At 43.9% G+C, this 144,179-nt stretch overlaps 4 protein-coding genes and 1 long non-coding RNA gene across 6 annotated transcripts; 2 read left to right on the top strand and 3 right to left on the bottom strand.

The window, feature by feature from the left end:
• Positions 1–2,602: 2,602 nt before the first annotated feature.
• Positions 2,603–10,149, bottom strand: UBE2B (ubiquitin conjugating enzyme E2 B). Of its 2 annotated transcripts, none has more exons than XM_079319521.1 (6): positions 10,016–10,149; positions 7,040–7,120; positions 6,307–6,332; positions 5,207–5,296; positions 3,947–4,035; positions 2,603–3,170 (listed from the first exon to the last, which is right to left on the bottom strand). In XM_079319521.1, the coding sequence occupies exons 1-6, from the start codon at positions 10,057–10,059 to the stop codon at positions 3,042–3,044; spliced, it is 459 nt and encodes a 152-aa protein (XP_079175647.1). In that variant the 5' UTR covers positions 10,060–10,149; the 3' UTR covers positions 2,603–3,041. The 2 variants fall into 2 exon arrangements, with proteins under 2 accessions (XP_079175647.1, XP_079175648.1); XM_079319522.1 differs by lacking the exon at positions 10,016–10,149 and adding an exon at positions 9,308–9,527.
• A 23,717-nt stretch (positions 10,150–33,866) lies between these two features.
• Positions 33,867–49,786, top strand: PPP2CA (protein phosphatase 2 catalytic subunit alpha). Its single transcript, XM_079319408.1, has 7 exons — positions 33,867–34,374; positions 45,410–45,619; positions 46,117–46,290; positions 46,468–46,557; positions 46,843–47,004; positions 47,733–47,851; positions 48,600–49,786. The coding sequence occupies exons 1-7, from the start codon at positions 34,273–34,275 to the stop codon at positions 48,670–48,672; spliced, it is 930 nt and encodes a 309-aa protein (XP_079175534.1). The 5' UTR covers positions 33,867–34,272; the 3' UTR covers positions 48,673–49,786.
• Positions 47,493–48,683, bottom strand: LOC306808655. Its single transcript, XR_013776086.1, has 2 exons — positions 48,546–48,683; positions 47,493–47,575 (listed from the first exon to the last, which is right to left on the bottom strand). It is a non-coding gene; the product is annotated as an uncharacterized lncRNA (long non-coding RNA).
• Positions 49,787–59,887: 10,101 nt separating the features above from the next.
• Positions 59,888–68,297, top strand: SKP1 (S-phase kinase associated protein 1). Its single transcript, XM_079319797.1, has 6 exons — positions 59,888–60,221; positions 62,735–62,831; positions 64,621–64,694; positions 65,869–66,012; positions 66,669–66,809; positions 67,559–68,297. The coding sequence occupies exons 2-6, from the start codon at positions 62,735–62,737 to the stop codon at positions 67,592–67,594; spliced, it is 492 nt and encodes a 163-aa protein (XP_079175923.1). The 5' UTR covers positions 59,888–60,221; the 3' UTR covers positions 67,595–68,297.
• A 5,129-nt stretch (positions 68,298–73,426) lies between these two features.
• On the bottom strand, positions 73,427–141,035 carry TCF7 (transcription factor 7). The gene is given in 18 exon segments (XM_079319414.1): positions 73,427–74,031; positions 77,278–77,333; positions 77,335–77,351; positions 78,875–78,923; positions 81,408–81,482; positions 81,484–81,512; positions 81,682–81,736; positions 81,738–81,821; positions 81,823–81,846; positions 82,066–82,177; positions 83,866–83,952; positions 88,428–88,455; positions 88,458–88,487; positions 88,490–88,516; positions 91,506–91,638; positions 139,611–139,720; positions 140,103–140,169; positions 140,272–141,035. Coding segments are annotated over 18 exon segments (1,473 nt in total). The 5' UTR covers positions 140,470–141,035; the 3' UTR covers positions 73,427–73,739.
• Between the last annotated feature and the right edge of the window lie 3,144 nt (positions 141,036–144,179).

Raw genomic sequence — 144,179 nt, 5'->3', positions numbered from 1 at the left:
CTCTGATTTTCAATTTTTATATGAATCCAATGGAAAATAAGTGATTATGAACTATTTAATATCAATGAATGAAAGCCCCACAAGAAGCTATAAATCCAAAACTGTGAACCCATCAGTCCTTCCTTAATTAATCCCACTGTCCTAGCAAGCCTAGTGCATTATATTTAATACATTAAAAATCAAGCATTCCAGTGTAATATTTAAGAAGGTAACTGCCACAGTTTATTGTGACTGTTGAGTGCTCTTGTGAATCAATGCACTTGAACATTTTTGTCTTTGTCATCACTCCATTATAGCATAAAAAGGACTTTTATCTGTCCATTTCCCACAGTCCTGACCTGTTCTTTCAGCACCCACACACAGCTTTGGGACAGCCTGCAGGCTGAGCCCAGATGGTCCCAAAAGGAGGGTGGTGGGAGCAGTAAGGAACACAGAGGCCTGAACAGTCAGTACATCAAACCCACTGGAGATGCTGAACACGGGCACATAAAGGCTGCAAGAGCAATCTGTGGCCTGAGCAGCACCAGTGAGCACTGACAGCTCACACTGGTCAGGCTGAGCAGGACATTGTGTCCTTTACACCATGGCCTCTGGCCTGCTTCCTTCTGCCTGGTTATGTTTTCTAGCAAGTTTTAGCAGATTTTAACCTATGTTCTGTGATTGTTTTTAATGTGTAGTGGCAGAGGGCTCACAGAAGTCACTCTTTCCTGCACACCTCCTGGGGATGCACATGCAGCCCCCAGCTGCTCCAGGATCCCACCTCCAGAAACACAGTTCAACACCAGCACCTCCCCACAGGTGATCATGGAGCCTGGATTCTCACCATTCTCACACAGCTTGGAGTCAGCACAGTTAATGTGGGAAATCTGGTAAGCATGGGAATGCTCCTCCCCACCACACCCTGGGACACAGCACCTCACCTTTGTCTGAGGGACAGCAGGACATTTTCCAGCCAGACTTTACTAAGTGCAAGCTTCAAGTTCTGCCCTCCACAGGGAATGCCCTCAGACACCTGTCCTGAACAGTGTGGGGCCCAGCACAGGCAGCTTGCAGTGCTCATCATTAATTAAACCCCATTCTGCTTCAATTTTGTTTCTCACACATCCACTGCCTCCATCCCACAGACACAAGAACATGTTCTGAGCATCATCAATCTATAACTGGGCCAAACTGGCTGCTCAGGAATAATCAAATCAATGTGAACACTAATGAACAGCAAATCTCAGTGATGCACATGTCAAAAGAACAAAAATACTGAGAGAAGCAAATTTAAAAAAAAAATTTAAAAAATGAAGTTTAGATTAATTCTTAGAATGAGGAAGCTTTTCCATGTTATATTTCTGAACAAAAAATATTTGCATTGATGTTGTTTTAAGCCATGTAGAACCACTTTGCCAGTGTTACTGTAACTTCACTACAACCAAAAGCAAATTGGATCCTTTGGAATTTCTGTTATTAATCAGATATAGATTGAAAAATTCTTAAACACAAATTCAGTAATTCAAGGAAAGCAAACTGACTTAATGAAAGCAAAGTTATTACATAGCATTAATATTTTTTGAGCCTTTGCATACTAATGTTTATCCAAGGCAGAGTAGTTTTACTGTACAAGCTGCTAACAGAATCAGGTTTTACAGTATTCTCAGTGCCATTTCTATACTTGACTGCTGCTCCTAGAAATCACAGACCTTTACAAGCAGGTGTGAGGTGTAAATTGGTATTCTTGTTCCAGTGCATTGAGAATAACTTTTAGTAATGACTGCTGCAAATAAAACAACATTTTCTTTTCTAGGTAAAATCAATTTCCATTGTTTTTAGGCACCAGTGATCTGTATTTTGGTATGGGATTTGGGGAGTTCAATATGTATGTAATGCTGGCTGGAATTACAAAGCTGTTACAATTTTAATGTGGAAGAAAAAAATGGCTTAATTCTTTACTGTAATCAGCTAGCCTGGTTTACAGAATACAGTAAGAAATAACCACCACATCAACACTTAAAAAGCAAAGCCAAAGTTCTTTAAACTGTCAATTTAAGAATATGTGGAGCTTTTGTGATACAGACACGAGACCTGACCACATAGTACACAGTTGAGCTTTGAAGAGTAACCCCATTAAATCTGCAGACATGTTTTCTTCTGTTGGTGATTTTTTCCTTACCCCCAAGGGAAACTAATGGGAAACATCTTTAATTATTATAACATATTCAAAACTACATTACAGAAACACTGTGTGAATATAAGACAGATTTAGATGACAACATTCATTTTCCAGGTTGGTAAAATACAGTATTTCAGAAAAATAAAACTCATTAGAATACATTATCACCAAGCCTGGTTATGTTTGCAATTCTGCTGCTGGCTTAAGGTGAGACTTTCAGCAAAATAGTTACATTTTTCTCCATTTGTAATTGGCAGCTACCAAAATGTCTCTTCCTCATACAACTGAGGACACACAGAATCAAGTCAAGGCTGAGGTGCAGAAGCAAAGACATGCCATGAAGACAGTTGCATTGTGGATCAACTTTTCTGTTTGTAAAGTGCAGGGTATCAACAGCATGAACAAAAAATGAGCCCTTGGAAAAAGATGAGAGTGAGAGCAGAATGTCTTGCACTAAGGTTATGTATTTAACAGTTTTACATGAAATATTCATATATAAAAACTTTAAGTGCTTTTCTCCAATTTAAAAATCTAAAGAATTCAAAAATAAGGCATTCAATGTTTGAAAAAGTACAGATTTACAAAATGTGTATATTCTGTCATGAAAACTCCACACCAACATTATACACTTGGAAAAAAAATACAAACAGGATATATTACAAATTTATGTAGCAATAACTTAGTTCTTACCATGCAATAAAAAGGACATTAATTGAGATACACAAGCTTTTAGCTTTCCCTACACTGGAGGGCTTAATTTTGTTTGCAAACGAGTTTTTATGCAAATTCATAGAACTGTGGCACTTGAAACTTCTGGTAGCCTTTCTATTGAGAGTTAAATTGTACATAAAGATTATGAGGATGAAGAGTAACACAGAAGCTGTTAGGAATCATTCCAACTTTGTTCAACAATAGCTGAAACTCTTTTCTCATATTCACGTTTGTTCTCCTGGTAAAGTTGTGCTGCCTGACTGTTTGCTGGACTGTTTGGATTGGGTTCATCAAGCAGAGACTGGAAAAAGAGGAAAACAATGTGAGACAAACCAACACATTTCAATCAGGAAAAAAATCAACTTGCTTTCAAGTCATATGTGTTTCAGAGGCAGACACAACTCAGAATAGCCCAATTGAAAAAAGCCTAGTCAAACTCATGGTTAGGTACCCCCAATTATATTAATAACTAGGGGTGAACCTCAAATTACACCCTGCATAAGCATCAGTGCTGCACACACTTGCAGCTTCACAAACCAAACAGAGACAGTTTGTGCTAGTCAGCACTATGGAGCTAACTGACTATTTGGTAATTACATTGCTACTGTCATTCAGGACTATAGAGAGGGGCTTACAATGTCTCCTATGAAGCAGCACTGTTGAAAAATCAGAACTATCACATAGGAGTAAAAGAACTGTGCATTTCCACTGTGCCAGGCCATTTTTACTTATTACAAGTAGTGTGGTTCAACAATATTGTCCCTTTGAGGGCTTCACAGTAAAGTTAGATGTTTCAAACACAAGGCAAATTACTCCATCTGATATCTTATCTTGAGTAAAACCAGCTAAAAATTAATACAAACCAGTAACTGCTTTCCTGTTAAAAAATACATAATAGCAGTTTTGTAGCTCAAAATTAGTAATTATGTAGCATCTTTGCCTTTATTTGATCTTCAAAGTGCTTAGCTCAAAAGGATTTGAAGTTCCCCTTGATACTGATCCCCATCACTGAGCTGTGAATTCTGGAACAAAGACCAATAATAACATAATTATTTGGTAAAACAGATGCAAAGTTACCTGAATTGAAGTTAAAATAGATGAAACATCATATGTTGGACTCCAGCGATTCTGAAGAATATCTAAACATATGCTGCCATCTGCATACACTGTAAATACAACACAGACATCACTTAGAAACTGACAGATTTCTGGCACTGCTCAGGGCAGAGTTATTCTTCCAATTCAGCCCATGCTTATATTAATGCTTTAGCAAAGAGGACAGCAGTTTCACCATCTTCTCTGGCTTGACACAGACTTTAACAAAATACCACTGAGGGAAAGAAGGAAGGTCTGAGGATTATGGCATTAGCACAGAACAGGCAGGTTTGGTGTTCTGCTCCTCCAGTGTCACTGATCCATATTCTCCCAGTGGAGAGGCCTTCCAGAGAGCAGCAAGGCTCTCAATGCAGGAGTGGAATCACTCACAGCCATCACACCCTGAACAGCAGCAGCTCCTGCCCCACTTTCACACATTCTATACTCACCATGAGGGGCACCAAGGCAGTCAGTAGAAAATACAGAGAAGTGCCTGAAATCCTATTTCTGTCTGGATACCTGTTAGTCTTAATGGAGTTCACATGAACCCAAGACTTACTGCTCAAACTTTTACACCTTTGTTCCCCAGCTTGTTCCCAAAAAATTATAAATCTCATGGCAGAGAAACTGGCCTGAACAGTTATGTGAGGCATAATTTCTACAGAGGAGCAGCAGGCAGGATTTTTTCTGAATGCATGTACTCAGAACAACCTATCAGTGCTGGGGGAGTAAGCACAGTGCACTCTCACAGCTGCCCTCATCACTGAGTGCAGGACAGATGCCTCCTCTATGACTGAGCATCCTCATTTTCTTTGCTGTGCTAGTCCTGGTTGGCAGAGAGCACCAGATGAAAGTAGGGACTTGGGTGAAACCTCACCTGGCAAGAATAAATAACACTTGGCTCCATCAGTTCCCTGCAGCTCGTGATGTGGCTGCACAGATGCAGCTGCTGTTACATGGGAGGGGGCAGCAATCTGCAGCCACAACTGCTTCTTTAAACCAACCTAAATGCAGCTACTGCTGAAAATACTCACAGGCTTTGCTACTGAGACTACATATTGATTAGTAAGAGGAAGATAGCTGCTTCTTAATAGCATCATAACTCTTAATTTTGCATCAAGAGTTGCTGTCCTAGACATCTACTTTGGAGATGGAGATTAGGCATTCTGCAGCTTCAGAAAATGCATGAACACGCGGTAATATTTAATGAGTATTACAGCTAAATAAAGATGGTTTACTCACCATTTGGATGGAACATTTTTGATAAAAACCTAACAGTTGGAGGCTTATTTGGATATTCTTCAGAAAATTCTATTACTAGTTTAAAAGTACCTGTCCAAACAAAGATAAATACAATCAGATAACTAACAACAAAATAACACATCCAGGAACATAAAGAACAAATTAATTTATGTGCTCTAAGATTTATCCTCACACTTACATAAACAAATAATACAGAATCTGATTGCTTTTCATATATTTCAAGTGATAATGGAACTGTGAAACTACTGCTTAGAGTAATAAACCCAGCAGCAGAGGCTGGGTAGGAGCTTGGACACTCACTGTATACATGGCAAAGGCAGCCACATCCAACATTACCCCACTTTTCCATGACCCAGTATGCTGGGTCCATGGACTTGGGTGACTTTAAGGTGTTTCATTAAGAAGGCATTGTGGTGCCAGCAAAGAAACACTCAAATTTCATAATCAGCAATCTGGGTCTTTGGAGCTCACAGTTGATTCACTGGAAACCTTTGTTATGGATCAGTGAATAACTTACTGTAACTCCTCCAACCCAACACAGAAAAAAACCCATCTGCTGCCAATTACTGCAATAATACTATAATTATTAAACTCATTATTCCTCGTGTGCCTAAGGGAGGTTCATTACACACTAGCTTTTATGTTTATGTACAAATTCAGGATCCCCTCAACCTCACTGAGTTCTACATTGAAAACAACTCATGGTTTTTCACCTGTTCCTCATTAGGAGAACAGTGATGAATCAAACACGCCAAAAACATGAAACAACAAAAGCTCTTGTTGAGCTCAGCTACAGAGATGTGCAAGCACACCTGGCATGTCAGGCAAATAAACCCTGCTAAAAGCTCTTGTGTGCATGTATGAAAAAGCCTTGATAGAAGCATTACTTTGTAGCTTTCTGACCAGCCATGAGCCAGCCTGACAAGACACTGCTTAGATCAAATACATATTTTTATAGCCAATAAGCCTCACTCCTTCACTTGATTTGTTTCAAATTATACACAGATAGCATCTATTATTTTCCAAAAGCAGTACTGGCAACATTTATTAGAATGACAACACAAAAGTTAGCAACTCACCATCTTCAAAAGGTGTCCCTTCTGGCCTGAAAGGTTTTAAAAAGAAACTCCAGTTAAACTCCATTACCTATTTTCAAACAGGCACAATAAATGTGTATCTTCTTTCTCATCCCCTCCAAGATATGGGTAGAAGCAATAATCTAAGTGCTTAGAGAAGCATCCATAGGCAATGTCTGAGAGGTTTGTTGTATCTAAGACACTTCCCACAGTCACTTTGCTGTTTGGGATATCTATTTTATCATCATCCCAAACAGCATATATGCCTTTAGATGACTAGATTGGAACAAATAAGCAGATTATTAGCACAGTTCAGTTTTATAAAAGCCACCTCCTCCTCCATAGGATAGTATATAATTTCCCAGACAGATCCTGTACCTTGTTCTTCTAGGATTCAATCCAATTCCTAATACATCTGGATTTAATGGCTGAGAACATGTGGCAATTATGTACTTTAAGGAGGAATTCTGCTTTTTCATAACACAGTATAACTTATTTATCAAGACACATACAGGCTTTTTCAGCAAAAAAGTTGAACAAATTTAAAAATTAATTTTTTTCCTTCCTGACCATTTTCTGTTATCTGTGAAAAGATATTTTTACCATAATACTTGGCCATTTTTTAAAGTTCACCGACTTTACATACATGAAACAAGAGAATAACTGTAAAAACAAAACTTCAGGCTGTTATATTTAGCCCTCTGATACCGAATGCCATAGTGACCATAACTCTTACCCAAATATAACTGCATTCCATTGCATTATATTATTCTCAGATGGTGCACCACTGACACCCACAGGAGGGTCCTCTTGCAATCTAAGAATTACAAACATAAAATCACAAGTCATATATATGAAATACTTCCACCTGCAGATATAATTTACCAGTAATATCCACATCTTGTAAATATTTTCTCATTCCAGATCAGAGAATACACAAAGCATTAATGCAATTATCAACAGTCCAAAAGACAGACCTACAAGGCAATGCACATCAAGATTTCCTCATGTTTTACACCGAGACACAAGGGCACAATAGGTCTGCTAAGTGTTCAGGGAGCACAGGATTAACTGTAAGAATAACTTATAGCACCATGGACAGCTGGGATTTATGGTGCTGCACTGTGAACTACAAGAGAGCAATTGCTGCTGGCTGCCACAGTGAAGAGAGAACAAGCTGCAGCCACAACCAAGACTGAAATCCAGGCAGTGACACACACAGAGCACTCTTGCTGGGACTCAAGGCAAGTCACTGGAGCTTTTCCTGCATGCCCAGATCCATGCATGAGAAGTGGCTAAATTTGGTATAAGCCTATTTGACTGACAAGCTGATTGCTTCAAGAGGGAGCAAAAGGGAAACCTGTATGCTGCTACTCCCTCTTATCAGTCTCACAAGTGTTTATTTCTAAAGCAATTACAGGAACATTTTAAATTTTTAGTTTCTTAATCCTTGGACTAGGGAAAACCGCGTTATTTACTGAAAGCTCCCCAAACTTGAACCAGAAGTATGTACTGCAGCCAAAGAGCAGGGCCCAAATGCCCTCCTCTGCCTATCACTGCATCCACATTAAGGATCACTAGACCCTGCAGGATGTACACCAGCAGGCCCCAATGAATCCACCTGAGCAAACCCCTCAGTGACAGCTCCTACTGCCCTCACCAGCTCTGCCTCCAGAGTTATGCAAGAATAAAGCAAATGCAGTGACTGCCCTTGTCTAAACAACTCCTGAGTGTTACCATAAGGTTTGACAGCATCAATAAACAAGTCACTACAAAAAGCTCTGCAGACCAAGGCACAAATCCAAACAAAACTCCACGTGCAAATACAGATCTACTGAGAGCTGCCAGCAGCACAGCCAGGCAATCCTCCCTGCACCTGCACTACCTGAGCCTGGGGTAACACCAAGGATGCTGAGCAGTGGTGCAGAGCAGCACAGAGCTCTGAGCTCTGTTTACATCCCTGCTCTTCAAGCACACCCAGTCCAGACAGCTGGGTATCAACAGCATAAACCACCTACTATTTTGGTCAGGGAAAGCAAGAACAGGACTTCTTCCTACGTGACAGCCAGGCTGCAGGCCAGCAGCAGTGCCTGAGCATCAGCCTGACAAATGCAACTGGGAGATGACTGGTTTTTAGATCAACTTCAAAGCACACGTGCACCCTGCTTGTCACAGGGTCTAACTACAGAAAGGATCTGGCAAGGACTGCAAATAGGACTAATCCTGAAAGTCCTAAACAGCAGATAAAATGGGGTATTATTATCAGCAAAATAAATAACCTTTTTTTTCTTTTGGTTTGTTCAAATGAGAGGAGGTAAGAAATCTGCTGAACTCCTCTCTTCACTGCTCCTGACAATCACAGTATGCAAAGGCAGTTTGAATTTAATTAAGTGAATCAGAGTTCACAGCACACTGTTATTTCAGTATGAAGTACAAGTAAAATAAGAAACAAATATATAACTTGCAGCACAAAAGAGCAGAATAAAACAAAAGCTGACATGAAAAAGTTACATCAGTTTTGGCATATCAAAGTTGCATATACATGAAAAATAGATTTTATTTACTTGGTTATAATTTTCCACAGTTTTAGAGTCTTCTCTCCAGCCTAAATGTCAAAATTATTAAGCCAGCCCTTGTAGGAATATAAAGGTATAAAATGCATATCTGGTAGCAATCTTGAAAAATTAATTAGCCGGAAAAAAAACCCCACTGGTTTGGTATAACCAAACACAATAAAAAGTCTGAATATCCTGTTTTGATTTGAACAGGAATCAAGCAACACCCACTTAGCAAACACCAACACTCACACAACAGCAGGGGAGGGCTCCACTTCCCAAAAACCTCCTACTGCTTCTAAATTCACGAATCAGGCATTCGTCGCTGTTGCTTTACGTGCAGCCACGTAAAGCAACTACAATACACGTCAAGTGTTTACTGATGTGTTTTCAGGGGCTGGGATAACATAGCTATGCTAAAAAAAGAGACACTATCAAAGCTGACTCACCTCCAGCTACTCCTGAGCGACCCAGTCTGGAGAACTCTTCCAATAAATCTTATAAGGGAACCCTCCCCACCCTTTAACACTAAGTGTGTTTAGGTGTCGGACTGGAAATAATTTATTCCAGAGTCAGTGGTTCAGTCATTAACATTTAGAAGAGCGCAACTAATAACTTCTCCTTTAGCAGCTCGTATATATTACACAAGATTCCTCATGACTGCGAACTTTAAACACGGCATCATGTGCATAAAAACATTAAAGGGCATTTTGGTTCTTAACACACAAACGAAGCGTCCGCTAGTTCTTTGCGCTTCGTTTTCAGGTGTCTATCACAAAAAACTTATTTTCAGAGAGACTCCCCGACCCAAGGAGCCCGGAACACTTCTGAATAGTGCCTGGCCCATTCCAAAGCTGGAGCTGGGTCCGGGAGCTGGGCCGGGGGCACGGCACAGCCCGGGCCTGGCAGCCGGGGCACGGCAGGCATCCCCCCGCCGACCCGGGCACTCCCCGCTCCGCAGCCGCCCCTCCGACTTCTATCCTCACACGCCCTCAGCCGCCGGCGCCCGGGCGAGGCGGCTCCAACAAAGCCGGCGCCGCCCGGCGGGACCCCGCGCTCCCCGATCCCCCCGGCGCTACCGCCCCCCGGGGGGCTCGGTGCCAGCCCCGGGCCCGGCACAAAGGCGCGGGGCAGCGGCGGGTCCCGGCCCCGCTCACCTCTTGAAGTCGCGCATCAGGCGGCGGCGCGCCGGAGTGGACATGGCGGAGCCGCGGCGCCGCCTCCCGCCCGCGCTCGCTGCGCGCCCGCACAAACAACCCGCAATGGCGGCTGCGTGCGAGGGGCGGGGCCGCGCCGCGCCGCGCGCACCATTGCGGCAGCGGCGGGGGGGGCGGGCTGCACCATCGCGCAGCGCGGGGGGTGCCGGCTCCGTGAGCGGCGGAGCTTGGGAAGCGGCGGCGGTGAAGGGGACGGGAGAGACGCCCTGGGACCGCCGCACCCCCGGGCAGGCCGGGCGGGAAAGGGGCCGGGAGAGACCCCCGGGACCGCCGCAACCCAGGCCTGCCGCATCCCGGCACCACCGGGCGGGAAAGGGGCCGGGAAGAGCCTGGGCCTGCCGCGCCCCGGCCCGCCCAGCGCTGCCTCACGCAGCTGAGGGTCCCACTCAGGTGGGGTTTCCCCTTGCCAGACACGCCAGCTCGCTGTGGTTTAACTGAATTTCTGCAAAGTACAGAAACATTACTCGTGGTCACATTACAAGGTTATACGTTTGGATCTTTGCAATAGCTGGATGTTTAAAAAATTTAGTTGTTATGAAATTTTAATTAGGGATAATGGTTCATTTTGCCATATGGGTCCCTCAACATCTCTCGAATTTCCCTCTAAATACAGACTGACGTCCTGGCCCTTTTAAAAAATCCCATTACTCCGACAGACAGAGCAGGTCTCTGTGAAGTTGTGACCCAGTTATTACATGCAATCTTAGAAGTTATTTCTGAACTTGGATTTGTGTGGTTACATGTGCCTCCGTGCTTTGCTTTCAGATGATTTTAAGGAGGTCAAAACATCATTGTACTCATAGTGAAATGACAGAAATAAACACTGTCTGCATCCCCTGGCCATTGCCTTTGCCTCCAGCCACGCAGGTGGTGGGACAGCACCAGCCCAGGGTTCAGCAGCACAAAGCTCAGCACTGCTTTTCACCAGGTTAGTGCCAGCCCAGGGTTCAGCAGCACAAAGCTCAGCACTGCCTGTTCACCAGGTTAGTGCCAGCCCAGGGTTCAGCAGCACAAAGCTCAGCACTGCTTTTCACCAGGTTAGTACCAGCCCAGGGTTCAGCAGCACAAAGCTCAGCACTGCTTTTCACCAGGTTAGTACCAGCCCAGCGTTCAGCAGCACAAAGCTCAGCACTGCTTTTCACCAGGTTAGTGCCAGCCCAGGGTTCAGCAGCACAAAGCTCAGCACTGCTTTTCACCAGGTTAGTACCAGCCCAGGGTTCAGCAACACAAAGCTCAGCACTGCCTGTTCACCAGGTTAGTGCCAGCCCAGGGTTCAGCAGCACAAAGCTCAGCACTGCTTTTCACCAGGTTAGTGCCAGCCCAGGGTTCAGCAGCACAAAGCTCAGCACTGCCTGTTCACCAAGTTAGTGCCAGCCCTGCTGCACCAGCACCACTGACTGGGTTATTTAGAAGAGGAATTTGTATTTCACACAGGGTGGGATTTAACTCTGCAAAGATTTACTCAGGACATTTGAGTCCAATGTCCCACCTTAGTGAAAACTGTCAGATGCCAAAAGTGAGGAATTCACACAAAGCCTGGTAATGCAGGGGAGCATCTTTTCCAAAAGGCTTGGTAATAGGAAACTATAATCCCCCAGCCACAAAAACATGATTCCCCACAATAGTGGAGACCCTCTATTGAGCAGAGGAATTGTTCTCAGCAGCAATCCACTCCTCTGGACTTTCCTCCACTTACTCCCATCACACGTTTCCATTTTTCATTCCACTGCTGCTCCTCCACCTTTATCCAGCCTATATATACATCCTCTTAACTGGAAATGGAGAAAGCAACCTGTAAAAAACAATGTAAGCTTGGACCTGTACACATAATGAAGGTTACTTAATGTTACAGCTGACAATAGAATATTGGCTTTCACATTCATAGATTAACTTCTTACAAGTGTTGCAATATAGTACAATTTATACTTTTAACTACTTTTGTATAGTATATCAGTTTATGTGTACATTGTCTAGTTTATATAAATAGTAGTGTGATAAATATATTGTAGGCTTTAACAAAATGTTAAAATAGAGACTAAAATACTCTATGTAACCAACTTAGAGAATAGTGTAAAGCAATTATTTTTCTTACACCTGCAGACTGGCCTCTCCAAATGATAAGATAACAGTAATAGAAAGCAGAACATAGCATCCAGGAAAGATTTGTCAACTCCTCACTATTAAAGAGTACGAAACAACAAGATAGAAACACAAGAAGAAATAAAATATATTGACCTAATCTGCAGAATGTCCTGCAGACAAGTCAGAATAAAAACCAAACAAACATCAAAGACTCAAAGAAATACTTAAATAATATATAAACTCATAAATATCCATGTACCCCAGCAATATAACAATATATAAAAAACAATGGTTTACACTGAGGCTGTGTTCTTTGGCCAATTGCCAAAGGCACCCCAGCACTAGATATTATTTTGTCCCTAATTTTATCCCTTATTAAATTTTAAAAATTCTGAATCATTAGCTTTATTTTTCATACTTAACAACATTAATTCAGTATTAATTCAGTATTAACAGGTGCTTCTTCAGAGCCCAGACAGGGCATGCCCTGTCCCCAGGGCAGCTCTCTGCACTTTGAAGCCCAAGTCACCCTCAGCCTGTGCAGGGAAATAAAAACCCTGCACCAGCACCAAACTGGAGTTGAATCTGAAACCCTTTATTGTTTCTGCCTGGCTTGGGAACTTTTTCAGCAATATCTCATCAGGGACAATATTTCTTCTCCTCTGACACCACTGGGGAACAGTGTATTGAGGTTATCTAATGAAATATTTTAATCCTACCTGGCAGTAACATGTGTAGCTTGTATTTTTAATAATAATAATAATAATAATAATAATAATAATAATAATAATAATAATAATAATAATAATAATAATAATGCAATTTCTGTTCTGTTGATTGCATGACACATATATGTTTTTAAATTATTATATCCCAAGCTACTTGCAAAAAAAATTCAGTCCCAATTAACAAAAAATGAGAGGCTCTGACCTGCAAAGGTGGTTTAATATGTCTCAAAATGAAATCTGCACTAAATACCCACTTTAGATTTGTATCTGCTGATAATTATTTCCAGTACTTCCTTGCTTAATGAACTTAAATGCATCACTGCCATTATAATGTCACTATGGGCATTTTAGATGAAATGTTTTCAATTTATCATGTACTTGTAACCCACTGACTTCCAGAGATAAGTGGAAACAACAATTTCAACACTAACTTTGTTATTTGTTGCCTGGAGAGGTTTTTTTCTGTTCAACCTTTAAAGCTATCCACTGAACAGTGCTTTGAATGCTTGGAAAAAATCCCTACACAGGCTTTGGTCTAGAACAGAAAGTTCAAGTGTTCCTTCTTGAATAATACTCAGATGGATGTAACAACTTCCTGATCAGAAAGCTGTTTCAAGTTCAATTTTTATTTCTATTTTTTTAATGCCATTTGATAGGATATTACATTAAGTTAAAGGCAATATTTTACAGCACATTCCATATTAATCTTCTGTAAGCACACAAGAATTTCAGCATGGACATAGATCAGGTTGTGTCTTGCCAGACACAGCAGCTCACTGTGATTTAACTGAACTTCTGCAAAGGACAGAAGCAATAACTTGTAGTCAGAATACAAGGTTATAAATTTAGATTCTTACTTATTTGGATTCTTACTTCTATGCTTTATATCCATCCCATTTCCACTCCTTGCAGTAACTGGGCATTTTAAAAATTTAGTTCTTATCAATTTTTAATTAGGGATAATGGCACATTTTGCCTTATTGGTTCCTCAGCTTCCTTCTAAGTTCCTTCTAAATACAGACTGATGTCCTAGCTCTTGGTGGCACTAATGAGACCTGGCACCAGTGAGAATGTAGCCCTCAATTAAAAAAAAAAAAAAAAAAAAAAAAAAAAGTGGGAGGTAATTAAAATAACAGATATTTTTTATATTGAGTTAAAGCAGCTTTGTAGTTAACCTAAAACTGCTTCAAATTATCAGCAGCTAGTAATGTAAAAAATAAATGGTAAATGGACTCAGTGTGAAAAATTACATTTTTACTGTGACTTTTTAAATATGGGAGTTCTTATCTATGATTTATTAGCATAAATAAAACACATTCAAGAGGATATTTTTAAGCTAATGAAAGGAGCTATTCCTTTCTTTGCTGTATTGCTGGTGCAGCAGTATTGGTTCAGAGCCTGAAGATGTGCCATGAAAAGTAATGTGGTAAATATGTTTGGATATTGAAGAAAGGCTGAGGGAGCAGAAACAAAGACTTTTAGCATGTTTTCAAATTAATGACAGTCTTTAGTTAAGCAAATTACAGTTTTTGTTTTCAGCCTTTTAGAGGAAGTCTCTATGAATTGAAATAAAAAGCTGTGGTAGAAAGTGTTTTTCTTCTTTTACCAACAATGATTTCATTATAAGAATATTGTTAACCTGATTTATGTATTTAAGCAGAAACAAAAGACTTCACTTAGTATTGGAATTTACCACTCATACAATTCTAGATGAGCTCCAGTGTTGTTTCCATGGATTGGATAATAAAGATCTTAAAAATACCTTTTCCACTGAGAACAAGCAATTGAGTACCTTCACAACAATAATGAAAGAACTCATGGAAAGATTAATCATAAATAAAATGTTATTGCCTCTAGAGCACACCTTTTCTGTATTGCTGTGATTTGTCATACAGATACCAAATGTGTTAATTCTTTATTAAGAACAAGGGTTAGTTTTGTAGTTTAAGGCTTCCAACTGGTATGAAGTTATCTGCAGAACTAGAACATCAGACTGGATGACTGAAGGAGGACTTGGGTAGCAGCAGTGACACTCCAGAGAATTTGGACCCTTCTCTGAAATGCAGAAGAGCTAAAAGTATTCAGTACTTTGTATTCCCACCTTGTCCTTCTCCTTCACTCTGTCCCCTGTCTTTTAATCACTTCTGGTTTGTCCTGCTGCTGATGGGTTGGGTACTGAAATCCATACTGTGCTGTGCCAAAATCCTGCTCTCTTTTGCTCATCACCTACATTAGCAGTTGCTAATTGCAGTAGAATCAGAACATCGATGACTTTGGGAAATGAGGGCACTCTGTGCCTCAGAGTCAGTTCTGATCTAGCAGGAGGGTTTTTTCAGCCCGTGCTTTCATGCCTTAAGTACTTTTAAAACAAACAGAATATGCTTCTTGTTAAACTGTATTGTTTGGTTTTGTTGAGTTTTCCCCCCTTTTTATTTTTTCCCCTTCCTTTGTTATAGACCATGATTTCATCTAAGAATATTCTGTTAACACTAAGTGTAATTACTAAACTTTCTGATTTACATTTTGCTTAAACATGAGCTGCCCCTGTGATGTTTATACAGGTTATTATAGTTACACAATGATACAGGGCTCCTTAACTGATTTCAAAAGACCCTATGCATGAAAAAAAAATATATATGTGGGGGTTTTTTGGAGGGAGATGGCACCTCTGATCCAACTGGTGTAGAAAAAGCTGTTTCCCTGCACATGAGCTTTTGGATACAGTGCCACATTAACAAGAGAAAAATAATCATATAAAAGCTAAATTAAAATTGTGACATAATATGCTACATTTAAGGTCAGAGTTACCATTATATTCTGGTTCCAGATTCAGTCAAAGCAGGGCAACGTTTATCTTTAAAAATAGCACTGTTATTATATAAACCAAACAGCAGAGTTGTTTTATAAACCTGTAGAAAATGGCAATCTGTGTTATTCCCAGGTAACCTGTGCCTGTTTGCCCTGCAGATGGTTTTCCCTATTGTCCATATCAAAAATGTCCATCAATGCCAGCACTGCATGATCAGTGACAAGGGCTCTCTATGGAGTGAGAGAAAATGCTGGAAAAGTGAGGAAGCAACAATGTGGAACTTTGGAGACATAGCACACATGGTTAACAATGTGCTAACTTGGAAGTTTTTCCAAGTGTGTACTAATTCCCACTGAAGACTTTATTCTGCATTTTGTAAAATTCTGTTACTGTCCACCTACTATTATGAAATTCTGTAGAGGTTTGAAATTATGGAGAGGAGAGAGAACTCCTGTTACAAGTCATGCTCTCACTCATGCTTTAGATATTGATTATTATTATTAGTAGTAGTAATTATAACAAGAGTACCCTGCAGTAGCTATTCTGACAGTGCTGAACTATAAACATGGAGGTAAATAACAAGCCAGGATAATTCCCTTAGTCTCAAATCTCAGATACAGTTTATAGAGCAGGATGAGTCAGCGGGAAGGATCTACTGTTACATATCCTTCTCTGAGAGGAAGCACAGGGAGGAACACAGCAGTGTTGGATATTTGGATTCATTTCAGTTTTGAAGATAGTAGGCTTTTTGATGGGAGATTGGGAATGTATTTTACCAATCCCCACATGGACACAAAAGAAGAATATGGTGGGCAATCTTTATATCTCTTTAACCAGCAGATTTATTGTCTGTTCATAATGTCCTGTTTGTCAAACAGCTGGATACTTCAAAAAAAAACTTGGGGGTGTTTATAGAGCCCAGGATTTTCATGGATGGTACTTCCTGAAGTTCAGCATCCTAAAAAATGCAAAGAAAAGGTTTCCCTAGCTCACTGCCTTACTGGGAATGCTATTTCCTATTAGAAACCCCATTTCCTATTAGAAGTCCCACCCAGTTACAGTCTGTTGCCCATAGTTCATATGGGGAATTTACAGGGTTTAATTGGGTTGTTCATGCAGGAAGAATGGCATATCAGAAATTGCTAAGTAGAGAAGTTGAGATTTTTCAGAAATTCCAAGGAGACTCAGAAGTGTAAGTGCCAGTCCACAGTTTTCTAAGTATTTCAGTTAATTTAAATTCACTGATGTTATAATTACTATATTCACTGAGATGCAGTTGCAGACACTAATGGTTAAAAAAAAAAAAAAAAAAAGTGTTCTGTTCAGACACTGAATTTTGTTTCCCCTGATGTCAGTAAGAATGGGAATGGATTTAAATTTTGCCATTTCCATTAAGCAAAATCAAAAATCCAATAGGCAATTTCCTGCCATAAAAAGATCTGAGAGAACAGATGGAGGAAGAATAATCTAATTGAAGTGCATTTTCTTTTTTACTTGCTTGCTCTATTTCATTTTTAAAAGCATACCTAAAATGTCTTCTTCTACAAAGAGAGCTTGTTTATTAAGTCTTAAAATAAATGACAAGCAAAAAGATTTTTTTACAAATCCAGAATGCTCATGGTGATACCAAACATTTTTAATAACTGACTAACTAATAACTGAATAACTCAAACTAAAATGATGAAGCAGCCCAGTGAAGCTTTCACCAGCAGCAGGCTCTTCTGACTCATTCTCTCTGTGCAACAGAAAGTGCAGTTGCTGCAGAGGAATGAAGGGTCTCATTCATTTTTCGGGAACAGGGAAAAGGAAAGACCAGAGGCCAAGTTTTCCCCCACAGCTCAGTTACAGAAGGGGTAACTCCTTCTCTCTCTCTTTCTGTCCTTCCAAATCTCTGATAGTTGTAGTGGGACGTGTTAAAATCTCCAGAGTCACTGATTTTGTTGATGGATTGACTTAGTTACAGATACATTTTCAGAAGGTGTCGAGTTTTAACAACTAAGTTAAACTCTTACAATGAAATGGAGCTTTGGAGAGAAAGAAGGGAAAGCAATTTATCCATTAGGCTACTTAGATTCCTTAGAAGTCATTGTAACCTTTCAAAATCCTTCACAAACATTTTGAAAGCTTCAGGAAGATTAATTTTATTTTCTCTTAGTGTGCTTATTTGGATTTCTTTTTTGATGTAAGATGAATCCACAGAGACAGCATAAAGGGACATTATGAAGTGCTTCCCCTTCAGAAGTGGCCACCACCCAGTAGTGGTAGCTGGAAGCTAAATAGAAATGGAGGATATTCTTTCAGAATGAAGACATGATGCAGGAAGTTGGTCTCTTCCTCTGGCTTTAGAGGGGTAGTCCATCCATTTCAGACATCAGATTTATTTGGTTATGTTGGAAGCATCTGTTTTTCATCTGAACAGCCAAAGAAGAGAAGCAGAGATTCTCAGAAAATGCTTCATATGACTCAAATCAGGCAATAATTAAACTATTTAATTATTCTAAACTGTTTACAGAAGATAGGTATCCTACCTTTCTCATGTGGGCTCTGCAGTTTAAGAAGCTCTAGACTGACAGTCTCAAATTTGGGCATACCCTCAGGTATGCAGAAGAGGAACATATGGATGTGGATATGGTAAAATCAGCTTTGGAAGCACTGCTGGCAGGGACTCCAAAGCCACCTGAGCTGAGCTGAAATCCCATTGTGTCTTTTGACACACTCAGAGAAGATCTGGCATGTTGGAGAAAGAATTTGTAGTCAGAGAGGCTGCATTTTCCTGGCTGCCCAGAAGTTTTAAGTTGATGATCTTATTTGTCTAATTTTCTACTCCATGCTCAAAAACTGCATGACTCTAAGAACTTCAGGCTCTGTTCATGAGTGTGAATCACATCCACAGAAATATAAAGGGTAGGGCAGCATATGTAAATGCAGTTTGGAAATAAAGATACAAGGACTAGCTAAAGGGAGGTGAAACAGCCTCAGCTATCCTGACAGCCCATTCATAACCTCTATCCAGCAAATTAGATGAGTATTTTGGGACAGTCCTCAGCCAGCAGAGTCCTCCTAGAGGGAATAATTTCTCCAGTATAATTTAGATAAAACTCTGGGGCCCTTACCTACCCTAGAACTAGGAGCTAAAATAATAACTCACCTTCCACCCACCTACTGTACCTATTCAAAATGATGAGCCAAAAACTGTAACTAGGTTACACAGCAACAGAATAAGGCCCAGACATCCCAGATGTTACTAAAGTAGGTGCAATGACAAAATATGAGATAATTTAAGTAGGGAACAGATACTGAATAGCACTAGATGAGAAGACTCTTAATCACCTGATGATATTAATTTATGGATTATCTAATGATATGAACAGATATCAGTCCATAATTATGCACACATTGGTAAACTGCTTCTGTAGAGCAAACTCTCCTTGGTTTGTTGTGTGTGTGTGCAGTAAATGAGAGTTATTTAGAGGAGCCCAAGAATGTGCCAAAAGATCCCCCAAAGCCTGTGCTTCCCTAAAGTTCTATAAGATCTTTCACAAAACATTGATTACTTGTTCTCCTACACAAGAGTAGACTCAGAGACAGTGGTCAGTTTTCTGAGCCTGCTCCTCAAAAGGCATAACCTTTTGGAAAAGCACCAGAAATCATGGAAAATAACCAGATTTGGCCCTTTGCAGAGTGAAGGAATCACACAGAGAACAGTGAAACAGAAAATTTTGTTGCCACCCAGACAGAGGGTGAGTAAAGGGTGAGCAAACTCTCCAGTCGAATAGCAGATACCATGCAATCACCTTTTAATGTATAAAGAAGCATCAACAGGTTGTGGTAGCTTAGGAAATGTAATTTCTATTTTTTAGCTTGCTTGATGCTTGGTTTGGCCACAAAGAGGTTTTTACAAGTACCTCTCTCCAGCACTTGGTGTAACACTATTTTAAAATGTTGACCATTTTTCTGACACCCCGAGGGCTCGTTGGCGTGACACAGCACTAAGCATTGTTATGGGGTGATTTCTGTAAAATTTCCTCTTTCACCGTGCTGTGCCGAGCCCGCCAAGCCAGCAGGTGTGGCTGTGGAGCCTTTCGGAACCCACGGGTTTCTGCGCTCAGTGCCGGGGCTGCGGTGACACGCAGGATGCTCCAGCAGCCTCTGCCTTTCCCTGGGAAATCCCAGGGGAGCTGGCAACTCCGGTGTGTTTGTCTTTCACACCGACAGAGCGCCGGGATTTCTGCTGCAAACGGAAAACTATTGGTTGTGTCCTTTGTTAATAAGCTCCATTTCTAATGCACACAATTGTCATTATCCTCGTAACTACTCGTGAAGGATTTTCTAGTTAATAGCAGATTTACTTGAGATGCTGGTCTAAGGTTTAAGAGAAAATTTTATTTAATATAACTGAAAACATCACCATTTGTTATCAGGTTCTTACCAGACCTGAGAGACAACTTTTCACAAGAAACAAAATCAAATTCTCCTTCAAAGCACATAGTAACAGCAGAGATGTAGAACCACTGAAAGATGAGAAATGCTGATTTTAATGCCTGTCAGAATGGTGCAAGATCTAGGAAGGTGAGAACTGCTCTTCTTAAAATATTTATTACTGCATAAAATTGTTCTTTTAATAACAACCTACTGGTAATTTTAAACACCAGCATGAGAAACATCTTCACTTGTTAAAGGACCTTCCAGGTAGGGATATGAGACACCCTTTAGGGGGCTGTGCATTGGTATGGAATATTTCTCTTGCAGACGATCCTCTGCTGTGTTATTCTAGATATGTTAAGAAAATGCTGGACTGAGTGTTCCAGCTGATGTTTTGTCATAGTTTCCAAAAATAAAAGAAAGTAAATGAAGGTTGTATGAAAGCAGTTGTGATTGTGGAGTCAGCAGTTGCTGAGCTGACTTAACTTGGAACAACAGCCACTGAAAAAAAACGAGAAAACTTGGCTCATAGAAATTTCCTGAACTGGAACAGTCAACAAGATTATTTTTAGTTCAAGTTTAAAGGGAAAACAGTTGCCAGATGAAAAACATTCCGTATAGTTTGAACAAAAGGTATTTTCTTACATGCTAATCTTTAAACAACAAATTTTTACAGGGTATGGTTTCTCACCTACCTGTTTTTGAAGCTTTCCAGTCCCAGCATCATTAACAAAAATAAAGCTGATGTGAAAAAGTGGGAGAGGACATTTTAGCTGAAAGCTGGCTTTGGTTTTATAGTGAGGTGAGGGCATGATTGTGTCAGGGGTCCAGCATTGCCCAGGAAGCCTCTGCAGTCCTAAACACTGATTGTGAGCTGTAGTTTGGTGAGCAGGACAGACATGAGTAATAAAATATATTTATTTAATATTTTTTTGTTGTTAAATAGTTGATATTTAAATATGAACAGTGAAATTACCTATTTAGACTCCATAGTCTAATTTTGTATCTGTTTATTCTGTACAGTCAGGGGGCAGATTTAGCTTTGGCTAAATATTTTATCCCAACAATGAAACACATTTCATTTGCAAGTGTTCTGAAACTATATTTCAAAATTATTTCAAAGCAAATATTTGGTACATCTTGATCAATGTCTCTCTTGGCTGCAGCCCAAAGTCATGTTGTTTCTCTCCAGTCCCACATCTTTCCCTAAGCTCTGCTGCTGTAATTGCATATGGGGTTGTGCAGTGAACCCAGTCAAGGGCCTGATCTGGATTAAAATAACCTGACCAAAGATGGGTATTTTGAGCTTGGATGCTTTTCCTGCAAGAAATCTCATGGAGATGCTGTGCCACCACTGAGACTGTGGCTTGGGTAGGGAGAAAGTGTAAAGAGGGGCAGCTTCAGCCAGGACATGGAACCACAGCCTTGGCTTTTCACACTGAAACCCTGACAGCGACTTTGACCATTTGGTATCTAAAGAAAAAATACAAAACAAAAGTAATTGCATAGTTATGATTCTGCAGTCTTGCTTTAATTCTGTTTCTCCAATATCCATGCCTAAAATAACTTAGTGTACCATGGATTAATGGCAGGCTGCACAGATTAGTACACAGAAAACACATTAGGAATCAGCACAATAACGTAAGAGTAGGGAATGCAAGCAAACATGCATTTTGGGAGGAAGATCTACTTGGACAACATAAATTGCAAACAAACAAAAAGAAAGCTAACAAAAAATTAGTAGGTATTTCGTATTTATATTTTTGTTTTTTTGTTACCAGCCCTAAGTGATGGTGGATCTGCAGCAAGAGGAGCAGTTACACATTAACAGCCAAGTCACCACAGCATGATCCCAGATTGAGCATAAATTACCTGTAGAGGCAGTAAAGGAAACTGGAACTAGGAAAATACGTAGTGGAGATGAGTTAAACTGCTGTTCCACATCTTCAACTGAAACTGGAAGGAGTTTGCTTGAACTGAAAATTATTGAGACTGTGTGTTGTAGGGGCTCTCTTGTCCATCCTGCATTTTTGAGGGAAACCAATTTCTGCTTAACCATGATGTTATCTGGTATCACGAGGTGTCTGTAAAGTATTTAAAGAATCTTGCAGAACAGCAAAACTCATGCAATAAGGAAACTGGAAGAGTTAATGAGTTGTAAAGTCTAGAAGTCTGTTTATCACAAGAATTGTGATGCAAATTCCAGTTTCTCTTGCAATCAGTTTTTCTATTTATTGTCACATTTCATTAGCTTTCCCCTGTTGCATTTTCCAGGTGGTCACTGATATTACTAGGAAAAAAAAGTAAAAGCAACCTAAGCTGGACAGGAGGACATAGTAAAAAGCTATGAAAAGTCTGGAATGCTAAAAAAAATATCAGAGTTAAAAAATAAAGAGCCCTGTTAAGCTTTAAACAAATATTTACTTTATTTTGTGGCTTTAAAACACAATAACTACTTAAATTCAGCCATTACAATATAAAATTTTGAAATATTAACACATTTGGATGTTTCACGGCAACTAGAAGTCACATCATCAAAAATAGGACAATTTTGGTGCATCTTAATTTCTTCCTCTTTATTCTTGCATTGTTGATTAAACATCAGCAGTAGGATAGTGCTGCCCCTTTCCTTTTTGCTCCCTGGCTGGTGATTTGCTTCCAGCTGTTACTATTTGTGAAGTGTATATCCTGCACATGGCCTGAATTTACCAACACCAGACTAGTACAGCCTCATGACCTGTGCTCAAATACTGGGAGAATTAGAGGAGATTACACCCAGATTTAGATGCTAGGCTATTTTTAAATGCTCTTCCTCTCTTAATGCATTTTCCTGTATAATCCTATCTAAAAATTTATTTTGAGGGCCTGGGGTAAGTAGGGAACTGGAGGCTTAATGTCACCCAATCCAGAAAAAGCTTCCATGGGCTTGGGGTTAGAGTTAAGGCTCAGAAAAACAGATTTCATTCACTGGGTCTCACTCAGAAGAAGGAAAAACATACTTTAAAGATCCCAGAAAGAAAAAGAGTATCTATGAGGCTGAAAAAAACAAATGTGAAAAACAGGCTGAGCTAGCAAATCCTCCAAAAATAAATCACGGTATCTTCTCCATTTTAAATGACCAGGTGGACCTGATGCCAGCCTAACTGTCTGTATCATGTTCCTTCCTTATTGTGCTGCTGGCTGAGATGGTTTGGGGTAAATAATCTCATTGCTGAACACCAATTCCTCACCTGTGAAGTGGTATTGACTTTACAAAGCTCACTGAGAACTACTGATGGAAAATGCTATTCTAGAATTGGTAATAAAATATGACGCTTTTCATACAAAATAGCAGTATCTGAATAATTTTAGAAATGTGCTCATTGTGTTCAGATCTAAGTAATTATCAGGTTTTAGAAGGGTGGTCAGAGAAGACCACATAATCAGCTAATCTCTGCTGTTAAATGTTTTGGCCCTGGGAAATCAGAAATTCTTCCCTGTATTCTGTGTACCTCCCACCACTCTGCAGAGTTAGCAAATAGAACACTATGGAAAGAGGAAATGCTAACACAGCAGGAACCTCTTTGCTGGAAGAAAACTGGGGGGAAGGTTCTTCTGTGAGTAAGGTGGAAATAACTACCCAATACAGAAATATCTGTTTCACTCAGTGATTCTGTGAAGGCACATCCAGATCACAGATCACAGAGTCACTCACGGGCTGTGCAAGAGCTTTAGCACAGTCACACCCACCATGCAGCTCTGGCAGTTCTGCTCTTTGCCATAAGTTTCTGTCTATTTGAATTTTCTGCAGAGAAACTGATAATAAAATTGCTAAGTATTTTATTGCATATAGGGATAAATGTTTAAGAAAAACATCACAGTTGCTTAATTGCAGAAGTGTATTTTCCAAGTGAAAAACCTGATTTTCAGTGAATGTGTCAGGCAAAGAGCACCCTACCTTACCTGCACCAAGCATTATTTCGGAGGGTTTCTAACATTTCCTTTCTAGTTGGTTTACACTGTTACACACAGACCCAACAGGGAAAATGCTGCACCAGCTGCTGGAAAGAAAATAGTTATTTTCCTCATGTAAGGCTTTTGGACTCATTGGCAAATTCTGTCCTTTGTTCTGTTGCATAGGGAACTTACACAGGCTGTGATGAGACCAAATTACATCAGATATACAAACATTCTGTTAAAATTCAGAACTTGCATCTCCCCTGGAATCCCTTGAACACAGCTGCTAATTATCTCTTGGAATGTGTTCTGCTGTGGTTTGAAGAGCAACAAAATCATGCCAAAGGAGAGACTGCTCACTAAAACCATAGGTTTGCTTAAATGCTGTGAATATTTCTCCAAACTAGAAGTGCTTTTCAAGGGGAGGAAGGATGAGGTTATAGTTAAAGTAGGGGACTGAGAAAGAGCCAGATCAAGAGCCATAACTCAGTTGAGAGCTACAGAAGAAGTACAGGAAGACAAAGGAAAGCAGGAGAAGGGAAGTGACACGTCTCATCCAGTGGTAGGTGAAGATTTGGGCACCACATACCAGGGTTTCTGGCAAGCCTTCTGCCATTTAAAGCAATGCTCTGCTTTGTTCTGAGGGAGGTATGTTCTGTTCTGAAACCATTAACCAATTTCATTTCCTTACACCAGGAGAGAAGCTTCAGTACATTCAGTATTGAATACTGAAAATTTGAAAACCTGAGATCTTGGTGACAGATAAATATGTACAGTTAATAAACATATTGTTCTTTCAAGGCCTATGGGCAAATGCAGCATTACTGAAGATGGAAACAATTTGGTTGATATCAGTGGAGCTGAACACACGACAGAATGCAACATAAATGCTCATATAATCCCTTGTGACCTCTCAAGTATTCCCATGCAGCCTAACAGTGATTTCACAGATCACACTGATGGGAAATATAATTTAAACTTTCTGTGCTATGTGTGCTTGTCCCGTTAACTTCCTTACTCAGTAGTCACCAAGGCAAGTTAATCTGTAGGATATTTTAGTTGGAGTTAAGGGCTGCAGCAGAGACACTTAAGCCCATTGTGAGCCTTTGTGCTCTTTCTAGTACTATTTTGCCTGATGATTTCATCCCTGTCCTAGTGACTGATTATCAGAGGAGTAGCCTTTGTATGCAGGAGACAATGTATTGATTGCTAGCCATGGTGAGCTGTGTGGGAGATGGGCATTATGTGTCAGCAGCTGGAGCTTGCTGAGTAAAGAATCACTAGCACAAGACATTTGCTGTAGCTTTCCACAGATAAAAAACATTTCAGAAATAAAATAGAAATTTCCAAAAGTGTAGCTAACAGAAGTTTCACTCATATATTCACAGTTAAATATAAATATCTTACAAGATTTAGGGAAATCTAGCAGTGTCCACTGCTGCATATAAAACTCATTCATCTACTTTTGGATTTTCTTTTTCTGTCTTAACTGTAGAAATTAAAACATCTGTCTCAACAGAAATAAGGAAGTTTGTTCTCTGAACTTCTGAAATTGTTTGTTATCTCCTGGGTAGCATCCTGATTCCTGGAACTGGGAAGATATTCACTGCTTTTTACCAGAATCAATGTTTGGTTTGGATTGTCTGCCTTAAATCTACTTACGAAATCATGTCAAACCCAACCCCTCTTGTTACACTATTCTTAATACTAGACCAGCTGGCTTGTGCTTCTTGGTATCTACTCTTTTTTTAAACACATGCAGACAGGTTATATTGTCCCCCTTTGCTGCCACATAAAATCCACAGGTGAACAGCCAAAAAAAGGTTCAGTGTAGAGTGGCATGCGAAATGTACTGGCATGAAGAAACACCCTTATCTAGCTGGCTTGGTCATATGATTGGTATTTGGCAGAGAGTCATAGCATGACTCAGTGAAATCTTTTCAACACTGAAGCTGCTCATATAGTAAACATTCCCAAGCACTACACTGTAGAGTTTTATTTCACTCAAGTAAAATCCCATTATAACTTATAAAATCCCATTATAAATTATAACATAGAGAAATTCTCTACATTAAATTAATGGATGCAGCTCTTCTAGTTCTCTCCATCTAATCTACCCTTTAATTACAAAACCAAAAAAGCACAATTCACAATCTCATGATAAGAAAGGGAAGTAGAAAGGATTTGGATGCATAGGGACTACCAGCATCTGCTACATACATGGTCTCATTTCACAATAAGCTGCACTTTGCTGGTAGCACCCCACTTCAAAAATATGTATTAGTAGTTTGACGTGGATACATTCAGTCACTCCCTCACCTAGAAATCTTCCTGTCCAGTGCTGTGATTATGCCATCTTACACAGAGCTGCTTTTCAGACTAAGTGAAATTTTGTGTCTGCAAGACACTGAATACTGCAGAATTTCCTGAGACAAGTGAAAAGCCATGTTACACATACCCTCTGTCAGTATTTTTTAGAGAAGCTACTCTCTCTACAAGGAATGTGTATATGTGTATATATATTTCTTCTGGATTATATGTAGAAGGCATTAATATTGAAGCAGATGAACAAAATGCAAGTATTTGCATTCAGTACACTGCCCAGAAGCTTTTTAATAATAATAATAATAATAATAATATAACAGACATAATAATGCATTAGTTTTCCAAATATGACTTTACTCTTTAAGATACCTTATACTTTAGAAAATCTGCTCATATAACTAGCAAAATTAATAGTAGGTATAATACTTACAGAAGAGGAAGTGGGAATTGAAATGGCCTTGAAGACCCTTAAGCAGATACAAGAGACATCTTCTGTCTCCTGATTTGTTCACCAGCCTCCTGCTAACTGGTTTCATAGTACAGAGTGAGAACAAGAGTTATTTTCTTTAGCACAGAAATGCATTAAATAGTCCCATAAAACCAGAAGAACTTGTTTTGGAATAAGTCAGCCCTATCTCAAGGCTACTGTAATGTACACACCTTTATTGTGGAAATTCTTTCACTTGGTATATTAATTACACATGAGTAATTCCTGGTAGATTTTGGTACATTTCCTGACTGTCTTCAGCTGGACACTGTCAAAAAATAGAGCTGTAGGAACTATGCCAGTGAAGTTTTTCTGCCTACTAGAAGAAAAAATATGAATGATTTTCTGCTGTAATAGGTAACATTTGTTAAAGGAAATGTAACTACAATCAGGACAGAGATGGCCATTCATGAAAAATTACATTGAGGGTCTTCATATAGGAACAGCTCCATCACAAGAATGGTCAATTTAAGTGTCATACTGTTGAGAATGACTTCTAATGTATCTGAAGTCTGGAAGGTGATAATGATTCTGGAATAAATGTTCTTCTGAGAAGGTTCAGATGAATTTTTTAACGATTATTTTTGATAGTAAAATTTGTATCAAGATTAAACTTGCTGGGCAGTGCCCCACAGCGTGAGCCCAGTGATTCTGTGCTGGGGAGCCTCTCTTGGGAAGGGGGGAACTCCCTCTCATTCTGCACAGCTGAGATCAGTCACTGCTGTGACAGGCCCCCCGTGCCTCTCATTCATTCAGTCCTGATACAGATGCATTCGCTGTTGAACTGAAAAATTATAATTGCTCCAGTTAATGAAAGTTTTCTGAAATCAATTCTTCTCTCTGGTAATGCACCTGATAAATGGCCTTAGCTACTAAAAATGGATACAGTACTTTGTGAATGAACACAGTGTTACTAATGTCACTAATGAGAAAGCTCAGGTTTTTCAAGTGCAGTTCTATCCATCTGGAGTTATTATCTTTCTAAGTAATTTACCATTGTTATTACATTTTGCATGTTTATATATTTACTATTATTCCACTCACAAATATTACACTATCATTGAGCTGGAATGACCAGCAGCTTCTGCTTAGGCAATTTATCTAAGGATGCTTGTGACTGACAACACCAGATTTTGTAATTCCAAAGCTCAGGCAGTTTACACATTTTGATATTAATTAATATCTTTATTTTGATTAATATTAAAATGGCTCCTCAAAAAAAGAAGAGACGGTTCTATCTAGACTCTGTATAACCCAGCTACCCAGTATTGCAAATAATTTCAGGTTGCTACAGCATGTTCTTCCACCCCACACTTAAAATAAACGTTTTGGTGAGAACACTGTTATGTAAGGCTGCAAATGAGATTTGGAACAATAGGAAATATCCAAATTGCCACCTATTTTTAATACCTAAGATGGAAGGCACTGAAATTCTGAATGAGATTCTTCAAAGAGCAAAGCACAGCAGTGAACCCACCTATTACAATTAGATCTGATTCAGTATTAGGTTAAAAATAAGATCAGGTTCTTACTTGTAACTATCTATTACTAATAATATACTTGTTAACCACAGTGAAGCAAAATCAGGATCTAAGTGTGCCTGTGCAGTGAACTTTTCCTTAGTCCTTTAGCACATACAAGAGGAGATTTCAGAAGAAAATTTCCCTCCCAGGCTCTCTCTTCAGAGGAAAAATTTAAGTAGCAGCAAGCACTGGAACTGGGCTTGAGAGCTGATGCTGAGCTGGAGGGCAAGGCAGCAGTTTAGCCAAGCCATCCTCAGCAGGTTGTGTTTGCTTTGTCACACAAGGCAGCTACAACATCTCCAAACCAACATGGATATCTTATTAACTTGCACTAGAACCCACAGGTACTCCCCAGGTGAGCTTATGCTTCCTTCACTGCAAGACAGTGGCAGTGCTATGCAAGAAACATACATTCACTGGGCAAGAAAGTAAGGGAGAAATAACTCAAATTTTCTTGCTGCAATTCTATTTTGCAGCCTTTCTGTAGCTTAACTGCTTGGCCCAGCCCAAGGTCACTATGACAGTAACTGCAATATTATATTAACTGATGAATAAATACTGATAAAGGAAAAAAAGAAGACAAAAAGAGGGAAAAAAAGGAAGAAAAAAAGAAAAGAAAAGAAAGAAAGAAAGAAAAAAAAAAAAAAGAAGCAACACTTATAATATGCAGAGAATCTCCTTCATTCACCCAAGTAAACAGGTACAGAATGGCTCCAGCAGTCACATTGCCCAGCTGAAGTGTAACAGAATCTCCAGTACTAGACAAGAAGTGCAGAATTAAGGTAAGAATGGTTGAAGTACACAGTGAACTACTTTTCAAGGGCACAGTTAAAGGGTAGAAATGTTATGATAATTCTAAACAAAATGTCATCTGAATTTATAGACATTTAATAGGATAGCAGTCTCATTCTAAGGAAAACTATCCTCATTATGGCCCGGAAGCCTCCCCAGCTACATTAGCCAGCTGCCTTCTTTTGGATTAATTACTACATTTTGGCAGAATTCCGTGGACCAAGATGAGGAAAGAAAATACATCCTGTGAGGTTTTAGCCATAATTTGGATGTTGCATTGTGTTTGAGATTTCACAGAAGTGAGCAGTCTAGCCCATTGCTAAGATTTTTGCAGCTTATAAAAACCCATGCCTAAGAAGTCCTACATTTTTCATATTCCTAAAGTCAGACATCTGAAAGCCAGAAGCAGTGGTTTCTCCATTGGGTGTTGGCACAAAAAGCAAAGATATGCATCTATCCCATATCTAACACAGGAAACATTATGTAGGACTTGTCCATAGAAGGCATGATGGGTGTGCCAGGTTTGTGCCACTTAAAAAAAACGCACTTGGGAATCACATTATCTCCATGACAACTGTTGTACATATTAATAATTTGTTGTGTACTTAAACATAGCTTATGGAAAGGAATAATAGGAGTTTTTTCCAAAGAAAGCACTTGTAACACAAGCTGTGCTGATCAGAGCATTACACCAGCAATAAGCAAGACTAAAGCCTCCCAGCATGAGCTGAGCAGGACATTTCACAGATGCTTATGTTATCTGTTTAAAAGGAAGGAATTTAAGGATGGGCCAAAGTAGCTATTGAGCTGGTGCCTCTACTCTCAATCCTTCAGTCATGTTTGGAAAGTGAGTTAATTTCATTATCTGTTTCCTCATCGGGCTGAAATCATGTATTTGTCCATGGCAATGAAGAGATAGTATGTGTCCTGGCAGAGGTGGTGTCTGTCAAGTATTCTAGGGATTAAAGGTGGTAGATGACAGGTAGGAGAAATGTGGCCAAGTGCTCAGGTGCACAAGGATGTACCCACTGTCCCAATACTCCACCCAGCCCAGGACACAGAGAGCTCAGTGCCACACTCACAGGGAGAGAGCAGGACATAAAATATTTACAAAATATGAAGCTCCTAACATTGGAGAATCAGCACTCTATTCCTAGCTTTTAAAAGACTCTTGACTATGAAATATCTGTAACCATAGTGATTTGAAATGTGATTTTCATGGTTACTCTGTAATTTCTTCTTTCAGTAAGACACTGCACTTCCTGCTTTATCTTCAACACGAGGGTGAATGATGAACTAGCAGATTTCAGTAATATGTTTTGTGGTATACAAGGTGATTAATGAGATTCCATCTTTTACAGAAGCCATTCAGTTGAAGTGAGTGGGCCTCTGTTGATAGTGGTATTACTGATGTCGCTGATTTTGTCATGTACTATTTGGACTCTGAAATTAGTCAAATACACAGAAATAGTATTTGTGGTGATGTAACATATCTGTTGTAAATGCGTTCTATTTTTCTTTCGGTCTTTTGCAATGGTTCTACTTAAGATGACAGGCTTATCTGATTTAATGGGACTATTAAGACACAAAACATATATTTTACCCAGTAGTGACCAGTATCTGAATATGCAAGAGATTACATGATGTGTACTTCTGAATTTACTTGATCAGAAGTCCTTTTCCTCATATAGGCAGTTGACTTCCACACAAATGTACCAGTGTCTATACTCTTTGCTTGCAGAAATACATGTATTAATCAAAGTTGGCAGCCCTACTTCTAAGGGTGGCAGCTCATTGTTACACTATTGTACAACCTTTAAATTGTATAGTATAGTCTTTATATGGTATTGCATAGCCCTTTAATTCTGTATTTAGTATTAAAGCACCATAGCAACAGACATTTTGGACATGCATTGATGGATAATTTAGAATCACTAAAATATTCACAGAGAGTTAAGTGTGAAGAAAACCAATTTACGTGTTCCTCTACTCTACAATGCTAAGTTGATATTACGTTGTATATCTGGATGGTGTGATATAAATCTGCATAAATGTTCGTTTAAATACTGATGTCTCATAGTACAATGGAAATGTTGGTGTTACTGGTTAGATTATTGCAGTTGCTAACACGCTCATCCACAAGTCTGAGATTAATTTCAGGCTATTACAGAATTACATAGGCTAACAGCTGAATAACCTACAGCTGGATGTGTATAACAAGAAGTGCAGTCAGCCTGAGCAATTCACCTCTCTCCAGAATGCCACACAGGTGACACACGGTGCCAGACTCAGTGTCAGCACAGCGGTGTGGCCTCCATAGCCCTGACTCACAGGGGCAGCCACACCCAGACAGCTCCTCAGCTACAAACCACACACACATCTGGCATATATTCACATACTAAATACAGTTTGTTACTGCCATCTCACAGCTTACAGTTTAATCTGACTGTGTATCTGAAGTACTGACAAACATCCAACTTATGCAACACAGCACATTATTACCTTTCATTATTGCATTCTCTTTTGAAGGCTCAGATAAATATCTAAGAAGACAAAAGCAACTGTGATTCTCTAAACTATTGATTGTCATACTCAAATCAGAGGGAGGAAGGAGATCTGATTTCTGATCTACATATAGACAATTCACAAGAGTATGAGGATAAAATACAGAGCTAATGCTTGGAATGGCGATGGAAACCAAAGATTTCTCCTTCTCTGTGAGTGTCCTGAATCCTGAATTTCCTTTGCAGAGTCCTGAAATCTCCTATTATGAGTGGTCCAGCTTCAGCTTTCAGCAGCAAGCAGAGAGTGCTGAATCACCCACCCCTTCCCAAGTGGAGCTTGTCTGAAAAAGAACTGTGACTGAGACTTTTCAAGCATTTCTTTCTTTACCACCATATGCTCCTGGGAACCAACAGTGGGGTTGGGAACCATCACAATTGCTCTGAAGACAGCAGTGATTGTTAATCTGTGAAGTGTCCAGTCTGATCTTCACTAGCAGGAAAAAACTATTAACCTGCTTGTTTGCCTATAAAACTGCAACTGAAATCCTGCCATGTTTTATCTGGAAGGTGTGAGGTGTACAGCTTGTGTAGATGTTTGCAGTGGGATCCTCAAACATGTAACCATACCACAAAATCAACAGTTATTAAAGAAAATGAACTTTAGCTTGGCAAATTACACAAGAGTTATTGCTTCATATTTTTTGCATATATTTGCTCAAGACTATTTTGGGAAGATGTGCTACAGAGTGAATTCTCAAACCCTATCACTTCTCAATGAATGGTATTTTTCCTTCTACAACTTTAAGCACAAAACTAAGGTCATCTGAAGATGGGAACCTGTGTAAGAACAGCAAAATTATTTTGGAAGATAAACAAAACCTAAGTTAGGCAATTCAAACCAACTGACATCTAGCAGGAGAGTATGACAAGAAGAAACCAAGACCATGAAAGCAAACATTCCTTACCCCTTGCTCACTATGGAATTTCTAATATCCTTCAATAGTAGGCAAAGAATTTAACAAGTCAGACTCCATATTAGGCAAGTGACCAAGACAATTAACACAAATTAACTAGGAAAAGTCATTGTGCTCTCTTGAAATTAACAAATGTATATTTTATCAACACTTTTACCCATTTAAGTGAAAAAAATCTTACTTTTTTAAACTGATAATTTAATGCCTTTTCTAAGTTATTTAAGGGAAATCTTTGTCTATAATGTAAGATGTAGATTGCAATAAAATTAGAAATTGCAATTCATTAGAAATTGGTTCTGGATATTTCCTTCATTTTTTAAATTGCAACTTATCTGTATCTCACTGACTTATTTTCCCTTAGATAGCAAGTGTTTGAGTACAATAAGGTAGCTGAGGTTACCACTAGTTTCTTGAAAAAATACTGCCTTCCTGAAAGGTCCAGCACTAATTTCCTTTACTGAACACTTACACTGCACTTCACACATTACTTCTGTCTAAAAATGTCATTATAAACTCCGGACTTCCAAGAACTCTTCTAGTATAAATTAAGAAATGCCTCACAGCCTTTTTAACCTAAGCACTACCAGATGGTACAATATAGACGGTATTTAATGCTCATGATTTAGAATGAAAAGCTTTATTTCAAAGTATGCGACACCAGCAAGCGCTCTTCACTTTCCTCTTCTCGGAGGGACACAGTAACGGGGCTCAGGACCTCAGCACCTCAAATGGCTCGGGTTGAACAGCCCTGGGGATCAGCCAGCCCGACCCATCGGCCAGCTGCTGTCACCTGCAGCAGACGGCACAGAACGTGTCCGGGGGTTTGGAAAGTCTCCAGAGAGGAAGATTCCTCCCTGGGCAGCCCCTTCCAGCGCTCTGCTACCCACAACGTGAAGTTCCTCCTCGTGCAGAGGTGCAACGTTGTGTGTTTCAGTTTACAGCGAGTTCTCCTCGCTCCGTCACTGCAAAGACACTGGCACAGTCTCTTGCACCCGCCTCAGAGACACCTGTGGGCACTAAGTGCAGGGAGAAGCACAAACACTGCGGAGCCGCACACAGCGCTCGGAGACATCGCCTGCCTCCCACCCGGCAGCAGGAGCCTGGCAGCGGGGACCCTGCCCAGCCCGTGCCCCGCGGGGAGCCGGCGCTCAGCGCCCGGGCGAAGCTGCACTGCGGCTCAAACGGACCCCGCCATAGGGTGAGGGCCAGCCCGGGAGCCCCGACCGGAGCAAGGACCGGGCCGCACACAGCGCCCACAGCGCTCCGGGCCGGCGGGCGCCCGCGGTCACTGCCCTCACCCGCCCCCTCCCCTCAGCGCGCACTCGCGGCCCCGCCCGGGCCCCGCGCACGCGCTCTCGGCTCCCGCGGCGCCCCCTCCCCGCGGTGGGACGGTGACGTCAGCAGCGGCGGCCATTACACGGTGCGGAGCGAGGAGCGGCAGCGCTGCCGCAGCCGGAGCGCCCCGGGCCGCCCTCTCCCCGTGCCCGCCCGCCCGCCCTGACGCTGTGCGGCCGCCGCCGCTGTGGGGAGCGCGGATCGCAGGGGCCCGCGGGGCGGTGCGGCAGCAGCAGCAGCCGGTGAGGAGGAGGCGGAGGAGGAGGAGGGGGAGAGCGGGATGGAGGAGAAGGTCTTCACCAAGGAGCTCGACCAGTGGGTGGAGCAGCTCAACGAGTGCAAGCAGCTGTCCGAGGGGCAGGTGAAGAGCCTCTGCGAGAAGGTGAGGAGCGGAGGGGCTGCGGGGCGGCGGCGCGGCCTGGCAGGGCGGTGCCGCTCGGGCGGGCCGGGGGCTCGGCGCGCCGGGCGGGGGCAGCGGCCCGGGAGCCGGAGCCGGAGCCGGGGCCGGGCGAGCCGCGGCCCCTCGGCCGTGCTGAGCCTCGGCTCCGCCTCCCGCCCGCTCAGCGCCTCCTAAAATGGCGCCGCGGCCGCGATGGATCCCTGGGAGAGACCCCCGAGAGACCCCCCCGGTTAAAATGCTAAATCAGCCTCCAAAAGCCTCAATTGGTACAATGAAAATAAAAGCTTGCGGTAAGCGTTTGGAAATTACACGCGGTAAAGAGCTGCTGCTTTGATTTTTTTTTTTTTCTATTTTTCATGATATGAATAAGCAGACATGTTTATAGTTAATTGAAGGGTAAATTAGCTTTGAGGTTTTGGTTTTCCAGAGTTTCTGAGTTTCACGGAATTCACAGATTATACATTCGAGATCCTATATAACTGCTTATTTTTATGGTGATGGCTTGCAGACGTTGAGACGTGGATGTTACAGAGCAATGTGTTGATTGAGACGTTCATAGCTTAGAAAGGTTGTAAGCTTTCTGCAACCCAGGACAGATTGCGTTTTGGAAATTCAGGAAAATTTTGTTCTGGTACCATCCAGAGTCATTTTCCAGTTGAAATCTAATTCTGGATGTAGCTTAATAGCTGAGGGTTGTTGGTGGTTTTTTGTGGCTTTTTTTGTGTGGGGTTTTTATTGTTGTTATTTACTGGGGGGGTTTTTTGATGTTTTTGGGTTTTTTTTTTTTTGATTACTGATACTCCTGTATTTCTAGATTGAAAGAGGGAATATTTGTGAAATTTTTGGGAACTGGATATTAAGGAGTACATGAAGTTATGGATGTACTGGCTTCTAAAGAAGCTTATGTACATGCCACAGGACGTACCTAGAATATTTTGAAATTGGAATCATGCTTTCAAATACTTCATCAGGTTGTTTTGGATGAAAATTCTTTCCAGAGGACTGTCTATGAATAAAGAACTTGCAGTGCTTTGGCCAGACTAGCTCTTGCTCCAGTACAGATTTTAGTTCACTTCTATTTTAGCAACACTGTTTCCATTTGATCTGGGCTGTGTATTTTACAGGGTGTTGCAAGTGAGTGACAGTGTCACTGCCTCGCTATTTCCATGTGTGTTTCCAATGACAGCGGCCCAGCTTCTTTGTTTTGCTTTATGTGAGAGGCAAGTATTTCACTTGCCATCCTTTATAAACTGATGGGCACTGAGTCCTGAATCCCAGGGTGCACCCAGAGTAGTGAGTGCATATGGCCCCGTTTTCTGGGGCTGTATGGTAACTTGCAGCACCATGAGGGATGTATAATGTACAAAAAGCTTTCAGTGTACTGGGCACTTTGGTTCAGTGAGAAGTAGGCATACCACTAGAAGTTCCTTCCAGAAGAGACAGTCGTCCCAGTCATCAGTGTTGTACAAAATGACATTTTTGTTTTTTCTCAGTGAAGAATAGAAATCAGCTGTATTTATGGATAAATGTGCAATGCTCATCACCAAGATAATGGTAAAGAAGAAAAGAAAACTTTGTGTCTGACTACTGTATGCCAAGATGAGAGACCATGAGAATGTGGAAGAGAAATCTGCCAATCACAGGATTATTTAGCAGCAGCCTTCATCATGTTGGCTGGGTTGTGTGCAGTCAGCACTGTGCAGAGTCCAGCCACAGGGCTGGTGATGTTAGGGAAAGTTGATTTGTTGCTGATAACTACAGGTGGATTTACTTGGACTTTTTAAGAGTAGTTAAGTTTTTTATGGTTGTTGATGCAGGGAATTGGAAGTAGGCCCTGAGGCTTGGAATAGGTCTGAGTTTCCCATCTTGTTTGTGCTGTGTTCATGGAAGTGGGGTGAGAACTCAGTTATGCACCTTCCTGCTGAGGGACAGCACTTGCTTTATTGTATTTCCATGTTCCCAGCACTGACTCTCAGGAACCTCATCGGGTTGTGCTTTGTTTGGACTGTTTAAGTGGTTTTGTGTTTGTAATCACATCAAAAGGCTCTTTTCCCATCAATAGTTTAAGGACAGTGTCAAATACAGCTCTTGTTCCAAAGGACAGATAAAGACCGTGCTAGGTATAAACTGTTGTTCTTCACCACATTGAGTTGTAGCTAGGGCTAGTTAAAATAAACAAGTTTTAAAAAATTGAGGGCTTTTTCCTGCTAACACTGTTTGATTGGATGATTTCCTTGATGAGTATTTCTTGTTCTGCTGGGGTTTCATGTATGTAGAACTGCTGCCTGTCTAATAGAATAAGCCTAAAGACTCTCTTTTATTTCAGTATTGATACCTGAAGAACATAACAGCTTTTTTACAAAAATAATTGTGCAGCCATTTGTGCATCCCAGTTTCTTTCTTTGTGTGTCTGTCACTGAGCCTGGTTACCTGGGTGATGGTGTTGGTGGGAACTGGGCAGAAACCTCTTTGAAATCTAGAGGTAATTTGTAACCATGAATAATACATTATACTTAGACAAATTATTTGAAATAATCAACCTCTCAGTGACAGTTAAATTATTCTAGGCTTAGTATGTGCTGTGTGTTTAGCGTTGAGTGACCGATCACGTGTGCTTTGCTTCAGCATTTGAGAAGTGCAAGTTCTAAAAAAGTAGTCAAAATATACCCAGTCCAGTTAATGTTACATTTCAGGAGTGTTTGTCCCCTTAGTGCTGAATTGCTTATTGGCAGAGGTGAAAGAAAGGCCTTTATTGCCAGGTGACAGGTTTTCCACTGGCCATTTTGAATAAAGGTTTAGAGTTTCTTTCCCATACATTATGAGGGTGGAGGGAAATGGTCTTGTCTCCTCTGTGTATAAATGCCCTTTATCACAGGAGCTGGAGGTGTGGTACATTGCTCAGAAAGGTGGGATGGCAGTCTAAAATTGCTCAAAGGAGTGAGGTGAATTTTTGGATAGAGTTTGATTTGGTTATTGCAGAATGTATCTAGTGCAGGTGGAGACAGAGGTGTCAAGAGCTGCTCCCTCCAAAACACTACTCCATAATTTAGTGAGTTTGAGTGTGGCATCTGCAGTTTTTGGAGAGAGAGAAGACTGTTTGGTCATATATACTGTATAGAGCGTTCAGAGTTCTTGAATTGCTAGTAAAAGACCTTTGAATGGATAGTGCAGTTAATAAAATATTTTAAACTAAGTGAAGGGCTGATACTGGTAAAGGCATTCAAGAAACCTTAATTAACTGACTCCTGCAGTTTTTGATCTGTAACAATGGTGCTGGTTACATTTGTTCTTTGATTTGTCACCATTGCTAATTTTGATTCTGGGCTACACTGTTCTCTGGTATGGATCTTGTTCAGTATTATGTTAGTGTATTTTTCTAATTTTTTTTTCCTGTTACAGAATTTTCACTTTAACACCTGATCTTCCAAGTCAGATGCTTATACCCACTTCAGCTGTCTGGGTTGCACAAACTTAATTAGCTTATGTTAAGTGACTTAATTCTGAGAGGACAAGTATATTTCTGATGGAGCTTTCTTTTGGGTCAAAAAACCTCTGTGCAATCCAAGTTCAGTTCCTCTAATGCATAGGACTTACATGTTCTGTGGATCTCGCTCCTGTGTTTTAAGCTGAGTTGTTTGCCCAATTTCTTTTTCAGACGTAGAGGCACATGTTCCCTTCTGCTTCCTATGCTGTCCAGAAGTTGCCTTTCTTAGCTGCTTATTTTTGGCCAGAAGTGGATTTTTAAATTGTTTCCAGCTGCATTTGCAAGGTCTTTTCCATTAGCTAGCTTTTGCATTCCCATATCCATCATGTACAACTAACTATTCTTCAGACTAAGGTGATTGTGAAAATGAACTTGCTGAACTTGCTGTAAATCTGCCAAGAAACCTGCCCCAACAAAATTCCCAAGTAGTAAAATTGTGGTGTGTCCTCTGTGGGGGGCTGTGCATTGGGCAGGTTTTGAGTCCCTCCACCCTGGCAGAAGAGGAATGTGCAGCACTGCAGTTCTGCCTTGCACTGCACTGGCTCCTGGATTCTGTAGCAAGGGAACTGGTGCCAGTGGTGGGAGGGCCCCTGAGTAGCTGTTCGAGGGGCTCTGGGAGACCGGGAGGGGGTTTAGAGCTCCTTTGCTGCTTTGTTGAACATACTCAGGGGTCAAGTCATTGACAGGGCCATGTAGTTACACCTCTCTCTGAAGAGTTACAAGTGTAACACTTAAACGACTGTATTTTAGATTATTCTGGAATACTTAAATCGTTTCATGCCCGGTGTTCTGATTTGTTGTGGGTATTTTTTGTGGTGGTTTGTTTCATTTGGTTTGTTTCATTTTGATTTTTGTTATGGTTGATAATGAAGAATGGAAATTGTCTCTCTCCACAAGAAGGCATTTGAAGTGTCAACCTCGCCAGCCTTCTCACCTCATCCAGATTTACATACAACATCTTGATGTGCATATAAAAATTTAGTCTTGAACGTGCCAGTGAGTGCAGCATCGGCAATTTTCTGGGTTTTGTGGTTTTTTTTTTTTTGTGTGTTTTTTTTTGTTGTTTTTGCTTTTTGGTGTTTTGGGGTTTTTTGGTTTTTTGGCTTTTGGTTTTTTTCTGTTTTGTTTTTTGTTTTGTTTGGGATTTTTTTTTTCTTTTTTGTTGTTTTGGTTTGTTGGGTTTTTTTGTTGTTGCATTTTTTTGCTGTGCTTTTGTTTTGGTTTTTTGTTTATTTTTTTTTTTTTGTTGTTGTTTTTTCCCATTCTAGTAAGTTCTGTAAAAACTGAGTTGTGCTAGCAGTGAGATGTTTGGTTTTGGTCTTTTGGATTTTAGTTGCAGCATTAATTATGTTCAAGTAGGAGTGAAAGATACTTGTGTTGTTTTGGACATAGCCTAAGCTAACAGTGGGAAGCACTCCTAAATCAGAGCAGTTCCTCTTTGAGTTCTGCCAGTTTGAGACTAAAGACACAATGAGGCTGCAAGACTGATGTTCTTTCCAAATCTGCCTGTGCTGAGGCTGTTGCCCCCTCAGGTGTCATAACAGTGCTGCTCTGTGATTGCCTCTGAGCCATTTTCAGTTGCTCACCTGGGTTGCCTTGCCCAGCACAAAACCCAAACTTGTCTGGCAGGAGTTCACAAGGCTCGTACAACAGATCTGTGTGAGGGGAATCACAGCAGCAGGGATTGAATTTTCACTCTTGCTTAGGGACCCCTGAACACTACACCTGTATTCAGTAAGGCTATTAAGTTCTTTTTCTTCAGATAGTATATGTTAAGCTGGAAAAAGTTTTATTCCTTACTAAAGAATGAATGCTGCAGCTCAGTTACTCAGTAGCCAGGTCTCCAGTATTTCTGTTGAATATTTTGAACATGCCTTCCAATACAGATGCTTCTTGCTTGCTGGTTGGTTGTAAACTCTTTTTTGGGTTTTGACATGCCATCCTCCAGCTGGTGTCCTGACCTGTAGCATGACAATGCCAAGCTGTGTTCTCAAACTCTCAATGTTTGAGAACTTTTTGAGTTAATTGCATGAAGCTGGATGTGTTTATATCAGGCCCAACTAGTTTGGGAATAGGTTTAGCCTATTTCTTTTTTTAACATCTTGAATGATTCAAAATGAATACAGCTTGTTCTACAGAGAGGACTGAAAAACATTCCTGTAAGTGGTCAGCTTACTGCACTGCTGTCACTCTGTTTCTTGGAACTTCCATGAGGCAAAGCCCTTCCATAAGGCATAAGGGTTCCTGAATTATTTTACTTTTTGTCTTTTTAAAAAGCTTTTTTGTGATTATTTTTCTTCAGTTTAAAGTTAAAAATACTAAGATCTTTTGTATGAAGCAAAATAATGACATAGTTCTTTCAGAAGACCCTCTTCCCACCCCCACTGCTCTTGTCAGCTACTGACTGATAAATAGCCTTTCCCCCTTCTCCCAGATTTGCCTCTGAGGGCAAGAGCACTTATCAGTTACTCTGAATGTGTAATATTGCTACTGATCTTTTCAAATGGAAATGTTGAGGTCACTATCAGGGTTTCCAATGGTGTCAGCCCTTACTTTTGTAATACAAAGGAAGAAAGGGTTATTTGGCAGGAGTTTTCTGCTTGCATGCTTCCTTGTAGACCTAGAACTTACAGGCAATAAGGGAAAGTGGTTGTCCTATTTTAATCTTGCAGCAGTCCTGGCATTGGGGTTGCTCTTTTGGTTGGGTAATACCTTGTATTTAAACTGGTCTCTCTTCTCACCAAACAGCAGAGATTAGAAATAAAGGTTCACAAATTCAGAGATAAAGCAGATGCACCATCTAATGTCCTGGCAAAAGAGTATTTTGCTGCTCAATATTTTTATGTGGATGAAAATCCTGGTTTTACTTACTTTGGAATACTAAATAATTAAATGTCAGTGGGGAGCTTTAAATTTTAATTTTGTTCCTGCTTATACATTCACACTGAACTCCTTAGTGGATTGCAGAGTTCAGCATAAATCAGTTTCCCATTTGTGTCATGTGTAATCTGACTGCTATGCCCCCTTCACAGAAGGGTGTTGTTGGAGGATTCATTTGTCTAGTTTTGTTTAAAATGTCAGACAGTGAATGAAAACACCTTTTGCTTAAAAAAATAAGCACATCTTTTGTCTGACCCTGCTCTCTTTCCTCCCAATGTAAGGAGTGGGAGAAACTCTGTAGAAGAATTGCTGACTGTAATGGATGACTTTGCTTGGAACTGGAATGTTTTCCAGGTCATGATGTTTGAACAGCTAAAACCAGTATTCATTCCAATTAGCTGATCACTGTGCCTTTAGTCACATCCTGTGCACCTTGGTGACAGGAAATTATGGGTGTGGCTGAAGTCTTCAATCTCATCAAAATATATTTATGGTAACTACAAACAGCTATTTCTTGGTTACAGTGGATGCTCCTCATTACACACTTTACTAGACAGCATGGTGGGCTGCAGGTGTGAATTCTGTCTGCCAAGAATGACACGTTGCCATCTGCAGCCATGACTTTGGGGCTGTGCTGTCTAATTAAAATAATGGTTGTAATTTTTTTTACTGAGTTAGTAGTGGTAATCTTTTGATGAGTCCTTCATAGTGCTGCTTCAAGCATTGATCTACAATTCTACACAGACACAGTGATGTTTACTGTTTGATTGGGTCTTGCTATTTTATTTTATGTGCCCAGAGTTTTTCAGGGTAGATAATTGGGTTGAGTTGTCAGAGCTCATGCTAGAATGTAGGAACCTAAGAATGGGTTTGAGTAATTATGAAATATCTGGTATATTCTAGAAACACTAAGGAATTTGGGTAGAGATTAATTCAGAGGATTTTGCAAAAATGGACCACTGGAAATAATTTCTTTGAGACAAGGTTGATGATGTACACTGCTCATGAGGGAAGCTTGCTTATCCTCAGCACAGAGTAAGTTGAGGGAGTAAAATGGATTATGGCTTTACAGAACTTGACTCAGCCTTAATTTGTGGCATATAGGATAAAAATATTTGGATGGAGCAGGGGAAATAAGAGATGCATCTGCCTGCATACAACTCATGCCTCTCATTAAATAAACTGAGGATCTGAGAATCATATGGTAGTGACTTTAATAGTCATCTTTTCAAAATTCTTATCCATGGCAGTTAATACACTTGGATCTTGTACTGTCTTAAAACAACAAAGCTGATCTTTGTGTTTTGAGAACAGCATTTTGCAGAGATGTGCTTTGTAAACAGAGCCACCAAAGCAGCTTGGTACTGTTCAGCTGGGCCTTTGAATGGTGTGTAGCAGGCCAGGAATGGTTTAATAATAAAGTACTAGGTTGTGGTTTTATGCAGTGCTTCTCTTTTTATAGTAAAGTGACAACTGTTTGTTTTCTTGTGTGTTTAAACAATATTAGTTTTATTCTTGTTCAGTTTTGGGATTCTACAAGATTTCTCTTTATAGTGACTGAGTAAGCCAGTATAAAGTCAGAATGAGTTTCAGTCACTATGACTAAGCTGAAATGTATTTGATATGTGCTTGTTTGAACTTTGATATTGTTCTGAGTAAAATATGTGACTTTCCACCTCAGCAGTAGTGTTTATGACAGCATTGCACTTGGTTTTTCTTGTATTCTTCTTGTGTAACTGTCTCACAGCTGTGGTTTTTCTGTCTTTGACTTCATTGGTAATTGGCTGTAAAATTACCATTTATGAACTTGAAGTAGCGTGTTCTTTGCAGTCTTATTTTGTATGTGTTTGCACTGTATTTTGAAATCTGAGAGTGTAGTGCTGAAAAAATAAACTGATTCAGAGGTAGAGTTTTGCAGCTCTATGTTGTTGATAACAAGTTTTTGCTCAAGTACCATGGAAGTTTGATTTGTGGTTTTATTCTACTGTGTAAAAAATATTGAGTGTTACAGGTGTAAAGAAGTTCAGGGCTGTCTTAATAGTAGGAATTGTTAAGAGCTGAAAAAAGGCAGAGATACAAAAAATTAATTGGTGCTCAAGAAAATCTGTTTCTGAATTTTATCATTATTTGTCCTGATGATAGGCAGTGAAGCCTGGATGTTCCAAAATGTTGATATCAAAATATTTTATTGTTGCACTATTATCCTTTTTGGCATTAGGTCCCAGGGTGTTTGAAGTTCAGGGGGTGGTGTGTGTGTCTTACCTAGTTCTCCTTTGTTAGATGGTTGGATCAAGGAGTTTTGTGCCTTCTGCTGAAGGATGCTGAAGAATGCTCTACTGCTTCCTCTCTTGTCTCTGAAGAAGTGTAGGAGAGCTGCTGGTGGGAAATCCATTTGTTGGAGGGGAGGATGGGTAGGGGGATGGAGTTGTGTGACTTGGCAGCACCATCAAGAATCAATAAAAAGAGGGAGTGGAACCAGGTGGAGTTGCTGTGTGTCATCCAGTGCAAGGTCAGGGGCACAGATACTGCAGGAGGAGTATTAGTGATCACTTACCTTTGTGAAGTTGCAGTATTAAATGTGCTGTTTTCTCACGAGCTTGTGTTTGTATTGTGTTACAGTATATTAAAAATCCTTGAGTTTATTTATTGTGAAATTTGGGATGTAGTAGACTGCTTGTTGGTGACTTGTTTTCAGGATGTTATTTTTATCTACCTTCAGCTCTGCTGACACTCTTCTATAGAGCCAAATAGAGTGTTTAAGCATTTGAGTATGTGCTACTTCTAATACTGTGGGACATAGGACTGTAAACTAACTAAACAGTTCATAACACAGTGTTGCATGAAACTGCTTTTAGAACATGGAAATGTACCAGCATTCCTCCACTGCAGGATTTAAACCGAGTTTGCTGGTTTTACAAGTTGACCTGGAACAGTCTTTTTCCATCAGAGTAGCTGTCTGACTTCTCTACGTGTTTGGTCATGTGTGTATCTGTGTGATTGAATATTTTAGAAACTGAGGAGGCAACAACTCAGTTGCTGAAAACTGCCACTCTCAGCACAAATGCTGCATACTTTTTGATGAAAAATGAATGTTGCTTTATTTGTGCAATGCTTCAAGTGTGTTAAGAAAATCCAGTGGTAGAAGCATTCTCATTAAAGAGCAGGTTTTTTTTATATCCAAGTGCCATAAGCATCTGTGATGTTCTCTGTCAAAAGGAGAATTAAGCTGGTTAATGCTTCTGAATGTAAGACAGTATTAGAAGAGGCTAAGGCTGTTAAAACACCTTCAAAACATCCGGTGAGTGTCACTGCATTAAAATTAACTCAAGTCAGGCTATCTTAAAATAAATCTGCACTTTTAACATCAACCACAAGCCAGGAATGACCTATCTTTAGTACTGGGCACAGTGCAAGTGGAAACTGTCATATGAGACTGACTTTTGATGTAAATATGTCTGCAGAGTGACATCTAAAGCTTTGTGTTGTGCAGGGTGCTTAGCCATGCTGTATTTTTTTACATTTCTTTGCAGTGAAACATTGAATTTCATTATTTTTCATCATCAAACTTAGGTGTTGCTTTTATTTGAAGTGGTGACCATGGTGGTCAGCCAGGATCATGTGTGGGACAGTGACCACTTTTGGGTGGGAGTGTCAGCCACTGTCTTGTAGACAACTTGGGTTATAGAATAGAATATAGTTTTTATATGTTCTCTTGTCATTCAGGTAATGAGGTGAAAAAGGATCCTTTTTTGAATAGGAGCATTGACCCTTGAAAAACAGGGAAATCTTAGATGGTAACTAGTAAACTTGTTACTATTTATATTTCTAATACCATCTTGATTTCACAAATCATTATGGCATGTATCTGGCGACGGTTCTGAGAACAAACTGTAACAACTGTCTTACATTATTTCAAAATTACCTTTCTGGTGCTATATTTAGCCTATGCTTCTTCATACAAATTACCTTTGTCTGCAACTTCTATATACACATTTTTTTTTTTTTTTTTTTTAATGGTGATGGCAAAGATCTTAGCCAGCTTTGGTTTATGAAGACACAACTTGATGTTGTTTGTTTGTGTTTAGTCACAAAACTTATTGAAAAATCTTGTGCAGGTAATGACCTGCTCTGTAGTTGCTGGTAGCAGTGGGTGTTTGGTCTCATTCTGCTTCATGCAGGACTCCCTGCCTTTGCAGGTGGGTTGAAGGTGTTTCTACAGGTGAGTGCCAAAGTGCTGGTAGTGATTAACAGTGTCTGAGTTTGGGCTTTTGGAGGTAGATGTTGTCAGGACTTTTAGATTTATTTTATCAAAATATTTAAAAACTTTTTAAGTTCCAGTCGTGATGATCATTGCTCTGTGCTTTGCAGAACCATTTTTGTAGGAAGTCTGAAGTTTTACTTAAGATACTGTCCTCACGGAGGAAAAAAAGCCATATAAGTAATTACTAATATGGGGTTTCATAAAGTGAAATGCTGTTTTAAGATAAACAGCATTCAAGTAAAGATAAACTTTTACCTCGGGTGCTTGAAAGAAGGAAGGGGACAAGAGCTCCTAAAGAAAGCAGGTAGCAGAGTTGGAAGTGGTAGAGTGTGGTTTGAATAAACCAGCTTTTCATAGACAAACTCACAATTTATGTGCTTTTTGCTTTATAGGCTAAAGAAATTTTGACAAAAGAATCCAACGTACAAGAAGTGCGATGTCCAGTCACAGTCTGTGGAGATGTCCACGGACAGTTTCACGACCTCATGGAACTTTTCAGAATTGGAGGCAAATCACCAGACACAAACTATTTGTTTATGGGGGACTATGTTGACAGAGGATATTATTCAGTTGAAACAGTCACATTGCTTGTAGCTCTTAAGGTAACTTTTCTTCTCCACTTTAATTTTGTGTAAAATATGTCATTACTGTCCTGACTAGACTCAGTATCTATTATGATTTTCACTGCCTTGGTATTAGAGGTACTGAAACTGACTTCTTGGCTGTCTTAGTTTTCTAAGTCACTTCTTAAAAAAAAAAAAAGAAAATGTTCAGCTGTAAGCCTGAGCTTTATCTAAAATGTCTGTTCATTTTTTTACTTGCCTAAGTAGCAATCTTTAAGAATTTGTTTGGAGACATTAGCTTAATGCACAAGTGTAGTGAAGTCCACTAGTAATAATAAAAGCAACTTGTAATTAATCTCAAAAGTATTCAGCAGTTAAAGATTGGAAAAAATCATTCCTTTTACCTCAAAGGTTATAATTAAATCTTCAGAAGGCTTTTAATGCCTTTATTGATGTATGGCAGGGATTGAGGAGTGCAGATTCTGTTCTGGGGAAGAGTTGCTCATTGATGTGCTAAAATAAACTGTCCTGTTTAGGTCCGTTACCGTGAACGTATCACAATTCTTCGAGGGAACCATGAAAGCAGGCAAATCACACAAGTTTATGGTTTCTATGATGAATGTTTAAGGAAATATGGAAATGCAAATGTTTGGAAATACTTTACAGACCTTTTTGATTACTTGCCTCTAACTGCCTTGGTGGATGGCCAGGTATGTTGACATTTGATGAAGTCAAATGTTTGGGATTGTAAAGGGAGGTCTTAACACTGTATTCTGTCAGCTCTCATCTTTAAAGGAATCTGCAGATTTTTCTCATAATCATTTATTCTAAACAGTTCCAACTGCACTGATGAAGCAAATAAACTTCATGTTTCTTAACTTTTGCAGATTTTTTGTCTACATGGTGGCCTCTCTCCATCTATAGATACACTGGATCACATCAGAGCACTTGATCGCTTGCAGGAAGTTCCCCATGAGGTACTGAAAAATGATTTTCTAAGCCAATGAGATTGATTCAGCATGTATTGGGAGGCAAACTTCTCAGGCTGAAAATGAGATTCAAATCAACTTGTCAGTATTAAAGTGCCTGTCTTCCTGTACTGGATTTTTTTAAAGGCAAAATGAGGTGCATGTCCTTGCTTAAGGAAAGAAACATTAAATCTTGGTGTTGTGCAGGGATGGTGCAAGTTCAAGTTTTTTGGGTTTTGTTTGGTTTTGATTCTTTGTACTTCACCTCTGAAACATCATCTATGTGCCTTACAGGGTCCAATGTGTGACTTGCTATGGTCAGATCCAGATGATCGTGGTGGCTGGGGAATTTCTCCTCGAGGTGCAGGTTACACATTTGGACAGGATATTTCAGAAACCTTTAACCATGCTAATGGCCTTACATTGGTTTCAAGAGCTCATCAGTTGGTAATGGAGGTGAGCAGGACAGCCTATGTGTTCAAATTTTGGATTGTGTCCTTGGTCCATTTATTCCATGCTCTGTGTCAGATGTGCATGTGCTGCTGTGACAGGTGATGATCTGGCTGAGACTCTTCCAGAAAATTGACCTTGACAGTATTCATGTGCTATTAAGGAGTTTGACAGTGGAGTAACCTTTATTTTGGCCTTGTTTTCTGGAACATTTACAGTAATATCCGAAATTGGGTGTTGGTACTAGATATGATATTGCATTTCTTTGTAGATAAAATGGTTTTTAAGTATGTGTAATTTTTCTTTTTAGCTTGGATGTGTGCTTTTGTTCTTGGTCTCTAGGTATTCCTAGCAGTTCAGATTTTTAAGTGTATGTCTGGACTCTGGTTTTGGTAATCACAGTTGAAAGTTCAGAGTAGATTGTGTACTTCAGAATTGCTGTTTTAACTATTTAATGCAAATGCAATGGAGAAATCTTGCTCAGGTTGTTTGGGTTTTTGGTTTTTTTTCAGTATCTAGCTCATATTTGCTAGTAGGAAGCAACCTTTGAAGGCCAGAATTCTTTTTTACCCTTTTTCTTTCTAGAAGAGAAAAAGATACAGCCTTAAGCTTGTTTAAAGTAATCCTACAAATGTCACTTAGGCCTGTGTGCATTAAAAGGTTGGTTTGTAGTCAGGCTGTTACATGGGGTGCATTAACTTGGTTGTCATAATTATTTGTTCCTTCCTCTCCAGGGGTACAACTGGTGCCATGATCGGAATGTAGTAACAATTTTCAGTGCTCCAAATTATTGTTACCGTTGTGGCAACCAGGCTGCAATTATGGAACTTGATGATACTCTAAAATACTCCTTGTAAGTATGTTTAAAAATGAGAATTATGTTGTCCATGATTTTGAGATGCCACTTAACTGTATTGGAGTATAAGCTTTTTCCCCTTCTCTAAGCTTTTGGGAGGTAGAGTGAGAGTGTGGAATTGTTGGGGTAGTCACATTCAAAGTCTTGGAGTCAAGCCTCTGGAACAGTTGCTGTTGAGTTCTTACTGTCAGATTGAAGTGAGACTCCTCATTTTTGTTTTGTATAGCTACCTGGATTTTAATGCCTTACTGTGTAGGAATGTGATTTGAGAGCAGGAGTAGTGTGTCACATCTAATGCCTTCCTGTTGGTCTCAGGCAGGAGACTTTTGGCATCTTTGAATTCTTCAGGTGTTGGGATGTGAGCTTTTTGAATGAGATTTCTAATTAACTATTGCAGCAAAATCTTTACTAGTAAATGAGGCAAAAGTACTGTGCAAACTGCCATCTGAAAATAACTGGAGACTAACTTTTCTAATAGATACTAATCGTTTACTAGTTTGAATCTTAAAGCTAAAATTAATTTATCTCCACATCTTCATGGTAAGTAGAATTTGAAATGTCATGGTTTACAGCACATACTAATAGGAGTGGAAGAGATGAAACACTTGTTGTAGAATATTTAACTTGGTTGATAAAACTTGCAAAGACTGACCTGTGTTAAACCACTGCTCCTGTAATTGCTGCCTAGAACATCCCTGAATGTAAGCTGAGCTGTTGTGTTTTCATTGATGTCTGTGCTCTTCAGTTTGCAGTTTGACCCAGCACCGCGTAGAGGTGAACCGCATGTTACTCGTCGCACCCCAGACTACTTCCTGTAAAGAGATTTTAGACCTGTACAGTATTGCCATGAACCATATGTTGACCTAAAGGAAATGGGAAGAGCAACAGTAACTCCAAAGTGTCAGAAAAAATATTTAACATTCAAACTTTGTTTTCACATGGACCAAAAGACGTGCCATACTCAATACAAAGCCTCTTGTCATCAACAACTGTGACCACTTTAGAATGAACCAGTTCATTGCATGCTGAAGCAACATTGTTGGTCAAGAAACCAGTTTCTGGCATAGCGCTATTTGTAGTTACTTTTGCTTTCTCGGAGAGACTGCAAATAATAAGATGTAGACATTAACACCTCGTGAATACATTTAACTTTCCATTTAGCTATAGCTTTATTCAGCATGACTGTAGATAAGGGTAGCAGCAAACAATCATTGAAGCTTAAAGAACATTTTTAAAATAAGTACCAAGGCCTCATATTTGTTCTGAAACTGTTTGTTTGTTTTATTTTCAGGGAATACTGTTTAATTTAATTGTATTGATTTTTTTTTTTTTTTTTTTTTGTCTGCACTCAGTTCCCTTTTCCACTCTGCCCTACCATATTGTCCCTTGTAATTGTCCAAGGATAGTGAATTACTTTGAACAGAACTGTTTTTTTTTCTGTAAAACAATGTTACTGCAGGACAGAGCTGCAGTGTTTTTCATAATAAACTTGTGAACTAAGTATGGAAAAATGTCAAAATTCTAATTGCATCTCAGGTCAACTGTGGTTTAATAAACTAACATGTAGCTGGATGGGTTTTATAAACTTGCAAAGAAGTTTCCACTCTATAAATAACTAAAACTGAGGTGATTTGGAGTGTGCTGGAAAACTGACCTTTAGAATCCTGTCCCAGGAAGGTGCCTGGGCCTGTTTCACAGCTAGAACAGCTTGCTGGTTACTCACATGTTGCTCTTTCCCTCTTGGTGCTCTACTGAAATACTCAGAAATGGGAGAATATAGGTTCACTTAACTGATTGTGTGTGGCTTTATTTCAAGTGTAAATCTAAGTCATTTACAATGTAGGTGCTAATACTTAAAATAATTTTTCTGAAAAACTAAGAATAAAAGCAGTTTTGTAAATATTAAAGGAAACAACTTTACGTTTAGTGCTACGTGTATTTGCCCAGGCTTCCATTCTGAAAAAAAGTGGTGCGTGGTTTATATTAACTTCTGTTTAAGTATTTCCTTTCTGCTAACATCTTCAAAATTTGAATCCAAATTTGATGATTTGGTTCAAAGCCAAAATTCAAATACTATTCTGCCTTAAGGCTTGTGTGTGAAACTTCTTGGGTACATCTAAATTATGTACCTGGCTGTTGACTTAATAGAAGGACTCTTAATATTCATGTTGTTTGAGACTTGAAGTTGCTTGGGCACAATGTGGATTCTGTAATAACGTGGAGGTTTGTTTTTTACACTGTTTCTAAGGGAACACACGGAAATTTTACAAATGTCCAACTTGCCTGGAGCTTTAGTCCTAGACATGCATTTTGGTACTTTCTTGCTTTTCTGAAAAGCTGGAGGACCACTTAATTCTTTAACTTGCAAAGAAGAGTCTGCATTTCATCAAGCATTACTTCATCCCCTTTCAGAAGGGCTCAAGTGGTTGCTTTTCCTTCAGCAAAATTTGAGCCTTGTCCTGTAGATTGGGTTCCAGATGGCTTTTGGAGAGCTCAGTCTGCTATAGTTTCATCTCTTACAGGAAGAAGTGCATGCTAAAAATAAGTGCATCTAAAGTGGCTTTTTTAAAGTATATTGGGAGCTTTTGCTTTGATCACTATTAAAAAAATCCTTTGCTGAGAGCAGTTCACGTTCCATTCCTGTCGCTTGTCTTTCTCTTGTGTTTGTGTAGATGGGACTTTGTGCTTTCATTGACACCATTCCTTCAAGAGGAATGACTTTGCCCTATTTTCTGCTTTCCTTGTTGCTTTAATTGGCATGATTCATCTGCTCTGATGGGGAGCAGTTCTTTCCTTGCTTCAATTTCTGTACATAAATCCAAGTGGTTGTTAGTAAAGTCCATGGACATTGTTGGAGTCACTCCAGTTTTTGTGCTTTCCTCTGTAATTATGTTGTGATGATCTGGGTGAAGATTCCAGTGAGAAAACCACACTGTGAAGAAAAAAAATCAATTGCTGTGATGAAGCACTAACCAGCTGAACCCATGTTTGGAAGGTGCAGGAGAAGAAACATGAGTGAGTTTTGAAGATCACTGGTAATTCCTCCATCTCTACAACACTTGCTGCATTCCATGAAATACAAAATAGAGGCATAGCTGAAAATTCCATGTTGTTTAAGTGGAAATGTCACACCCAGTTCTTAGGGGGGAGGGCTGACATTGGGGTTTAGGGCATCAGAAGGCAGTTGGGAATGAAATTGTACTTTTCCATTTTCTTTCTCTTTTTTTTTTCTTCTTTCTCAGAACTTGAATAGAGCCAGGAGAATATTGATATGGACAAAGGGGGAGGGTTCAAAGTATCAAAGTGAGCACCTTAAACTGGTGTACTAAGGGCCTACTCAAAACCAGGAAAAAAAATGCATTACATGCATATAGAGGTGTATGGATTTGCTAGATTCTTGTTTCCTCCTTCACCCTCTTTCTACACCTTTCCTCTGCTTATTTCCACCCTCTGCTTACAGCCCCCTCTTCACAGATCCCTGGAGCTTGGGGCTGGCTGCTGCCCCTGTCCCTGCTCCATTGTTGCTGACCAAGCTGCCACTGTAGATGGATGTTTGTCCAAGGTAACCCACATCTGTGACTGTCACCTGGTGCTCATTTTGGATTGCTTCTAGCTGCTGATGCTTCTGCACACACTCAGTATCCCTGCTCCAATGCTTGGGCAATGGTACCTCGTTTAGGTCTTCTGATAATACCCTGGCAAGAAAATTGGATGCATGGGAGAGGGCAGATAGAGTGTTAACTCCTTTCCCATGTGTCTGGATGGTAACAAATTCCATCCTGTGAAAAAGGTGTTGAGGGGACATCCTGCCAGTGGAAATGGCGACATTTCACCTGCCTGTGTCTTGGTCCAGTTCCTGTCAAAAGCTCCTCTAGTAACAGAAAAAATGGCTGAGAGCTGCCAATACCTACCAATCCATGTTCTGTGGAATTTTGATTTTATAGTAGTGAACTGAAGCATTGAGCCCTTTTTAGGAAGCTGTTGTGTTTCAAGGGCCTTGGGACAAAGTCTTTGACAATTTAAAAATTTATCCCGACTCTTAAAGGATTTCCTCCTGAACAAGACAAAAGCAAACCTTCTATGATAGTGCTGGGTATATTTTAGATCTTTTTTCATAGTTCAATAAACATTCTTTTTCCCCCTCTCACCTCTTTGTTTCCTTAGTAATACTGGACTGCAGTTCCTGCTCTTGCAAGAGCTGTGACCTTGGGAGGGGGCTGAAGAACAAGTACTCTTGTTCATTCAGGAAAAAGAGTTGTAAGAAGATGCAAGTGTGATTGCAATTTTGGATTTCAAATTAAGTGCTACTCCAAATTCAGTGAGTTGAAGGTGTGGCTCCACTCATTACCTCCTTACACACCTCTTCCACACTCATTTATTGCTCTAATTGCTACTTTTGTCTGGATACAGAGCACTCCTGGAAACTATTAATGTATTTTAAGGGTTCCTATGTAGGTTAGAGCAAATTTTGCCTCAGAAATGACTTTTTACGTGTTCCATGTTTTTTTGCCCCCATACTCATGGTTTGTATGAGCTCGGATTTTTGCAGCAAAATGTCTACAAGCAGTGATTTTTGAAGCCTTGTAGAAGACATTGGATGCCTTATGTGTGCTACAGCAATCAAAACAGTATTGGTGTTCTGCAAGTTCTTCAGGGAGAAGGTTGGAAACAGGTAAAGTGTTAAATAAAAATCATACTGGACGGTGTAGAAATCTTTCAGTACCCATGAACCCACCAACAAAACCCTGCAGAGTCAGCAGTTCCTGAGTCAGCCTTCTATAGTTTTACAAAAAGTTATTTTGGTGCTCTAATTCATTTAGCTGTATTCCTTTTGGATGGGAATAAAGACAGGCTGCTTTCTTGAGCACGCTTTGGCATATGGACAGGAAAAAAAGGCTGAAGCAACACTTTTGGTTTTAAATTAAGCAGTGCTGCATGTTTTAGCCTTTTAAAACCTGTGCTGGAGCTTAAAAGCTTTATTCTTTAAAATGGGTTGAACTACTGATCTCTTAATTATTCTCTGGTAAATAGAACTTTGGGATGGAGACAAAAATAATTGCTGCTGGTATAAATAGTGTTTAAAACATCAGTTGCTAATAGTACCTGGGACTGGTGATGGAAGAGGAGCAGTGATCAGGGTGAGCATCCTGCATGAGAACTTCCTGTAGGAAAGTGATTTTGAGAACACTCTCCTTTGCTGCTACTCGTATCATTGCACAAGGTTGTATAAATTAAACTAAATCTTTGCTTTTGGTTGTCTTGACTTCTGTATATATCTTCCTCGGTAGATTTCCCCCAAACACATCTGGGCTTTTGGAGGTTAGGTTCTTTTGGTTTGTTTTGTTGCTTTAGTTTGTTTGTTTTTTAATTTCAATAAATCCATAAGCTATTTTCCAGATTATGCATCTAAAACCGAAAGTGCTGAACTGTAAAAGGGGAGTGTCCTGTTTACATTGATAATTGCATGATCCATTAGACTGAAAGGCATCAGCCTGGCTCCCAACTGCCTTTATTTTTCAGGAGTTTGAGAAAACACCCCCACCCCCCTCAACCCCTAAACCTTGCTGTGAAAAGCCTTCTTCATCGTGGCCGCCAGTGCAGGAGTCGGCAGTGATTGCTGCTCATTTCTGCTTCTTTATTTTGTAAGGAAAATGCGGCGGGGGGGGTGGCGAGAAGCCCTGTCTGGGAATACCCTATGGTGGGTGTTTCGTTCCATGCTTGACCCACTTTCCAGGCAGCTCCGCTCCTTTTCCACTGCTGTTTGTCCTCGGGGAAGAGGAACAAGCCGGCTGCTGCTGGAGCAGGGACAATGCCCAGGGGAGGGGGTACCACTGCTTCCCGGGAGAGAGAAAACTAGTGATGGGTTCTGTTTGTCTGGTCATGAGTTTATCCAGCTTTTGCTCAGCCATCTCAAAATGTTATAGGACTGTCCCTTTCACCCCCGGAATCTATTTTTAAAATGCTGTGAATGCATTTTAAAATGCTGACTTCTAAAACACACATTTATTCGCATGGACTTTGAAACCTCAAAGCAACTGCTCATTATCATCTGTGGCGTCAGAGCCCAGAATCTGCTTTTTGGGCTTCGAACGGCTCCAGCATTGGAGACCAGTGCCAGGGACCCCTGTAAAGCTAAGCCAGCTCCCTTCCCCTCGTGCTTATATCAAGGATATTTACAGTTGTACACACTATCACTGAAGGTCGTTCTTAGTACCATCTACAGAAAGCCTGCACGTTCCATTTTCTTGGAGTGCCCGGGAGCGCATGTCTCCGGGGCTGAGCTCGCTCGGAGCGAGCCCGGGCGCCACCGCGTGACGCTGCCCCGCCTGTCGCACCGGCACCTGCTCTGCTCTGCTCTCTGCTCTGCTCTGCTCTCTGCTCTGCTCTGCTCTGCTCTCTGCTCTGCTCTGCCTTGCTCTGCTCTCTGCTCTGCTCTCTGCTCTGCTCTGCCTTGCTCTGCTCTCTGCTCTGCTCTCTGCTCTGCTCTGCCTTGCTCTGCTCTCTGCTCTGCTCTCTGCTCTGCTCTGCCTTGCTCTGCCCTGCTCGGCTCTGCTCTCTGCTCTGCTCTCTGCTCTGCTCTCTGCCCTGCTCTGCTCTGCCCTGCTCTCCTCTCTGCCCTGCTCTGCTCTGCCCTGATCTGCTCTGCTCTCTGCCCTGCTCTGCCCTGCTCTGCTCTGCCCTCCTCTGCTCTGCTCTGCCTTGCTCTGCCCTGCTCGGCTCTGCTCTCTGCCCTGCTCTGCTCTCTGCTGTGCTCTGCTCTGCGCTCTGCCCTGCTCTCCTCTCTGCCCTGCTCTGCCCTGCTCTGCTCTGCTCTGCTCTGCTCTGCTCTGCTCTGCCCTGCTCTGCTCTGCCCTGCCCTGCCCTGCCCTGCCCTGCCCTGCTCTGCTCTGCCCTGCCCTGCCCTGCCCTGCTCTGCCCTGCCCTGCTCTGCCCTGCCCTGCCCTGCCCTGCCCTGCTCTGCTCTGCCCTGCCCTGCCCTGCCCTGCTCTGCTCTGCCCTGCCCTGCTCTCGGCGAGGCTGACAGCACTGCCTCCAACGGGGCTGCAGGTGCGTGACCCTCAGCAGCCAGAGCATCAGGCCTTGGCTCCTCCAGAGTGCTCCAGATCATTTCAGAGGATGCCAGGGCAGAACTGGTACAAAAATCACTGTTTAAATATGGGGAGGTGGAGTGAGGGTAAGACTAGGAAATAGGTGCTGCAAATAGGTTTGAGGTAGGTATTTCTGTTTTCAATCTTCCTTCGTCTTCAGTTTTGTTAACTATCTCAAATCCCCGCTGTTATGTAAGGTGAATGGGAGTGCTGTTGGAGGAAGAAATAGAATCTGATAAAAAAATCTCACTTGGTGTCTGCTTGACAGGATTTGGTTACTGGGTTTTGTCAGTCCATTGGTGTCTACTCTGCTCTGAGAGTCCCCACCTACTATGCTGTGTCTAGCTCTGGGATCCCCAGTATCAGAAGGATATTGTGGACCTTCTGGAGCAAGACCAGAGGAAGCCATGGAGATGCTCCAAGGGCTGGATCCCCTCTGTTATGGAGCCAGGCTGCAAGAGCTGGGGGTGTTCACCTGGAGAAGATTTTGGGGAGACCTGAGAGCCCCTCCAGGGGCTTCAAAAGAACTGGAGAGGCTGTGGGGACAGGGGCCTGGAGTGACAGGGCGAGGGGGAATGGCTTTAAACAGAGAGAGCAGGACTAGATTGGATGTTGCAAATAAATTCTTGCCTATGAGTGTGCTGAGGCCCTGGTACAGGCTGCCCAGAGAAGCTGTGGCTGTCCCATCACTGGAAGTGCTCAAGGCAGCTTGGATGGGACCTTGAGCAATCTGGACTAGTCCACAGCAGAGAGCTGGAACTGGATGAGCTTTAAGGACCCTGCCAGCCCAAACTATTCTAGGATTCTCTGATTCTCTGCCCTGGACTCTTACCCGAGTGCTGGGCTCTGCCACCCACCATTTCACATTGCTGGCATACAACTTGTATGAAAAGTGACACCCTCTCAAGGGTGCTGCTTTAATACAAATTTTGATGATGTGGAAATACAACAATTAGCTTTTTATAGCCTTATACAGGTTTATCAGACTTGTACTGAGAACAAGAATTTTCTTCTACTGCTGCATTGTTCCAAGACTCTTTTAAAAAATAGTGGCTCAGGCCTTTGAGCTTGGCAGTGTCTTTCTACCATCTCTCTCACATTAGTAATTCTGATGTCTTACACTGAAACAATCAGTTCAATTATTTTCATTGTTCAATTTTGATGTGGCTGCTTGTTTTAAAAAATGTTCCTCATCTTTTGTATTCCTGAAAAAAAAAAAAAGGATGGTTTTTGCAGCAAGTCTCATTCTCCCCTACATGTAGATTAGCTTCTTTTTCAGATTCCATGGTCATACCTGGCTCTCTCCCTGTCTTGGTCTCCCTAATTCAGTGAATCCAGGATGAGTTCTGTGGATTCTTCCAACTTGTCAATGGATCAAAGCTGAGCTCTTTCAAGCCTGACTGTCATTAGACTTTGACAATCCCACATCTCATTTATATTAAAAAATGATCAGTGTGTTAACTCCATAGTTTCTAAATCACAACCAGCAGCTAAAAAAAAAATCCCATTGCTCTATCAAAGTGGAGTGTGAGGTGCTCTGAAGAGTGGGGGGCACATTTTTTTTTTCCTGAAACACCCAGGAAGGGAATGTGAGGCTGTGGAGCAGATGCAGGGCTGTGTCCAGGCGGCTGCTCGGGTTCAGCACTTTAAACCCTCTTCCCCTGAGGCTGTATGGCTGCTCAACTGGCTGTGCCTGCAGCCCAGGGATGCTGTGAGTATGTAGGTCAGAGCTCTTTGGATCTGATTAAGCATTAAATCAAGCTCAGTTGCTCCAATCTTTTCAGGTATTTGCTTTGGTGTTAAGCTGATCCCTTCCTCCTCCTTCTCAGTGGTCAAAGGCCCTTAATTGTAATTTACCCGTGGCTAATACATGGTGTGATTCTCTGCACTCAGGGGAGCAATGCTCAGCTTTAGGATTATTTGCAGTGCAATCATTACCTATGTGCAGAACAACTGAAATTGGGCCACCCCTTTTTTAAGCAGTCTTGTTCTTTGCCTCGAAGCTTTAGCCAGAGATGAGGGTTCTGTGCCATTAATACTGCCTGACTCACAGTACTTGGGCTATCGCTGCTGCAGCAGCTGCTTTTTCACAACAGATAATGGGAAGCATCTGGAGTGGCTGGGGAGGTTCGTTGTGAGATATGTAGGGCACAGTGGGAGGTGCAGTTGTGTGATTATAGTATATCTGTGACAGCCATCTGCCTCTTTTTGGGGTGTGGGGTGCTTTTGCTGTTTTAACTTTCCCAGACTTCTAATTCAACAGTAGAATTCAAAGTCCACTGAGGAAGGAATTTTCTCCTTTGAAAAGCTGTAGAGAGCTGTACCAAGTATTAAGCTCATCCACAGTACAATTTTTAATTAAATTTATACACAATTATAATTAAGCATGGAATTTAGCTTTCTGCCTGTTCCTAGATTCCATTAGATTTGTCTTGTGTTGAGAGCAAACCCCATTCCCCCTTTGCTCAGCCTGATTTGCAGTCTGTGAACTTGTGCTTGCTGGTCACAAGCCAGATCAGAAACCTTGGTCTTTGGAAACACTGGGAAAGGGGATTTAGAATTTGTAGATATGTTTTCTGTTTGTCACCTTCTGTATTGTCTGATTCTCTAAACCGAAGAGTTTTAATATAAATAAAAAAATAATAATTTAAGGAAAATAAAGGCAGTTGTTTAGTTTAGTGCACTGAATGTGGTTCTCAGCACTGGAGTATGAGATGGTGTGACTGAGGAGGAAAGAGGTAAATGCAATGCTGATAAATCAAAAAGTCAGGTTAGATGTAGTTTGGAGGCTTCACACTATATGAGATATATAAATTAAAAATGAAAATTAGGTCCCAATGGTGAACAAAGAGCTTATGTGGTTATCAATACCAGGATCTCCCAGAACTTCTGTTAGTGTCCAAGTCTGCTGCTAAGCATCACCTGGGCCCCCTGGCTGCTCACTCACTGTTAGAGTTGCAGGGGAGCACGTTACAGAAGCACACAGTAATCCAGGCTGGAAGGGACCACAGAGGTGACCTGGATCCACCTGCAAAGTCAGATCAGGTTGCTCAGAGTTGTATTCAAATCTACTCTGACTAACAAGCTGCTCAGCATCCTAAAGCCCATGGAACAAGCTTCCCAAGTCAGGCAGTCACCTCCCACAGTTCTTTGGAATTTTACAGAGAAGCCTGTTCTAAGTGATATGCTCTGATGTAGAACAGGCTGACTATCAGCTGAGCTCTAGGAGGTCCTTCCTGGCTGAAAATATATTTGCATCTTCCATATCTCCAGAGAATCAACCCCAAACAACAAGGTCTTTAATATTAAATACTTTTCTAATTGTAGTCTCACTTGTTATGTGAGATAATACTAGCAAAGGTTGCCCAAATAATCTGTGGTGCCCCACTCCTGGAAGTGTCCAAGGCCAGGCTGGATGGGGCCCTGAGCAACCTGATCTAGTGGAAGGTGTCCCTGCCCATGGCAGGGTAGGTGGGACCAGATGAGCTTTAAGGTCTCTTCCAACCCTTCTGTTATTCAATATCTACTCTCAGATGAAAGGAAAGAGAGCAAAGGAGAGAAGAGAGTAAGGAATTCTTGACACTTCATTGGCTTGGCTACTGAACTGAGGAAAACAGGATTCTCAGCTAAGAAATTCTGAATCCTGGGAAAATTCTTCATGTTAGAAGATATTTTCCAGTGAGTCTGGCTGTCATTTGTCCCTTAACATGTGTGGTGCACAGCCTGAGACCCTCTGAGACCCCAAGGGAAGGGAAACCTGTGACTTATCACAGAATCATTAAGGTTGGAAAACATCTCCAAGACTACCAATTCCAATCTTCAATTGATCAACACCCTGTCAACCAGAGCAGACAACTCAGTGCTAATTTGTTCCTTGAACACCTCCAGGGATGGTGACTCCACCACCATGCCAATGCCTGACAACCCTTTCAGGGAAGAAATCCTTGCTGATGTTCAACCTGAACCTCCCCTGATCCTGAAATGATGCTGTATTCTGCAGTGTGGTGCTGTTGCAGGTATCAGTGTGCTTACAGGCACCCTGGCAGAGTCTGCACTGGAGTGATGTAAAAACGTTCTCTTTGGTTCTTAAAACATTTCTCTTTCAGATTGGAAGCAAAGCAAATTGTCAGAATCCTACATTGTCACTGTGCAAATATCTTGCCTACTTGAAAGCTATTTTGCCATGGAGAGTTGATGCAGAACTGGGTTCAGCAGCAGAGCATGGAGCACATGCTGTGACAGCACAACACAGTGTGCCAGACACTTCACAGCAACGTGAGGGGTCATAGCCTGCCCTTCCTCATGATGCAAAACCCTTCACACACTCTGTTTCTCCTCTGAAAACCCCAGTACGTGTCGCTTCCTAGCAGGCACTGGTGCAGTGCTCGGCTGGGCTGTGCTAACACCAGGCCTGGGCTGTGTCTGGGTGCCCAGCTCTGCTCTGCTCCTCGGCCGGGGCTCCTCGCAGAGCTGGAGCTGCCTGAAATTCCTGACAGCACCTAGGGCAGATGTTCTGTGAGCACCACTCAGAGCTAAGTCCATTTCCAGCTCCAAGAAGGGTCCCGCACGTATTTCCACTTGAGGAAGGCTGTCTGATGTTGGAACAATTTTAAACGAGCCGGTTGTTCAATGTTGTTTTTCCTCTTCCGCCACTGGAGCAACTCCTGACGATGGCGTTTCACCGTGTTTACCTGCGGGAAGCCTCACAGATACTCGCAGCATCACCTCGCTCGCCCCGCGGCCTCGTGAAGGAAAACCCGCACCGTGGGCGTTCCGGGGCGAGCCCGGGTTACCCTGAACGACCGATTTCATCACACGGGCTGCCAGCCGGGCCGGCTGGAGAGCACCGAGCCAGTTCCCCGACACGGGCCCCTCCGCCGCCTGGGGAGCGCCGCGCTCCCCCCTCACCGGGCCGGGCCCGCGGCGGCGCCTCAGCCCGCGGGGAGGGGCCCTGCCCTCCGTCTATTGTGCGGCTTCTGGCGCGGCTCCGGCGCTGCCTGAAAAATCCTCCCCCGGCCGCTCCTTCCCCTCAAACTCGTTTCGGCTCCGCTCCCCGCTCTGCACCTCGCAGAAGGGACGCGAGTGTCGGTTTGCACCGTTTGGGAGCCCCTGCGGGGTGTTTTGCTCAGGCGTTCGTGGCGGGCAGCCCGGGCGTTGCGAGGCGGCGAGGGGCGGGTCCTTCCCCCGCCCCCGCCCGGTATAAAAGCGCCGCCGCAGTCGGGCCTGAACGCCGCCACCGCCTCCTCACGGTCTGTCCGCGAAGCCATCGCAGCCTCACGGTGAGGACTCAGCGGGGCGCGGGGGCAACAGCAGGAGCTGTGTGGGGGCGGCGGGCCCGGCCTGCCGCGGCCGGAGCGCTGGGAGGCCGTGGGGTGATGGCGGGGGCCGGGCCGAGGCGGGCGGAAAGATGAGCGCTCCTGGGCCGTGCGGGGCCGGAGCTCCCAGGGCTCGTTGGGGCCGAGCCCTCCCGGGCCGTGCGGAGATGAACCCGGCGGGGGCGGGGTGCGGAGCGGAGCCTCCGAGCTGGCCGAGCCTCGCCCCCGCGGCTGCGGGCGCTGTGCCTCCCCCCGGCCCGGGGCGGCCGCGCCTCAGGTGTGCGCTCGTTACCTGGGCCCTGGTTACCGGCGCTGCCGGGGGAGCAGCGCGACTCATCCGGAATGGTGCTGGGAGGCGCAGCTGCAGCTAGCTGAGCTTGGCGTTTCAGGCTCAGAATGTAAATTACCTCTGTAATTCAGGTTTGGCTTCAGCCCGACTCCCAGCCTGTTGTGTTGTTGTCGGATAAAGCTTTTAGGACTGGTTTGCTTAGTCACCCAATGGTGCTGCTGCTGCCCAGGGACTGTCACCTGCCAGAGCTGTACTGCAACTTGCTAAAAATTACTTTTTTTTCCTCCCCCGTTTTCTAGGAAACCGAGTTCTGTGGTATAAAAAAATAATGGCATTTGGGTGAAATTCTGATGTGTTGTAAATGACAAGGCAGTAGTTTAACTTCATTCTACGTATTTCAGACCCTCAGCAATAACTAAAGGTCTTGTTAGAAGTGGGTTTGGGTGATAGGAGGGAAATATCCCTGCTGGGGCTCCTCTGGCTAAGGCAGCATCCCTGGCTGGCTCTGCTCTGTGCAGCATTATGTAAGGCCAGGCACAGGGAGACTGGAGATGGAGCCGAGTTTGTTCTGGAGTGCTCCCAGGCAGTCACTGCAAGAACACATGCATTAAATTTAAAATGTGTGCCTACAGCACTTTTCCCAGAACATAATTCAAGCTGCTGACCCAGAATTGTGCTTTAATCCAGATTTTGGTTTTGTGCATGTGTGTGTATAAATATATATATATATATATGTATATATATGCATATACTTGTTCCTTTGGAACAATCACAGCTGTGTTCCTCCAGAACACCCATCTTAATTAGAAGTAGCACTGTCATATAGGGTTACATTGCTGTGTAAACATTAACTAGTTACTCAGTGCCAAATGGAAATTAAAGCAATGAGGTGAGCTGCTTAATAACACGTGTTGGCCAAGCCTCCCTTGGCCAGGGTTTGCTCAGGGCTGTCAGGTTTAGCCAAACTACACTGGTGGGATTTCAGAAAGAAGTAGTGCAAGTTTGCTTCAAGTGGTCCAGTAATTAACTATTGGTAGCTCAAGTACTACTGTGGGGAGCTAGTGTGTGAAGTTTAAAGTTTGGTGGGGGAAGAACATTCAAAATTTAATTGAAATTCTTTGTTTCCAGAGCTGTTCACAGTAGTTGCAGGCTGCAAACACATGCTTCAGTGATCTTGAAGCATGAAACTTGAGGACCAAAAAGAAAAGGAAACTGTTGCAATGGTTTGCTGCTAACAAATATTTTGAGTGGCAAAGGAACTTACAACACATCCTACTATCTGATTGAGAACAAGTTTATGAAATTGGTGTGGCTAGATAGTTGTGTTTATAGTGTCCTTTAGTTGCCTCAAGTGCAGTGATACTCTCCACAGTCTGCATGTGTAGTTTCAGACAGAAGTTGTCATCTCCTGGCTACTGTGTGATGTGCTTTACTTCTGGTTTTGAGTTGTTTCAAGTTCTGGAATAATGCTTTCTTGTAAAATTTGATTGTGTTTCTGCTAATGACATCTTCCAAGCCCACTGCCTCTTTTTTGTAGGTCTTACTAGAGTTTGTTTGGGGAACTTTGTTAAAATGCATGGTCATCTCAGATGCTAACCAAGTACTGGTCTTGCTCCCTGCTTTGCAAGGGCAATAGTGAGTGCTGAAGGCCATCCTTGTAGGAGTTCATTGCTTTTTAATCTCTTCAGAAAACCAAACACTTTTCTGGAGGAAAGCCTTTGATCTCAAGTAACCTGGTTTGTTTAACTCTGTTTGGAGCAAGGGAGGCTCCAAACAAGGAAGGACTAGACTCTTTCTAGGGGAATTCCTTCCAACCTCAATGTTATGATTCTGTTCCAGAGGCTATAATTTGAAAACTGCTTTTGAGATCTGAGCAGCTTAAGTGTTGCACTGGAGGGAAAAAAAGGCACTATTGACTAATCTGTGTATTTTATGCTTTCAAATTAAAAAAAGCCCTCAGAAATTAGTGTTAGACTTCAGTCAATCATTGTTTCTTAAGCATGAGGATTAATGAATTTAGGGCTGTTGATTCAAGGAGTGAATGACTGAGTGCACCTTAAAGTTATCTGAGGCCGTCTGCTGTTGGGAAGTAACAATTTCAGCAGTAAAGGTGATGCACATCTTTGAGTCAGCTGAACTTGTAACATCTGCTGAATATTGTGTGGAAATAACTGTTCTTCTCTTCTAGATGCCTTCAATTAAACTGCAGAGTTCAGATGGAGAAATCTTCGAAGTTGATGTGGAAATTGCTAAACAGTCTGTGACTATAAAGACTATGCTGGAAGGTAAGAGTGTGAGATCCTGAGTAAGACTCTTGGACAGTAATTGAGACAAGCTGGTACTATGCTGAAAAAGGGTTCCCAGGTCTATGGAGCAGCTTGCTGTCTCCTGCCCAAACACCTGGAACTCCTGATGTAGCTGAAACTGTTTAAGGATGGATGTGCTTGTGTTAAAAGCTGTGGTTAAGAGCACTTGTAGAGAGGTCAGTAAAACACAAGCAGCCCACTGCCTTGCCTATGGTCTACTTCAGTTTTGTGAGAGTTAAACAGAACATCAATAATATTTAAAACTTCAGTTTATTTAATCACACAAACCAGTCTTAGAATATAAATATCACTTGTATAGAGTGGGAGATAATAAATCAGTGCAATAAGGAGCTGAAGTTAAACCTGTATTGTGAGCTTGTGAATGCTGTTAAATTATTTGGGATAAATACTTAGATCTGATCTCCTGCTGACATAAATTTGAAACAAAAGAACTCGTGGTGGGGGAGGGGAAATCTGCCAGATGGCTGGGATACAGAGCAAACTGATCCCTCTAGTGCAAATCCTCATTGTTTGCTGGTGCTTTTCTAGTTTTTGGATGTATTCATGAACTAACTTAGCAACAGTTATTTCTGTACATGTAGTTAATATTATGTTCTTGCATGTAGATCTGTTTGGCTGTGACACCTTATAAGAACAGTAAAAATAAGGCTGAATTATGTCAGGCATTGAACACTTCTGTTAATAAAGTGCTGTTTGAACATGGCTGGCAACACAAGCAGGAAATGGAATGCGTCCCACTGATAACAACAGTAGTGGACCTGTCTAAATACAGAAGTACATTATTTTTATAATGTACAAATTTGAGGAGTGATGATGGTCCCATTTTCTTAAAAATTAGGTTCCTTGGTGATATTGAATTGGCTCATCTGCATATAGTGAGTGGAGGTCTGCATTGTTACTCAATTACATAACTAATTGCAAGATGTCTTTGACAGCTAGGGTGTCATCCAACTGTTAGCATTTGGTAACAAAAAGTCATAACACATTCTCTAATCAAAGATGGCTAATGTGGTATTTGTTCTGGGTATCAGGTTGAAACTTTAATTATATTTTTCTCTTAATTTTTACATTGATTCCTTGGTCATATCAAGGAGACAAATCCAAGTCTGTCGGGACCGTGCTGACAAGTTTTTAAAACGGGGGTGTTGGAAACATGCTTTATAAGTGTTGGTTTTTTTCCCCTTTTTTATGGAAGGATTTGTGCTGCTCTCTTACCATGTGAACTTCTTCAGCTGGTACAGGGTCAGTTACAAGTGATTCAGAGCATGAGCACTTCTAGAGTATTTTCTGCTCATGCAGAGGACAAGACACTATCTGTTTACCACTTTGATTAAACAAAAATTTGAATCCTAAATGGAATGGGAGCCCTCAGTGAGAGCTTGTTGGTAGGAACTGTGTAAGTGGTAAAAATACACAAATATTTGTCAGAATGTTCAGGATCTGAATTCATATGCAGATTCAGAACACTTAGTTAGCAAGTGACTGCTTAGGTTATGGTTTGTAAATGCTCTCATTTGATGAGGCAAACCTTATTATCCACTTAACCTCAACTTGATACAACCTAGGATGTATAATGCAGCCATAGCTCCACAAAGCCTTTCAAAACCTCCTGACTTCACAGTTTAGAGTCCTTTGTTACCAATCATTCAGCCTCAGTGTTGTCAAAATAGTGAAAAATTGATGAAGCATCCCAGTTCAGTACATAGTTTTGTCTGCCAACTGCTCAGTCCAATCTTTCCAATTTTAGATTTGGGAATGGATGATGAAGGTGATGATGACCCAGTCCCTCTTCCAAATGTTAATGCAGCCATTTTAAAAAAGGTAAGATGATGAAAGTGGTTGTGCTGCATGGCAGTAAAGAATTGTGAAGTTCATCTTGAAGTTGGATATTAGGAACAATTAGTTAAAATATTTTTCATGTGCTACAAACTTAACCAAATCAAGGTGCACGAACATGGGCATGTGGGTTGAGGCTGGCACACCAGTAATGGCAGAGTATGTACAGGGGTGACCTGGAACAGCAGCTGGAAGCCAGACAGGCTTCCAGTGGGCATCTGTGCACACTGGCATTTCATGGTGGTAAAGCACTGATTTTAATTGGAGTCTGTCAGCTGAGGTGGCTGTTCATGAGATGCAAATGTTTGGAGAGAGGATTAAGGGACTGGCAGACAGGACACTGTCAGAGTGATGTGCAGTGACAGTGCTTAAGAGACACTGTGTGCATTTGCTGGTATTAAATTAATTAACAAACCTGGTCATTGGGTCAAGGGAGAAGAGTGTAGTCATGTGGTGTCCAAGATTCTTTATGCTTTCAAATAGAAAAAGTAGTGCCCAAGTAAGTACCAAACTGTTGTGCCTATTTGGGGGTAAATACAGGGTTAGGAATTGTTTGCTAGTGAACAGACCCATACCTTAAACTTGTGAAATCTCTCAGGTTGGTGAAATGGAACAGGACTTTACTTGCAGTAGATCCCTGTTCCTTTTATTTGTCTGGGTCATGAGATTGCATGTTCCCAAACTAAAAAAAAAAAACAAAACAAACCCCAAACCACCACTAATCTTGCTGGCTGAACTTTGTACTGGGGTGAATGTGACCTGCTATGACCACTCTGCACTCCTCCCCTGTGTAGCAGTCTGTTTAATACAAAGTATGGTTCTGCAGACAGATTAAATAGAGCAAAATGAGGTTTAGGTTTTCTTTGTTCAGCCCATGTATGTTAGCACAGGGACTAATGGCTTTATAGCACCAGCAGCTGGCTTTTAAGATTAAGTACCATGCTGCTAACTCAGTTGAGATTTCTGAAAGCTGTTGCATTCTGGGATTTGGGATCAGTTGTTCTAAAATGAAAATATTGGGAATTTGAGCATGTTCATGTTCATACAGGATTTTAATATCAGTCTAGAGAAAAGGTACATTTCTTCCAAAATTAGGTGATTGTTGGGGTTTAATGGGAGAATCACTTGGATAAAACTCTAATATCAAAACCATAATTAGGTGATTCAGTGGTGCACCCATCACAAGGATGATCCACCTCCTCCTGAGGATGATGAGAACAAAGAAAAGAGAACAGATGACATCCCTGTGTGGGATCAAGAGTTTCTGAAAGTAGACCAAGGAACACTTTTTGAACTTATCCTGGTGAGTGTCCTCAAGAAGTGCAAAGGCTGTGCCTCTGAAGTGAAGCTCTGCTATGCACTTGAAAAATCAAGCCTTTATGCTTCTTGAGTTACTTCTTCATTGGAAGGGGGGAGGGCAGGTGGTTCTGCAAATATTGGCTGAAATTGCTGAGTTGGAATGCTTATTAGCCTAATGCTGGCATTAATCTATACTCACTCATCAATCAATCAATATCCTTTTCTGAATAGCACTGTCTTTTATTTTTGTGTCTCTCAAGTCCAAGTTGAGGACTTATTACTAGCTATAGAGCTCTGGAGATGTGCATAAAAATGAAAATCTGACTTTGTTAACTTTGTACTTTGTATGGACCTGCAAGCCAACATTGTCTGCCTTGGCTAGTTAACAGTACTGCAGCACTGAACATCTTGGATGTTGGCAGATTTCTGAAAGCTATTTGTAAAAGGAGCAGTGTTTTCTCATGGTACAAATGACTCTACCTTCTGTTTGACAAGCAAGTTTTAGGTACAGTACCTTGAAGGTTCTAGCTAGAAGCTTCCCAAAGTGGAGATGATTTGTTTGCATACAGTATTCTAACATTTCAGTAAAATTTAACTCTGTAGTGCATCTACAGAGGTAGAATATTGATATGGAGGCTTGAAATCTGAACTCTTTTACAGGCTGCAAATTACTTGGACATCAAAGGTTTGCTGGATGTCACATGCAAGACAGTGGCAAACATGATCAAGGGGAAGACTCCAGAAGAAATTCGCAAGACATTCAATATTAAGAATGACTTCACTGAAGAGGAAGAAGCACAGGTACTTGAGCTAGGTTTAATTATAATTTAGCTGGCTGTTTGTGCTGAATTACAGTGTGGTGCTTCATAACTCAATTTGTGATGCAACAGATTTGTTACCAGTAAATGTAAACTAAAGCATCAACCCCTCATAACTGGGGTGCTACTAGAAGAAGACTTTTTGGTATCTATCATACTTGCAGCCCATTACCTGAAAAGGTCAAAAAGTATATTGATTTTTCTAGTTCCAACATTTCTAACAAGAAAGCACATAGGATTGTTTGTAGAAGTCTTAGTTTGCTGATCTGGGGCTGTGGTAGGAATGCTGAAGATGTATTGCTGCATGTGGCTGGAAAGGTAAGTTTGAGTTCTCTAAGTAACAAACTCATTGATCTTAAAACTTGACTAACAAACCAACTTGAAGATGACACAGTTGGGAAAAAGCAGAACAAGCTGCCTGGTTTCAATACAAGTCTTGGGTATTTTTCAGTGCTATGTCATGAAACAAATGGCTTAGACTTAAGATATTCCATTTGCTTTACTTGGTTGGAAAAGTTAAGATTTGATCGAACCTAGGCATGAAAAACCTGGCTTACATTAATAAACAGGCCAATTTGGAAGATGGATTTTATTACTACAACATCCATGTGACAGATTAAAGCTGCTCCAGGTTTGTGTTCCTGCAGTAAATAATCCTGCATGCTTATGGGTATTTACAGCCAAGGCTTAGAATTTCACTGCAGCATACTAACAGTTAAACTGCTCTTCCAGGTGCGTAAAGAGAACCAGTGGTGTGAAGAGAAATGAAGTATTGTGCCTGACACTCAAACACTGTAAGGATTGTTCCAAATACTAGTTGCACTGCCCTGTTCATAATTGTTAATATTAGACAAATGCAGCAGCAAATGAAGTTGTGTTAGCAGGATGTTGTTCCCTTTGCATGTGTAGTGTTTTTTTGAGTACAGATCTAGATCTGAGTTTTTACTAGTGTAATTGGATGTCTTTTTACTTTGCAACGAATAAAACAGAACTAAGTGTGGATTCTGTATGGGAAGTAGCACTTAAGGTTATCATTTTCATTACACTTTTAAACTGTTGAAGTCCAGTTACAGTGCTAAGGATTGTTGTAAATAAAAACATCTATGATTTCTTCCTCAAGAAGAGCAAAACACATGTATTTACAGGGTATTGATAACTTCAGAAAGAAAAACAGGAATCTGTCTTGGGGAACTAGATAATGTAAAAAAGTTATTGGATGTCTTACAAAAACATTGTGGAGAAAAATTAAGTGTTACTTAAAGCTGTATAATTTTCAAGATGGTTCTTGTCCTGCATTTAAAAAAAAATAATTTGACCACTTTCTTGTCCTTTTAGTCTTGCCTTATAGACTAGTGAAAATGTGATTTAGAATTAAACAAGCTCCTGACAGTTGAATTTGAGTACTTCAGCCATGTCTTGAAGATCTGCCTCTAGGTGATAGCAAATAAAGTGTATTGCTTTATGCACAGGATGGGTGTGTTTTTATACGTGTTACTGTTTAAAGTGGAATCCAGATTTGACCAAAAATGACTGACATTACCAAAGTTAATATTATTGACCTGTGCATACCATTAGTGGCTGGTTTTAAGGCAGTTTTAAAGACCCTTGTGATGTAGCTCCAGGAAATAAGATTTCCTGTGGACACAGGAAACCATATGCCTCTGTATGTGCTACTTCAGCTTGTAGAGACTTAATTATTGCATACAAAGCTAATGCAATATCAAGCTTATCTTCTTTGGACAAAGCCACTTGCAACTAGTTAAACAGTAACTTGTTTTTTTGATTTTTTTTTTTTTTTTTTTTTTTACAGTTCCCTTATAGGGAGTAGGGGATGGTTGTGTGGTAGATCTTTGAGGTGTGCTCTTAGCTTGTATTGCATTCCATTCTCTGTATAAACCTTAGAGTAGAATGAACCTTAATAAACATACTTATCTCACCTTGACATATTGGTGTTTCACTTCTGAATTAATAAAGGGCTTCTGAACTTCTGTTTGCAAATGGTTCTAGTTATTTGGAACTAGATAATTTTACTGCCACTTAATACTGAGTGTAGAATAATAGCACTGAGGCAGTGGTAAATTGAAATAAAATAGATGTAAATTTTTTAAAAATTACTAATGAATGGTAATAGTCAGACACAGTGGCAACTTGAGATGGAGTTGGGTGATGATTGAATATCCAGAGAGTTTTTTGATGGCTTACCAAGATTGCCTAAATTTTGGATGTAACCATTTTGAAAGCATTCAAGCCCGTGCTTTGGATACAATGCTCCTCACATCTGGTTGCTCAGGAGGTTGTGGGCTGCCCTTTGTGCTGCTGTGCATTATATTGGGTGTATTAGACATTGTCAGTGGACATAAATACTCCACTGCTACACTTTGATATGCTGAAGCCCATCCAGCAGCCTGTATTGCAAACAATGCACCTCAGTTTAAAAGTGCTACTTGAGGAAAATGTGATGTCTATTTCTATGGCTGTGTTTGTAGTTAATATTCAGCTTGTGCTGGATTATTACAAGAAGTAAATCCATCTGTGTGTGCAATGTTCCACAGTACACTTGTTCCCCCTCAGAGTGCTGTGGCTATACAGAAGCCCTGGTGTAATTGTGTTTGGTGGCAGCAGCCTGTGTCCATTCCTTTGGGTGCTTGTCACGAGGCCAGTGTCAGTGTTGTCAGCAGCCACTGCCTTGCACAATGCCTCATGCTGCTTTTTAGGGTGAGGGAGAGACAAAGACACTTTATCTTCCTACTGCACTGCTCCAACTGTGCTGTGCCTGCATAACCACACCTGGGATAAAACTTGGTAGCTGTGAGAGCAGCTGGCCCAAGCTTGAGCTGTACTGGTCAAATGTGGAGTGGTGGAGCCTCTGCTGAAGCCCCAGGTTGTGACACGTGGCTTTTGGCACTGAGACACCTGGTGGAGGTAGGGAGGGCTGGTCTGTGTGCTCAAGGCATTGTGTAGCTTGGCAGATTTGTAATACTCTCACTAGTCTTTGTAGATAGGATTGCATAACTTACTTTCTCTAATTGAAATTCCCCTGTAGTAGGGACTCAGATTTCATCCAGATTCAAGTACTATAGCTGCCTGGCAGGGATGTCAGCAGGGAAAAGATTTTTTTTGTGGTCTCAGTTGTCTTACCCACTTCAGTACTACCAGTGCTCAGCTGTAGAGAAGGATACTGGGGCAGTGCTGAGAGTTTGGGCTGTCATGGAACACAGACAGCAGCCACATGCTTCAGCTGAACCTGCTCCTTGCTGCTGTAACAAGCACTGGCTGTGTACTCTGAAATTCCAGAAAGCAGGAGAGACTGATTTCCCACTGTTAAACTTTTCTGTTGCTGTTTCACTTCTATGATCTTTCCCTAACTCTTTTTTTTTAAGTCAGTGTATTACCAGGGATCAGGCTTCTCTTGGATAAAGGCAGTAAGTGTGGGGGTAGGGGGAGGGAAAACTGGGTGTCAGTAGGAATTGTAGAAAAAAGTATTTTCTTGTGTGCTCAACTTATTTTCAGTCTTCTCCATTGAAGGTTATTGGCAGTTATTCTAAAAACTATTCAAACGTACAAATGCTGAAGGAGAAAAACAAAAGCAAGCAGGAATCCTCTTGAATGTTAAGAAAAAGCTACTTAAGAGTTTGATAGCATTATAACTTCCAGTGGCCTCTTTTGAGCAGCCAGTCTGGCAATTACTTTATTTATAAAGCTATAAACATACTTTGAACATAAAAGCCAAAAAATACAAACTCAGTGAAGTAAAAAAATGACAACAAATGATGGATAGTCATTGGACAAATGAAGGTACAGCTGCAAAACATTTATCCCTACTACATCCATACAGTGGTTTTACTTGTTTTAATGGAGTGGTGCTTCCATGACTTCTACATTCAGACTGATTCCAGGAATTCATTATGTATTTCAGGATGAGTTAAAACTGATGTAAAATAACTAGGAAAAAAAGCCAACTTGTTGAGATAAAAATTTTAGAGCAAAGTCTTCCTTCTGTTAATAAAAGAGTATTAACACAAAATAGCAACATTTCATATGGCAATTCTAAAGACACTTTTTTTGGTATTAATAAGAAAGCATAACTTTGTTTTGGCATTGGTTATCAGCCATTGGGCCATGGAACAGAAGTTAGTCATACTGTTTTGTCTTTGAAAGGGGCAGCCTAAAGGTTCTTTTCTGGGTTTTGAAATAAAAATAATGGAATTTTCTCAGTTACCCCAGTATAAACTGAGTGTACTATATCACAGGTTGATATTCTGAGTTTATCCTGCAATAGATGGAAGCACAGGGTAAGGTCTGACCATAAACCTGTATGTATAGAGCAGAACACAGGCAGAACAATGCTGTGGATGTGACTGCTCCAGCTCTGGGACTCTGAAACGCTTCCAGTGCCACGGGGGCACTCAAAGGGCTCCTGGAGAGGTGTCAGCTGTCACTAAGGAGCTTTTGCAGGAACCACTTGGAATAACAATGGTGAGAGGAGGTTATAATGCAGATGAGCCTCTTGCTGGTCGAGGCAGGGACTCACAAGTAGAGGGGCCAGAGGAGCCTTGAAATAAGTGGGTAAAAGTCCCAGGGTGTGAAATGAATGAGGGCTGGTCTGGGTGCCTCGGCCACTTTAATACTGATCAGGACTTTCCCTGAAATTTCCTCTGGTGCTATTTAGACACGTCTGCTTTTTCTTTTCTACCTGCCTTTGCTGCTAAGTTCCATGTGTCATCTGATCCCAGTCGGGTGTTCAGTTGCACCAGCCTTACACCCAGCACGGGGATCTGCTGTGCTTCCTGCAGGTGACACTTTTACAGCATCTTACAGCAGAGGTCTGAGAGTGACAAAGGATGAGCTGAGACACAGCCATTTTTTAAAGCTGGTTTTTTTTTTTGTTTGTTTGTTTAAAAATCAATTTATTCAAGGAACCATGTTAGGTCTGGCAAATCTACTGAGTTCCTCTGTTCAGCACTGGAACATGCTGTTGGCTAATCTTGCTAAAATAATTTAAAATGAGCAGATTGCATATTGATCTAGTGCTATATAATTAACCCTCTGAGTGCAGTCAGTACATGAGTATACAGTTGGCATTGGATTGGGTAATGCTACTTCTCCAAGGGTTAAAATGATTCAAACTTCAAAATGACTCTCTGCAAACTTGTCAGGTTTGTGTACATAGCTTTCTGTCAGTGCTTCTGAAGTTACATTTACACAGGAGATGAATAAAGAAATAGGTTTAGATCTTCTAAACTAAAATCAGAAATAAAAAATCTACACTATTATAAGCAAAACTATCTAAATAAAGGGGCTAAACCCAAAGCTGGTCTACACACTAGTTAGGTTTGGTTTTTTTTTTTTAATTTTAAATCTTTGAGGCATACACTTGGTTAAAAAGTTAAGTTTAATCCAATGTAAAAAATTACGGTTTATGTTTTTGCATTAAGAAAAAAATATAAAAATAGTTTGTACATTATAAAGGTCATCTTAAATTTCTTGCAGTTCTACAATAATATTACTATGTAATTTGTATTCAGTACTCCAAAACCCATCTATCAAGTAGGAAAAAAATAGTGCTCCCTCTACCTCTGTGTGGTGTCATTTTTCTCTTCAGCAGTCTGGAATAGATTTCTTTCAACAGGAAAAAAGTCTGCACTGGACTAGATTGTGGTCTCTGAGAAGACTGTAATCTGAAGTAAATCCAGAACTTGAAATTATTTGGGATTTACATCAGTTCATAGAGATCATAATCCATCCCACTGGTTTTGTTTATCAAAATATAAATACAATGCCAGAACTGGCTAAACATTTTAAAGCTGGAGATAACACATTAACATTTGGCATCGTCATTGGGGTGGAGGGAGAATCTTTCAGAAAAAGCTAGAATAAGTATTTTTTAAAAGTTGTACAGTGAATCATGAAAAAGCGGGTTGTTATCTGACGAGGGTGTGTGCAGAGGTGCCTCCAGCCCAGGGCAGGGCGTGCTGCTCGGGAGCCAGGAGAGCTCCCGCCTGCCCCGGTGCTCAGCCCTGGCGCTGCGATCCTGCTGGGCTGCCGGCTCCCGCATGCCCTGCCCGCTCACTGCTGGAGTGCCGAGCTCCAGCAGAGCTGCAACAGCAGCAGACTGCTGTCTGCTGGCATTGCTCACCGTCCCTAGCTGCAGAGAGGAATCCCTAACAGCAGGGTAGACTCTGCAACCAGCAGCCAGTCCGTGCTCCTTTGCCTGGTGCTGCTCCCTTTGTGTCGCTGCAGCTGGGGAGTGGGGCATGTCTGCACAGACCTGTTTGCTGCAAACAACATCTTGCTGCTCTCAAACAAGAACCTCAAAAAATTCACCTCCCTGGTTTAAATATTTCTCTTTTCTGCTGGTCAGATCAGAACGCTGGCATCACTGTGTTTCCTTTTCAGACATATGGGCTTTTAAAAAATGCGCCTACTCCAGCTTTTTCAGCTCCGTGGTAGAATGGCTATGAGAGATCTGTGAGTTTCAAACAGCTCGGAGGGCAGGGAGTGGAAGCCAGGGTTAGGCTGACAGCACCTACCACCTACAGCAGCAAGCAGGGGACATGGCTCTGCTCGGTGCCACGCTTGGAGACAATGCAGAAAAAAACCAAAACCCCAAAAACAAAACAAAAAAAGCATCACGGGGAGGGACAGAAGGCTTATTTACTCATCAGCACTTTAAATTTTGGCAAGTACTTATTTTTTACCTTTTCTTCTGAAATAACTTTTTTATCTTTATCACCCCTCCCCTCCAAAAAACCCCAACCCAATGAGTTTTCCGTCATCCTTAAGTCATCCTGTCGCCAAACTTCGCGTGTTTTACAGTGATACGGGTATTTGGCCGGACCTCTGTGCCTCGTCCAGGGGCAGTGGAGCCAGGAGGGCGAGCGGCGCGCCGGTGTGGCCAGCGGCTGGCGAGGGACTATGTCCCCGAGGAGGCGCGGCTGTAGGCGGGGGGCGCCGAGCAGCGCCGGGCGCCCGCTCTGGAGGGGCCGGAGGCGGGCGGGAGGTGCGCGGACACGGGGCAGGGGTCGGGCTGGTCGCGGTGCTCGGGGTCGGCGGGGGCTGCGAGCTGCTCTGACGGGAAGGCGGAGGGGATGCATCGGAGTGCGTCCGGTGGGGATGGAGGGGAGTCTATAGCACTTCCATCGGAAGAAACTGGGCTGGCACAGCGTCCTTCTCCTTGTAGGTACCGAATGCACTTCTTTTTCCTCCTGGAACAGCGGAGAGAGCTCTCTGTGAGTAACGGGAGGGTCCCGGCACCCGCCGAGCCCTTTAGAGCCCCGCGGGGCGCTGCAGCGCTGCGGAGACACCGCCAGGCGGCGCCCGCGGGCCGGGAGCGGAGCCACGGGAGGAGGAGGAGGGCATCAAACAGCAAAAATCAAAATGCAGTGATAATTAAAACAGCAGGGAAAAAACCCCTCAAAATAATAATAATTATCAAAGAAATAAAATGAAAATAATAACAAAAAAGAGAATAAAATGTTTAAGTAATAATAAACACCCCAAACAATTAAAAAAAAAAAAAATAATAATAAAGTCCAACCTGTAAGGTCATTCCTCACCAGCCATCACCCCAACTACTCGAATTCTGTGTGGTTGCTTGGCTCTCATGAGTCCAAGCCTAAAGCATTCCCCCATGGGTCCCCTCCCCACCTGCAGAACCCACGCAGGCCCTGCAGGGCAGTGTGGGCACTGCTGTCACAGGGCACGTCAGCCCCTCTGTGCTTAGCAGTGCCAGGCTGGGCTCTGCTGGACACTACCCTTCACACTACTCTTGGCTTTTCTCATCCCAAAATCTGAGGGTTCCAAGAGCCCATTTCCCAGCACTTTCCTAGCCTTGTGCACAGTATCATCTACTTAGAACCACAGACTGGTTTGGGTTGGAAGGGACCTTAAAGCTCATCCCATTTCAACCTCTCTGTCATGGGCAGGGACACCTCCCACTAGACAGAGGTTGCTCCAAGTGCCATCCAACCTGGCCTTAGCTCTCAGCTCTTCTGCTCTGAGTTATCTGAGTGATACAGGTGAGCAGAAATATGCTGAGCAAACATTCAGGAAAAGGGAAGGAAATGGCCTGGGACTGGCTGGAGGGAGATGGTCTTGAGAGTGTCTCCTTTGAAAAGTTGGAAGAGTCCTTAGGGAGAAGGGACCAGCCTCTCCTCATCCCTCCTGGAAAAATGCACAGGTTCCCCACTTGTTTGGATGCCATTATTTGGGGGTATCAAAAATACAAGTACATATCGTTCTTGCTGTAGCTGGGTTTGGCCATGATTCCTTCACCTCCTGTGACAATGCTGTTCAGTATTTATCCTGAGTTCCACATGTCACCTTGTACACCCAGATTGTTTTAATGACCCCTGGTTGTCCACAGTCATGCTATCTCATGTACACTCTTTGCTGAACTGGTTTTCCTTCTCTCCATGTGACAGATCCCTCACATCACCTGCCTTGGGTCCTTGAGCACCTCAGTATAGGTCCTCAAACAAAAGAGCTCTCAAGATGTCACCTTAATAGTATCAAAGGGACAATTCCTCTGCTGGAGCCTTTACTGCTAAAAGAGGTAAAAGAACATCTCCCACCTGGCTCCCAGCCTGGGCTGTCTCAACTGAGGCAAACGGAATCAAATGGAGAACTCACTAATGTGAGCACATGCCTTTTCTTGATCTTCCTAATGAAAACCAGCAGTGTGAGCATGTGTATAGCCAGTCCAGTATTAAACATGACTTGCACTGAAATGTGAACAGGAGCAGTGCTATACTGCTGTCAGTGCCTCACCAGCCTGTGCTGACCCATTAATGTGATAGGAAACACACGACAGCTCAGCTGAACCGAGCATTTAACTGGGGATATTTTCCATGGGTAGTAATTCCCCAGAGACAAGCCTGAGGAGGAGCTGTGTTTCCCACAGACATCTTGGGAGTAGCTGCAGGATAGAGTTTCAACGACCTGTTTAAGATCACAGGAATGTGCCCATTGATTCACTTGATTTAAAGTAAGGGGGAAAAGGGAGATGTGATACTACAGACTGCTGATAATGACCCAGTCCATGGCTTATGCTGAGGTGGCTGTTACACATCTAAAGGGATTTATCCTCTCTAAGGGAACTTATACTTTTCCCTTTGGAGAAGGGTTTATCCAGGGTATGGGGAGGAGTGTGAAAGCTCTAGAGCAGGAACACCCAGTCTTAACCTGTAACCTCTCCTGTGGAGTGAAATCCTCCTGGGGAAGTTCTTCTCCATGGGTGAGCAGAGCACGTTGGGCAGGAGCCCCTGAGTGGGCAGCAGTGTGTTAGTATGGGAATTGCAGCGCAGCTCTGGCTGTCCAGGGCTTGGTTTACACAGGGTACACAAGAAGAGCATGCCAAGGTGTCCAGGCACTCCAGCAGCCTGTGTTAATTGGGAAGCCGTGCAGAGGAGAAGCTGAGCTCAGAGGCAGAGGGAAGGTTGGAAGAAGTGTCCATGGAAGAGAACAGGGCATTCAGCCTGGTGGCACAGCTGCAGGGGACACGGGGCACTCCAGCAGCCCACTCTGGACATTCAAGTATTAACAAGATACTAAGGGAGCTCTGCCTGGATTCCTAGTCAATTAAAAAATGGTGCTTGATGACACTACCCAGGGAGTAAAAGGCAAACAGGGAGCTCTGCTGTTGTGGCATGCTGAAGTACAGGAGGGGAGCTCACGTGGGGCTCAGACACAGGGACTGGAGCTTGGGGTGCAGCAAGGTCTGGGCCAGATTTGGGTTGATGAAATGGTTTTAGTCACTTCAAGCTGAAGTGAACACATCAAGCAGTAGTTTACTTCCATCCTTTTCCTCAATGCATTGGTGTAAAACTGCAAATTGCAGACCTCTGTCCAAGCTGGAGTCTCTCTGTGCTCCAACACCCAGATCCTTCTCTGCCTGGCTGCCTTTGCAGCCCCCCTGAGCCAAGCAGCCCTTGTTTGATGTGAACTTCACTATTGCCTGGCCAAATCCATCTCTGAGAACCTGAGGAACACAGCACTGCTCTGTTTTGCTGCTCGAGGCTCTCCCACCCCACCCGTGGTGGGTACTACAAAATTTAAGGCTCAGGAAGAGCTGGATCCTGAAATACATGGTTAACCCAGTATAAACGGGAAAAATGCCCCATCAAATCCTCACTGCAGGCCTTAGGGTGCCACTAATGTGATTGGAAAGCACTAATGGAGTAAAAAAACCCTCATGTCAGGCTCACACAGGTCTCCATCCTGGAAATAAACTTTCAAGACCAGGAAAGTCTATCAGCTGAGGAATATGTACAGCACTAAACCAACACCGCCGCGGAAGGGATAAAAACCCCAGAGCACAGCCTGTCCCTTGCAGCTCAGAAACTCCTGAGAGCACAGCCCATCCTGGCTGCTGCCAGGTGGCTGCAGAAGGACACCTGGAGCTGAACCCACTGTCCCAGCACACCCAGCAGCGAGGAGATGCTGATACACACCTGCACGGGCCGCACCAGTCCGTTTGTTGGTTGAGGCCAAAGCGAGCTCTGCATTTTCTTAGGAGAAGCAGGATCTGAACACAGAAGCATGCGGCCGAGAGGCGGGCAAGGCAGAGGACACAAAGAGCAGGAGGAGCACGAGGGAAGAAAAGACGGCAACATCATTTCAGCCACTTTAACACACGACTAACAGACTACAATCCCATTATTTGCTGCTACTGGCACCACCTGGAAAAAAGTGATCGTTAGGCAATATCAGTGATCACTGCTGGCAGCTGGAGGTGGTTTTGGGAAACAGTTTTGGGAAATGTGGGCAATTTACAGGGAAATTCACAGCTCTTCAAATTTTCTTAAGTCTGGAAAAACTGCCAGATCCTGGAGGGATGCCTTACTCCTGTATCTGCATCCTTAGCAGCTCCCTGCCTTTCCAGAGAGCTGGGACCTGCGCACGGAGAGAAGAGGAGGAAGCGTTTGCAGAAGCAGCTGAAAGCAGAGTTAGCCACCAAGGAGACCTAGGCCAGGTATCCACTCTGCCCCCCATCATACCCCTTCCAGTTTTAATGGAAAAGCTGTTCTCCTTCCCAAACATTGCTCTTTTCCTGTATAATTAAGGGACTCATTAGGGTGAAGCCCGATGTTGCTTTCAGGCACATCGTTGTTTTTCTCTGGTGTTGTAAATGAGATTGGAATAGCACAAAGCACATATGTGTGCTGGATTCAGCCTCTCTCTTTGAGCCACCATCAACTCTCCTTGTGTACAACCAGTAGTTGGTTTTCAATCTGTAACAGGCAAAATTATCATTTTGTATCACACAGAGACATATATATGGATATATAAAAATATACAATGCACTCTACATAAAGGTCTAAAAGCCTCTATTCCTCTTATCAGACTCAGCACTGAATGAGATCAACAGTGTTAATTAAACTGAAGGTATTACTGGGACACATCTCTTGATAATGATTCCCTTTTTAATGAATATTTATTGGTAAAGATAATATTTATTCCTGATACGGCAGAAATACTTCTGAAATCAGCATATGAATAGCCTTGGATGATGGGAATGTGTCTGTGACCAGCTGAAATCTGTTGAAAGGACCTTTTCTAATCAGCAGGGTGGTTCAGGGAGGTGGGGTTTAGTATGGCTGCCTCAACTCTACATTACTTTGAAATGACAACCAAACTTGGAACAATACCATGAATGATCTTCAGTCCTGCTGCTGCATTTCATCCCACAACAGATGGATGCATTTGAGAAGAGTTTTCTTTAGTTAATAACATCTATAGGTCTGATGGGAGCATTTATCAATTTATGTTTTCAATAGATAAACTTTAGTGATAGTTTATATGAAGTTATTATACATTTGCCGAAATCCAAACTTTTCAATCTTCACAGACTACCCATGTTCTAAATCAAACACATCTATTAAAAAGTCACAGAAATGTTAATTTACCATGGCTTAAAAAAATAATCAATGTGTATTTTTCTAGTTAAGATCAGGAGAATAAAAGAAAACAAGGTAAAACCCAACAACTGCTTTGGATTCTCCCATCTGAGCAGGAAAGCAGGAATGGCTCCAGGCTGCAGGCACTTACCTGAGTTGGAATCTTGCTGCTTTTCTCGTGTTCGTCTCTTCTTTTTCCCCTAGGAAACCAAAGGAAAGGTTGTTACCTGTGCTCCAGAAAACCAAGGGTGCTGTGCAGGGTTTTTGGGGCTGGAGTGGGTGCTGGGGATGGCTGCTGCCTCCCAGGTAAGATCCAGTGAGAGCCAGCTGGCTCAGCCCACTCCAGGGGAGATGAACTGGAAAGGCTGCAAAGGGATTACTCAGGTTCATCTATGAGGGTGTCCCTGTCCTTTTTCCTCATCCTATTCCAATGCTCCTAAGAAGAAACCCAGGTGGAGCTCTCAAGGTGAAGCCCAAATGTTTTTGTGCACTTGCTATGGCTTCTGTGCAGCACAAATTCATTCTGTGCTTGTGCCTTTTCTTGGGGATTAACCCTCATTTCCAATACCCCCAGATCAAGCCTCACAGGCATTTTGGCTCAGCACTTTGCATGAGATCTGTGTGTTTTTATAAACTGCAATAAACCCAAGAAGCCATAGAAGCCTTGTCCCCACTCCAACCCCCACATTTCCCCCAACTCCTTCCCAACACACTGCTCCATGCTCTGGTTTATGGGCTCAGGACTATGCTGCAAACACATCTAAGACCCGGGGTTATGCTGCAGGCTGTGCCAGAAAGTGTGAGGGAAAATGTCAGAGGATGTAAACCAGCTGTAATAAAGTCAGTGCCTGTGCCTGCACTGCTCAGCACCTCTGCCAGCTCTTGTCAGAACTCCTCAGCCCACTCTGATGCTCTCACCTGGGGATCCCACCCATTACTGATTTAATTAATGAATTGATAATTTAATTAATAAGTTTAATGACATTAAGAGAATTAAACAAGAATTGTTGCATGCAGTGGAGAGAGTATGATCAACAGCTAATACTCCTGTCATATTCTTATTCCTCCTCCTTATATTTCCAAAAAGCACTTGGTCCATTTTAGAACCTTCCCTATTTCCAAAACATGCTTTAATGTGGTGCCTTACACCCAAACTGAATCTGGTTCTTGATATTCCCTGATTCCAAATTGGAAAGAAAATTTCAGGAAATCCCCAGAAATTTGTTTTTAAATGATTTTAGTGCTTTTGCAATTCTGGACCCATCCCTCATTCTTCTTTCACTAATAGAAAAGTCCTATTTTATCCCCAGACTGCCTCTCTGATCCATGAGATGCAGCACCTCCCCTCGTCCCCTAATGAGCTGATTAATGAGGGCACAGCAGCATGGCAGCAAATCTGGCTGTGTGGCACAGGCAGCTCCCAGGGCTGCTTTGACCTGTGACTTCTTAAATGACTTCTTGTGGTTTGAGTGAAGGTGGAAAGCTCAGAGCTGTGGTAAGCTTTTTCTACAGTGGGGGAGCAACTGTATTTCCTGCCTGATATCTGCATCATGTGCTGCACAAGTGACCTACATTCCTCCTCCTCATCATCCCTGCTCAAATTTGGAGAGAAAAACATTCCTTCCAAGAGCCACAACACCCAAACCAGCTGGTTGACAGTGCTGGGAGGCCCAATGTGCACTTCTGGAGCCCACCATCTATGTTCTGGAGAAAGGAGCCAGCCCTTGGTTCCCCAAGGAACCAGATGAAAATGATACAGGACTGGGATTTCCATGGAGGATGTGCTTGGTGGTGCTATGCTCTCAGCAATACAGATGTCCTCCAGATGTGTGCCCATCAAAATGTGGGCCAGGGGCTTCCTGTCACCTCTGCTTTTTCTGCATCATCTCTGCCCTCTGATTTGGGGTGGTTTGGGTCTGTTTACAGGCATTTTCTTGCCCTTTGTGAGGTTCTGTCAATCTGGAAGGAGAGCTGGTGTCAGTGTGGGAAGGATGGGCACTCACTGTGCAATTTCTAGGGGTAAGAAAGTGCTTGTGAGGGAACTGATGGAGATGTGTGGCTGGACATCTGAAGACTTATGTGTGCTTTGCTTCAGTTCACTAATGAGCTTGTTAGGCATGTAATATCACAAGAGTTGTGAAAGTCACAAGGAAAGACCCTCTACAAAAAGAGCCCCTATTTAAAATCACAGAATCATAGAATTATTGGGATGAAAGGAATGTCAAAACATCCTGTTCCAAGCCTCTGACATGAGGCAGGGACACTTTCCACTAGACCTGGTTGCTCCAAGCCCTGTCCAGCCTGGCCTTGAAACACTTCAGGGATGGGGCATCCACAGCTTCTCTGGGCAACCTGTGCCAGAGCCTCACCACACTCACAGCATTCCTTCTGCTGCTGTCCAAGAGCAGTTTGCTTCCATACAATTTTATTTCCAAAGATATATCCACAGCACTTAAAAGCTTCTCTTCCTTTCTTTTTGTATTTGCTGGACAATACACAATAAATGCTTGTGGTTGCTGGGTATCATCATCTTTCTGACAGGCAAAGCCAAGAGGGCATTCAAAATACCTCCTGAAATGTGAATTCTGTGGCCCTTGTGCTGCCATGGAATGGCATTGCCAGGAGCAGGTGTTGGTGAACAGCAGCCATGCCACAGGGGGGGGGTTGGAGGAGGTGGCACTCACATAGTTGTCTCTGGCAGACCAGCGGGGTAGAGCGCATGTGGAGCTGCCGTCCTTGCGAGCCAGCTCATAGTACTTGGGCTTGTTCCTCTCGGGACAGCGCGTGCACTGCAAGGACAGAAGCAGTGAAACGTGGCCCTGCAGTGCCTCCCTGCCCAGCCAGCCCAGCACACACCTGTGCTCATGCCACAAGAGCCCAGATTGAAGCAGGTGCTTGCTATGCCACTGCAAGGGCAGGTTGGCACTAGGTGATGGCACTGGCCCCGTGAGCTCTTACCCTCCCTTCCCAGGATCTGGTTGATGGCAGCGCTCTCTTTCAGGGTGCACTCGGCGTATGACTTTCGCCCGCATTTCTTTCATATACAACATGAAAGCATTAAGGGGCTTCTTAATAGTGGGCTTCTTGGCTTCATCTCTACCTCTTTGGGTCTGGCTGAGGTTTCTCTTGGTGGGACAAAAGGAGGGGCTGTCAGCATCAGAGCCACCCAGAATATTTTACCCCAAATAAACCCAACAGCATGAGCAGATGGGGGAGTGCCTGAGATTTGCTCCTCAGAGGCACAGCTCAGTGTTTACCATCCTTCCCCCATGTGAGCACTGAGAGTGATAAACGAAATGGGTGTTGAGTGCTGATGCTGCTGGGGCCGGGCTGTCACTCACATGTTCGGTCGTAGTGCTCCATCTCTTGCTTGCCGGAGTGGGGCACGATGGCGGGGTGCGGGATGCCCGTGGTGTGCATGCCAGAGCCCAGCATCAGCGGCGGTGATGTGAACCTGCAACAGAGAGCGGTGTGAGCCAGGCCAGGGGGCAGTGCCAGGCCATGGGGCAGTGCCAGGCTGGGGACACTGCAGGAGCTGGCAGCCAGGAGCCAGTCCCTCGGAGCGCGCTCTGAAGCAGACGGAAAGCGAGGACATGGAAAGCACGCGGGCGCTGCCAGGCTGGCTGGGGGCAGGCAGTGCCCACCACCCTGGGCACCCCTGTGGCACGGCTGGCTAAACACAAACATGTGGATGGGAAGGATCCAGTGCCCACGCGAGGGAACCCACTGCAGCAGGAGCCAGCCTGGCTGAGATCAAGGTGCTCTCACCCAGCAGTTTACGCTACTCAAATCTCTGCTGTTGCAGTATCTCATTAGCACGCAGAATGGAACAACAAACTCAACCTGGGGTTTGGATGGGAGAGATTAGGACCACCCCGCACCTTTCTTTTAACAGAAATAGGACTAAGTCTGAACATGAACCCTACTGCAACTCTAGGAGGTACGCCTTGCCTAAGCCAATGCTCTCCACAACATGGGCTGAGATCATGAGAGGTCTCATTAGCTCTCAGGCTTCATTAGCTCTCTCCGGAGTTTTGGAGGATAAAGCCAGCAAGTCAGCTTTGCCAAGCTTGCCACTTTATGACTGCAGCTTGAGATGGCAAGAATTGCCATGGGAGATGAACGTCATTAGATATGCTGGCACGAAAAGAAAAAGCTGTTTAATTTAATCCACCAGCACAGTCTGATCCTTATCTGACCAGGTGTACTTTCTCGGCTGCAGCAGTGCTGCAAAATCCGCCACGAAATCCTGCAGGCAGGAGCTCAGGGAGGCTGCTGGGGCTCCACAGGGAACCGTTAGCTCCTCTTTCCTTCACTTTTGAGGCTGTGCATGGGTGATACCTTGCAAGAAAGGAGGGCTAGCAGCACTCCCTTCCCTCTTCTGCAAGGCTAAGGGACTCCATGGATCAAGGATTGTATGGATCGAGGGCTGCATGGATCCAGGTTTCTGCATGGCTAAGGGCTTGCATGAGCAAGGGTTTGCATGGTTTTCCTGTGGGAAATCTCCACTAACAGCCCTTCAGACAACATGAAGCAGAAGCAAAAGCTGGTGTGGCCCTGGCACCCCTATAGAGCCATGAGGGCTTTGCCCAGCAGCACAGCACGCCTGGAAGAGCTGGGCTCTGTGACTCCCATCCACAGGAGATGCATTTTGCTCACCCAAAGGCAGAAACTGTGTCTGTATCTCACAGAACCAACTTGTGATGATGGGAGGGCAGCAAATCACTGTCCTCTCCTGTCCTGCTGTTAAAGCTGAGACCAAGTAAACCAGATCCATCTCTGCAGAGCAAAGCGGCGGTGGCAGCAGGGACATATTCAGGATTAGGGTTAGTGACACAGAGCAAAATCCTAAGCCATGGATTCCACCCCATTTTCCCAATGCTGAGCTGAAGGCTGGAGTTTTTGACACTCTTTAGAGTTCTGCTGAATAAAACCCAACCATTGTACATCCTTCATCCTCAACATTCCTCTGAGCACCCTCTGGACCAGACACTGCTTAAAAGCACCTGCTCTTCCCACGGCTGCCCTGGGGAGGCTGCGTGGCTGTCCCTGGGTGGCTGTGGTCTGCTGCAAGCTCCTGCTGCACAAACTGCAAGCTGCATGACCAGCTGAGCTGCCCTGTCTGACACAGCTCATACTCACCTGGAGAAAGAAGCCCCAGCAGAGAGCGCTGACGAATACGGCTGCCTAAATCCACATGACGGGAGCGGATAGACAGACTGGCTCTGCCTGGGATCAGGAAGAAAGAGTCTATAAAGCATCCACAGCTACGTGGCATTTCCTAAAGATACCCTTTGAGCACTCATGCCCCTTAGGCTTGAGGGGCAGCGTGGGCTTTGGATGTTATTTTGAGAGAACTTGTGCCTTCCTACAAAAGTTGGATCCAATTCTGATCCCCTTCTGCCCCTGGTACTGACTAACACTGCAGCTCTGAGTTTACCCAGTAACAATGCAAAGTGCAGAGGTGAGCTGAGAAATCAGATGTTGACTATTGCACAAGAAGTTGCTCAAAAGAGCACAGTGTGACCCAAAAAAATATATAGCCTGCTCAGTGTGGTGCATAAGAAGCTGCCCAGGAGGATAAATATGAGGAAACTTCCTTACTGTGCAGTGACCCAAGCACTGGAATAGGAATTGCCCAGAGAGAGTGTGGGAGCCTCCCTTACTGGAGATATTACTCAGGACTGTCTGGAGACAATCCTGTGCCATGGAACAACTCTGCTTGAGCAGGGAGGTTGGTCCAGATGACCCACTGGCCACTTCCAACTTCATCTACTCTGTGACATTGTGATGCCCCAAGCACAGGAGACTCCTGGAGTCTGGAGAGAAGGTACCTACCCTGCCTTTATGCTTTAGGAATGCTCTGATTCCCCCAGCACATCTTTTTAAGGACACCCATCAGTTTTAAAGAAGCCAAAGCTCAGTCCTGCATTGTTTTTGAAAGTTGTTTCATACTGAGGACCAGGCATGTATCAGACCTGCTGCTGGAAATTATTTTTGAGATAGTAAAATAACTATGCAGGAAGTTCCTTGTTGTTCCCAGCAAGGGAACCCCCACATTTTCATATGGAAATAGCTCAAAAATACCTTGGCTCGTTCTGCAAACCTGCCAAAAATGCTTCTAGCCTAAAACTGCATCTGGAAACTGACATCATAGAATTACAGAATGGTTTAGCTTGGAAAGGACCTCAAAATCACAGAATGGTTTAGGTTGGAAGGGACCTTAAAGCTCATCTCATTCCAACCCACCCTGCTATGAGCAGGGACATCTTCCACTAGACCAGGTTGCATCCAAGCCCCATCACAACCTGGCCTTGAATCCGACTTTCAGGGATGGGTGCACCATGGGGTGCCTACAAACTGTGCTGGTACTCACAATCCTCCTGGCAAGGCTGTACAGAGCTGTACCCTAACCCCAGGACCAGCTATTTTTCAGTTCTAATAATGAAAAAATCCACAAAAAAAGTCCATTAGCATTAATTGTGGTGCATTGTGAAGGACCCAAGCTCTCCTGGCTGCCTGGGATTTTTCGTGGCTAAAGACAAGTGTTTTCTGCCCTGAAGAGGGGATAAGGACAGCATGGCAGCAGTCCAGACCCCTGAAGCTGCACTGGGCAGGAGGGAGGCTCCTGCTCCTGCTGCTGTGTATTGGCCTTGACTGAGAATCAGTGGGATCTGTCTGCAGCAAAGGCAGCCAGGCTGTTTACACCCTGGCAGGCAGAGTCCTCTCTGACCCCTCAGATGTTGGAGGGTATAAACACAGCCACCAGCCAAGCACCAGGAAACTGAAACAAGCCTTTGAAGCTGGAGTGCAGCTGCCCAGGACTGAGAAACACTAATCCAGGAGTGACCTGTGTTACTCCAGAGGCTGGGATATTGGGACAGGAATGCAGTCAGGCACTTGCAGCTTCATCCCCAAGTCCCTCTGACATGAAAATTAAAGCACCTGCAGAATCGGTCCCTGATGGTTGTGAAGTGCATGGCTACAGCCTGTATCAGGTATTACTGGTTTGGGTTGAAAGGGGACCTCAATCTCATCTCATCTCATTCCAAGTTCCTGCCATGGCAGGGACACCTTTCACTAGATCCAGCTGCTCCAGCCCTATCCAACCTCACCATGATCACCTCCAGGGATGGGGCAGCTGCAAATGCCTCTGGGCAAACCTGTGCCAGGGCCTCACCACTCTGTGTAAAGAACTTCCCAAAATCTCACCTAACTCTCCTCTTTAGTTCAAAACCATTCCCTTTGTCCTATCACTAGTCTGCCCATATAAAAAGTTCCTCTCTTTTTCATAAGCCCCTTTTGGGTACAGGAAGGGGCTCTGAGGTTCCTAGAAACTTCTCAGGCTGAACAACCCCAGCTCTCTCAGGCTTGTTTCCAGCGGATCACCTGGAGATGGGAGGGTGGCTCAGGAAAAGGCTGTGGGATGGTGGAGGAGAGGCTGCCCATGGCTCCACTGTGCCTGGCCCCGGGCACAGTGAGTGACACGATTTGCAGGTTCTGGCTAATGTTAACTGCCAGGCTCCCATAAGCAAAACTCACTTGACTGGACTCTTGGAAGCTTTTATCTGACTGTCATCCAGCTTAATTACAGAGAGAGTGATTGCAGCTCCTCCTCCTGAAGCGCTCGGTGAGAACAAAACCAGTTTCTGCCAGCTCCTGCCTGCCAGGAGCAGGATAAGTGATCCCATCCTATTTGTGGAGAAAAAGTGCTTCCATGTGTAGCTGCCCTGGTCTGGCAGCTGACTTGGTGGCCCCAGCACAAACACAGAATCCTGTAATGGTTTGGGTAGGGAGGAACCTTAAAGATCATCCAGATCCATCCCCTGCTGTGGGCAGGAACTCCTTTCCCTATCCCAGGTTGTTCAAGAATCCCATCCAACCTGGCCTTGAACACCTCCAGGGATGGGGCAGCCACAGCTTCTCTGGGATGCATCCCTGGCATGACCATCCCCAGCACACCCATCCCTGGCACACAGCCCCCTGCTGCTGCCATGGGGGATGCTGCCAGAACCTGCCAGGCTTCAGAGCTGTCTGCACCCCACCCAGCACTGTGCTGACGCCTCAGCTGACCAGACACTCCACATGTGGGTCTGGGGCTCTTTCCATACATTTTGAGCAAGGAAAAGATAGAGCAAAACCTCTGTTAGACAAATGTGCCTCAAGGTGCTGCTCTCTGCATGTCAGGCCATTTGTTGCCTTACCATATCTGCTCTATTAGCCATTAATGAAGACATCTGACTGAGGCTGCAGGAAGGATGCCAAACCCCCACGGATGCTGGAGCAGCTCTCAGCCATGAAAGCTCTCTCTGCCACCAACTGCTCCACAAAATCTCCATAAAAAAACAGACTACCCTCCCTTCATGAGCCCAGGACCGTCTGAACAGCATCCTCCTACCCCAGGAGTGGACCTTCCATTTGACAACAGGCTTCTTTCTCCCACTACCCAAACTATTTCTTCCCACATTACAGCACAGAGTCCTGTTTGTTCCTGAGGATGAATTACATCTATATGAGGAGTGAAATCATCACCCGAGAGTAGCAGATTTAGCACAGAAGGCAAAGTGTAATCTTTTGAAGCTAGATTCTATCAAAGGCCTCCTCCTCTGTTTTCCTGTAGTTTAAATATCTGGAAAATAAAATTCAAAACAATAAAAAAAAAGCAAAAGCTACTTTGTGTTTTAAGAAGCTTCCCCTTTCCCACTCTGCAATAGGTTCTTATACTTGAAGCTCTCCACCAGGCTTTGCCAAGGGTTTTATCCACCAGCACTGGGGGAATCTGGGCCACTGTCCCTGTGATCACCTGCCCTGCAATTTCTCCTCATCCCAGCAACCCTGAATTGTTACCTGCAGCCATCAGTCTCCCTGCCAGCCTCTGCAATCACCTACCTCATCAGTGGGATTTAAACATTAATGTGAGGAATGAGGATGCCCACATGGCAGCACCTGCCCAGACCCGCTCTCTCGCTGTGCTCAGAGTCATGGGGACAAAAGCCACTGGCACTGACCAGAGAACACACTGGTGTATTTTTAACTTGTGTCCCTGGGGCAGGTTTACCAACAGGCTGTGCTTTGCAGGATGCTCTGCAGGGCTGGCCCATGCAGGGGGTACATTTTGGGAGTGCTCCAGCTCATGGTCTCTCCCCCATGGCTGCTGGGGCAGTGCTTACCAACTAGCTGAGCTGTGGCCAGGCTGTGGGTACCTGGGTTGCTTCCTGGTAGGTCTCTGCCTTGATTTGCTTTTTTTCCTGTGTATCAGATCCCAAGAAACATCATGGCCTGGCAGATGGAGCATCCCACGGGATTGCTCCATACTGGTGGCATGCTCAGGGAAAGCACTGCTTGTGCCGAACAGTCCAGTGAGGGAGAAAATTACCTCCTACCCAGAAAAGAGACTTTTGCTGTGATTAGGAGCAGTGGGTAGGAAGCACCCTCTGGGTTTCCTAATCCACACAGACAGATGTAAAGCAGGAGGCAGTTTTGAATTGGGCAGGTTGCACCCCCTTTCCAGGGGTGCCTTAGCCAGGACGAAGCCTTCAGCCTCTCCAGCGGTCTGGTCCCACCTCCAAGGCAGGGCTAAATTCTCCTGCCTCTTCACACAGCACAAGGAGGGGTGAAGCTGGGGGAAAGCACCGTGGGGGTCATGGAGAGCAGCAGCAGAGTGGCTCAGTGACCCAGCAGGGCTGGGGCTCCTCCTCACTCACCAGCCCATCGACGGCGTGATCTGTCCACTCCACTGGGGGGCAGGGGGTAGAAACCAGGATGTCTGAGGTCTGGGAAGGACGGTGCACTCCTGCAAGAAGGGAGAAGGAGAGGAGTTGAACCTGGCACTGCACTCCTTGGCTGACCTGGATCATTCCCAATCCCCCCACTGCTTCATCTGTGGTCACTTGTGGACAGCTACATTGAATAGCTATCTGCAAGTGGCAGTGGTGTTTCCTGTGGCTCTCGTGGGTCATCCACACTGCTGCAAAACCATAAACACAAAAGGCAATGGAGAAGGCATCTTGCTCCTGCACAAGCATCATAGCTGCTCCATGCCAGCCTGAGGCCAAGCAGCACTGTGCTTTGTTAAGGATTTGGCTGACTCCAGGCACCTCTGCCTTTCCCAGACAGCCCACTCAGTGCATGGCCAAAGCCATTCCTACACTCCTCTCCACCAGTCATCTGCAGGACCCCCCGCGAGCAGGCAGTGGGGATGCTCCTGCAGGCATCACTTCCAACTTCATTTTAAGCAATTTGATTCAAAACAATTATTCTGCAGCTCTGTGGGTGCCAAGGAACTGCGGAGGTGGGTATGGTGCCAGCTGGGAATTCACCCTTTGCATGGGGAATCCCTGTGAGATCTTCAAAGCTGCTGGCATGGGCAGCATGGCCAGGGGACACAGCTGCAGCATTGCTTCGTTCCTATCTGGGCTGGAAAACATCCTGTGGCGCCTGGGGCTGCGGGTGGGACTCAGACAACCATGGTGCTGCTGGCAAAAACAGCCACCAGCTGACCCCTGCACTGGGAAACAGGAGGGGTGCTGGGGCTGAGCTCTGGCACAGGGTGGGGTAATGATGGCTGCTGTTGAGCCCCAGACAAAACTGGGAATGGGGATTGTCGAGTGTCCTGCATGGTAAATACATGGACTAAACTGGTGATGAGCTGTGAGTGGTTACAACTGGATTTTTCTCCTAGATTTGTGGATGACATCTTATTAATTAGGAATGGCACCAACCAATTCTAAGCATTTTATTAGGAGTCAGCTAAAATAAATATATAACTGACCTAGCAGGAATGTATAACCTAGTATGAGATTTGCTTCAAGTGGGAGTCAGTGGCCCATGCAGGGTCAAATGAAACCAGGCCTGCACAAGGCAGCTGATGAACACCCTCAGATCTGCAGCCCCAACTATTCAGGTTGTGTAAGTCAGAGCACAAGTTATTCTTGCTGGCCCAGTGGTTGGGGCACCAGCCACTGACTCAGAATTCCTGCTTGTATTTCCTTGTCTGTGTGTCCTTGGGCTACTGTGAGAAACTTTAAAGGGATGCTGAGAGGATGAGTATGAGAATGACTCTCAAGTGCTCACACTGGGTGACAATGGGAGCCATGTCAGTGATGGAAACTGATGGGGCACATCCAGGATGCACACAGAAGAAAACCCTTGTCCCAGCTTTGTAGGGATGGGGCATGTATGATCACAGCTGCACCACAAAAGCAAGACCCAGCTGAGGATGATGGGCTGAACCTTCCCTTGAATAGCACTTGGGGGAGTCTCTGGGACAAACAGACTCCCTGTATCTGTAGAAATACAGGCTAAATGGGGAGACTGGACAGTGCTGCACTGATTGCACAGGTGGGCAGCACAAGGACAGTGTCCTAGAGTGACTCACCCACTGCACAGGTGAATGCTCAGGGACTGTTTCAGTGCAGTCATGCCTCCACAGAGGGACAGAACCAGCTCTGCCCCTGGGTGAGCTGTTCTTGTATCACAGTGAGTCCCAGGAGGCAGCTCATGGCAAGCAGCTCCTGGAGGGGCACAGCTCTGCCAGGTGCAGCAAAGGGGAAGGTGTGTCAGGTTGCCCTTCTGTACACTTTCCTTCAGACTCAAACTCAGCCATTACCTAAGCTTTTAGCAGGTTTATTTTGTTATACCTTTCTAATTTTCTGCTGAGTTTATTATGCTCTGATGGCTGACAAGCAGGGTGCTGCCTGGAAGACAACCAGGATGTGCCTGGGTATCTCTTACACCAGAGCTAAATTTTATCCACCAGCATCCCTAATGAGTCCAGAGTGTGCCCTCCAGGTTCAGACTAGGGATTATTCAGGGGTCCTCCAGCCAAGAGCATCCTCAATAACCCACTGTTTTATCAATGATGTTAACTTGTGAAGCTGATGCCTCTAGGACAGTTTGGGTCACTCCTGGGTGGAGGCCTTTGCCCAAATCACAACAGCTGTTTTTGTGCCTCTGTTCTGGCACTGGATTCTGCACTCTGATGGACACTGACCTCCTCCCTGAATGCAGTTTGACACAAAACTGTCAGTTTGATTGCTTTCCCATGAACTCAAGCCCAGGTTTGTGTAAAAGCCTGGGCAATCTGAACAGATGTTCTGCACTAATGCAAGGTTGAGAAAAGTTTGATTATACACTCAGTTTGCCAGGAATCCATGAAGAATGATGGAATGATGCACTGGGGTGATTTCCTCAACACATACCTGTATTTACAGTTTAATTTAGAGGGTTTAACCTCAACATACTGTACTTTCCTCCAGTGCCTCATGAGCCAATTGACATAGCCTGGACTCACACAGGAACACAAAAAGCCAAACTGGGTGACAACCACGTAACATGTGGCTACGGGAACATACATGTCAATCCAGTCAACTCTCAGACACTGATCCTGTTTAGTCAAAATATTTCCTGTTTCAAGCACCTATTTTCTCAAAATGACAACCTGACAAGAGTTTAGGTATGAGTCAAAGGAAAGATAACTTTCCATTTTCTGGTTGACTCTTGTGCACCATTGTGCAGGCTCTGGTCTGGTCTCAAGGTACAGGACAGCTTGTACAGAGAAATGAGCACACTCCATCAGCAGGGCTGGCACTTTTGGTATCCAACTGCTCATGGCCACATCACAAAGCATTGCTAACAAGCTAAATAACCTCCTCCTGCTAAGCAACCTCCCAGCTGACCAAAAGTCCTGATTTTAATTCTTGATTTGGTATCAGGAAGGTGGCAGCCTCAGTGGCTCCAGCTCTGTCACCCCTCCCAGCACCAGGTCCCAGAGGTGGCATTACCTTGTTTCTGGCTGATGTCAGCAGGCAGGTGGGGCGAGTGGGAGCCGTGGCTGAAATGGTCGTTGCTGTAGGGGATGAGCGAGGTCAGAGGGTGCACCCCATGTGATGGCTGCACCACAGGAACCTTGTTGGACTGCAAGACACAACCATGAGAGCACTCAGAAGTCATCAGCAAGGAGGGCCAGTGCCCTCTGCAGTCCTGCTGTTGCCAGCAAGGCTGGAAATAACTGAAAACACTACACAAGCACTAAATAAATTACTGAACAAACACTGCAGTGTCCTGCAAAAAAAATCCATAAACCAAGCAGGGAAAACAGCTGGAGATGATTTCTTGGGTAAGTGAAAAAAAGATCAAACTACCACAAAGTTTTCAAAGATCAGAATTTTTTTCCCCATTCATTTTCAGTATCTTTTATTCTAGGACAAATGCTCCAAATGTGTTACCCAGTGCAAAACTTTTGCCCTCTGTCCTGGACTACAGGGTCTAAATCTGGACTTTCACAGTGAATTCTTCATATTCACTCCAAAAGTGATGTTTGAGCTTTATTAATCAGAGCTGTCATGAAAGGACAGGCACAGGATCACAGAATCATTTAGGTTGGAAAAGAGTTTATAGAGATCATCAAGTCCAACCATTAAACCAACACTGCCAAGGCCACCATTAAATGCTGAGGATGATGTCTCTGAAAACTGGTCACCAGTGAGCCCTTGGGCTGAAATCCCTGTTGGACTGAGCTCCAGTGCTGGAGAAGGACCAGAGGGACCTGAGGTAATGCTGGAGATGCAAAAAATCCAGGAAAAGTAAGCAAAGAAAAATCTTCTTGTAGCTACTCCTGGTTACACGTTGAAAAGGCCCTTTTTGGTGAATGCAACAGGAAATCCTCCTGCATGTTGGAGCAGAGAGAGGGGAACCTGTTTGGAAGAGCTGCACAGTTGTAAGGAACATACACACAGACACACAGACACACACAGACACACAGACACACACTCTGCCATGTACATGCCTCGTGCTGTTTCCTACATGTCCAGTTTTGCCCATGGTTGCCTTTAAATCCAAACTGACTTCATCTTGGTGGTGGAATGTTAGGATTTGTCCCAGATAAATCCACAAAAAGAAACAGGAATAACAGCACTCCAAAACAGGGTGAATTTGGGAACAGAGCAGGTAGAAAGCTCTCCAGGGGCTAGGAACTGGGCACTCCAGCTAGTTTTCACCAGTCTCACTGGGATGTCTACAGGTGATTTGATGTGTGACTTTGGACAAGTCATTTAGGATCCCTGGGCTCAATTCACCAGTGCCTTTCACTTTGGTAATGATTTTGCTCACACAGAATGAGCACAAAGCTCAGGCTGGCTTTGGTGAAGGAGGCACAGACACAGACAGTGACTCTGATCAACCCATCCTGGAACTATCCCAGCTGCTCCAAGGGAACTGGGAGCCCTGGGCAAGTCCTGTGCTTTGCATCCCTGCTCTGAGGAGGAAACCCATGAAGGAGAAAGGAAAACACACAGATGGAGACGCTGCTTTACATCTGTTTTTCCCACAAAGGTTTGCTCATGCAAATAAAAACCAAGAAGCATGCAGGTCCACATTTGAGAATGAATGAAAGCCCTAATTCCTGATACTGAACAGGTGTAGATTTTTTTTTCTGCAAAAGTACACCCCATACAATGGGGTACTGGGAATGTAATCCCCCTTCCCAGCACAAACTGGTGTGGTACTGGGATTGCTGTTTGCAGCAGGGTCATGGGTTATGTGGTTTTCCCATCAAGAGCAGCACTGGGCTGGTTCCTGCTTAGTTAAACACATGTTTGGAGCTCTGAGCTCTTTCTATTCTTAGCCATCAAATGAGATGAAGAAGTGCTTTTCAGTGATATTTCTAAAATTAGCTATGGTTTAGCTTATTTAAGAGCCACAAAGCCTAAATGAGGGATATGCAGTTCTACGTGTACATTCTAACATGACACTGGAGCAGAACAAGCTCAATGTTGAGCAGTTTTGAAAACCTCAACTCAAGCATTTCTTCTATTCAAAGTAGGGCAGATCTTTCTTTCCCATTTGCCTGATGATGCCAGCCTTGCTGCCTGATGCCTGTGAACAGCTTTCAGAGCAATGACAGAAGACACAGACCATTCCAAAGGCAGATGAATTGTTCTGATGCTGATCTGCAGGATAACTCCCCAGGGAAAAGCAGGGAGAACAAGTGGTTAGAGTAAAGCATGGACTGTCCTCCTTCCCACCAAAGCAGAACATGGAAGTGTTCAAGGCCAGGTTGGACTGGGCTTAGAGCTGGTCCAGTGGAAGGTGTCCCTGCCCATGGCAGGGGATTGGAAAGAGATGATTTTTAAGATCTCTTCCAAACCATTCTGAAATTCAATGGTTAAGTGGTAACCTGGTGGTTCAACAAGATTTGCAGCTCAATTACTCAGTTTTTCCATCAGTCCAGATGGAAAGCAACATGCTGCACCAGTAAGAAGAATTGTCTTCCACATGACCTTTCTACATTTGTCCTTGCCTCACTCAAAACCTTCTCTACTCTCTAAAGCCACAGAGATTTGGTGGGGAAGGATGACCAGCAAGGAGACAAGAAAAATTTCAGCAAGGGATTATTTATCCCCCTTTCCACTTCCTGCACTAGGGAGTTTGTCACAGGTACCCATCCCCCAAAAATTAAGGGAAGAAGGAAATGCTGCACAAAAATATGGAGAAATAGAGAAAGCTCCATCTTAATCCTGGTTCAAAGACTGCTGCTGCCAATGGTTGTGGCCCATGGCCATGACTGCAGCTCCTGGTCTTCCCCAGCTCATACCTGGCTTACAGAAATCCATATGCCAGATAAACAAGATCAATCCCCCTTTTTTGCAAGGTATAGATTATGTTTCTGCAAATCAGCTGCAGCACATGAACCCTGAAGAGGCTTTTCATAGCCAGGACTCAGCAGCTGACAATGTTTAATGCCTTAAAATTAACCTGATGTAAATGTTTCCTCCCAGGAGGATTGAACTGACACAAGGGCAGTGGTTTGGTCTCTCTCAGAAGGTCTCTTGGGAGGACACTGGGTGCTGCTGGTCAGGACATCACAGGGGATGTGCTGTGGTTTGGCAAAGCAATGTGTTTTGTCCCCTGGGGTTCACACAGCCCAGAGCTGCAGTGACAGAGCTGCTCACTACCACTCACCAAAAATAACTCTGCTGGTGCCAAACATCATGTCCCCAACACCAGTGTGTCACCTCCTGTCCTTGAGCAGCCATGGGGGGATGTGAAGGGGCTCCAAGGACAGCTTTGCCTCACCTCTCCCAGCACAGCCCTTTGAGGGGAGTGAGCTGTGCAGCCATGAAATGAAGAGACACAATTACAGCAACCACAGAGTGGCATTTCCAGAGGGGATGCAGCAGCAGGATGGGGTTTGCAAGCCTGGAGGGCTTTTTCCCCCCTCTCAAATTTGCTGAATTGCAGCTGTGCTGAGTGCCCAGCTCCCATGTGAGGGCTGCTCCTCCTCTCCTGTGTGCTGGGCCAGGCACTGATGCTGCAGTGCATCCCCCCCAGCACCAACCATCCCACCAACCTCCCTGAAAATGACTGAAAAACCCAATGCTGCTGAGGGAAGAAGGTCCCTCCTTGAAGCTAAGATGTGATTTCAATAACTAGAGGTAATTGGAGGAACAAAGAGAAAAGACAGTAGCATTAATTATTAAGAAAGATTGATTGTTGGCAAGGGAAAATTAGATCACCCCAACCACACCTGTGGGTGATTGTGATGGGATCTCAAGGCCAGAGAGAAAAGTCATTTTCCTCTGACCACATGCAAACCCAGTGGATCTTGCCCATAAGGATCACCCTCATCATTGGAGTTCCAGTGTGTTTTGGCTCCAAGGTGCCTGATCAGGCTCAACATCCTTTGCCTTTGCTCTCATTCTCCATCACACATGCTCTGGCCACAGGCAGCAGTTAGGTTATAAAAGTTGTTGGTTGATCCGAACTATAAATGAGAGGTTTTCAATCAAATATGGGGTTTTCACTAGAGAATAGTGTGAGATTATAATCAAACATTTTCTGGAAAGCACCTCATGTTAGCAAGTATTTTAATTAATTTTTAAAGACTTATCTATTTAGTCATGACATGCTAAAAATGAGTAGTTTTACTTTGCAGGTTTGCTGGAGGATTTTTCTGTTAAACTTTAAAGCTAACCTTAGAAAAATGTAGCACAGAAGGTCAAAAGTCAAATTTTGAATGAAATGATCAAACTAAAAAATTTCTATGGCTGGTAAAACTCTTTGAGTTTTTAACTCTGAAAATATTGTAGAAAAAAAATGCTGTTGGATCAGTTTAGGAAAAGAAACAAAAATAAAGAGGATGTTTTGTAACCTGTGAAAAGTATTCCTTGCTACAACTGAACACAGCTATTAAAAGCAGCAGTGGTCACACCACACTGCTGGGGGGCTGCTGAGGATCCCAACATCCCATCACTGCTGGGCTCCACCACTGCTTTTATGGATAAGAATGACTTTAATTTTCTGGTAGAAGACAATCCAGAACTAAACTAAAGTAGTTTAACTCTACTACCCCCTCCAATAGTGAAAACTATTCCACGCTGTTCAATTTTCCTGGGGATGTGACTACAAGAGGTGCTGTGCTCCCCATGGAGGATAACAAGGTGCTGCCTGCCTTGCACAAACCACAGCTCCCAGAACACCAGCCAGCATCCCAGAGCCAAACCTGCTGGGCAGCCCTGCCCTGTCAGAGCCCTGTCTGTCCACGGATGGGGGAGCCTGCAGGGACAGGACAGTGCCACGTGGGAGCCAGGTGTCCCCATGGCTGTGCAGGGGTGGGAGCAGGGCAGGATCCATCCCCCAGCAGCCGTGCCTGCTGCAGGGCTGCTCGCCCGGCGAGCGCTGCGGTTTCCAGCCTCGCCGCAGCCAGCTGAAATTACTCACATCACTTTCAAATTTTCCCACATTGCCAGCCCCAAAGACTGAGAAATGCAGAGCCCAGCCCAGAATGGCCTGTGTGCAGCGAGGGCTCTGGCCAAGGGAAGGCAGCTGGGCTGGGCTGGTGGCATCACCCCCGTGGCAGAGGGGCTTTGGGCAGCCTCAGAGCCCTGTGCTCAGAGCTGTGCTGTGTGTCTGGCTGCTGGGAGCATCCCCCAAATCTGTTCTCAGCTCAGATGCTGGGCTCAGCTCCGAGCAGGTCTCCTCTGCCCTGCCTGGGTGCAGCACAGGAGCTGCAGGCTGCAGTCCAGCCCTGAGCTGCCCCATGTGTGTTTGCTTTGACATCACTTCTCAGAGAGAGTGAGATGAGTCGACATGTCAGCTCTGAAAAGCCGAACATACCAAGGTTTGCTGTTGCTGATTCAATGAGGAATTAATTCCTCTTCACTGCAAAATTAGTCATCATGCCACAGAAAGAAAGGTGTAAGGTCAGGCTGCATGCACCATGCTGGGAAGCTACCTGTGACTGGGGGCACTGTGCCTTTTGCACTTTCTCCTACAATCAGTCCAAATTAGCAAATGATTAGGGATGTAGTGGGGACATTAGTCCACCTTGGATGAGCCCTGGGCAATCTGGTGGAGTGGAAGGTGTTTCTGCCCATGGCAGGTGGGTTAGAACTGGATGATCTCTGAGGTTCCTTGCAACCTCTGATCCTATGAGATGATGAAGGACATTATTAGGCACATCCCACAGCATCAGATGCCAGGACATACTGTCCCAGGGGAATACTGTCATTGGGGCACCAGGGACCCAGAGCCCCTGACTCAAAGGCAGCCCTGCACACCCTAAGCTCTGGTAACACCTCCCAGCTCAGGGCCCAGTCCTTGTCAGCAGACACCTTTGCCCCTCATTTCCCAGTGGTGTGACAGCAGGAGATGCTGTGATAAAAGATCACCCCGAGTATCCACTGCAGAGTGTTTTTGGACTGACTGCATGCACTGGGGCAGGAGCCCTCAGCAGCCCGCAGGCAAAGGCAGCACTGACTCATTTCTCATCTCAGCACACTTTTTTCTCTTTTCTCACTTTTGCTGCAGTCTCAGAGCCCCAGCCCACTGCCACAGAGGAAAGGAAATAGGGAAAGTTAAAGTCAGCCATGCTCAGGCACTGCCCTCATCCAGCACAGCCAAATTTGGGCTGCAGCAGCAGCAGCATCTTCCTGGCCACTGCCCAGATCAACCAGTGTGGCTGTGGCACAGAGAGCTGGGTCTGGTTCTTACCCTCAGCACCACCAAGGGCTCCTCCAGAGACCTCATCCCCAGGACCAGCAGAGTCCCACTGCCCTGTGCACCCCACCTCTGGCTGGTCCTGATGTGCTTATGACCAGATGGAGAGGAAAGGAATAATTTGCAGTTATTAATTCTTGCATTAATTCTGCATATGAATTGTAACAAGGAGCTGATTGGTTTGAGAGACATACCACACATACAGGCAAAGATCTGCTCAGGTTTTTATCTAAACATTTCCCTCACTCTTCTTTATGCACTCTACATTTTGTGGTTGATGGAGCATTCATTTCCTCAACTCTTCCTTTTCCCCCTGAGTTCTTTCAGCTTCTTTAAAACCCAGCTCTGCTCTGAAAATGCTCGTGAGGCAGCTGGGCAGCCCTGATCTTTGCACACTCCAGGGGATGTGCTTGCCTTAGTGGCAAAGCTCAGCTCCCCTGATTCAGATTCCCCTGTGACTGGGATGCACATCAGTGACCACACTCCAGACACGATGGGGACATGGAATCACATGGAATCACAGAACAGTTTGGGTTGATAATACAGTTACAACTCCCTGCCACGGGCAGATATACACCACCCACCAGACCATACTGCTCAGGGCCCCATCCAACCTGGCCTTGAACACTTACAGCAATGGGGGAAAGAACTTAAAAACCTTCCAAAATTTCTCAGTGACCTTCCGTGCTGCTGCTGGTTTCTGATTTTGAGCAATAATGGTTATTATTTTTCAGTAAAACTCTGCTGGGAAAATAAGTTGAGTTTTTCACCATTTATGGGCACAGGAAGAACTGTTTCACTTCTCAAGTATTTATCTTATAAGAGAAAGATGTAGGTGGTTCTTCCTGAAAAAAAAAAAAAAAAGAAAAAAAAAGAAAGAAAGAAAGAAAAAAAAAAAGGCATGGAAAAATAAAGATGAAAAGATGTAAAGTCCCTCCCAGAGATTGTTCTCTTAGGGTAACAGGGGGAAAGTGTGGAAGCACCTACACCCCCTACCAGAGAGGTGGAACCCCCATAAATGAAATTTAGACATCACCATCCAATGTTTACAGCTCCATTCAGCAGAAGAGCTGCCTCACTCCAGATGCCTCCTCCAACCTGCAGAAAGTGCCCTCATGCAGTGCTTGCCTTGCAGGGAAACACTCCTGCTGTGATGCTCAAAGGATCTACTCAGGAGGGGATGGCAACCCCCTCCAGCCCCAGTGTGCCACTGCCACAAAAGGCAGTGGTGACATTTGGCTCTGTGGAACCAAGATGCTGGGGCAATATAACCCAGCAGCTACACTGCAGCACCAAACCCCTGCTGGTCCCTCCCAAAAAAATGGCAATTTAATTCTGGGGCTGCATCAACCCCCAGCTTATTCTGCAACATCCATCCCTGGTTATTGGCTCTCTCATGTTCTGGGTTACAGAAAAAAAAAAAAAAAATCTCTGTCCCCATCACGTCCTGTGGTTCTGAGAACTTGAATGAAACCTGCAAACCCTGGAGTTACCAGTAATGCCTGAGGCTGTGAGGGCACAGGCTCCCCTTTGACCTGAGGAGGCTGATAGCATCTGACCTCCATCTCACTGCACTTCCCCAAGGCCAGTGGCTGGCCCAGTACCCAGAACTAATTAGGAAAATATCCAAGAGTACAAGGGAGGAAAGCAAAACAAAAACGTGTCACTTGCCATGTGGCCAGGCTTGAGCCACCATTTCCCAAAGGACTAGGGATGTCCTCCCCCCTGTGCCTGGCAGCACCAGGTCAAGCCAAACCTCAGGGTGCAAAGGTTTGGTGAAACACAGGGTCTGCACTGTGAGACCCATATTGTAATCCCTCTTACTGCAGGTTTCAAGGATTTTCATTTTCACCTGCTCTGAGAAACCATTTGTAAACCCCTACCCCAGCTGTGTGCTGCATCTGAACTGAGATGGCTTTGGCACATCTCTAAATACAGGGAAGAAATTATTCCCTCTGAGCGTGGTGAGGCACTGGCACCAGTTCCCCAGAGAAACTGTGGCTGCCCCATACCCCAGAAATGTCCCAGGCCAGGTTAGATGGAGCTTGCAGCAACCTGCTCTAGTGGATGCTGTCCCTGCCCATGGCAGTGGAGGTGGAACAAGATGGTCTTTAAGGTCCCTTCCATTCTGTGATTCTAAGATCTCTCCTCTCTAAGGATGTGCTTGCAGCAGCAGATGGAAAAACTTGCAAGATTTCTGGGGCCATCTGCCAGCAACAAGAACCCTCCAGGTGCCAGTGTTGTGCAGCTTTCTGGAGGCAAATATTTGCTTACAGAATCCCTGGGCATGAGGAGAGGGGTCCTGGCTGCTGGCTGTGTTTTCATTTCCATTTATAACAAATACAAAACCAGCCCATGTACTTGAAAGTGTGTGGGGGAGTTTACAAAACACAACCCCTCAAAAACATTGGTGTGATTTAAGACGTTTCGATTAACCCAACATCAGAGGGGTGAAACCTGCCCCTCCACATCACAGCAGTGCCAGGGGGCAAGGCCACCATGGGTGACACCATCCTGCTGCTGTCACCCCTGTCACACTGGGACCTGGGCAGGAGACCTGTCACAGGATCTTTGCTCTTGTCTATAGGCTGGGAAGGGACAGTTGTCAGCCCCTCCTGGCAAGCACTATAGTGCCTAGTTTTTTCCCACCTTTTCCCTCTCCTCTCCTCTCCTCTCCTCTCCTCTCCTCTCCTCTCCTCTCCTCTCCTCTCCTCTCCTCTCCTCTCCTCTCCTCTCCTCTCCTCTCCTCTCCTCTCCTCTCCTCTCCTCTCCTCTCCTCTCCTCTCCTCTCCTCTCCTCTCCTCTCCTCTCCTCTCCTCTCCTCTCCTCTCCTCTCCTCTCCTCTCCTCTCCTCTCCTCTCCTCTCCTCTCCTCTCCTCTCCTCTCCTCTCCTCTCCTCTCCTCTCCTCTCCTCTCCTCTCCTCTCCTCTCCTCTCCTCTTCTCTCCTCTTTTTTTTAAAATCTGCTCACAGCTCACAGTCTCACAGCTCAGCTTCAGGGGAGATCTCATTACCTGACAACATCACTGGTTGGAAGAAACAGACAACAAATCCAAGTTTCTCACCCCATCTGAAATCCCCAACTCACAATGCTGGGAAAAAACAACAGTAACAACAGGAATAATAAATAATAACAAAAATAGCACTGCAATGCTTGTCCAGAGGGAGCTTCCTCATGGCATCCAATGACCAAGCCATGCACTCTCACAGGTGACACCATGGGAAGGTGTTTCACCACGTCAAAGGTGGCCATGCCCATGCCACAATCCAGTAACAGACAAGACAAAACAACCAGGGATGATAATATGTAATATTAACATCCTCCTTGAGTGCACATTTCTCTACTATGGTGAAATCCCTTCAAATTTATACAAATGTCCAGCATGGATGGCCAGGAATGAATTAACCACGGATGCTCTGAGCCTTCCTCAGGGTCTCTCCCAGACCCCTGCACAGCATCATTCCAGCCCAGTGTGGGGACAGATGTCACACTGGTTTTTCCAGCCAGTGAAGCCTGATGGGTGAGGGCTGGGTGAGGAGCTTCCCTCCCCACAGGGACCCCAAATCCCCCTGGTGATCAGGGAGGGAGGCGAGCTGCCCGCTGCCACCCCCACGTTATCCTAATCTGACTCACACCCAGTTCCCAGTTTCCATGATAAACGGCTCTGTGGGGGCCAGGGAGGGGAGATAATCCCCTCTGGAGCCAAAGGGATGCTCCATGGACACCCTGCAGCAGTAAGGCGATAGCAGCTTTCCCTGTTGCTCACTTTCAAGGGTGACATGTTTACAAAGAATGCTACAGCTGCTAATCCTGGATGATACCCTGTGTCTGCCTGAGAGAAATCCTAATTTTCTTGATAGGAGGAATTAGTTCCTTTAATGCTTAATACCCTTTTTTTTCCTCTGAAAGCAAGCAAGCATTATTGTGCAGAGTGGAATAAACATTTTAATTAAAATGTGGAATTTATCTTCCAGTCAAATTCATACGAGCCCCCGATGACACGTCAAACTCTGCTTTCCCATTTTGAATCTTCCTCTGATCTCTTAATGCAAGCAGCTGAATTAAAACCTGGGCTTGGTGGATTTGCATATAATTAGAGAGCAAGGGAAATTAATAGGGAATTGAATGGGTTTCTCCTCTGCCCATCTGATGTTTTTACCAGATTAAAAAGAGTTGATTTTTTTTAATGACTGCAAAAACGTATTAAATATTATTTAACCTTTTTTTGCTGGGGGGAGGGAAGCAGACAGACTAAAGAAACAAACTTATACATATGATAATGAACAACTCCTATCGTGGGAAGCAAATATCATTGTAATTAGGATTAGAAAGGAATCCTAATTAATCTTGTCCTGCCACTTGACTTCTAGAAGTTCCTTAAATGCTGCCTCCTATGAGATGTAAAACAAGGAGCTGTTTAAATGCTCGACAGCTAATCCTGGCAGCCTCAGCAGCATGGGGCAGGGGCTCCTGGATGAAATTTAGGATGGAGAGGTCTGAACCTGTGAGCTGGACTCAGGCTGAAGGGGAACATGCAGATTTGCTGCCTCAATCTTCCAATTCCTCACAACAAGTAGGTAATGAGGACTGAGTGCTGGGACTAGCAAACCAAGAGAGATTGGATGCACTAAGCACCACAGCACCCCTGATTCCAATCAAAGCATCTTCACTTTTTTGTTTTTTCTAATTATCTATTCAGAAATATTTCTGGGGCTCATTTTCAGAACTGAGGTTCAGGTAAGAGGTGGGAATATATGAGGTAACCTTGGTGCTGTGCATCTCCACCCCATGCCTTGATTTCATCTTCTCCACACTCGTGAAGATAAAGATTACCCACCATGCCAGTACTAAGTCATACATATTTTAACTCAGCTCTTGTCATGTGTCATCAAATCCTGTTTTTCAGGTATTGAGATTCACAGATTTAATTGCAAAAGATTTTACTACAGGAGTGGATGGTCATGAGATTATTTTCATCTTTGTGTCTCAGTATGGAAAGCAGCTTGGAAAGAGCTGGTTTCAAAACTTCAGGGCCTGGATGAAAGTCTCATTTACCAAATACAGCCAAATACAGTGCCAGGAGGTACCATAATGGGGGATTATGACTTGGCATATTAATAAATGCAGCAAACTTTTTTTTTTTTTAATGCCAAAATAAAAATAGTAAATGAATCCTGCTATGGCTAGGCTGGCTTCTCAGCATATTTTTACCAAGCACTCCCATCAGGTTTTGGCAATGGCTTTATAAAAGTGACTGCCAGCCATGGCCCAGGGATAACCTGGTTAGGTTGGACGTGAAAAATTGTCACTCCGAAACCAGAGACCACACAAAACATTCTCAGTCTTGGATTTCATTTTAACCCCAGCTAATCATACATTCACAAGGCAGGACTGATCAAAGGCTTCACACCAAAAAAAATAAGAAAGCCAGAATTTCATATGGTTTTGATGAGAAAAATAATTGATGAAACCTTTCTCTTTCAACCTGGTTTTGCTTTGAGTTCGGGGTTCATGGGAGTACAAGAAGCAACAGGCAGAAACCTGAGAGGGTTTAGTGTGGTTCTGATGATGCAGATCTTATTGGGGAGCTTATCACCTGGTCCAGGACTGCACAGGGCCAGGAATTTTCAGGCACATTATTTACTTCTCTCAGAAAATCCACAGCTCTTCATAGGGAACACCAAACTTCACCACAGTTTTGCTGGGAGAAGTTTAAGTGCATGACAGAGTCCTGCCTGATGCACTCACTTTTCCAGGAGGCAGAAGACCCAGGTGTAAGCCACGTTCATCCCAAACCTCTCTTTGTATTTTCATGCTCTAATTCTCATCTCTGGTGGCATTTGCAAGAGCAATCTCCTGCTGGGCTGCACCCTTGGCTGACCACAGAGGGTCCTGGTGGCCTGACCTGACCAGGGAAAGCAGCCCCAGGGAAGAGTCTGCTCCCATCACCCCAGTGTGAGATATCACTGCTTCACTGAGGTGGTGAAGAGCAAAAATGTTAAAGTACCAACTCTGTGGGCTGAGGTCAGACTTGTTTTCCAACACAGCTTGCCCTGGGAGCTCGCCCTGCCCTGCAGTCAGCTGTGACACGGCACTCCATGGAAAAGGTTTTCCAGAAAAGTCAAACAAAGCAGAACTGAGCAAACAGAAGGGTGTGTATGGAGCAGCCCCACGGGAGGCAGGGAGCAGGGTGGCTGATGTGCAAGCCAGCACATCCCAGCACATCCCAGCACATCCCAGCACGTCACTGGTGCACAGGTACCTCTGCCAGGTCTGCCTGCACCAGGAGTCCCTGTGATGCCACCATGGTGCCACCAAAATGTCAGCTGCTTCCACAAAATGCAAACAGATCCACAACTGCCCCAGCATTCACACCCATTTAGATGAAAAGAAGAAGAAAAAGATTTCAAGAAGGAGTAAGAATGGATGGTAACATGAAGCTTCTGGCATAGATTTTTTTCCAACCAGATAATTAACTAACTCAACCCAGCACCAGAGTTCAGCTATTTAACTGCAGGTCATTTTGTAACACAGACTTTTTTTAAACTTTTTTGTCATGGTCTCTGATTTATTACAGTAACTGACAGCTGAATTTGCTGAACAATGGAATTAAAGCTACAGAAAACACTGATTATATTAGAAAAACCCAAAACATCTACCACACCTGTATGCATACAACCTCCACGTGCCTATAATGACATTTTTAAGCCAAGGTATTATTTAGGGTTTGAGCTTGAAGTCCATGTGTCCCACATCTGCTTTTGAGAGAATCTGGGAACAAAAACCTTATCTTGCCACCAGGATAGTGATACACAGGCAGAAGAGTTCTTGGACATTGTCACATTATTAAATACTATACTAGTATTGCCTTTTTTATAGTAAAAGCTCTCTTCATTACCCATGGATTGCACATTTTCTGAAAAAAAACCCAAAAAACAATTAAAACACTATTGCAATTGGCTTATGATTTACATTCTTCCCAATGAAGTTTGCAACTAAAAAATAAGCTCATCTATCTTCTGGTGATTATCTAAACTCCTTAGAATGCAACAAGTAAAAATCCTGTGGATTACAGGGAATTACACTTTTTTATACCTCTTGGATTTAAGTGAGGTGCTACACAGATAAAACAATTTCTCTCAAAACACATGCTTAATATAAAATCTTCCCTTTAATTTTTTGGCTGGCTCTCTCCTCTATTTCAGGACATAAAGCAACTTGGGACTTTCTGAAGAAATAAATCCCCAAGATGAGCAGAGCCCCAGCTGATGGGATTCATAGGGAAACACCATCTCAGAACAAATGACTCTGTAAGTCCCCAGCTGAAGTGTCTGGGGCATCTCCAAACACTTTTAGCAAAAGATTAACAATTTAGACTCATGGAATTGAAAATAAGATACAACCCATGCCAAAGTCAACAAAGTTTTCCCACTGATTTATCTCATCTAAGGCCAAGAACACGACATTATCCCCAGTGCTGGCAGGTGTTCATTTGGGTCTTGAATTACAGAATCATTTAGGTTGGAAAAGCCTTCTAAAATCATCGAGTCCATATGTCAACCCAGCACTGCCAAGGCCACCACTAAACCATGTCCCCAAGTGCTACATTTACATGTTTGTTAAATCCCTCCAGGGATGGTGACTCTACCCTGAGTGCCTTGGGCAGCTCTTCCAGGGCTTGACAACCATTTTGGTGGATATTTTTTTTCCAACATTAAATCTAAACCTTCCCTGTCACAACTTGAGGCTGCTTCCTCTTGTTCTATCACTTGTTTATTGGGAGAAGAGATGGATCCCTAGCTGGCTTCACCCTCCTGTCAGGGAGTTGCAGAGAGCAAGAAGGTGCCCCCTTTAGTCCAGCATGAGCCCTCCTGGCCCCTCTCCTCTTCAGACTTGTGCTCCAAACCCTTCCCCAGCCCCACTGCCCTTCTCTGTAAACTCTTCAGCATCTCCTTATCTGGCTTGGAGTGAGAAGCCCAAAAGTCAACACAAAACAGAATTTCAGATGCAGCCTCATCAGTGACTGCAGAAGCAGGAAGAGCCAGAGTTTCCCACAAGGTAAATACGTGTTTGTTGTGCTGGAAGAGACCAGCCATAAAACTCTGCCTTTAGTCCATCTCTCTTACCATCACATCCATCTGCCTTACATTAGCCTGCCAAGGCTATATTTGGATCGATAGTTTAACAGAAATTACATTTCTTAACTGTAAAGTGTATTTTAGGGTGGGACTTGTTTATGTCCTGAATCTGAAAAAGACTCAGTTCTGCTTGTGGTCTTCACCAATCAACAGTAAATATTGCTTGTAATGGGAGATTTTATGTAAAATATTTTTATACATTTGATGCAATGGCATAGTAACAACTACCAGTGACTGACCAAGGTCTTACAGGCAGCTCAGGGATTTTCTCTCTCTGTTTGCTGGCTGACTCCAGAGGAAGAAGAGGCATAGGAAAATCACTCTGGAACAGAGGCTTATGAGCATTTTTTATTATTTTGTCTTTATGGCAGCAAAGTTTGCTACTGATTTCATGAGGAGTATTGTCAGCCACTCTGAAGCCACTAGGATAGAAATCTGTGAGCATTAAAAACTTAGGTTAGCAAGGGCACAAAGACATGTACACACACGAATGCCCAGGCAAACACATGCACAAACATGCACACCAAGGCTCTCCTCCTGCACCAAGGGATCACAGGATCCTGGGGTGATCTGGGTGGGAAGGGACCCCAAAGCTCACCCAGTTTCAATCTCCCTGCTATGGGCAGGGACCCCTTCCACTAGAGCACTGTAGTGGAGATGTGCACAGACTACCAGGTCCTGGAGACACGAGAGAGAAACCAAAGGGGGGAAGCCAAGATAAGAGCACCAAGCCACTGCTCACCAGCCCTCCTCATTAATCCTCAGGCTCATTAGGTTATCAGGACCCAACTACCCCCACTAACCAAAATCCACTTGCATGTTCCATTTAAAAAAAAGTATTAGCATTTTAAATTACTATAATTTGTGCTTGGGACTAATAAATCTTAATTATTCAGCAGAAAACAAATTGTAGTGTGGGATTTAATCCCTATGTCTACTCTACCTACTACAAATGAGCTACCAGTGATCTACGAATGAGCTACCTGGCAATCAGCAATTACATGATTTATTTTTTATTTTCATTCTCCTTTGGGTATTATCTGAATAACTGCAGTGCCTCTGTTCTCACCTGATAAGCACCACACTGTGCTGGTTGCAATGACATCTGCTGGTGGCTACAGACCTCCTCAGCTGGCCTAGGTGACTTTATTCACCATAATAAAAGAAGCAGCTGTATACTCCTGCACTTTTGGTTTTGTTATGGAACTTTTTCCTCCACCTCAGTACAGAGCTATGGAACAGTACTTAGGTGAAATGGAATAATTCTGCTTCATCTGAGCAAACTCAAGAGGTAAAACCCACCCCAGCAGACCATGGAGCACAATGTTGCTCTTACAAGTCTCAGTGGTTTCTCTAATAATCTCATGTGTCATGGGTAAAAAAGGAAGGGGTGGGTTTCACTGGAATGGTAGAGTTAGTGTAATTATAAGTTACAGGATCATGGCAAAATTCAGATCAAAGAAAGACATTTCCCATGGCAGATCTCCAGCAGTTTCAAGGAAAGAGAACTTCAGTTCTGTCTGGGTGGCAAAGAAATGCATTGGCCACTACAGCAAAGGACCACAGGACTGGAGTACTGTAGGACTCTGAGCCCACAAACTGGCAAGTATTTCCCTTTTCCTTGCCTGGGGGTCAGCTGAAACACACTCCCCATGTCCCAGCAGGGCTGCACTGTGCTGGTGCTGCTTCCCACAGAGCCCACAGGCTGCTCCAGAGGAGAGGCTGGGCCACATCAGGTGGGACAGGGCTTGCAGCAACCTGGTCTAGTAAAAGGTGGTTTTGCCCATGGCAGGAGAGTTGGAACGAGACAATTTTTAAGGTCCCTTCCTACCCCAACCATTTTGTGTTCTGTGACCATGATGGACTGTGTGCCACCAGGGCTGCAGGACAGTCCCATGTTCCCTGAGGTGCCATGCTGCACATTGGGTGCCCTTTAAAATAATTTCTCATGGGTCTCACTGAAAGCCATTTATCTTTATGCTAATGGATAATTCAAAATCCTGGTTCCCTTTGTACTGGGATTCCTGCTACCAAACCCAAGGTGCAAGGAGACACACCACCAAAGCCAATGCATTTCAAAATTCAGAAGGATACTGCAGGTGCCAATAGGTAATAAAAAATGCTGTGAACCATCCATAAACAGATGTGCCAGCACTCATGGAGTGGTGGTATTTGATGGCATCTTTCTGCTGAGACTGAATTCCTCATGCCCCTGCACCAGACTCTGAACTCTTTGAACTCTGATTGCAATAGCCCTGCACCAGCCAGGGTAAGGACTCATTGGGAAATATTTACAGACATCCCATCTTGGGATGCAGCTCGGGATTTTTTTTTAGAAGGTACATTACTAGAAGAAAAATGCTGCAATATAATTTTAAAGATTTCAAATAAAAAGTTATTGCCCTGAGTAGAAAGAAGGGAACATAGCCTGATACCACAACTACTCTGCATAAGGGAAATACTTCTCATCACCACTTACTACACCTGATGGGATCTCTATTCTATCATATTGAAACAAGGTAAGAGTTTATTTAAATTCTGGAGATAGTCACTTAACAATTTTAGCTAGGGGGAGGAAGAGGCTACAGGCAGATTCCTTTGTCGGGAGAAACCTCTAAGCCCAGCAGCCATCCCATGCCACAGCACAACCCAGCCACAGTCTGTGGACTTCCAGGCAAGAAGATGATGGGTGAGATGAGAGCAGGATGGAAACTGAGGGACATGAAAAGCTGTTAAGTTTTTCATGTCACCAAAGAGTACCAGTCCATGAACTTGGAAGCTTTGAAGAGTCTGATTTGTAAAATTGAAAGAAATGAAAATAAAATAATTAAATAAGTCAGATGGCAGCTAACAGACTGCTCACCTAGCATTTTCCCACCTCGGGCAGGAGCTCTGATTAATGCTAATTAGCTTATCTTCACATTAGATCCTGATGATTCATCACTTACTACCCCAGGAATTATGACGCACTGGGGAGAGATATATTTGTAGATTCCATGGGTGTATGCCATGTCTGGAACACTTAAATGATTTTGGCATGAAAAGGGACCAACCACAAGCCCAGCTAATCAAACCAGCATTTCTCAACCTACACCTTCCAGTAGTTATAAAAAAGATTCAGAGCAAAGACAAGACTATGGCACTGAAGACAAATTTATCTGCCTCATCAGTGGTGTAGAACCTTTGCAGAACAAAGGGCTTCATAGGCAACCTGCCAGGAGCCTGTGGCTGCTCCTCGTTTGCATATAAATTTAAAAAGAATTTTAATAAGTGTTAAATGCACACGATTATGTCTTATTTATAGCTGAAAGTAGGTGTATGCAGTGCTTTATAAAACGTAGAGAAAAGAAAAAGTACTTTTGGAAGTCTGAATGGAAATCAATGGAAAAACCTGTGCCTGCTTCATTGAACTTCATTTTGGGTATGTGGCTTTGCTCCCCTGTGGCCACCTGCACAGTGGGGCCAGCTTGGAATTCCAGCCTCGTTCTTTCACATGTGATGCATCAAATGAGAAAGGATGTGCTCACAGCTGAGTGCCCCTCCCTGGAGAGGTGCACAGATGGCCAGCTGTCCCTGTGCCACCAGGTGACTGTCACTCAGCACGGGCTGCAGTGGAGCAGTTCATCCTCACACAGCTTTGACAGGAGTGGTCTGCAACACTGGAGGATGCATTTGGGATGGACTTTGGCCTCAACTTGCTCTGCATTCAGTTGTGAGCAAGCATGCAAACAGCCTGGAGCTTTTCTTCTGATAGCTTTGAACTGTTGATCACATAAATTCCAAGTCCTGTTGTTATATGTGAAATAGGAGTGTCTGTCACACTCCTTATAACTGAAATTTCTATTCTATTCTATTCTATTCTATTCTATTCTATTCTATTCTATTCTATTCTATTCTATTCTATTCTATTCCATTCCATTCCATTCCATTCCATTCCATTCCATTCCATTCCATTCCATTCCATTCCATTCCATTCCATTCCATTCCATTCCATTCCATTCCATTCCATTCTATTCTATTCTATTCTATTCTATTCTATTCTATTCTATTCTATTCTATTCTATTCTATTCTATTCTATTCTATTCTATTCTATTCTATTCTATTCCATTCCATTCCATTCCATTCTATTCCTCTCTCTCACTGAGCTGCAATGAAGGGAAGGTCATTCCCCCACACTCATCAAACCACCAGGACGTGCCACCTACCCATGTTTGTTGTAAACAGGATAAAAAAAAAAAAAAAGCTGAATTTTACCGTGGGGGTTGAAGTTTCAGCTGTCTTTCAAAAGCAATGTGGAGTCATGAAACAGAAGAGATCAAAGACTTATGTGTGAACTTGAGAGTTATTATTGGATACAGTCCCTTCTCAGTCAAAGTATCTTGATCTCTTCTGGAATTCAGAATAATTTCCCCAGAAATAGATTCTTGCACCACCGTGGAGCTGCAGTCCGTCAAACATTTTATTTACAGGTTAATTAAGGAAACTGTTCCAGCCCAGTCATCTCTCAGTGATGACATCAGATACTCTTCCTTGAAGTCTGTTTTTTCCAAGGAAGACTTTTGTCAGACCATGCACCTGTGGCACCAATGTTTGCTTTATCCACGTGAGAGCCAGCAGGGAAATCTGGGACAGCCCACTCCTGACCTGCTCACTTGTGAAACCAGCACTAGTGACTGGAGACATGCCACAGTGTCATCACTTTCCCATCTTTTCCTAGCTCATGGCTCCTGTAAACATGAGCCTAAACTAAATCCTAAAGTTAATTTGGGGAACAGTATTAACCTCCGTCCCAACTCCAGTCCCAGCTCATGGGATTCTGGATCTCAGTGTATTTTCTACCCAATAAAAGCATTCTAACAGGTCTACCTGGATTTAAAGCAGGATGTATATAGCTTCCATCTTTATGACTTGGGTGAGAGTTTTAGTTAGGATTAGTATTAGGCAGGGGGAAAAAATGTCACTGAGGCTGAAGTAGGTGTTAGGATCATAAGTCAGGTGAGGAAGAACAGATAAACTTGGGTCATAAGAAGATTCAGTGGAAGCAGATTAGCAAAGTATGGGGAGAAGCTCTTTGAGATAATTTTCTTCTGGAATTGTGCAGGCTGCATGACTTTGGAAGGTCCAAAAGACACTGATGGGCTAGGATAATAAAAGGATTTGGGTGAGACAGAACCAATATAGAAAGCTCATGGTAAGTGAATCTGTGACTCCTTTGAAATCTGGGGTCACCAGGAGTCACTGAGAAGAGGCTGAGCTTGAGGGTTAGAGTTTGAATCCAGCAGATTATATGGTGGACTCCGATGCCACATTTGCAGCCATTTCATTTAGTCTGGGAACTGCAAAAGGTTTCTATGGCCAGGCTGACAATGAATGTAGGATTAGGGTTTGAACCAGGAGGAACCACTGAGATTGTACCACAGGCATCCCTAAAACAACCTGAGAACTGCTGAGTGGCTCTGGACCATGCTCCCAACCACAGCCAGCAAGGCACTGATGGCCAAGGCTCAAGGCAGCAGGTAAAGCTCAGCTGGTGTCAATTGAACCTAACCCCAACAAAGGCCATTGTTCTGTCCTCATTCCCAGGCTCACTTCCAGCTTTAGGTCTCCACCATCCCAAACCTTCACCCTAACATGTATCATACTCTAACTCAAAAAACAGATCTCAGTTTTTTTGCTAAACTGGACATTGAAGCCAAATCCTCACAAAATTGTTGCAATGCAAAAGATGATGCCTCAGCTTTCCCTTCCCAGCTGGTGTTCTGCAGCCAGCTCATTCTGGGCCATAGTGCTAATGAAGAATATGAAAAGTAAATGAGAATGAGAAACTACACCCAAAATCTCTTTCCTCCAGGACAAGCTGACTGATCTGTGAAACCCACATGTTTTGTGTTACAGACTGTAAACCTTCAACACTGCAGGAGAAATCAAAAGTAAAAGGAATTATGTATGTTGAAGGCAGTTCCCTCACCCACCCCATTAATGGATGATGATAAACACAGACAAGTGTCCTTTGCATAGATCTGTACTGGGAGGTCTCTTTTTTTTCCCATTCCAAGGGTGGAAACTATCCATTTCAGATGATGCATTATAAATGCAGTGTACCATACTTTTCCCTTTGACTTTTTGAGTAACAAACAAATAAAACCATTAAGTTTCACATCCTGGCTTTCCTTTCACAGGCACAAGTCACTGGAAATCAGGCAGCAGCTGTAACTGTGCTGCAAAGAAACAAGGTATGAAAGGACTCCTGAACCTCCTTGTATTTTTGTGTGTTGCCACCTGCATCTTAATCCTTAGCCTGCTTGGAAGCAGAGCAGGGGCAGCCTAAATGAGTTCTGTGCATAGTAATTCTTCCTGTCTCACTCAGCTCCAGTGGAAGGGCCATATCCTGCCACCTCCAAGCTGGAAAGATGTGTCATCCAAATGAGATGCTGATGCACATGGGTTTTGTATGAGCAAAAGCAAGGAAGATTTTCATGCACTTCCAAATAAAAGAAAGGCATGAACTTCTTTACAAAGATTTTTAGAATCCTAGAAAGGTTTGGGTTGGAAGAGACCCTAAAGCTCAACCAGTCCCACCCCCTGCCATGGGTAGGGACACTTTCCCCTAGACCAGGTTACTGCAAGCCCCATCCAACCTGGCCTTGAACACTTCCAGAATGGGGCATCCAAAGCTTCTCTGGGCAACCTGTGCCAGTGTCTGCATTCCCAGGAGTGAATAGAGGCTAAATGTGTGTCCAGCTATGTATGGAATACTGCTGAGGTCACATCCATGAGTGTTGACTCCCTCCCAGCACAGCATCCTTCCCTGGCTCAGGAGGCTGGAGCTCTGCCCAGCCTCTGCTGACACAGACACAGCTGCTCACGACAACCTGACAGCTCTGCAAGCCAAAATGGCACGAGGACATCACCCTACAGCAGTCTGGGAGGGTGTGTGCATTTATCTGCACAACAAGGAAGTTAATTTCAGTTTCACATCTGAAATTCTTCACAGCTTTAAGCTACACGGTCTCCTCTGTCTGCAGTCTGTGTGTAGCCAAGTTCAGGTGAAAAACACAATGTCTGTATTTTCCATGGTAAACCACACGGGGTTTAAACTCACATCACTGTATTTGCAAACATGCAACTTCTGCATGAGCTGAATCCTGTTTCATTTGAAACCTCACCCCCAAAGTGTCAGATGCTAGAAAAAAGAAAGTTAAATTCTTGACCACAAACAAAAAACCTCATGTTGGCCTCACTGTATCCTGTATACACCATTAGAGAAACAGGAGCCTGTGTTTTGATTTCCATGCCATGTTGTCTTTCTGGTCTGGCTAGGGTTGGTCTAAACTGTATTCTGAGCAGAAGGAGAAGCTAATTCTTCACCACCCTCCTCTTGTGCCTTCCTGTGATGCAGGCACAGGAGCAGGGATAATCACCATCCAGGACCACACATTAATTTATTCTGCTCTGCTCCTAAATTCAGTCTCTCTGCTTCAATTATTGCTCTTCTTTTCCATGCAACCAGCAGCATGAGATTTTGCAGGCTGGGTATTTCAGGTTCTCCAGATCCTAATTCCTTATTCCTGTTCCTGGTTTCCCATGTTATGGGAGCCTTTTCTTTGCTTTATACATTACTTAAAGAATGGGAAGCAAACCCAGGGCTCTAAGAACACTTTTTACCACCCAGACACTTCACTATATGGCTTCTTTTTTAGCAGGTGCTTTAAACAGAAACATTTCACTGGGGGAAAAGAAGATTAATCCAGTTGTGAATGACCAGATACTCTCATTAGCACTGGCTGACAGGCTTTTCTTTGGAAAGTTGCACCACTGAATCTTGCTTGCCTACATTCTTTGTAGGTAATGTAATCCTCATTTAAAAGTTTGTGGCTGTCCAACGTCACTTGTTACCTCCCTTCCACAGAGGAAGACAGAAAATGCAGAAATTAGACTTCATCTTGGCTTGTACTCCATTACATGTCACAGGCTTAGTTTACCTCAATAGAAATGAACTAAAAAATCAGGAGAAAACAAGCTGAATTCCTCATCCCAGCTTCTGCAGCATCAGCAGTGTGGCAGCTCCAGGCAACAATGCCCAGCATCCAGGGACAGGATGAGTTTGGGATTCACCCAGCCCTCACCACTGCTCCAAGTACCTCCCTGCATGCTCACTGTGAGTAATGAGCATTATACCCTGCTGACTCATCCATTATTCACAAGTAAATCCATGTGTGGTGGCTTGGAAATGAAACATTTGAAGAGGGATTTTATATAAATTTCTTTCTAAACATGTCACTGAGTATATCAGCCAGACTGAAAAAGAAAGTATTGTCAAAGAGAGGAGCAGCACACATTGGCTGTGAGGGGACAGGAGTCATTCCCAGCATTTCCAAGGAGTGGCCCACTGCTCATTGATGGATCACTTCCAGACATTTCCACTCCCACCTGTGATTAAGCAGCTCAAGCTTCTCCCCTCCCTCTCTCTGGGCACATTTTTGGGTGACCCAGCAGCTGCCTGGATCTCCAGTGCTGTTGGTGGCCCTAGCACTGGAGGACAACTCTTCCCCGTGCTCTCTCCATCAGGCAGCAGAGCTGACTCCCTCCTTTTCAGCTCATTCCACCCATCCTTGTTGCAAGGGAAAACCCAAATCTCTGTGAGCCTGCTAAGGGAGCAGGAAAGCAGAGATCAACACCCAGCAGCTCTTTGTATGCTCTGCTCACCATTTAAGAAGCTGAGTTTTAGAAAACGTATCAGAGTAGCAACACTTTGTTCTTTTTCTGTTCTCTCCTGATCCAGTGTTCCCAGAATGTGCTGTCTCAACCAAATGCCCCAAGGGGCAGAGCAGTGCACCCCAGTGAGTCACCCTAAATAGCACCTTAACATGCTACAGCTGAAGTGATGAACCCAACAGCCACTTGTGCTGCACATGTAAGCCAGGATATTTCCACACCTGTGAAACAGAGATTTACACAGTTGATACAGAAGAGTCCTTTCCTTAAGCTGGTCAAGAACAGGCTGAGCTACAAGGCAGGGCTACAGGTGGTGCTGTGGGAATAATGGTAGCCAGCACGGTGCCCAAGGGTGCTGCTGTCCTGAGGCACCAACCTCATGGGCTCCCTGTGGAGTTTGGTACCCAGGACTGGGGTTGCTGGATTAATTCCCTGTTTCACAGGCACTCACTGCATTGCTGCACCTCCTCCCTCCATGTGTGACCAGCCTGCTGTCAGTGAGCCAGGAATGGGAAAAGGGAGATGACAGGGGGCCCAGAGATGTTTCCTGAGTGAGGACTCAGCATGCAGCTGGCACAGGGGTGCAGGAGAAGGATGCACTGGAGACACAATCCTCTGCCCCAGGAAGATTCCAACAAATACCCACACTGCCACTCCAACCTCTATCTTCCCCCAAGGAGGGAATTCCTTTGAGGACTGGGGAAATCCCACAGCACCACTAGATTTTCTGGGAAGGCTGGAGGATATAAAAGGCACCTGCCTCCATTCAAGTCTGTAAAGCCTTAGAGGCCTCTTTGCCAACAGAACATCAATGAAATAATACTGGGTGGTTTGTGGGATTGGGATAATTTTATGTAGAGGCATTTTGAAAAAGGCTGGATCACCACCACCTGGCAAGTGTGAGTCAAAGGTACTTCTGAAATCCTCCTCAGCTGCAGAAGGGGTGCTCCTAACATGGCAAAGGTCTTAAGAGGAGAGATGCTTTCCAAAATAAAGCAATTAACTCTTTTGTCTTAAAGGTGGATGAGCATCAGGAAGTGACTCTGAAAAATGCCCATATTGGGCTCCATGGTTGTCAGCCTCTGAGTTCATGATGCAATTCCAACACTGAAATTATATGGCTGCTTTTTTAGTGTTAGTCATGCAACCTTTCTCTGGGATTTGAATGTCAAGCTGGGTCAAGCTCTCTCCTTCCTCCATATGGTGACCAATTCTAAGGAATATATAGGTCAGATTCTATGCAGACACTCCTGCAAAGCTATTACTTCAAATTATACATCAATTATATGTGTTGAATTTAGCAACTCTTCCTTTTAAATGCAAGCTTGTTTGATGGCTTCAAAACTCTTGGTATCTGCAGTAAAATATTTTGCCTTACAGTTGTTGTCCTGAAATCAGACAGGACCAGCAGAGAATGGAAGTTGTCTTCTTCAAGGAATTGTGTGGTGGCCTTCAGAGTAAAATCCTGATGGCCAGAATTGGCCAGAGAATCTCAGAGATCTCAGAGAATCTCAGCCCCACCACTGCCCCTAACACCAAGGGGAAAGCATAGAATTGAATTGACAGAAAATACATTTCATTGTATTTCCATTCCTGACTTTTCATTTCATTTCATTCCTCAATTTCTCATTTCATTTATTTTCATGAAATAAAAATTCTTCATTTTATGAAAAGAAATGAAATCTCAAGATTTCAATGAAAATAATTTCATTAAGCTTTGGCTCATTTCACTACACTTCATTTCATTTTATTCCATTTAATTGTTTTCACTTAATTTCAGAATTTTTTTTTCCATACCAAACTTTCAGCAAGCTTAAGGCTGCAGCTGAGATTGCTTGTTTTGTGTAGGGCAGTGCTCATGAAATAAACCCCAAACACCTAAAGCACAGAAATAAGCATAACTCATTTTCTTTCACCTATTCAGATCATCTGTGAAGAGACATGGGTAGCATTACACACATGGAAAACAAAAATATAGGAAGCCAAGTGCAGTCAATGATTCCAAGAAGTAAATGAAGAAATTCAAGCAGATTGGGATGAAGATGCAAGACTTTGTGAATGATGCTGTTGAGAATTGCTTGCAGGCTTTCACAGCAGCCTGGCTGCCTCCAACAGCAGGACATGAGATTTTACCACTTTCCTATTTTTCCTTCATAAACTAGAGATTATAGATTTGTGGGTTGATTAAGCAGAACTAATTCGCTTTAATTGTTGAAGCTCCATACTGACAAAATGACAGAAATCCATGAGGGATCAAGCAAGAAAAGCCTCCTGTGAAATGCAGATGGAGTCAAACTGGGGGGCAAAGGTGCCCCCCAACTTTCCAAAGCAAGGTTTGACTTGGTGTGATGATCCAAGTGCCCACACTCAGAGCACAGCAGATTCCAGGCTCCTGGTGCATCTGGAGAATGCACCACAAGCCCTGCCAGCTCCCAGACCACATGAATCATGCCTTAGGACTCTCAAATTCAAAACATGCAAGAAAAATGCTCCCTTTTCATACCACAAAGGTCCTAAAATGTCTTTGGGACTGGGATTCAGCTTTCACCACTCTGTCTGTGGATGAGGTCCCCTCCCAAGAGCCAGTCTGCAATGTCTGGAAAACCATGTCCCATCACAGCAATGGGGTACACCAAGGTCACTGCCTGGGAACACTTTGGACATGCAATGATAAAAGGCTTTTTCCACATCTGTCACAAGTGGAGGTGCTGAACATGTGAGGAAGCAGAGAATTCACAAGCTAATTTAGCAAAGAAAAGGAAGTTTGAGAGGCTTTGTGGTAAAGTCAGTTAAAGCAATGGTATAGCACTGAGGTAAAATAACTGAAGATACAAACCCCACATCACCCTAATCTCTGTTTAATCAATGCTATTGAGAGAGGCTGAGAAAAAAAAAAAAGTGTATTTCATTCTGTCAAAACCAGACATTTTTGGGCCTTCATTGCTGGTAACACATCACTGGAAATGTGGCATCCTACAGTGAGCTGACCTGATGAAATATCCTTCAATTTATAATAAATTTGACAATTTTGTAAATACCTAGGTCTGCTCAAGAAAGGCATACAAGTGGTTTTTATTGAAACTCAACAGGATTTATGCAGCAGAGACCTCTGGGTACACAGTCAGCAAAGCTTTCATGTAGCAAAATAAAAAAAAAATAATTTACAAGTCCTTGATCTCACATGTATAAATCCAACACTTGCAAGTACAAATATATACAAATAATTTTATGCACCAATTGTTAGGCTGGTTTTGACAAGACCATCCATATATGTGAAATCATTTCCCTACGTGAGCATCTGCAGGTCCAAGCCTAACACCCAGCAAAGACTTTGGGAACACTGCCCAAGGAAGAGGCAGAACCATGAATTCAGAAAAACAAGGCACCCATGGCCATAAATCTTTGATAGCCATTCAAATCAGACAAGACTCAAGTTTTTAATAATTAATAAGTTTGCTGTGCTGTTTGGCACTGGCACAGGTTGCCCAGAGAAACTGTGGATGCCCCTTCCATGGAAGTGTTCAAGGCAAGGTGGACTGGGCTTGGAACAACTTGGTCTGGTGGAAGGTGAGAATGGAATGAGATGATCTTTAAGGTCCCTTCCAGCCCAAACCATTCTGTGATTCTGTGACTCTGGTACTCTCTCTTTTGGACTCTGATGGCTGGATTCCTCATTTGAGAGAATTACAGAACTGAGAAGGGATTAATCCAATGTAACATGCAGATATTAAACAGCTGCCTGCAGAATTTTATCTAGAAACCTACACAACTTTTAAAGAATGATTCATTTAGTCATGAGCATGTTGATCATGGTCTGGAAAGGAGTGAAGAATTCTATTTCTGATCTTTATTAGAGAATTACTCTCCCTACACAGAAATCCATAGAAAAAGCAGCCTAAAATGATCTTACACCCTCTGGGAGTTTTGCACATAGGCACACAATACCTGGAAGTTTCCTAGGAATCTGAGCACATGGCTGTTTTTTGGGAATAATTAATAAGCAACAAGAATAGCCAAAAAGTAGGAAGACTAGATGCTGGAGAGGGAGCACAGCAGTGCATCAGACAAAGGGGAGGAAAAGGCAAAGCCCCAGGATAACAAAAGCTTCAGGGCTTTCCCAGCTGCTGACAGTACACAGAGCACGGCCCTGCCAATTCACCAGCTGAACATCCAGCCCTAGCTGCAAAGGCAGCTGCCCAACATTGTCATACTCCACCTTCAGAGCTAAAGAAAACAAATTACCCATCAGCAAAGAGATAATTTTTGCTACTAGCGTGTTCTGCAAGTGTAGGATACAGCACTCCCAGCTTCTGCCTTTACTTGTCATTTTGTGTGGAGAGATAAAGCATTTCTGCACAGGCCTTATAGCAAAGGCAAATTGTAAATGTATAATTTATTTATGTACATTAGAAACTAGCTAGTTTGCACTAGTGACTAGATACCCTACTGGAGCTTTTCATATTTTATGAATCAGCAAGCGAGCTAATGAACAAACAATTAAAGAGTGAACAAAGAAACGTACTTTCTTTGTTACTCTTAGTGAGCTCTAATATCATATTAGTGAATACATTTGGTTCAAGTGATGCAGTCTAGACAGTAACCCACACCGTGTGCTGTGATATTTTAGAAAAGAAGGGAAATGTTTGTGCAGGGCAGGAAAATGAGAAAGAAGGCAGGGTGCAGCACAGTGGGGGGCAAACCCAAGGCAGGCAGGGAAGGTCTGTCTGATGGGATGAGAAGATGACCAAAAAGGAGCAGTGCTGCTCTGAAAGATCTGGGTTGATATCCTAGAATGGTTTGGATTGGAAGGAACCTTAAAACTCTTGTTCAAACTCTCCTACCATGGGCAGGGACACCTTCCACAAGACAAGACTGCTCCAAGCCCCATCCAACCTGACCTTGAATATTTCCAGGGGTGGGAATCCTTAAATATGGCTGTGGGTCAATAAACATGCAGCTGTTATTTGCACAGAGAAAATCAATATATTTAGAAGAGGTAGAAATTAAAGCAATCAGTGCTGCCCAAGTGAGTGCAAATGCTGCCATCAGTTGATGAGGGGCAGGTGGTGGGAGGACTGTGGCTCCCAGAAAAGAGAAGTGAGGTGTTCCTGTAGCACACTCCCAATTTTCAGACCATTCTAGCCCTCTCCACCCCTGGCAGGGAGTGTGCATCTGCACCCCACCATGCCCCTGCACAGGGGGTACCTGGCCCTCTGCTACAGTGCCACAGTGTGCAGCATCACAGGAGATGTATCTACAGCTCTGGGCTGGCTGCTGAGGGGGCACCCCAGCCACCCCAACCCTGCTGCCACAAACTGGGTCTGTGCCTGTGTGCTGACAGCTCTGCTGCCAGTTTCTGCACCCCAGCTATCCTGCCATCAAACAAGCCCAGCAACTCCACCAGCAACCAGCAGCTCCAGCTCTCACTGGCTCTTTTTAGGCCAGCTACGAAGCTGGTAAACACTTGGACTTGTCTGACAAAACATTTGAGCAGGAGGAAATGGGGTGTGTGCAGAAATACTCCATTACATATTGTAATGGCAGACATTAATTCAATGTTAATAACACTTTGCACTTTTCAATCACATATTCTAAAACCCTATAGATAGGTGGGGAAGCATTTGACTGATGATTACTGGGCAGAGCCCAAAGGTGTATTTTTCCCTTAGGCACGAGGAGATGAAGTGACTTGTCAAAGTGGCAGAGCTGGGAAGGGAATCTACATTTACCCATTTCTAGACCTACATTCCCATCTAGTTGCCAGAAAGAGGAGTTAATTTAAATATTACCGTTTGCTGACCTACTTACAATGCTACCATCAAAACTTGGAAGCCGTGATCAAGTATATTCCCCTCTATACTTGGGCTTTTTTAGGATAACAGTATCTTTGAAGTATGCCTTTCAGCTGCATTAAACATATGGATCATTATTATTTGCTCCAGTTTCTTAACGAGTCCCTGTTTGCTGCGATTCAGCCACTGCAGGCTCTGAACAGACTCCAGCTCAGCTTCACAGCCCTGAAAACCTTCCCAGTGCAAGGATTGCTCTCTGCTACTGTCCCCCCATGGCCATTGTCACACTGCCCAAGGAGCCTGTGCAGAAAGAGCAGAAAGTGTGACTGCTCTGTACCTGCTCCTGTTCTTCTCTTCAGTTCTCCTTCTAAACAATCTCCTCCTTCCTCAGCCAGCCTGCCTTCAGTACTCAGTGGGACATTTTGTCACCTTTTACTCTCAGCCTTCCTCCCTTCACCAAAACCCCAAACCCTTTCCTGCTTGCAGAGAAAACTACAGGCATAACAGAACGTCAACAACCACAGCATGCAATGTGAAAGACAGACTCTCAACACACTGGGACTCTTCCCTAACAGGCACATCACCAACCAGGGCTCTGCTCCTGCAGCTCCTCGTGTCTCAGTCCCCTACAAGCCACCAAGCATCTCAGTGCCAGGCAGCACAAACCCCAACGGAAGCTTAAGCCAATGTGCTAGATTAAAAAAGCTGATAGCAAAAGTTTGATTTAAGAGGACAGAGGAAATGGTCACTGAGCCCAGTTTTGAGGGCTGACCTTCCTAAGTAGGTCACACTTTGTGGAGCTGAAATCACAGCTGCCTGACCCCGCTCAGCCAGAGCCTCCTGGGCACAGTCACCCCCGCCACACTCTGCTTGTCCCACACACTGCCGGGAAAGACAACCTGCAAAGCTGCCATGGGAGGGCAAAACCCCCATCTTAATCCCCTGGGCAGTTCCACCCCAACCAAAAGATCATCCCCAAACCTCGGTGTGCCTCTCCCTGCATCTCCTGGAGCCGTTAGCTGTCCCCAGCCTCGCGCTAACCTCGCTCTATCCAGACTGTTTACAGACATTTTATCGAGGTGCACCAGGTGTGGATGCGGTTACCGACTTTGAGACTGTTTACCTCATCCTCCCTTCTGCATCACACTGTCACTAGATGTATGCAGAAATCAGATAATGATGGTACTTTGGTCACAGCCAGCTCAGCCTCTGCACCTTCCCTTCACACATGCACTGGAAGACGCGATGAACGTACAATCCTCGCAGCAAACCACACACGAGCTACTGCAATCAAATATCTGCCTTATCTATTTTTTTGCTGAAGTAAATTACACTGAAATTCTTTTTTTACCCTTTTCAAAGCTGATACATAAATGACAGGATGTTGTTGAACGAAAATATGAGCTTTCATAAGCTATTATTATTAGCACATGTGCACTTCTCTGCTGCTTTGATCTTACTGTAGGTTTGTGTTTATTCCTCCCGACCCCGTACCGACTGAACTCAAACCTGATGTCTGCTCCAATAGAGATCACGAACAATTAAAGCTGGATTTGTTAGCCACAACATTGTGGAGCCATAGCTATGGGTGACATTCACCCAAATACACTACATGCAGTTTTCCCAAGGTCTCTGGGCTGTGACAAGGTGTTTGCTGTGAAACGGAAGGGCGGTGATGTGTACTGAATAAGAGCTCCTTGATATTTCACATGTAACTTAGAGCACGTTCAGGTTTTGTTTGCAGCGGAACTGTGCTGATTCTATTGTTTTCCGAGCAGAAAAAAGAAAAGCAATGTTCAAAAAACCATTACAGGCTGCCTTAAGATCGGTGTCAAGTATTCACAGCCATCTCAGCTGGGTCAGTGACCAAAATAAGTTTATATATTAGTACATATAGGGTTTTTAATACTTCAGATGGCACCATGGAGTCAACATTGCTGCAGAAAAGGAATTGCCAGGGTGGTTCTGCTTCGGTCATTAGGGAATCCTCTGCTAAGCTCCAATCCATTACACAACCCCAATCTCTCTGAAGGCAGAGGAGTTGTACAGAGCAGTTGGAGGGGGTCCTCAGCAACTTAATCTCCTGGGTGGCATCCCTCCCCATTGCAGGGAGGATGGAATGAGAAAGTCTTTAAGGTCCTTTCTGACCCAAACCATCCTGTGATTCTGTGATTCTGTGACTCCAGTTAGGCAGGATCCATTTGTTCTTGGTACTTTGCAGCCTTACAGGAGTAGAGTCCCTCAGCTGTAAAGGCAGCTGAAAACAACCACATTTACCAAGGCAAATGGAGGGAATGAGTTAAAGAGAATAACATAACAAGAATAGGGCAGGTGCTTTTAGACACTGGCTTCACGCACAATTAAACAAAGATGGAAGCCCAGCCATGCTCCAACACATCAACAGGTCCTGGAAGGCACATGTGGGGACAAGCTCTGCACTGGTGGGAGACGCATGTTTGGAGGCTGGATAAGTCTGTCCATGCTTCCCTGCATCTGTGGTGCTACAGTCCCTTCTTTGTCCCCACAGGGCACACAGAAATGCATTAAAAAGACCCCTGCAAAATGGGGAGGATGATGAATTTCTAGAACCCTGCCCAGCCCACTAACCTCCAGAGTGCCCCACCAGTGTTTGCAGTCCCAACCATGCTGGTGGCATGTCAGGGCTTGTGCAGAGTGATGCCACCAAAGTCTCAGTGAATGCCACCAGGTTTGGTGGTGACACAGGTGGTAGGTGGCCTGCAGTGCTGGCCCAGGTCTGCTGCAGGACCAGATGTTGTTTTGTATTGAAAGGCAATGGCAAACTGTGACAGCAGCATCAGGAGGCTGGAGAGAGCTATGGGAGCAATACAAGAGAGAAAAAAATACACCAAGAAAAAAAGATATCTTGAGGAATGGGTCTGTGAAAATTCTAACCTCCTGAAAAATGTCACTTATTCAACAAACGGAGTGAAAAACAACCACAGAGCTCAGACAGTTTTTGAAAAAGACAAGAAAGTTCACAGAACTCTGAAAATTCCCCATCAGCCCTAACAACTGTGGAAAAGGCATTGGGAATGGCAGCAATCACAGGAGACAGCAGCTGCCAGCACTGCTGAGTGATATTTACATCAATGTCCTGCCAACAATACCATTACTGGATTATTAGGGCGGATTAAGCGTTCAGCCAATTACCCCGACTGGTAAATTGTAGATTGTCTAGACTTTTTCATGTTCAACAATATGCATGAAGTTTCTCTTTATCGCTGCAGCATCACACGATGCTCCTGTGGGATGGAATCCTGCACTTCCCCGGGAGCTTCAGGTGAGCCACGCCTGCAGCTCAGGGTTGCCTTAGTGTGGCCCTGTGCACAGACAGATTTATTTCAGACAGGATTCTCATAAATTCAGAACGACTTCCAAATTTCTTGACTAGGAGATCAAAGAGGAAAGCATTTGCTTCATGCCATCTGGGGAGCTGCTTGACAGGGCAACGTAGTCTGGGGAGGGGGGATGAGAAGGGAAAAAAGAAAGTCTTGGGGATTATGCCCTCAAAAACAAACTCAAATGCCACCCTCACATTAAAAAGCACTGGTTGGCAGTAACAATTAATTTCTTAACTGAAACCCGCCCAACTGTGTCCAAGTGTTTTAATTTGCCTATTGCTACAATATGCAAGGGAGCTGGCAGTAATGGATTTGCAATTAAAACTAAAACTGGCAAAGAAATCGCAAAGCTGGCAAAAGAGCTAATCTGCAAGCCATGATCACAAGATTACAAAGTGTTTATGAACATGCTAATTACCCGAGCACATTGCTGAGAATGGCTTGTAGGAGAGAACACTGGGTTTGTGTGATCTAAATCCCTGGATCTGCATGGCCAGTGCAGTTGGTGCTCTACCTACTTCCCACAGCTCCCAGGAGCTGGGGGACACAGGTGGTCCCTGTGTGAAAGCAGGAAAAGGGACAAGGGACTGAGAGACAGAGGCTCCCTATATCCTCCTGCATCACAGCAGGGGAAGCACAGATGGCAATTGCCCCTCAAGCAGGTAAATGTCAGTGGTCACTGGGACTCAAGCAGAATATGGATACCATCAGAGTGAAATTAAATAATTTCCTGAATAAAATAGAACCCTATTTACTTCCATCTTGCTATCTCTTGGCTTTATAAATAGTAATTCCAGCAGGTCCTGGATATTGCCAGTTGCAGAGCACATGGCCCAGGCTGCAGCCTCTGAGAGCAAAGTGCCATGGGCATGAAACCTTCACAAATTACCTGCAAGGGCCAGGATGGGAAGGGAAAAAGGCTTAAAAAGTGATCAAACATCCGTGCAAATAGCTCATAACAGCAAGTGACAGTGGTCAGGGGCACCGTGAAGAGCAATTTTGAACCACAGGAGAGCATTTCAAGGAGAAAACAGAGTGGAAGAGTAGTCCCAGAATAAAGGGCTGCTGGGAAAACTGAGATTCTTTAATATATAGGATTAAGGATTGCCAGTATCCTCAGGGAGGAAATGCAAATGGGGTTCAGACCATTTTTTCCATAAAAATTAGGAATGAGAAAGAATAGACTTTGAAGTTCAACGTGTTAGCAAATGAAAGCAACAGCAAAGGAGACACAAAGGGAAAGCAAGCCCTGGACGCCTGGAATTATGTCTTGAACACTTAGTACCGAAAGACAGAACCCGAGGTGATGAGGAGACTTCCCTTAATGCCATGCACAGATCCCAGAAAATCTCTAGATTAGAAACTGCCTGAGAAGAGAAGCATTGCACAACCAAGGCAGGATGGAGTACAGCATCTGAATGGATTCTTCTTGTTTCATTCAACCAGACTGGGACGATGAGGCTGTGTGGAGCACAGTGAGGAAGACATGATGGGTATGCCAGGGAAAGGATTTCTGGATGGTTCTCTTTGCTCTATGGAATGGTGGCTGGAGTTGGCATAGAAGGAGCTGACAGACATCTGTGGAGATGCCAGAAATCCAACAGGCACCTCTACAGAGATTTGCAAGGCTGGTTGCATTGATGGAGACTGACCACTCCCAACAACCTGATGAAAGCAAGGCAGCTAGTGCAGGCTGCAGAGAGGTGGCGAAGGACCAGGAGGACACTGAAAGGACACACAGCAACAGTCACTGCTGGGTCTGGCCGAGGATGGATGGCCTTTGTGGTGACTTCTCAGAGCATCAACGGTCCCAATGAGATCAGGGAGCTGGCCAGGATGGCACTTGGTATTTGGCTGATGGTCATTCCAACCTGTGCTCTTGGATGAGGGAATTACAGAGTGAGCTCAACCCCTCGTTACTGGTGGCCGTGGAATGTCATGTGTCAGGAAATGCACCCGGCCATCGCTGATGCTGATTAGCGCTATGGAGTTAATTGCTGCTACAGAAAGGGTGGTGCAAGGGAGAAGTGCTTCAAAACTTGGCTTGGAAATTAATTTATCCGTGCCTGCCTCTAACACACTGCTGAGCAGCTAATGTATGTTCAGATGTGGAGGTAACTGAGTGCAACTTGAGAGTTCATGGCTAGAGAAGATGGTGGATCAGGATAGAGCAGAGGTGAGATCACGCTGGGTCCTTCAGACTATGAACACTGCAGCTCTACAGCTGCTCCTTCCTCAAAGTGAGATGTGGGAACTCTTAAAGTTTAAAGATTGTAAAACAATCACAAAGTTTTCAGTTGTGCTTTTATTTTTCCTTCTTTTAAAAATATATTTTAGACAAATGTTTCCTACATGAGAAATTTAGTTAGCTCCTCTGTACTTTTTATCCAGTCTCTAAGCAAGGCTCTGCTCCTGCTGGGGTCTGCCATTCTGCCTCTTGCAAGGAAAGCCCCAGATACAACTGTTGCCTATTTAAAGTCATCTACAAACCAGTTTAATAAAAGCTGACTGCATCTGCTTCCATGTTATTTGTTCTGCCCCAAAACTCTGTTCCTGGCAACACAATGTTCCACGCTAATGAGCCAAATCTTCCCCTCCCATGGCAGTACTCCTAAACCTCCACACCATTCAGTTCACAAAGTTACCACCCTGTTTTTCCCTCGGGGGAGGGAAGGATTGCAGCTGCAGAGGGGGTTCTTCAAATAATATGAAGGCCAAAGATCTGTGGGAAAATCTGCTCTCAGACAAATAGCACTTGGGGGCATCTGCAGAGAGAACCAGCCCCTCTTTACTTCTGTCTGGTCCCACGTCCTTCTGGCAGCGGAGTTTTTTATGAACCAGGCTGCCATTAATCCCCTGCCAGTTCCTACACCCTACCATCCTCTGTGGGCAGACAGCTCTGAGTGGGAGATAATGCTGCAGGGAAGTGGCATTTAACTTCAGCTGGATTTTGTGGCCTCTTTGGAGAGTTTCGACCCGGGGCAATTATTTCTCACCCGCACCTGCTGCAAAAAGGAGGGATTTGGTGTAGACCAGGACAACTTTTCTCAGCTCCTTTTCCAGTGAATTTTCACCCATTCTTGCCAATTTTCTTCCTGCAGCACTGATTGTGAGATAAACAGCGATTCGAGGTTATCGCGCTGGAGCGATGCTGCCCAGATTAAAGGGAAATCAGATAACTCATTACCTAACTGAAACTCACTGCTAGACTTTTAGAGAGAAGCAATAACATCTGAGAGCTGGAGGACTCTGCTGCCCTGGCAGACACCCTGCAGCACCCCAGCTGAGCAGGGGGGGCTGTGCCCCAGCTCTCCTGCTTGGCTGCCTCTGCACCTGGGATGGAGAGGTGGCCAAGGATGTGGACATGCCTGGGTGCAGAGATGAAGACGCCCAGGAAGGTGAGATGCAGAGATGCCCAGGATTTAAAGAAGTGAAGGAGTGAGGCAGAGCCCCAGCCACCACAAACACATGTGGTTTTGGTCTCCACACACTCACACCTGGAGCCTCCAGTAAGGAAAAATTAGGCTTAGAAGTTGACGCGGGCACAATTGATGGCTTTCACATTCAACACATTATGCCCTTGCAAAAGCCATCTTTGCCCTGTTGTGCCAAGTTTCCTCATGATTTTAAAAGTTGGACTGAACTCATCTGACCGCCTCCTCTCTTGTTTTCTGCTATAAACCTTTCTGCACCCCATGCGACAGCAGCATCTCCCTGGAAAAGTTTTCATCCACTTCAGACTTTGCCTCAAGCCATTAACTGACAAACTGGCAGCGAACTACTGTTAAATGATTTCCTAGAGATTACTGTTTAAGTATAGAAGGTTCCAAAATAAATAGACTGATTCTTCATGACAAAGAATTTGAATTATGCATCCAGAGGTTTGGTACATGTGTCCAAAAGCTACACTGTGTGATCCTGGAGGTTGTTCTCATCACCATATTACAAGTGGGTAAATAAATGACATTTGTTCCCGGTTTAGTAACAAGCATTTGTGTATCCTGTGTATTTCAGACGATGTGTTGGACCACGCCATCATCATTGCTTTCCAGCTAATGCCACTCCATGGAATTATCATTTAGGTTGAAAAGGTGATTTTTTGCCAGTTGCCTTGAAGGAGCTGGGATCTTAGGGCCACCTGAAACTTCCTAAAAGATTATGAAATTGCAATTTATTTAATACCTTGAAGTAAGCGGTCTAATAAGCAGCCCAGCTTACTCTTTTAAGATAATCCTTCTCTGATTGTCTCTGAAACATCCCCTCTTGGAGCAGCCTGTGTGGGATTTTATGTTCTGTTTCAGTATCACCATTGCTGTGCTCTCCACACATTGCTCACACATGAAACCATAGAGCTCCACAGTTCTCCTGGGGGAAACTGAGTCACAGAAGAATGAGCTCCTGTGGGCCTGGGAGCTGAAGCTGGGATCACACTGTGCTTCCTCTGCACGGCACTTACAAGACTATCCGGTTCCTCTGCTATAAAACTTGGTAATATGCCTCACTTCTTACCTGATTTTGAGAACATCCTGTGTTAACACATAAACAACTGGTGCTACTCATGTCTGTTTATCTGGCTATTTACACTGTCTGCCACAGCACCTGGTGCTCTCTGGTAAGAGGATCACTTGGCTCCTAAATCAAACCAGCTCCTGGGCACAGGCAGGAGAGAGATAGCTCCTGCCCATGGAAACAGCAACACACCCACCCCACAGTCAGGCATTCACCACTGGTTTCAGCAGGAAATTTGGATGAAGAATGATGCTTTTGCATATGGGAGCTGATCTTTCAGGGATTCACTGCAGCCTGCCTCATCCATACTATGCATTTATAAGCAGAACCATGTGCTAGATCTGTACCATAGTGCATTGTAATCTGAAAACATTCTATTTTGCTGAGTTTGAATACATGCATGTAGTTATATACCAGTTTCAGTACATGTCAATAGCCAAAATTAAATTTTCTCTACAACAGCTACTGCATTCAAGCGCTGTCAGAAGTCCCAGTCAGGAACATTTGGTGCTTCTACCTGAATTCTGCTCCTAGCAGAAAAACCTGAGCTCACCAGAACAGTAAAAAAACTGACGCTGCCAGATATAACCCCATTTTCAGCCACCCAATTAATTATGGAAAAGAGAGAAGGGCTTAAGCATGACACCAGCTTCAAGCCAGAAGTATTAATACCTTTTAGGTTTTCTAAATGCCACTGTTGCATTATAAAGAGCAGGATGCCAAAGGAGCCAAAATTTCTCAGCCCTTGGTTGGAGAGATCCTTCAATTACTGATGACTTTGTGTAGGAATTAATGCATTTACACTATAAATCTATTGCCTTGTCCAGGTGTTCCCATGTCCCCTAGTCCAGCTGTTCTAGGGAGCTAAATTAGCAACAGGAAACCCACTTCTGTGATGTCGTTTTACAGCATTTGATTCCTCACAATTGTTAACAGCCTGCAAGAAATCAACTGACCAGGGCAAAAACTGGTTTGCCTTAGAACAGGACTCCCACCCTGGACAAGGGACAAGCTCTGCCCTGCAGTTGAAACAACCTGGAACAACTGTGTGTCCCCCTGTTAAATCTCCTGGAGTTGCATTGCTGGGCGAGTTTGCCCCACAACAACCAGAGCTGCATCTGATTTGAATGAAACTTCAGACTTCACGATTTTCATGCCAACTATTCCAGAAGCAATGCCATTTTCTTCAACACCCTGTTATTTCACCCACCATCTCCACAGATTTTGCTTCAGTTCCAGAAGCAAACTTATTTTGAGGATATAGACTGTTTCCAAGTGGTTTTAGAAGGGCCACACACTTAAAATCCAGCACAGGCTTAAATCACAGACTTCAGCCACCCTCAAGTGAAGGTGTGCATCTCCAGCACCGTCATACTACTTATAAAAGAAAAATGCAAACAAGAGATCAGCACTGAAGATTCCAACGTTTTTCAGAAAACCATCCCTATAGTAATGCTTTCAAACAAATAACAAGAGAAAACTGAAACACAGCAGCAATAAAACCAAATCTGATGAGCTCTTCAAAAAGATCTCCAGCGATATCAGCTGGCAGGACTGTGTTGTCTATCCCAGAGCTACGGCAGCTGATCCCAGCCAGGGCTTTGCTGTGAACACGCTGAAGGCAGGAGGCTGCAGCCTTTCATATCCCAAAACAAAAGCCAAGTTCTGATTGCTGGGACAAGGAAGAAGATTTTTTGTTGTGGATACATTACTGTGTAATTACTGCAGATTTCATTTGCTTTCTTTTGAATACTACACCAGATACAAAGGCTGCATAGAGGTGGCAGCTTCTTTTGTTATTATCTAATGCTCTAGGTTTACATTTTAACAGTTAGTCCCCCAAAATACCAGGAATGTGTGTATCCATTGAAGGAAAAAACCCATATATTTCCCAACTGGGAGACAGGGAAATACAACTGATACTGCCAACCACTGCCACACTGATAGCAAGGAAAGTGTTTCACATAAAGTCTGAAGAAAAAAAAAAAGTAGTGTACCCATTTTCTCAATAAAATCAGGGTAAGAAAAATGGGAATAAGATCAGAAATTAATATTCCTGGATAAAGGACTATCCATGAGATGAAATGCAAAATTTCATAAAACACCCTGTTGCTAATATCCAAAAGTTAAAGACTTCTGTGGGTGTACATGCATAGAGATGTCAACACAACTATTTCATGATCATGAAATTGCTACTAGCCTGCATCCTCTCTGAATGGCTATTTTTAGGACCTGACCTTTCATGTGGTATAATGATGTGGATTTTACAAGAGCATTTATAATGTGTTTCATATGGTGTACAGTCCTGGAGAAATTGCTTTGTATCAGAGAAAGTGAAACAAAAAGGTTTGGATGTCTATTTAATTTTTTAAAATTTTATTTCTTATGTTATTGATTCAAGTTTCAATTTTGGGTTAACATGCATATTTATTTTATCTATTTATTTAATTTATCTAAGCACTCTAAGGAATAAGCAGCACAGCATGATGCAATCTTGCAAAACATCACTTGGATTTCTTAAACCCATATATTTTTTTGGATGGTGAGATTCAAAATCTGGCAATGCCACAGGATGTAAATTGTATCAGGAAGCCAAAGCTCAAAGGCCAATTTTTGAGCTAAGGTTTGGTGGTGTCAGGGGTTGTGCTGTGTCTCTCACTTAGAATCCAAAGACAACAACTCTTCCTCACTATCCCAACTCCCATAGCAGTAATTCCAGTAGCAGGTAACAAGAACCACCTCATCAGCCTCTCCACACTAAGAACAACAAATTTTCATGTGGTAGATCTTACAATGGTTTATTTCCTAAACATGAAAGCAATCTCCGCAGTGCCATATCCTCACAGTGTCAGAACAAAAATTTCACATTTCTGATCCTTTTTGAGCATTTTGCTGCAAAGAGTCTCTTCCCAGCGATTCACAGAGTCTTTTCCCAAGTGCCTTTATAATCACAGCCCCCTTGTGCCCAGTCAAACACACTTTATGACCTTGGGTTTTTACATTTTACTTTTGTGTGGGCCCCATCAGAGCAGAACCCAGTTTGTGCTCATGTACGCTCCTCCTCAGAGCAAACCACAGCAGAAAACAAATTCAGCATAGAGCACACAAGCTGAATCACTTAAAAAAACAAAAACAAAAAACAAAAAAGTAAGTCTTTTTTTGGTCAGTCTGTGATTACTATGTAGCTCTTCAAGGCAGATGTGTACTTTATGTATTACAGTTCCAGATTTTTCAATGGAACAAAGGAGATACTGTTAAACCTTTTTTTTGCCTATCATTTAATCAAATGCAAAGTTGTTATAACCGGAGGGGAAAAGTGCTCTAGATTCTAGTATCCAGTTTTACTTTGGTTTCAAAAACTTACCACAGCATTGTTGAGTTTATTGTTTTCTTTCACAAAATACTAATTTTGGGACCCCGTGAAACACAATGAAACAGATTCTTTTCATGGCAGCTGAGCTGTGTTTAGCACAGAGGTGGAGAACAGGAGAGGAGCAGTGATTTAAAGCCACTTTGGTGACCTCTTGCCCAGCACCTCCAGCCAGCAGGATGCTCTGGATGGGAAGAGCTGATTTTGTCATGTTTTTACTAACCTTTTTCCTGAACAAGTGTCCTATTTTCTCCATGAAGCCACTTAACAGAAGGGGTGGTAGTGGAAGACCACTGCCAATGAAGAATTCCCATCTTCATTGGGAATGATGATAAATAGCATGTCCAGAGAAGGGCAATGGAGCTGATGAAGGGTCTGGAGCACATGTCTGATGGGGAGCAGCTGAGGGAGATGGGGGCTCAGCCTGGAGAAAAGAACATTCAGGGGGGACCTCCTTGCTGTCTAAAACTACCTGAAAGGGGGTAGAGACAGATTTTGGTGGGGCTTCAGTCTTTTCTCCCAAGTAAGAGGCAACAGGACAAGGCAATGGCCTCAAGTTACACCAGGGGGACATAAGAATGGATGGCAGGGAAAATTCCTTCACTGAAGAAGCTGACAAGCCCTGTTCAGGGAAGTGGTGGAGTCACTATTACTGAAGAAATTTAGAAGATGTGTACATGTTGGACTTCGGGACATGTTTTAGTGGTAGCCTTGTCAGTTCTGGGTTAAAGATTAGACTCAATGATCTTAGACAGCTTTTCCAGCACAAATTATTTTTATGATCTTAAATTATAAAGACTCAAAGGTAAAAACCAGTGACAGAGCAGTGCTGAGTTGTTCTGTAAAGAAGTGAAGGTACGAGCTTTTTGTCCAAGATAACTGACCAAGAAAATGATCCTGCTGTAATCAAGCCTTAGAGGCACATCGTGCTGCAAACCCTTCCTGCATGAAACAAAGTCATGCAGGGTTTGTGAGCCACCAGCATGTGCTGAACTGGCAGTGTCACGGTGAGAACAAGACCTTGGTTGATGTTCACAGAGGGTTTAGTTCAGACTTTGCAGGTTCTTTGGACATCCACCCCATGAAACACTCACAGTGCCTGGGGCCTGAAGGGAGCTGTGCCCTCTCGGACAGACCACTGGACAAGCCAGCAGACACAACAGGCACCCAGTCTTTACTGATTCAGCCGGATTCAAACCAGAAACTAGGAAGTGAACAGCTCTGTATCCTGTATCCAACCCTCTGAGTCACCTGTTCACCTACCAAACCTTTGTTTCATCCTCCAGACACAGAGACTAATGAGCAAGTATCCTGTTATAGCCTATTTTTTTAAACAAGAAATTCAAAGAACAGCACAGGAAAGAGCCAAGACGGGGGACTTGGATGTCCCTGCTTGGAAGCAGCCTGGGATTTGATCAGGCTGAGTTGTCCCTGCTGCAGTGGCTCTGCAAAGAGTTCAGGAAGCAACTTGTACCTACTCTCCTATTGCTGTGCCCTCCACCCACCACTGGTAAACAATGAGGTAAGAGCATGTGTACATCAGAGATGCTGACATAAGCCATCTCCCTGAGCAGTGAGGTGGAATAGCAAAGGCATGGGAAACCAAGGGCCCTGAGCAACCTGGTCTAGGGACTGGTATCCCTGCCCATCGCTGGGGGTTGGAATGGGATGATCTTTAAGGTCCCTTTCAACTCAAACCATTCAGTGTTTCTATGAAATGGGCAGCAAACAGGAGAGGGAGCTGCAGCAGCTGTGGCCAAAGCCTCAAGGGATGGGATAAAGAGGAGCTCCCACAGTAGCCATGCCCTTCAAGAAGACAGTTCTGCCACCTAGTCCTTCTTCCAATCAATGGAACAGACAGGGGATGATAATCCTTGAAGATTTGTTAAGGAAATTGTGACTCAGACATGGTGCAGGAGATTTTAGTAAGTGAGGAGCAGCACGTGCATGACTATTGTTCACCCAAACCCCCTCTGTCCAGCACAGCCTCCCCCTGAGAGTAACAATGCTCACAAGTGCTTGGGTCCTTCCTCACCTTCTCTGTGGTGAATTGGCAAGGGGGCCCAAAGGCCAACCCATAGGAAACAAAGACTAAATTTGGTCTTGATGAATCACAGTCAAAAGGCAGATAAAGAATTGCAGATGTGAAATAAATGGCAAGCTGTAGATGCTTCCTCAAAACTGTTGATGTCTCTCAGCATTAGGCTCTGCTCTGCCCATAACCACCATGCCATGCACACAGACACACACAGTCCACACCAGATTGCCATCTTAGGTGTGCAGCTCTCACCAGCCCATATCCCAAAATCCTGCTTCCCTTGCAGATCACGCTACAGATAGAGAGGGTTCAGCCTGTGATTAGGATCTGGCCCTGTGCAGAAGATCTCTGAGAGCAGGCAGGGAGTCATCCCTCCGGAGCCAGCAGTGTCTGTTTAGTCACAGGAGCACACGCGGCGTTACCTGACTGGGCACCTGCGACAGCCAACGCCAGCACACCCCTCTGCATGATCAGCCAGGGTTTGCACCCTGTGCAGGAATTTAATGTACCAATAGAGCCATGGCAACACATGAGTGAGCACATTGCAGAGCCCCTCCTGCTCCCCCTTCTCTCAGTTCCAGCTCTGGGTATCAGAGCAGCTCTGCACATGCCATGTGCCACTCAAACCCAAACCACTTCGCTCTTCACAGTTAAAACTTCAAAACCACTAATCATTAACATGGATGAGTTTGGGAACTTGAGTTAAGTTTCTGCTTTTCTCTCCAGATTCTCAACCGGTCAAGCCCATAAAATTTCATACACAGCAATGGTTGGGAATTTGCAGGAACACTGCCTTTATGATACATATCTCATAGCAACTCCTCGCCAACAAAGCATCCCATGCCTGGGAAGGCAGTTCCAGGGCAGCCTGAGAAGGAATCCCAGTGGGAGACCAGATATTGTTGAACTGTCTGAATCATGTGCACACTTATTCACATGCACAGATTTACATAAAACTTGCTTTTGTTTCCCTGTGACATTTTGCTTTCTCTTTTTTCCATTCCAGACAATTTTAAAAATAAGGTTATATGAGACCACACACATCCAGTGCTGTATCATGTCGCTGCTTCTTAAGTAGAACTCTCTAATTTATTTCAAAGGGAAGTTGTGCTTCAAAATTGAGGGTGTGATATGAACTCAGAAATTAACACAAGAATTTTCCTTGGGGGAAACCAAGACTGAATCAGACATGCAATAAATGACCTCGTAAGCCCTGTGCCTTGGTATATCCATGTATCCAAAACTGTGCTTGAACATAAAATAATATTTTCACCATTATCTTATTTCAAGCTAGGTAGAAGAGCAAACAGAAGTGGATTTCCTTTCATTAGGAGGGAACAATTATTCATGTGTCTGTCTGCCAGGAGGTCCATCAGCAGCCACCACACTCCTAACGCTTTCTGCTGGGAATGTAACAATTCATGGGGACAGGGAACCAGCCTAGTGAGGTCCCACAGTGCAAGCCTGCTGCCAGGGAACCTGGCTGGGATGCTGCTCTCCCACAGCAGCAGCCACTGCTGGGAACACACAGAGCTACTGTTGGCTTCCAGCTGCCTCCTTCCTCCCTCCACACACGACATCTGGAGAGGGATGGGATGCAGCAGTCCTCTCACAGCGACTAATCCCCATCACACGGTGACTCTGGGGAGTTTTCCCACTGGTTTCAACAAGATCAGAACTCAACACAGGAAAAAGCAATGCTAAACTATTGCCCTGACAGTGCAAGTCAGGACAGAAAGGCAGAGAAGCAGCTGAGCTGCAGATTTCCTTCCGCCAGCTGCTGTGGGGCCACAGTCTCCTCCTGCAGAGGGATGGAGCAGCCTTGGGGAAGGAGACACAGCAGAAGCAGCCATGTCCTGGGGCTCAGCTGCTGCTGCTTCAACTGCTGTCCACTGAAGAGCAGCCCCAGACTGTAGCTCCATGCTTTTTGACCTCGTGTTAGGCATTTGGGCCCTGTGGCCCCAGGCCAGCAGTGACTGCACTTTCATCTTGCCCTGCTCAAGGGGACATTTCATACCCTCTGAACAAGCTCAAGGAGCCCAGTGGACCACAGGGACCAGGCTCTGAAAAACAACATTATTTGTGAGTCTTATTTGGGGACTTCAGCTGTGCAGGGCTTGGGAAGGTACCCCCACTCCCTGCTCCCATGTAAACTCTGGTTTGACAAATTAGTAACTAAGAAAATGAGCTAGTGTCTGTTTTCCAAAGAAAAATAGGCTCTTGCACTTCTGTTTCTCACACAGACAGAAAGTCCAGTGCCTCAGCTTTACATGCAGAGCGTTTAAATTCTGCTTTTACACTCCTCACACACTCACCAAACACATCTGAAGTGCATAAAAGGTGTGAGGAGCTCCCATCACATCTCTGCCATCAATGGGAGCAGGGAGACCTCGTGCCCTATATACAGGGCAGCATGGCTCATTCCCGTATTTTATAAACCTATTTACAAAAAGAACTTAAAGGAACTTATAAGAGCTTCTTTCACCATTTAACTACCACATCGTACAAGATATAACAATGTTCAGAAAACCCCCTCAGGTCTAAATTCAATTATACAACTGTAGCAAGAAAAATATTTTAATCTGATCAAAGTGTTAACATGTTTGACCATGTCTGACCTCTAATGTTTGTAACCACCTAAAAGGCTGCTGTTCTTACTAAGGATGTACCTTAATTTGATTTAAAGTCATTTGTACTATTTAAAAAAGGATATAGTTTTATGATTTTATATTTAATTTAGAAAAACAGTTCCTCAACTTGTTCATATTCTTTGGAAGTTTCTTGCAGATTTTTAACCCGTAAGTCCTATATATTTCACTCTGGGAAAAGCTGGACTTTGCATAAGATGTGACAAAGTGGAGCCTTGAACAACCACACACACAGCAGCTGAGAGCCAGGTGAGAGATGGCTCTCCTGGGGCCTCGCAGAGTGTCAGAATTTCAGATGCACACACAGGCTCAGCCAAGATGCTCTTAAACACTCTTAGCCTGGCAGCTGATGGGATTCACAGCTCCCAGAACAAGGGACATCTGGGCTCAGCCCTCTGCCTTGTCCTCAGCTCCAGAAGCACCTTCACCCTGCCCATGCCCCCAGCAACAGCTCTACTGCCAGTCCAGGAAACCTGTGCCTGCCCAAACCAGCAGCACTCCAGCTGAATCATCCCACACTGGCATTTGCCACCTTCAGCCAAGGAGGGCCACCCTGCTGCAGGAAGCTCCTGCCACCCTCTCTGCTGCTGGCCCTCCAGGGACCATCACAGGGCTTGGCCTGGCTGCTGATGGCAGGTACCCAGCCATCCTCAGAGCATCACTGGAGCAGCAGCAAAACACGTAAATAGCACGGCTGGGCTTGTTTTGGTAAAAAGAGGCAATTTTGGCTGGGAGATGTGGGGACCTGAGCAGGATGCTCGGGTGAGCAGCATAACAGTTAGTGGCTACAAACCCTTGAGGGAAACAAAGCAAAAGTAGTGCTGCTGACAAAATCAGAAAGAAAATAGGAAAGCAGCACCCCAGTACTGCTGGTAGCAACACACCCAGTCAGGCAGGCGCTGGAGCCAGTCCAGAGGCACTTGCAGCTCTCTCACAGGGTTCGTGGGGAGCCCACTGAAAAAAATGTGGTTTTATAGAGCGTTGCAGGGCAGGGGTTTAGCCCCAGCCTCAGTGCTGGCTGCTCTGTGTCTTTCAGGGAGTTATACTCTATTTTCAATCAGGTAGATTACTGTTTTCAATGGAAAGCCCTGACAGTTTGCCAAAGTACTCCTGGCTTAATTTTTTAATTGATTTTTTTTTTTTTAAGATTCTGAAATTAATCCCACTCACAAACAACTGTTTCCAGGAAGCCTCATTAACCAAAACACAATCTCCACTATCAAGTGCACGCATGATTGTGATACGTAATCCTGTTCACTCACACAACCCTCCTCCCCGACTCTACTTGTGCTAAACTGTTAATTAAACACACTTTTATGGATGGTTAAGGATCTGCAATCTTCAGTCACAGATCTGACCGCCTCAATTATTGGAAGCAGCCACCGGATTATAGCCCACACTTTATATAATGTACACAGCAGCAATAAATCTATATGAGAGCAATCCATAATTTACCATGATAATCTCTGCACAGTCAATAGAAATATAAGACAAAATTGCCCAGAATAATATATCGACATAGTTATTGCAATAAGTTGAAAACCAGCAAGACCAGCTTCATCTGAGGAAGAAATCTTCTCCTGTCCGCTAGGTAACAGATTTTTAACTGAAAACATCAAATCAGCTCTTCATAAACCAAGGCCTAAAAGAAGCTGTTTGAGGCACAGGATGATTTTGGTGGCTCTCAAGGGGATGGGATCATTCCTTCTCTGCTACTTGTGTCTTCTCCCCTTCGGGTTCTGCACAGTCTATTTGCTCCTGTCTGCTGCTCTGACAGCAACTGCTTGGATTTTGTTACCAAGGGAAAAGGTGATTCCTAAACCACATTCTACTTTATAGCCTAGCTGCTAATAAATAGTCTATTGCACTTTGCTGCCCATCTAGGACGAGTTTAATATTAGAAGAAATATTCCACCATAGCAAAAAGATGCTGGACTAAGGTAACTCTGGACTTACCCAGATTCTATTTCAGGGAGCAAATTAAGTATATTTACCTAAGACAAATTTAAAAGCATTTAAAGTTGATCAGGAAGAGAAGCTTAATGTTTTGGGGAATGAGTGGGATACCTGGTACCTGGATAAGGTGGGATGCACCAGAAGAAATGCTTATTTGGGTTACAACAACATAAGTTGGCCCTGCCCTGCAAACACATCTTTTCTTGCTGTAAACTGAAGGAAGACTTAAACATTTAGGGATAGATTCTTGGTATCTGCAAACTTCAGCAAAGTTCCAGAAGTCTGCAGCTAGGAAAACTGAATCCCCTATGAAAAGTTGTCTGGGGTACAGGCAGGCTCTTGCAGGGACCTGTCTCCTGCCACCCAGGCCAGCTGGGTCAGGTGTGAGGGTAGGGCACTGATTTCCACAAATAATTCTGAGTTTCATACTCCACAGTCCATCAATTTTTCACAACACTAGTTTTACATCCTACCCCTCTTGTGAACAAATGACTGGAATTAAGGACAGGTTAACACATTCTTTTGAACTTTATCCCTTTAGAGGGTAAAACCTGAATCTGAAATAAACCAAATTACTTTCTGTCCTCACTTGCTGATGGCTAATGCAGAACAATGTCTGAAACAAACGCAGCAGACACCAGCATCGACTGTCTGCTACAATGTCAGGACATTATTTTCTAAAGTTCTGATCAAGATGGTGATGGGATAAGACAGCTTTTGTAAAGAACACTTTAGTTTAATCATTCGGATAGAAAAACTTAGAAACATAAGAACATACAGAATTACTAAAGCTGATTTAAACTCAGAAGGAAAAACTTGACAGGAAGAAGAGGGGAATAGTCCTCCAGCAGCACAAAGCCTTTTCCTAAAAACCTCTATTGCCATTTTAGAAGCACAAGATCCATTTTCTGGGCCATTATCCACAACAGAGCCCTAACACATAGCGTGCCATAGCATGGCTGTTTTACAGGCAGACTCAAACTCGGCATATCCCCGAACACAAGCACAAAGACCAGGAGCTGCTCCTTCCTTCTGTGACCCAGAAAAAGGAAGGAACATTCTTCCATGAGATACTAGGATTTGACTGCTAGAAGAGTAAAGCCAAACCTAGAGGATGAGGAGACTGGAAAAGCAGCTCCTCCAGCAGATTCAGACGAAGCGGGCGCTTCCTGCTGAGCATCTTTGCCCCTTCCCCACACTGCTTCTGCTTCCAGCTTGGACAGAACAGTGTCCAGGCATTTCAGAAACTAGGCTCCAATTTATCAGGAATAAAGCATGTGTAGGTGCCTACACAACACCTGCAACATACTTCAGCAGTGAGAGAGGCCACAAAACTTCTCCATAAGGAGAGGAGAAACTCACCAGAGGTGACATAGATCCATTGGGCAGATACGGATCTGAGAGCATCAGGAAAGGGTAACCAGAATAGGCAGATCCTTTATACATTCCCGGGTCCTGATGCTTCATACCTGCTGAAATCAACGTTCCCTGTCAAAATTCGTCCTATGACAGGTGACTCCTCCGCTTGAAAGGGGTCCCCAAAGAGGTTACAGTATGCTGTGGGAGTCTTTTTGTCCCATACTCCTCAGAGAAGGTGTTGGGGAGCACCAGGGTCCCCCATGGGTACGGACTCCCACAGTGGGGACACCGGGAAGCCTCGGTGCTGTCAGGAGTAGCTTTCCCGCTGGGGGCTGTGGTGACCAGGCTGGCATCCCTCACTCCGGGTGTGTCAGGGTGATGGGCTGGGGAACCGGGGGCTCAAGCACTAGACGGGGCGCACTGGGGAAGCCCAGCGGGAGCCGGGAATGGGGAGAGGGGGACACACCGAAACACGCGGAGATTGTTGTGACTAACCATCATCCATGTGGTCCGGGAGCTTCTCCTGGTACACCCTCTGCGGATCCTGCACTCGGCGGAGGGCCTGCACGGGGAGGAGAGAGAGGGGCAGCGCGGGGGCGTGGGGCGGGGGCCGCGCGGGGCGGGGGGCGCGGAGCCCGAGCGGGGCCGGCCCGGCCCGGCTCACCTCGGCATCGGCGGCGGCGGCGCCCGGGCTGCCGCTGCCCTCCGACTCGTTCACCAGCGAGGACTTGAGGTCGGCCAGGTCGCGCTCGGTGAAGGCGTTCTCAGGGATCTTCTCCTCCTGCTCGCCCTCGTCCTTGAAGGCCAGCATCTCGTCCGTGGCGCCCAGGTCGTCCCCGCCGCCGCTGCCCAGCTGCGGCATTTTCCTCCCGCCGCTCCCTCCCCGCCGCGCAGCAACTTTCCCGGCGAGTATTGTTCTCCCGGATCAAGCCCTTCGCAATTATTATTTTTTTTTTCCCCCTCCGTCAATTTTTTTTTCCCTCCTCTTAAGAAAATAAAAAATAAAAAAAAGCTCCCTCTTGAATTTTTTTTTCTTTCTAAAGTTTTTTTCTCCTTTCCTTTTAACTTTTAAACTTTTTTTCCCCCTTTAATTTCGTTCCCCCTTTCCAAATTCCCTTGAAATCCTTCCTTTAAAAAATAATTAAAAAACTAGAATTGCTTTTCCCTCGTCACTCTTTTCTTTGCCCCCCCCTTGTTCCCTCCCCGCTCCGGCGGCTCGCGGGGGGCTCGGCAGGCTGCGGGCGGGCAGGGTCGCGGGATGCCGGGCTCCTCCACGGGCCCCCCCGTGCCGCCGCCGCCCCCCCGCCCTCCGAGCCCCAGGAAGTTTGGCTGGAGCAGCGGGCGCCGGCGGCTGGCGGAGCACGGAGCGCCCGGTCCGACTGCGAGCGCGGCGGCGCGGCGGGCGAGCGCTGCGACATCAAAGCGGCCGCCGGGTGATTGGCAGCGCCGGGGCGGGGCCGGGGGCGGGCACACACGGGGACACACACACACGCACGGACACACAGACACGCAGAGGAGGACAGGGGTACGCTCGCTGACACGCAGGCACACGCGCTGCCGTGCCAAGTCCCTGCATTAAAGGCACAGCCAGCCCCACGCCGTCCCCCCGAACTCGGTGTGCCGAGGATGGGCAGCCCCGGGGGCTCGGGGCAGCCCCGGGTGTGTGTGCACATCTGTGACACACAAGGTGTGCTGCTCGCACATCCGCACACGCACCTGCGCCCACCTGTGTGCACACATGCCTGCGCACATGGACATTGCTCGCGCACACATCTGAGCACACACACCCACTCCCCGTGCACATCTGTGCCCATCCAGATTCCTGCACACGCTTCTGTGCACGCACATCTGCACACAGACGTGGCACAGCTCACCTGCACCTACTCCTGCGTGCCCAGAGCTGAGCACGCAGATGCACATGGTGCTTACTCACATGCACACAGCTGCACGCACACATCGCACATGTACACATACGTGTGTGTGCACACACATCAGCGTGTGTCAGGGTCTGCACCACACCACAGGTCTCTACAGGCGTGTGTGTGTGTGTACAGCACACACCCATGTACTCACACTGCAGCCACAGCCGCACATCTGGCACACAAAGCAGCACACAGCAGTGGGATCCACACACAACCCTGCACACATCAGCACAAAAGGACACGTAACTGCACACATCGGCATGCACAGCTACACATCTGGCACGCACAGACATCTGTACACACACACCTGCACACACAAACATCTGCATGCTCACAAACACCTGTGAATCTGCAAGCACAGGTCATCAGCACATGACTAAACACAGAGGGCAGAAGGCCCTACGTGGTACTGCTGACACACATCAGCCCATGTGTGTGCACAGACACGTCAGCTCCTAGGGGTGTGTGCTCACATGAGAACACATCGACTCGTGTGTGCACACACTGAGACATCGGCACGTGTGTGTGCACAGAGACATGCATGAGCACATGTGTACACAGTAAGACATCAGGATGTGTATGTGTGCACACACACACCTCAGCACGTACATGTGTGCACTGAAACCCATCAGGATGCGTGTACAAACACACACTGCAACATCAGGACAGACAGACATGAACACGCACATGCACACACACTGAGACACATCAGGGCACACATCTGAGCACAGGCACACACAGCACACGTGTACACACCCACCCACACACACACCCACTCCCCAGCTGCCCATTCCCAGCTGTGGGGGCAGACACACCCGTGTCACACGTGGGTGCCGCTGCCACCCGCCCTGCACACCCCGGGCACAGGTGATGCTCCCGCCATCAGCCCCTCTGCAGCACAGACGGGACGTGGGGTGGCAGAAAATTATTAGTTTTCCTGCCTGGCCCCGAGGGTCAGGAAACAAGAAATTACCATCTTCGCAGCCCATTTCGAAGGCACTAGACACTTGTGTGTCGGCGTCGGAGGGTTTTTTAAGCAGTTCCCATGGAAAAGGAAACTCCTCATCTCTTCTGATCACACACGACAGGTCCTGTGCATGTCTCCAGTAGCTTAAAACAACACACCGATATTTATTTTCCTTAATTAAGATTGCATAAGATAGCCCTGGGTCCTGGAGGCTTTGCTACAGACTGTAATGACGCCATGTAAATTGTTTTTTATGACCCAATATACAACATATTGTCACATTCAGCCCTTGAATAGGAAGCTAAAAATCTTGGTCCCTATTTTTCTTGTTAATTAGGGTATTATTACTAGGGATATAATCTCATTACTTTTTGGGGAGGAGAAGAACTAGTTGGAGCCACTTTGAAAAGTACTCGAATATATTTAAATGGAGCAAAATCTGTCTTTCTCCTAATTGCTAATTTTGCATGACACAGAATTATTGTTCTGATTTTGGGGTACAGTTGATGCTGGGCTGAAGAAGATGGGAGAAGGGAAGGATGCTGTTTGCGTTTTTCCTGCTCACTTTTCTCCTCCAAATGAATGAGCTGCCCCATAGGAAACTCCGTCGGCAAATTTCCATTCTTTTAAACATCCCAAAAATAAAACAAGATGCAGCCACTTTGAGGAATAATCATTTGAATGAAATATTTGCTACTTTAAGATTTTTTTTTCCTTCTTCTTTCAGATGATCCTCTTGTTTTGCATGTGAAAAAAATCGTCTGAGATTTACAGCCCTCCCAAATGGAGATAAAGCCTTGGCAATGAGTTGGAAACCTGTTGTAATCTGTGATCCAGGAAACAAAGAGCCTCATTAATGCAGAGACTTTGGTGAGCCTTTGATGTTAGCTAGCATAGCATTCACTCTCAGTTCCATTTGCATTTAAACATTCATAAAAACATCATCTCTGCTTCCTTTGCCTTAAGCAATTTAGGAGTAAAGTATAGCTTCTATTTAAAGAAACCCACTGTGGTGAGGCTTAGAATACAAATATCACATAATCTTCAAGCAGAGCAAATATTTTATCCTACATTTTTGGTGGGCACATTTAATAATATTATATGTAAGACCCAAAATAAAACATCCATCTTATTTTCATTAACCTTACACCACATATTCTAGTCAAAAGAGAAAACGGGCCCTGTTAATTCTAAATATACTACATACCAATTTGTGGAAGGAAGAGAATCCACAGGATTTTACATTATTGACAAGAGCTGAATTTTTGAAAACTGTGTGCCTACAGCAAGGTGCCTAAATCTGTATTTAGGCACACAACACTGAAAACTGTCAGGTTTTTATATATATATATATATATATATATATGTATATGTGTGTATATATATTTATCTGGAACTGCAGAATATTCATCCTGGTTTAAAAATGGAATAGAAAAATATTATTTTAATTTTTTAAGTTTTATTTATAACAGAATCAGAAAAGTAAACAAACAACCAAACAACCCCCTAACACATGAAGATTTTCTTCCAAGGGAAGGCACTGTTGCTTCCAGATGGCATCTTGAGGGAATGGCAGTATGTGGGGAATTTGGGAATCACTTAGAAAGCAAAGATCTGTCTCTATTACTATCTTCATAAGTATTATTCCCCAACATACCTAGAAGAAGTGGAACAATATAAAAA

The sequence above is a fragment of the Erithacus rubecula genome, assembly GCF_903797595.1.
Source record: "Erithacus rubecula genome assembly, chromosome: 16".
NCBI classification, from domain to species: domain Eukaryota; kingdom Metazoa; phylum Chordata; class Aves; order Passeriformes; family Muscicapidae; genus Erithacus; species Erithacus rubecula.
The sequence above is the reverse complement of the archived record's forward strand: the minus strand, read 5'-3'. Positions and strand labels throughout refer to the sequence as shown.

Bases quoted from the DNA above. Each gene is read 5' to 3' on its own strand.
- PPP2CA (XM_079319408.1), top strand. From the start codon at position 34,273: ATGGAGGAGAAGGTCTTCACCAAGGAGCTCGACCAGTGGGTGGAGCAG. The intron at 34,375-45,409 runs GTGAGGAGCGGA...TTTGCTTTATAG, and splicing joins TGAAGAGCCTCTGCGAGAAG to GCTAAAGAAATTTTGACAAA. The intron at 47,005-47,732 runs GTGAGCAGGACA...CTTCCTCTCCAG, and splicing joins CTCATCAGTTGGTAATGGAG to GGGTACAACTGGTGCCATGA.
- UBE2B (XM_079319521.1), bottom strand. From the start codon at position 10,059: ATGTCCACTCCGGCGCGCCGCCGCCTGATGCGCGACTTCAAGAG. The intron at 7,121-10,015 runs GTGAGCGGGGCC...TGTAATTCTTAG, and splicing joins CTGATGCGCGACTTCAAGAG to ATTGCAAGAGGACCCTCCTG. The intron at 4,036-5,206 runs GTGAGTAAACCA...TTGTATTTACAG, and splicing joins AAAAATGTTCCATCCAAATG to TGTATGCAGATGGCAGCATA.
- SKP1 (XM_079319797.1), top strand. From the start codon at position 62,735: ATGCCTTCAATTAAACTGCAGAGTTCAGATGGAGAAATCTTCGAAGTT. The intron at 64,695-65,868 runs GTAAGATGATGA...AACCATAATTAG, and splicing joins ATGCAGCCATTTTAAAAAAG to GTGATTCAGTGGTGCACCCA. The intron at 66,810-67,558 runs GTACTTGAGCTA...CTGCTCTTCCAG, and splicing joins CTGAAGAGGAAGAAGCACAG to GTGCGTAAAGAGAACCAGTG.